This window comes from Phoca vitulina, unplaced genomic scaffold (genome assembly GCF_004348235.1).
Source record: "Phoca vitulina isolate PV1807 unplaced genomic scaffold, GSC_HSeal_1.0 scaffold4, whole genome shotgun sequence".
In the NCBI taxonomy this organism is placed as follows: domain Eukaryota; kingdom Metazoa; phylum Chordata; class Mammalia; order Carnivora; family Phocidae; genus Phoca; species Phoca vitulina.
The window spans coordinates 56,155,183-56,299,361 of record NW_022589707.1 but is presented as its reverse complement, the minus strand read 5'-3'; positions in this window follow the sequence as shown (position 1 = coordinate 56,299,361).

Genomic DNA, 144,179 nt, shown 5'->3' with positions numbered 1-144,179 from the left:
AGTCAAGGTGGTGGTTTAAATATGTCCTAGGAGACAGACTCATTATTTTTGTTGATGAAAACAACCCATTTGCTTAATTGCTCAAACATACCATCTCTCCCAAACCCGTTTGTACAATACTTTTGGAATAGGTTAGATATTTTTATTTTTTCATAAGCTCTTTTTGGCAGTGGGGGATTGGAATGTTAAAGTACATTGTTGCAGAGAAAATGTTAGTGAATGGATTCTGGATTCAGCCTGACAAATAGAATAAATGTCGTGTGCCTTGATTTCAGAGAACATCTGAGACAAATGCCACTGACCTGAGATTTAATTTTAAAAACCACTCAACTTATAATATTTTAAGATATATTTGAAAAATTATTTTTCACCAAAAAAAAGTTATAACCTAGCTGAGGAGACTATTCTTCTGCTCATTCTAAATGTTTCACCTATCAGAAGATGTAAGGAGTTACTAGAGTTTGCTATTGATTGAGCTGTGAAAAAAAAAATCTGCTGTCCAGGATTCTGCTGCATTTTAAATGAAAAGCATCCTGTGAATAGAATGCTAGCTGTTATTCCTGCAGCTGTCTATCTAGATATATTTGGATTTTTCTTTGTTCAATTAACCAAAACAAAATTGCAAGATAAAATGGATGTTAAGACTCATTTGTGCTTGATTTTTTTTACAATACAACATCTCTTAATCCAAATTTTTGGTTACTTCCCAAGATATTTTGTGATTTCCCAAATATCTACATCTTTGATGATTTCATTTTACCTAAATGCTATAAAACCATAGTGTATACTATGAGTATGTCACTTTCATTTCCTTTATTTTCTAGGATTTTCTGTGAGATTTTAATGAAATATTCCTATGACTAAAATAGTTTGGAGATCACTGTATATTTTTCATTTTGTCAGCTCACTTTTAGAATTTTATTCTTTAGATATTTTGATTGGCTTTGAGCACTAGTGGTGAGAAAAAATGAGGATATGGACACTGTCCTTTCTGGAACCTACAGTCTCACAAGGGGAGACTATACCATACATATTAGTGTGAAATTACAACTGTCATAAATGCTATAAAGGAAAGGCACATGTCACATAAGAGTGTGTAACAGCGATTTTTAAAACAAGTCAGAAAGTCAAGGAAGGCTTGCTGTAGGAAGCTTTGCCCCAGTGGAGGTCTAAGGGAGTAACTTAGACTGGGGCAGGGAAAACCTTGTAGAGTCAAGAGCATGTGCAGAAGGAAGGTGTGTCTGCCAAACCTTGACCAATTCAGCGGGTTGGGAGGCAAAATTTGAGATGAGAAGCACCGAGGGCTCAAGTTAGAGAGTTCGTTCTTTATCCCAAGACCAGTGGGAAGCCACTGAAATCATTTCAGTAGGAAGTGATCTGATCATATATGAACTTCAAAGAAGTCACTCTGGTTTATGAAGAGACTAAATTAGAGGGTGAGGAGAAAGTTTGATGGAAGACAAAAGTAATAGGCTATTGGAGTATTCCAAATGAGAGAAAATGGTAGCTTAGGCTATGAAGTTTTGAGAGAAGATAGTAGACAGACTTGAGAATTTTTTCAAGTGGCAAATTGCCAACAAACTGCTTTTAAGTTTATAAAGAATTCTTTGGTTTTGTTTGTTGCTTGGGTTTTTAATTTGATTAACAGCATGGATGGTGATGCCATCCACACATCATTCTAGGCCTCTGTTTCTTCTGGTGTAAAATGCAGGGGTTGATTGCTGATGTCTTCAGGTCTAACATTATATGGTGGGCTTAACCAATTTGTGAAGGACTCAATAAAATCAGCTTACTAATAATGTCCTATCAAATCATCTTTCCTTAGTCTCTCTTTAAGTGATACATCATGGCCGATCTGACTTATATGAAAGGAACTAAAATAAAATATGAGTTCTAGTTAATAATGTAAAGGTTAAAGTTAAAATGGATTTCTACTGAGTTTATTTATTATCAGAAAAATGAAATAATTTTTAGCTCTCATTTTAAAGTTTCTCTGAGCTGTTGCCTTGTACCATTTTCAGCTATTTAATGTACTGCCTTCTCTGAGAAGTATGGAATCACTCAGTTCCAGAAACCCACCTGAGGCAAAAACAACCTCTAAAAAGCTCCTAAACTTATTCATTTTGCTCCAGCAACCCTTTGAAGAGCTTAAAACTCTTAATCAATATTTGCTTGAGGTTTTGAGAATGATGGCATTTGCATAGTTACAGTATAGACCTTATACTGTATGCTTTACCTGTTGAATATACCTATACTCAGTCATGTTTGCCTTTACAGTAATTATCATGTTGACCAGGGAAAATGAGAAAGTAAGCCTTGGTGATAGGCATATTATCAGCTTCCCTACTGGAGATTGCAGACACAGCATGAAAATAAAGCTGGACAGAGTTATAATCTCTTTAGTATCTTCTAAAAATGTACTTTCATTCTAATTTGTAAACTCATATCTCTCCTTAGATGATATTTAGAAATATAAAAACATTGCTAAAAATGAACACTTGCAGCATATATTTTAATTTTGTTTTTCATTCTTTCTATTTAGCTGTCCATACATTTAAGATTATATTTAATTACTTCTGAAAATATTTATTTATGGTCTCGTTACATAAATCTTTGTGTTCCATGTTAAACTGCACACTCCATGTTAAGTAATAAATTCAGATTTTCTGACCAATTCTTTCTTGTGTGGAGAGGACCTGGCATTTACCAATCAGTAAGCTGCTATTCAACATGAATTTAAGATAGAAGGTTTTCTCTTTGTGATGAATTTTCTATTTTCCTAGTTAAGGGGAGGCAATTGCCTGCCCTTAAATAAATGTGGTCTATATAACTTGTTACACATCTTTTTCCGAGTTCTTTCTAAAGAAGCAGGACTGTATAGGCAGGAAACACTAGGCAAGGAGTCAAAGAACATCTTTTTACTGCAAGTTGTGTAAGCTCCCCAAGTTTCAGTGTCCTCATAAATAAAATAGGTATAATATCTTTCCCACTTACCTTATAGAATGATTTTGAGAATCAAATGAGATAATAACTTAAAACCACCAAAAACTGTAAAGTGCCACACTAGTGAAATACATCACCGTTTTTTATAGGGAAGCCTATTATTATATAAATGATGCATGCTTATTAGTTTTATGATTACATGATTATGAAAATATTACATTAGCTTCTTATGGCTTCTCTAACAAACCACCACAAACTTGGCAGCTTAAAACAGCACAAATTGATTCTCTAACAGTTCCGGAGGCTGAAACTAGCTTCACTGGGCTGGTTCCTTCTGAAGGCTCTAGGAGAAGTTCCCTTCCCTTGCCTATTCTGCTTTTGGAGGCCATCTGTGCTCTAGTTAGTGACCCCTTCCTTGCATCATTGCAACCTCTTATTCTGTCATCAAGTTCCCTCTCTTCTTCTCTAGTCAAATCTTCTTGTTTCCCGCTTCTAGGGACCTTTCTGATTATGTTTAGGGTCCACCATGATAATCTAGAATAATTTCCTCATCTCAAGAGCCTTAATTTAATCACATCTGAAAAGTCCCTTTTGACTGTAACATAACATTTTTCCGGGGAATGTGGATGTATTGGGGGCCATTATTCAGCCTACTCCAATTATTAAAAGATTATCATGGTATCCAAATACCTGCAAGGATAGGGAATCCGATGAATGCAGCTAGTTACTGTTCATGGGAGCATTTGCCTGCAGTGCATTGCCCTAGGATGGTAAGAGGTTTTCCAAACTGACAACAGGAAAATCCCTGGAACACATTCAGTATAAAAATTCATTGGTCCATTCATCAGTAGACATTAAAATTGTCACTACTGCAATGTGGGCAGTCCTAAAATGTTTTCACATGTAAATAGTCCTCATCTTGGAAAGGCTAAGCCAAGAGTGACAGAACCATAACAGGGGTGGCTTGGGTCAAATGACTGGAGGCATCAATAGAACCAGGCTCTGCACTCCCAGCCTCACTTTATAGCTGCAAGAGTGTTGTATGCTTTAAGTATTGGACTTCCAAATATGCTTTTGGTTTAATAAAGGGCAGTAGAAATAAAATAATAATAATAATAGTAATTATTTGAAAACAGCTATTCCAAAAACACAATGATTCTGTTCAGCAATACCTTGACAAGCTATAAGAGTGAGGAACTTCTTTTCATATATAAACATTAATAGTTATAGGACTCCCTTAAAGGGACTAGTACACTGACCCATATATAATCATTCTAATACTTCTTTTCTCTAAAAGCACTGTCTAGTCAGAGAGATTTGGGGTTTTGTTTTGGGTTTTTTTTTTTAAGATTTATTTATTTCAGAGAGAGAGAGAGAGAGAGCACATGGACAAGAGGGGAAGGGCAGAGGGAGAGGGAGAAAGAATCTCAAGCAGACTCCGCACAGAGTGCAGAACCCCATACGGGACTCGATCCCATCACCCTGAGAGCATGACCTGAGCCGAAATCAATAGTTGGTCGCTTAACTGACTGAGCCACCCAGGCACACCACCCTCCCTTTTTAAACTTTGCTGTCCCTTAGTAAGTAATCAGTTATGATAATGGGTCTTATTAGAATTCAAGAGAAAATAGAAGTGTTGAACAAATTATAGTTCTTTGCAATGGCTTAATTTCTAAATGAATTCTTACATATTTAGGCCTATTCTGGCAAAGCAATATTAATTTTAATATAAGTGGCTTAAAAGTAAATTAGCACCCTTTCCCATCCTGCCCACCATTCTATCAAATTCTTAACCACCGTCCAAATTCAACTGAGTTATAGGTAAACAATAATCATACGGCAGTTTTTCAATTTGTACACAAATTACTTTGTTTTTAGATTTTAACTCAGAAGTCCATGAAATCCTAACCACATGAATTAAAAATAGCTAGGTCAAGTAAATAAAATTTGAATGCTAGCCTTTTATTTTTATCTATATTAGCTACATAAATGTGTGATTATTCACTAGAAAAAAAATCGACAATTGCTCATAGAATCAGAAATCTAACCTTCACAATTTATGTTTGGAAAAAAATATAAACTCCGGGCTATGCCTGACTAATAGGTCAAAAGCCAAGAAATAATTAAATATAATATAGAATATCCATCCTTTAAACTTTCCGGTTTTTTGTCTCTTCTTTACAAATGAATCCCATTTCTGACTTCCATCTGCTCATTGCTACTGAGTCTTCTTAACATGATTTCAACCTGAGCCTGTTCCCCCTCAGCTTCTACGTTTTCCTGTGGTTATTGACGGTATCATAATTCTCCCAGGCTTCAAAGCTAAGACTATGAGTCATTTCTAACTTTTACCTGTTCTTCATGCCAAGGTGCTGGTAGACAGCAAACACCCCTTTTTTCTCTTAAATATACTTGGATTTTTATTTTATTTCCAATTAGTGATGCCATCACCCTAGACAGAAGCCTTATCACTACTCATTTTGGCCTTTTCAATGCTCATTTAATATAAGTGCTCAGGCTTAACTCACCTTTCCAGCCAATTATCATACAAATTCTCTTTAAATATTGATTTTGTCATTTTACTCTTAAAAATGCTTGATGGTTCTTCCTCAACTCTTTCACCATGTTTTTGAGTCCTTTTGGTTTTGAACCTTATTTTATTGATGCAGTGTTAGTCCCATAGCTCATGCCTCCTCGGCCATGATAGAAATTTTAATTTTCCACTGCCCCAAATCCTGGCTCCCATTTATGCTGCTTTATTTTGTTGTGATGGCATTCTCCTACTAAAATTCCACAGGAATTCAGATTATTCTATATAGTTTTCCTTAATGTTTGAAGTATTTTACACAGCATGAAACACCCCTGTGGCTGTCAAGGCTTGCTTAGAGTACTCTACAGGTGGCTGATCTTCGCCACTAGCCAGGCTTTGCATAGAAATCAGATAAGTTATTAGATGATGTCATTGTGCTAATTTTGCTGATGATAATCATCCAATTTCAGAAAGAGATTTTTGCCTGAGCTTTGGAACTATATATATATATTTCTTCATTTTCATTACTAAAAATAAATGTAGTCAACAGATTGAGGCCAACACTTGTTTTCACAGCATTGGTAAGTCATCATTTGACAAGATCAAGTCCACTTATATTTTTAACATTTTTATAAGTTAAATAAATTTATAAAATGTATTTGACTAATAAAAACATCTGTTGCAAAATTTTACTGATTTCACGAAAATGCTTAAACGTTAGAGTGGATGCATCAACTTGCTTTAAAATTTCAGAACTATCAATAAAAGATTATAAACGTGAGACTATTGGAATCTAGGGAGTGAGTTTTAAGGTGTGAGATGTTTAGCTGTAAAGATCATAGGTTTTAATATTTCAAATGTTCCTCCAATAATTTCCTAAAGGAATCAGGTTGACCTCTTCTTGAGGACACGTTATACAAATATAGGCACTACAGTTATGAAATGAGCATTTTATCCCCTCTATAACCAATGCCCTATCATTAAAGTCAGTAAAACTGAGATTGTTTTGAAGAATGCAAGTAGTTATGCTTGGAATTTACAAAATTGCTTTCGAGCTGCACTCCTTCTTTCTCTAAATTAACTCCTCTGATGGATTTTTTTTCTGGCAGTCTTTTTCTGCTTCCTCAAGCTATAATTAGTCATTGAAAATTGTCTTAGTGCATGCCTGGAAGACATTATAAACTCCAGTCATAGTTCTTCCTCCTTGTTAAGAAAAGTCTCTTTCTGAATGATATAATCTCAGTAACCTAATGACCAGAAAGCAATTTTGGAACATCATGACCACTATTCCTCTTTACAAGGCTGTAGCAGTAACACAGATACAAAATTATTCGTGCTCTGTCCTTTTAAAGATACTGGTGAAGCGAAAGCACAGCTAGTAAATCCAGAACAAAAACTTGCCTAATTTTGTACATTTTGGTGAACAGAAAAAATAACCCTATTTTAGTAAGTATTTTGTGTCTGCCTCCAATTATAAAACTAATAAACTATAAAGGTTGATAAAATCGAAACCAGTAATTCGAAATGTATTTGCAGTTACATTGACACTCATTTCCAGCTTCAGGCTAAAGCAACATTTAAATGCTAGATATTTTATATCTGCAATTTTGAGAGGAAATGCTGAATCGGTTTAAAACAGCTTCAAAGATGCAGATATTCATGTGGGAATTAATTGGCATGAACAAGAAGGAAAATTGCTGAAATGATTTACATTTACCTGTTATAAAATCTCCTGGGTTTCACACTAAACATTATCCAGTGCTTAGTGTAACTTTGAGCATTTTTTCCATTAATCACAACTAAAACACAGAAGTTCTGACAATAACAAATATGGAATGTATCCCACTTTCTCTGCGTAGTTGTGATGAGGAAAGCAATATAAAGGAAAGCAAGTAAAGCCAGCAAGTCACAACATAAAGAGAACAAATCAGTAAGCCCGAAAGTAGGACAACTTTCTTCAGCAGTCCAAACCCATAAGACCAGATTTTCTGTGTCCTAATTTGGGATACAGCTTTTACTAAAGCTGAATGCTTCAGTTTTTGCTCTCAAACATAATACCCTTTAGTCTGTAATTGCTGAGTATTCTGCAATTGCTAATTCTTGTTGAGCCTCCCTCCAGACCACACCTAATGCGAATTGATTAACATGTAATATATAATATATATCCTCCACTAGAAGTCAAACTTTTCATTTGATTTTGTGTCCTCACCGTGGTGTGTATTAGAGTACTTTGCAATAAATTATTACTAAACAAACTCATAATAAACAAAAATTCTAGTCTTCCCAAATAATCTTTCCAAAATTTTCGAACTGATCTTAGTCTTTCTCTTTTAGCAAACCATCAGTGTATAATGCATAGTATTTTAAGTTTTAAAGAAAATGAACTAAACAATAACCAGGACATGTGTTCCTATAGATGCATAGCTAAAGGAACAATAAGAGGAGACCTTTAATAAAAATGACATAGAACCCATAGGAGATAAATCACAAATAAATGGCAACTAACAAGGATAAATAATAAAGCAAATAAATTATGCCTTATGAATTTAAAAATGAATGCAAGAATAAAAAAACATAATTAGAACTTTAGAAGATGAGCTGAAAGCAGTATTTCACAATTTAGAGTAAAAACGAATTTTAACTCAAGAATTTAAAAAAAGAGAATTTGGGAGCAGATCCAGGAAAGAAAATATTTGATTAAAGCAGTTATCAGAAAGAGAAAAATTAACTTGTGGAGGAAAGCAGTAACTGAAGAAATAATTGAAAAAAATATTTTCGTTTAGATTGAAAAGAATCACTGAGGACCAGACAGGATTCAGTCCTTCAATTGTGCAATCTTTCAATAGATATTTATTCAGCAAATACTCTATGCCAGACACTGTTGCAAGTTGTAAGGATATAGCAGGGAGTATACAATGTCAGTAGGGGAAGACAGGTAATAAATATGTTAATAATTACTATATTATGGAAAGATAGTGCATGGCAAGGGTTTAGAGAGTGCTGGAGAGATGCAATTTTTTTCTATAACTTTTCCTTTCCACTTGATCTGACTTATACATAGAGTGATGTATAAAAGCCTCCTTTAAGCAGAACAACAAAAAAATTACAAATAAAAGAAAACCTGAATTCTATACTGAAAGGGCCTACTGTGTTTCTGGAAAAATTGATTTGCAATGATCTTTGCATGTCCTTGTAGTTACTGTTTGTTCCTTTCTATGTAAACTTTATCTACTGTAGTTTCTCTTTTATAGAGGTGGTTGTTATGCTTCATGAGGATGATGATATAGATAGATAGACGATAAACATAACTGCTATATACACATAACTGATATATCTTTATTGTGAGTTATGGCTCTTAGCACTTAAAAAGTCCTCATTTTTAGGTTTAATCATTTTTGGATTGAATTTTACTTTGGATGACTCCAAGATCAAAATCTGATTTTTTGTTACTTTTACATGTGTTTGGTATAATTGGTATTCCTTTATTTTTAGAATTTCTGAATCATTTGTTTTAGGGGTGTCTCTTGTATGTAGCATATCATTGTGGTTTCCTTTTTGAGTCAATTTGAAAATTATTTTATTTTATGAGGTGAACTAAGCCTACTCACATTTATTGATATGGCTATGATGGTTGGCCTATTATATTATTTATGTTAAATTACTATGTGTATTATATGGTATTTGCTTTCTGTAGTTGAATGATTTTCTTTGCTTTCTAATAGTTAAAATTTCTTTTGAAATTTGGAAGGTTTGCCCTTTTGTCCTAGTGGTCACCTTCCTATTTATACCTTTGTAAAAATGTCCTTAATTCTCTGTCATCTTTTACTACCTGTTTTGTCAGTGTTTAATGCTATCTTTGACTTCCACCTATTTATTGCTCTTTCCATACCCTTTCTCCTCTCTCATTTCATTTGTATTATATCTACTTTGTCAGAATATAAAATGTGTATATTTTATTCTTTCCTATAGTATTTATGTGCTATTTTTCTCTCTTCTGCTCAGTTTTGTGTGAGTCCTAGATTTGCAAGTGCTTGTCACCAATATTCGTTTTGCCAGTCTCCCTACTCATGTCATAGTTTGATGAAGTTCATTTTCTAGTAGATTGCTGAGTAAGGGTTCATGGTTAAAGAATTTTCTGAGTTTTTAAATGACTAAAATAATTTTCTGTAGCCTTGGTATTTGAAAGACAGCTTAGCTAGTGAGAGCCTTTTGTTTCACAATTTCTTTCCTTGAGTTTTTCCTTGCTTTGCATGCTGCTTTTGCCAGAGTTATGCCAATTTAATTCTCTTACCCTTGTATGTTATTTGATCTCATTTGTCTGAAAACTTTGAGGATTTCCTAAATCTTTAAGCTCCATAGTTTAATAGGATATGTCTCAGAGTTGATCATTTCAGTTCTTCTATTTCCAAAAATGTGTTCTGCGTGTATATTCATATGGTGAACAGAACTTTTCATACAGAGCTATTCTTGTAAGCAATGCTTGTGCTAGCAAAAGATTGGAAACAACATAAATGTCAACCAATACTTGACTGATTAAATAAATTATCATACATCCATAGAGTAGAATAATCTATACCTATTTAAAAAAGTGACAGTCTTTTATGTTCTGAGGCTACACTGTATCCATAATTTATCCTATTCACCTATTCCAATCTGGCTTCTATTCTCATAGCTCCACTGAAACTGCTCTTGTCAAAGTTACCAAAGGTTCTCATGTTGCCAGAATCAATGGATCCTTTTTTGTCTTTATCTTACCCCACTATAAATGATTTATCTCTCAATTAGCCACTGCTGCTTTCTTGAACACTTTTCTCCTTGAGATTTTGTGATATATTCTGGTGTTTCTTTTCTCTATACCTTATCATTTCTCCTCATCCTCCTTTATGTTTCTCCTCCACTCAACTTGTAAATGTTGGCGTACCTCAGGACTCAGTCCTGGTTCCCCTAATTGTCCCTATCAGCACCCCTCCCCAGAGATCACAGTCATTAAACAGGATTGAAATCACAAATAGACATGTCACTCTCAAGCCCAGAATTCTTCCTTGACATTCCATTGCACTTATTATAAAATCCAAATGCCTTACAAAACCTATAGGATATAAATGCTTTGGAACCTGCCTGTCTCTCCATCCTCATCTCCTCTGTTCCTTCCCGACCCCACCATCCACAATGATTCAGCAACATTGCTTTGTGACATTTCCCGAGACACATCATACTCTTTCTAACATTAGGAATTTATACCTGTTATTACCTATTCCTGGAATGCTCTTTCCATGGTCTCCCAGTGGCACTTTTTATACTTCAGAACTGAGCTTAAATGTCACTGCATAAGAAAAGACTTTCCTACCACATACTAAAGTATTACTTTAGCCTCCAATGTGGGATATGTATACATTATGGGGAGGACAAAATAGATGAGCCATTAGGATACAGGAAGAAAATACTACACTGTTGATTTGTATTTATTTTTACTACATCCTTTCAATTATCTGCAGTGCGTATATTTTATATAATTTATAATATAAAATAAATGTATACACTCACATATGTACATGCATATATATATATATATATATATTTAAACAAATATGCTTCTACAAGGGTTGTACAAAAATTTTAGTTACTATGTGTATTTAATAATGTATGTTTAAAAACCACTATTCTTGTGGCCCCTGGCTGGCTCAGTCAGAAGAGCCTGTGACTCTTGATCTTGGGGTTGTGAGTCCAAGCCCCACATTGGGTGTAGAGATTACTTAAATAAATAAACCTTAAAAAAATTCTAATAAAAACCCCCAAATGCTACTCTTCATTACTCTATTTATATCCTTTGTGACTTGATTATGAGCTATAATTATTTTGAGTGCATTTATCTATGTTTTGTTTCCCAACTAGAAAACTCCATTAACAGCAGAAATCATAATTGTCTTACTCACTATTGTATCCTCAATACCTAGTATTACTTGAGTGATTAAATGAATGAATGGAATGTATATATATTTATAAAAAAATACATATATAACATTTATAATTTATTTATTTGGTATGGTATAGCATATATAGTATCAACTGTAATAAAATATTATGCAATTGTATATGTAATATAATTTTTACATTAGCAACAAAGGCTTTAAAATTATTATGAGTTTTAACACAAAATTTACAATGCCTATATAAGACGAAAAAAAACTAAACTTTTATTTAAAGACCTAACAGAAACCCTGAGTAGATGGAGAGAGATACTGTTTTCCTAGCTAATACAACTTAAAAATTACAAAGTGCCTTTCTTTTATGAGTGTGTGAATTTGGGGCAATTACTATTAGAATCCTATTTTTTTCCTCCAAAATGGACAAAATGATTCTGAATTTTATTGGAAAAATTACTATTAAAAAACCTGCTAAGAAAGTTTTAGAAAAAATAGAGGTAAATATGATACTGGGTAAATGAGTAGATAAGAGTTCAATTTAGATTCATACATCATTCATTAAAAGTTCCAAAATATCTACTCAGTTAGATTAGTCTCAAATGGAAAGGAATCAGTTAATAGTACCAAAGGAATGGAAATTGACTACTGCACATACAGCTGCATGCTAAATATTAACACACGTCTCCATCATTGTGGTTTAAAAATGATAATGGGTTTGATCTTCAAAGGGTCTTAATTTTTTTAAAAGATTTTTATTTATTTATTTGCTAGAGAGAGAAGGAGAACACAGAGGGAGAATGAGGAGAAGCAGAATCCCTGCTGAGCATGATGCGGGGCTCGATCCCAGGACCCTGAGGTCATGACCTGAGCCAAAGGCAGACGCTTAACCGACTGAGCCACCCAGGTTCCCCCACAAAGGGTCTTAATTTAACATGTATCAAGAAAGTAAATATTAATATTGTTTCTAAAATTGTTTGAGTGAATTCCAACTGATAAAGATTTAGGAAACAGAAGGATAGTATCAAAATTTCTGGATAGGAGTAGGTACATATTACAAAAGCATATTTATAGTTATATTTTCATATTTGAAATTAGAAGTAAACTATTGCTTTTAAAAAACAAACCACAGACAGTTAAACCTAACAAAATCTTCTTTGCTGGTGGAAATATATTGAAGATGGTCCATTTCTTGTCAGTGAAATAATAAGAGAGCTTACACTCCAACCCAGGGTCAGAGAGAAATATGAAGATACATGTGGATATAGATATATGGAGATAGATAGATAGATAGATAGATAGATAGCTATCAAAAGATATACATATATATATATATCTCCAAAGGAGACTTGTGATCAATAATTCACTCATAATGGGAAAGGAAGTTTTGAGTTTTTTAAACATCTTACTTATCTTTTCAAATGTTAGCTTGTGATTAATATATCAAAGCAAACTGCATTGAAGATTTCAGGGCAGAGATACAGGAGAGGTGTTATATACATAGTCCGCAGACAGACTATATTTTTAAAAATCTCTGTTAGATGTCTCCCTTCTCCAAAGTCTCTCCTGGCCATTCTGCTATCTTGGGGGTGGGTGTGTGTGTGTCTCCCAAATATATGTATATATTTATCTATATGTATGTATTTAAGCTCATATTTTGCTCAGACCCTGAAGTACAGTGCAGGCTCTCCTGTGTATCATCCAGCCTCAGTGGATTGTCTCAACCTCTCTCACTGAATTCCACTCCCCGCATTCCATTAACTTCCAATTTTACACAGAGTAATTTACTCCACTTTAACCTCTAATCTCAAACTTGTACATCCAAATCATCAAAGTGATCAGATTAAACAAGCCTTCAAATTGTTAGGACACATTCTCCTGAGAATATGAATGCACTTGTTCTTTCTTCTCTCTCTCTCTCTCCCTCGAGCCCATTTCCTGAGCATGTACTTGTGCAGTCCACACAGGCCTCTGCTCCAAAGGTCCCTTACTTGGTTTAATGCTCTGCTGTCATCTTGAAATTCTTAGTAACTCTTGAAAAAGGGGTCCTGCATTTTTATTTTGCACTGCGTTCTGCAAATTGTGTAGCCCGTTTTGCTCTCCCTGTTGTCTCTCTCTGGCTCTGTCTCTCTCACACACACATGCACTCACACACACTTTCAAGGAGGGTTTGACAGACTAAATACTCATAGGTATAAGCCTGTAAAACTTAAACAACAGTGTTACACCAAGAGGAATACACACATTATACAGAATGATCTTTTATGGAGAAATACTGAATTCATATTCATATTTAATCATGTTTCAGATCCCAGTAAAGCTTGGTATTTGGAAGATGAGGTTTTAAAAAGAACAATAGAACCAGAAATGCTTAACAAGACCAGAAGTCTTAATGCAAATTTTCTACCTATAATATCAATCCTTAAGATTTTGAGGGAAATTCCAGTAGGAATTAATTGATAAATGTTCAGAGAGTTTGGGCTCCTTTACTAAATGACAGATTAGTGTTGATTTTATGTCTGGAATCCAGAAATGATTTCTTCTACCTCCATCACTTGCAATTCCATATCATCATATCTCATGTAAGCTAACTATGTGGAATTGAAAGTAATGCATGAAGTATGTGAACTTTAGAGAATCTGAGTCATCTTTTATTGTGCTTGATTTCTAGCTAGTCTTTCATTTTCATGTTGTTGCTGAGTGCTTTTCCATCTAATTGCTTAGGGACTGATTTGTTTAGCAACCTCTGTTTAGAGTTGGGCTTTATTTCTCTCCACTGTGGACACCATTCTGGCATTGTTTTCTTGCTTCCATTGTTTCCTAAAGCACATTTCATCATTCAATTTTCCTCCCTTCACCCCTCCCAGATGTGAGTGATATTACCCTTTGGCCTTAAATATATGCTTCTAACAGCTGTTTTGAAACATTCATTGCAGAAGACAAAAAGAGAACATAAACATTCATGTTATTAATATAAGCCCACTTTTCCTTTAGGGGCTTTTGATGATAAAAAGCATGGGACGTGGATCATGAAAAGAAAGTAGGTCTCTGGAATTTAGAGTGGCCTCAGTGGGCTAAGGAGACAATTCAGGGCTATGGAAACAGTAAGAATTTGAGGGATTAAGCTTTCCAGAGTAAGAGAACTTCAGAGGACTGGTCATGGCCTTCTGTAAAAAAATCTCCCTTGAGGCATTACCTGAGTGATAACATTTGAAGAGCAAAATCATAAGAAAACAAGCAGAAAGCAGCTGAGATATTAAAAATGTAAGCAGATATTTTGGCAGTTTTGTAGTGCAGGGGAGATGAACACTGGAGTTTAGGACCGCTACAAAAGGGGGCCTTATAAAAGCCTCAGGCGTTCGTTCATTTGAGACTCCTGAAGGGGCAACAGCTATGGAATAGAAGCAAACCAGAAGTAGATTGTCCTCACCTGAAAACAAGGCCATCTGCACATACTTTACTGGCCTGCAAGAAGGAAGGTAACATCATCCAGAGTCTCAACACTTTTATTTACAACCTCTGGCATTCAGTCAAAAATTACCAGATATGCTAAAAAACAGGACCAAATGACTGAGAAACCTAAGAGTAAAAAAGTAAAAGTAGACCAACAGAAGTTTTAGATATTTGAGTTATCAGGAGTAGACTTTAAAATAATTATGTTTAATATGCTCCAAAAATAAATGTAAAGATGGAATATTTTCACCAGAGAATTGGAATTGGATTTTAAAATCAAATAGAAATCAGGGACCTTAAAAAAAACTGAAATTTAGATATAGAGGAATTTAACAAGAGATTAATCACAGTAGGAGAGAGAAAATATATACCTACAAATTGTCTACATATACACATACAGAGTATATAGTTGAAGTAGGCAAGTAAAAGATGTATGAAAGAAAATAAGAGATATTTCCAAATATCTAATACCTAATAAGCCTCACATATCTAACTGGAGTCCAAGGAGGAGAAGAGAGAGGGGGAAATAGAAGTATGAGAAGAAATACTGGCTGAGAATTTCCCTAAACTGATGAAAAAAGTCAAGTCATTTGAAATGTTCAGAACATTCCATGAATCACAGCCTGGCTAAATACAGGATTACACCTAGGTACATCATGTAAAACTGCTAAAAACTAAGACAAAAGGAAAACTTTAAAGCCTGTAAATAAAAAAGACACATTAGTTTCAAAGGGGTAATTATAAGACTAAAAGCTAACTTTTAAAACAAAACAATGGGAGACAGAGACCATTTACATGCTGAATGAAACAACTGAATTGATATTTAGGGGAAAAAATATTCTTCAAAAATGAAGGCTAAATAAAGACCCTTTTGGACAAACAAAAACTCAGAGAAGTTAAAGCCATAGTTGTTGTCCTGAATGAAATATCAAAGATAATTCTTCAGACAAAAAGAAAATAATCCCTGATTAAAGTATAATAATACAGCAAGAACAAAAAGCACTGGAAAGGGGAAAAGTTAGACTATATCAAAAACAAATATTAAATGCTAAAACAATAAGAATAATACACATGCAGTTCAAAATATATATAGAATTAATATTTGCAGAATAGCGTGAAAGTTGGGAAGGAAACTTTTTAAAGTACTTTAACAGAAAATGTAAAACTAATAAAGATATATTTTAATCAGTAAAAGATGCCTATTGTAATATATAGGATAAGCATTTACAGAACTAAAAGAATGAGAAATAATCTATTCTTTAAAAAACTAAGTAATGACATATAGAACAAAGAACAGATGGGGTACAGAATATAAATGATAAGATTATACAAACCCAAATATGTGAGTAACTAAGTGTTATACATATTAAATACTCTAATTCATAGACAAAGAAAGATTGTTATACTGGATAAATAAAAATACAACTATTTCTATTTAGAAAGATATAACACATATGAATATATATTATATTATATATGTTCATATATGAGTAGATACAGAAAGGATGAAAACAAGGATATGAAAAGATATCCTAAGGGCGCCTGAGCAGCTCAGTCAGTTAAGGCTTCCACTCTTGATTTCAGTTCAGGTGAGATCAAGACCCACATGGGGCTCTGCACTCAACATGGAGTGTGCTTGAGATTCTCTCTCTCCCTCTCCTCCTCCCCCTGCTCATTCGCACGCTCTCTCTCTCAAAATAAATTAATAAAATCTTAAAATAAAATAAAAAAAATCCTAAAACAGCTATAATCAGACAGGGCAGACCATAAGAAAAAAAATTACAAAAGAAAAAAAGGGGAGTTTATAATAATAATCAACTAATAGCATTACATTTTTATGTAATATCCTCAAACATATCCTCAAAATACAAAACAAAATTAAAATTTCTGAAATAAAAGCAAAATTCACACATCCAAATAAATAACAGACGACTTTAATATATTTTTTCAGTAACTTACATAAACAGGAAAAAAAAAAAAACAGAATAAGCACACAAGAAAACTAGACCTGGCATAAAGCATACCCAACAACTGCAGATGACCGTTCTTTTTGAGCACATTAATTTCAAGTAACAGTTACCAAAATGGATCATATATTAGGCCATAAAGTAGTGCTCAATAAAGTTAAAAGGATTAAAAATATATAAGGGAAATTCTTTGATCACAGTGGAATTAATCAAGAAATTGGTATTAAAAGTAACTCTAAGAAACTGAATGTTTGGCAGTCAACACATCACATTTCAAATAACCAATGGAACAAAGGAGAAATTACAATGGAAATTAGAAATATTTTGAACTTAATAATACTGAATTTCTGACATATCAAACTGGTGAGATGCACTCAAATCTATGTACTCAGAGAGAACAAAGCTGTGCCCTAAATGCATATGTTGAAAAAAAAAAAAAAAAAAACTGAAAATTCTTGACCTTAATTTCAATCTCAAGAAGAAACAAAAAGAAGAGCAATTTAAGCCTGAAAAATTTAAAAAGAGGAAAATAATGAAACAGAAAAATAAAGAAATTCAAAATAGCCAAAAGAACAATAATATTGATACATCCCTTCCAAGACATGGAGACAGAGACAGAGAGTCAGTGACACAGAGACAGAAAAAAAAAAAAAAAAAAAATGGAGGAGGAGGAGAAAAATTAGTTTTTTAAGAAAGTTTTTTCACAGGTATGTGCTGGACAGCATCCAGTTAAATACTCGAGTAGGATTCTCCTCATCTCTCCAGTGTTATTTCTGTATGCAGCTCTCTTTTATCTGGTAATATTTCCTGAAAATTCTACCTGCTCTAGTCTCCACAAACTCTCAGCTCATCTCCTCAATTCTAGGAATCCTTGTCTGGAAACTCTTACAAAGGGCTATCAAAGGGTCTCGCTTCATTTGTTCCCTATTTCCCCCAAATCATTTTCTTTTGTTGCCTAATGCCCAGTATCATAAATACTGTTGTTTTTCTTTTAATTTCCCCATTCTTGGTTGTTTGGGGAGCATAGTGTATGTAAATCCAGTATCTGTAATTCCCTTTGACTATAAGCAAAAGTATTAAAAAATATTCAAAAGCAATTGTAGTTATTTTTAAAGGAAAAATACCAAAATACATTAACTTCTAGCTAATAGAATCAAAACCATGTCTAGCATTTAGTGAAAAAACAAGTATCTTTCAAGTTGAGAGGGGGAAAAAAATCAATCTACTACTATCCTCTTGAGAAATTATGTTTTCTTGTCAAGGCAGCTGTGGAAACCATCTGTGCATATACTCAAGATTTTCAGCTATGTAATATCTTAGTTATGTAAATATACAGTTATGTAATACCTGGTTAATCTCCTGATCTTTTTGAAAGCAGATCTGTGGAATTAGTGACTGAGTCTGGAAGGTACTCTTGTGTAATGAGCTACTTCCCAGACATTAGCAATGAAATGCCTTCCTGATGGACGTATAGGTGACAATGTCCTTTGTAGACATGTCAAAATCTGTAAAAGAAAATGCCTGGTTTTCACTGACTTGCATCATAGGAAAGTCCAAATATATTTGCTTGGAATGCATTCTGTTTGCTGACCCAATACAGTGTAGAGTTACGAGACCATGTTTTCCTTTTGATATGATAATAGTGGTTCTACCGTTCAAGTTTGGATCCTTGAGACTTCTCAAAAAATGGGATCACTATTTTGCCTCTCAGGCTACTCCTAGTTTAAGAAATTATGTAATTATGGGAAGGAATATTCAAAATGAAATTGTAATCCTACTCTGTGATAAAACATCAATGTATCCAGCTGTCTTGCTCTAAACAGTGTTTAGAGCAATGCAGACTAGCTTTATTAGAGTTGAAATAACTAAGGAGAGAAAATAAAAAGGAACCAGGTTCTTAAGTAAAGTATCAAAAACAAGAGGCAAGAGATGATAACTTGATATTCATAGAAAATAAATCTCAGTACTCTAAATTTTTTGGTTTTATTGTAAAAAATCAATTTAAATTTTATTATTCCACATGTCCTTCCTTACAGAGAACATATTTTGCCAAGTAAAATTTATTCTTTTCTTTAATGATTGTGTTAGATTAGCTTCTTCAAAAGCAGATTTTGAGACTAAGACTTGAGTGTGAGTAGTTCAAGAGATGATTCTAAGAATCACTGGTGGGATAATGGAAAAGTGAGACAGAAAAAGGAAGAAAGTCAGTATAGGGTGTGCATATGAGCCAATATCTACTGTAAGCAACTAGGGTTTAATTCTGCTGGAGACTTAAAAATTGATAGTAAGATTAAAATTCTAAGAGTTCTTAAAAGCACTGAAGCATTGCCATTTACAACACGGATGGACCTACAGGGCAATATGCTAAGCGAAATAAGTCAGACAGAAAAAGACAAATACCATATGATTTTACTTATACATGGGATCTAAAAAACAAAACAAATGAATAAACAAACAAAAAGTAGAACACACCCATAAATACAGAGAACAAACTAATGGATGCGGCGGGGGGGGGGGGGGGCGTGGTGGCGGGGGGATGGTCAAAATAGGTGAAGAAACAGGCATTCCAGTTATGGAATGAATAAGTCATGGGGATAGAAGGCACAGCATAGGGAACATAGTCAATGTTATTGTAAGATGCCTGTGTGGTGACAGATGGTAGCTACACTTGAGGAGAGAACAGCACAACATAGACCTGTGGAATCACTGAATCATTATGTTGTACACCTGAAACTAATGTAATGTTGGGTGTCCACTATACCTCAATTTAAAAAAAATATACTGAGTGGAATAATTGTAACATTTGCTACAAAGATTGAGGGTGTTTTTATTACTCAGTTTCTTTAATCTTTAACAATTAATAATTATCCAATAAATCAGCTGATTTAGAAACTTCAGGAAGGTTAATTCTCTAGTGAACACAAACCATAGTTGGAAAGTTTCTGTATTTTTAGGAATGTATATATTGGTGAACGGGGGTTATATGAACACCATTTCTTATTATTGTGTGTTCAGATAATTAGTCTGTCTTAGGAAAAGGAAGTGGCAAAAACTGAGTTATTTCAGCGTTCTGATAACTTCAACTTTTGTTTTAAGAGCACTTTGACTCTGGGGCGCCTGGGTGGCTCGGTTGTTAAGCATCTGCCTTCGGCTCAGGTCGTGATCCCAGGGTCCTGGGATAGAGCCCCGCATCGGGCTCCTTGCTCCGCGGGAAGCCTGCTTGCTTCTCCCTCTCCTACTCCCCCTGCTTGTGTTCCCTCTCTCTTTGTCAAATAAGTAAATAAAATCTTAAAAAAAAAAAAAAAGGAGCACTTTGACTCTATTATACTTAATGTCCTAAACTTTTATCCAAAAACTGCTTTCATCTGCAATAAAACTGTGAACAAACATTGCCCCCTTATATAATGTTCCACATGGAAAGATTTTAGCATATGGCCAGATATACAACTTATCCCTTTAGTCCATTAATATATTTACTCCTTTCTATCATCTTGCTTTATTTTGAGTCCTGACTTCCAGAATGCTCAGAGTTAAATTTTATTCTTCAGTTAGAGCAACAATGTTAATCCTAGTGGCTGCATGTTTATTTCCCCCTCCTTCTTTCTGCTTCAATTTTTTTAAAGGAAACCTTAAAGTGCTCTGTGTACTTTATTTTAACACAGTGATTTACCAATGTTTAAATAGGGCATTTTGTGACCTATGCTAGAAGAAAATGTTTCTAAGCCAAATACTCTTCTGTGTAATAGGGAAAAAAGACATTTCCTACAAGTGAGCTCTTCTCAGTCTACTGAGAGTAGTGATATAATGAATCTCTGGTGATTTTCCATTCAGCCTAGGACTAACAGTTAAAGGTAGAAAGGGTAACCGAAAAGAAGCACGGGCCAACAGAGGATGAACACACTTTACAGACGTAGTCTTCATGTGCCTTATGGAAGAGCTACCTCATGACTTGGCAATCTGCATTCTTTCTCCCAAGGAGAACATAACTGAAGGAAAACAATAATTAGCAATCCCTCCTCACAGCAATTTTAGGGTTTTGTGGTTGCTGTTGTTTATTCTGCTGGCTACCTTGTTGGGGAAATGAGCTGTGTACTTCCTTCCCAAGCCATATGGCAAGATTACTCAGAGCCAGGACACAGACCCAAGAGAAGCCTACCAAGCCACTCGCTGAGCAATGAGTGAAGACAAGATTCAAGGCCAGGATTTGTGATTTCCAAGAGAGACACAGAAATCAGGATATAAGAGAATGAAAACACTACATACCTTAAATTGGTCAGAACACTGGCTGCTTGAGGGAGGTGGCCCCAGGCAATAAGAGAAACATAGGGAGCCCTCCATTAGTGCTCTCCTAGTGCCCTTAATTACAGTTAACCTCATGTAAAAGTTGTTTACATGTAAGTCTGACTCTCCCCCTGGCTTGTGAGCCCCTATTGGGCAGGCGCCACATCTTACTCAGCTGAATAACACCCATTACACATTTTGTCTTAAATATAGTAACTTGGTCCCTTGAGTATTTAACTAAGTTGTGCTGAAGCAAAGGTCAGGAAAGTTAGTCTTCACAGATATAAGAGAAATATTGCCATTCAAATCACAGCTGTGTACATGGCTTCAATAAACATGCTTACTTCTTCTAAAAGAAAGGATAAGAAAAGACCGTTATGCTGTAACCATAATTATTTCACCAGGAAATTGATAACCCAAAAGAGCCTGTTTGTGGCTATGCTGAGGAGTTCTATGTATCAAACTAAGCCGTTTTTCAATGAGATCATTACTGCAGACAAATATATGACTGTCGGCATGTTATTTAAGAGTTTCAATTCCTTTGACACGTCAACTTAAACAACAACAACAAAAAAGTACACTGGAAGAACTTAAGCTAAATATTCACCATTACTTCCCACCCACATGGGTAAGAATACACTCTGATCTGCACCATCTCCATGCATAGATATCTATAATTTCTCTTAAATAGTAGAGCTTTACTGCATAAGCTCAAAGTAAGAACACTGCAGAGACATCTACCACTAAAGAACTCTACCAGGTGTTTCCAAATGTTTTGGAGCACTAACTATGAAATAGGGAATAGAAAGAATTACAGAATGAATAGTATGAGGCTAAAATACAATCAATCACAAATTATTGATAATATCATATTTCTTTGCTTAATAAAAAGCTGAGGCTTTATTTGAATGATTATATGACATGATAAACATTACATTCCTAGTACATGTCCCTTCATTGTAGAACAAGTAAGATAAACTGGAATAACATTTTTTAATGTCTTAAAACCTGATATTCTAAGCTTTAAATTTAATCCACTGACATTAAGAATTATTTTTTATGATTATATAATTGTTATATAAATTTTATATAATTTATTTAATGTTTACTTATAAATATTTATATAATATTTATTTACAAATGTTTATTAAGATTTATTATATAAGCCTCATATAATTATATAACATATGATTATAAAATAACTACATAATTATAGTGTGTGCTTGTTTTTTTGTTTGTTTTTTTAAAGATTTTATTTATTTATTTGACAGAGAGATAGAGAGAGAGCACAAGTAGGCAGAGCGGCAGGCAGAGGGAGAGGGAGAAGCAGGCTCCCGGCTGAGCAGGGAGCCCAATGCGGGACTCGATCCCAGGACCCTGGTATCATGACCTGAGATGAAGGCAGACACTTAACGACTGAGTCACCCAAGCACCCAGTGTGTGCTTGTTTTGAAGATGTTGAAATATCCTGGCTCAAAAAAACAAAAACAACAACTAAAAAAAACTAACATGCTGTAGTGCCTGAGTGGCTCAGTTGGTTAAGGGTCTGCCTTCAGCTCAGGTCATGATCCCTGGGATCCCTGCTGAGCAGGGCAGCTGCTTCTCCCTCTGCAACCCCCCCCTTGTCCCCGGCTAATGCTCTCTCTCCCTTTATCTCTCTCAAATAAATAAATAAATAAATCTTAAAAAAAAAAAAAACTAACATGTTTAGAAGACATACATGCATTTTTTTTTATTGAGGTACAACTTGTAACATTATAATAGTTTCAAGGGTACAATATAATAATTTGATATTGTATACACTGCAAAATGATCACCATGATAAGTCTAGTTACCTATGTCACCATATGTAGTTACAATTTTTTTCTTGTAATGAGAACTTCCAAGATTTACTCTCTTAGCAACTTTCAAATATGCAATGCAGTATTATTAGCTATAGTCACCATGATGTATGTTATACAAACTTTAAAATAGGGAAAAGGACCTGAAATTATTTTTGAAATGTGCAGAAGTATATTTTCACCTGATAAACTGGATTTTCCAATTTCACAATCAGTCAATATTATGATGTTTAAGATTCAATCTATCAACAAAAAGATATTTAAAGCTAAAACAAACTAAAGAATGCTATTTAATATAGTAAAGTAAATACAAGGTCAGGCTAAACCCTCCACAGTGCTCTAAATCCCATCTTCCCCTCTGACCTCAAAGAATTGCTTTCTGAGTCATTCTTTTTCTCTGCCTTCAACCTCCTCTTTCCACTGAATCATTTCCCCACTACTTCCTATCATTGTAACCAAGCTTCTATCTTAGGACCCATTCCATTAACCCTAAGAAAGAAAAAAAATTAGACTTCCACCGTGCCCTCCTAGGGTTTACCATCTAAGGGAAAAAATAAAAGTAAACCAAATAATCACGTAAATTAATATATAATTAAAATCTGCCTAATTGCCAAATCCATGGAATTATTTTGTGTGGTTCTGCTTTTTAAGTAGCATTTAGGATAGTTTACCACCTTCTTTTTAAAATCCCCCCTTTTGTTACTTTCTGTGATAGTCCTTCATTATCCTTAGCCTATTTCTCTACTATCTTTGTGGTTGTGTTCACTGGCCTTTGTTTGTACTTCAATACAAGTGATTTTCCCATGGCTATCCATTTTCGTTCCCCATCTTGCATCACATTCAAGTCCTTGTTAGCTTCACAACTGCTTCTTTTAAAGCTACATATACCTTTCCAAATGATAAATCCATGGGTCACATTTCATAGTATATCCTAAGTGACATATGGATCACTTGCTTTATTGATTGCTTTTCCCATGCATTGCCCTTTCTCCACCCACTTGTCCATTCTCAGTCTTTTGTAGTTCCATTAATGTCTTGCAGTTCTCCCCCATCTTTCTGATCATTACCATTCAATTTCTCTTTCTCCATCTTTGTTGTTCCTTCTCCATTAGTTGTCTTAAGTTCCCATGATTCTGTTTTCAGCATTTCTTTAATCTCACTTTATTTGCTCTTTCTAGATAATTCCTCTTTCCTATAGCTTTAGCTATAAACTTACGAATTCCAAATCTTCATAGATAAACCAGGCAATCACTAAAACTATAGGGAGATATTTCCCCTTGTGAGCTAGATATTATATCACATCTCAAACTTAATCCTACCAGAATAGAACTCATCACACTATGGCTTCATGGGGATGTTATTTTATAATTAAAATAGTTACTTCACTGTGTTGGGATCATTGGTTTGCCTGACTCTCCCAATATAGACTATGAACTCTTTAAAGGCAAGGACTTTGTGTCTCTATATTCTTTAAAGTCCAACATATCACCTGCCTTTTAATAAGTGCTCAAAAATATGTAATGATGTAATGAATAATGTAAATCCTTTGAAGGCACAGCTATATTTCTGACACTGTTAGACAATTATTTTTATTTATAGTACATATATACAGTATAGCCATACTGTACTGGAGATATATTTGAGGCATGAAGTAGAAAAATTAAATAGATCTATAGAGACAAAAATTATAGAGTTTCCTTTATCATCCTTCCATTATTGTCAAGTTGACCCAAACTGATTAAAGTATTCTAAAATTATTGGTTTCTGGTGTGGAATAAATATTCCATTCTCTTAGCTTTTAAGAGAATAGAGCAAAGTCCTTAATGAAGCATTACTCTCCTTTCTAATTACATTTTGTGTTTTCTCAACAAAGACAAAATTAGGGGTATTTCTCTCCCGTGGCCTTCTGGATGTGAGAAATGGGCATCCAGCTCTCCCTTTTTACTGCAACATCCCAAGGATTTCTGAATTCAGATAGGGTGACACAGAAAAATTTAAGTTCTGTTTGAGTTTTGATTTAAAAAAAAGCATCAACATCTTTTCTTGAAATAAATAAATAAAAATAATTGTAGAGTCTTTGAGAAAAGATGTAGAATAAAGCGAGATCAAACTGTGAATCTCTAAACGTCCATAAAAACTGATTAGATTGCCTTTGATCTCTCTCTCTCTTTCCCTCTCAGCAGTTCAATATAGAGATTATCAATATGGATTGCCTTTAATTTTACAAAAATACCTGAAAATGTTCTGAAAAATATATAGCTTCATTCTTTTATAAACAACAAAGAAAACAACTGCTCTAAAAATACTTAGCAAGAACTCATTAAGCAGCTCAGGATTCAGGCATCTAAAGTGTTCACACCTTCTAAATGAAAAGGGGAATAAAGCAGTGGTGGGAGAGAATGTAAAACTTAAAACAAGGAGAAGAGAAGAAGTTATTTTAAAAAGAGAAATGTATAAAATAATAGCTGAGAATTATTTTTAAAAATAAAGCAGTTAACTTACTTTACCTATGCCAAAGGATTATTTTCATTCTTTTCTTGCCTTTTTTGCTAACAGGACATAATTCTATTACACCCTAGCAACATCAATGCTACTTTCAGTTGACATAAAATCCATACCCATTGGAACTTTGTGAGCACCTGACACAAGTTTCTGTGGACAATATCTTAAAATATGTGTAGGAAATGATGACTCTCACACAAAGGAGTTGCTAGATTCTTTCAACAGACATCGATCTCACAGGCAGTTTTCAATGTGGTATTTTAGGTGATTGAAATATTTATGTGTCCTGTTACAAATCATTTCTCAACTGGGAATATAACACTTTCTGATAAACTATTGTTCTATTTTTTCCAGTCTATGTTATCTTCAAAGAACTGTTGTTGAAATAGATATTTTTTTCAATATCAATCAAATCAGATAAAGAGAAGCAAAATTAGCTTAGGATAAAATGCCTTGAAAAGACACGTATTTTCTCAAGCTGTGCAAAATTCTAAGACGCAATCAACAGAAAGGCAATACTTTGCACTTGTATACTGCTTTTTACCAAAGACTCTCAGAGCATTTTTAAAACATGATCATTAAGCCATATCTATAGATGCGGAAACAATAACACACAAAAATTGTAAAGTAGTCAGGAGGTTGAAAATATCAGCAAATACTAAAACAAAACAAAACAAAACAAAAAACAAAAAGCAAAACATCATCAGCCCTTATGACAATCAAAATCGCCTCAACTTCATCAATTATAGTAGAACCTTCACTCTAGACCTCTATACAAAATTTTCAAAGCTCTACTACTTCCATCCCACATGTTCTTACATTTTGATTGCCTCAGGAAGTTCACAGTATAATTAAGGAGTGACAATTGCCTAAGCATATCAACAATGATGGGAAGAAGAAAAAGAAGTTAAGTATTGAGGTATGAACACGTCAAGCTTTAATAATGTAGAGCAGAAGAGTGAGCAGATGGCTAGAGTTTGTGGACATCTGTTGAGACCTGGATACTTATTAGAAGGCAATGAATTATGGAATGGCTTAAAGCTTCAACCTGGAAGATTATCCCAGCAGACATGCTTAAAATGACTTAGAATGGTTGCAGGTTAAACAAGAATATCATCATCATCATCATCATCATCATTAGAGCATTTTATACTCTTTAAGACATTTCATATACAATGTCTTGTTTCTTCCTTTCAACATCTCAATTTTGCTTTTCAAAAACTGAAACAGTTTAATGTCCCACTCAAGCACAAATTAAGGTGTCAATGATAGGATTAGCTCAAATATCCTCTTCCTTAGACTTGTATTTTGAAAACTTCCAGAGCAGAGTCAAATTAGCTTAGAATCAAAATCAATTTGAAGGCAACTAAAGAAATTATTTTGGAAGTATACATAAGCTGTTTAGATGTTTGCTAAACTTACAGTTTAAAAAATGGTAGTGTTTTTTGTAGGTGTCAAATGAAATACTCCAAACCAATATGCAAAGAATCCCAATGGATCACTAATATAGTTTGGTTAATTAATTTCAGTTTCCTCCAGTGGGATTTTAATGTGCATGGTATTACCATTCTTATTATTTTATACAAGAAATATATAAGAAAATCCAAGTTTTAAACACAACATGTTTTGTCCTTCAAAATTCTGCTCGATTCACATCTCCTACCATATATAAAAAATGGATGATAGACATAAATGCAATACCTAAAACTATAAAGCTTCTTGAAGAAAATAAGAAAACGCTTTTGTGATCTTTTTTGTTAGGCAAAACTTTCACTGAAAAAGACATAAAAAACACTAATAATAAAAAATAATAATTGGGCCTCATCAAAATTAAAATTTCTGCTCTTCAAAAGATGCTGTTAAGAAGTGAAAAGAAAAATCCCGATTGGAAGAAAATATTCACAAATATTATATATGACCATGACTAGGACTGAGAATATATAACAAACTCTCAAAATTCAAAAAACAAAACAACCCAATAAAAAATGGGCAAAAAACTTGAATAGATACATTACCAAAAAAGACAAATGAATTGTAACTAAGTACATAAAAAGACACTTGACATTTTTAGTCATTAAAACTAAGTGAGACACCACTGCATGCCCATTAGAATAGAGAGAGAAAAAAAAAATCCTTGACAATGCAAAGTGCTGACAAGGAGGTGAAACAACTAGAACTCCTACATTTCTGGTGGGAACGTAACATAGTACAGTCTCTCTGGAAAATAGTTTGGCAGTTCTCATGAATTTAAATATACATTTAGTGTATGACCCAGTATTCTCACAAGAAGAGTGAAAACATATCCACCTAACAACAACAACAACAAAAACTGTATATGAATCCCTTCAGCAGCTTTATTCATAATCACCAAAAACTGGAAACAACCAAAATTTCCATCAACTACTGAATGGATAAACATATCATTGTATATTCATCCAATGAACTATTACTCAGCAATGACAGACACAACACAAGCATTATGCTAAGTGAAACAATCCAGTCCCAAATATCTACAAACTGTATGATTCTATTTAAATGACATTCTGCAAAAGGTAAACTAAAGGACAGAAATCAGATCACTAATTGTCCACTGATGAAGTGAGGAGAGGAGATTGACTCCAAAGGGATACAAGGTAACAGGGTGATGGACAGCTTACATTTGTTTGTACATCTTGTTTACATCTTGTTTGTAGTGGTGGTTCCATAACTGTATATGTTTGTCAAAATTCAGAACTGTTCATTTTAAAAAGATAGATTATAACTTTAGTAATCTGATTTTAAGAGTAGGCAAATGGGATTTCATGACTAGGTTGCTAAATGTTCCCATGTCTAAAGATGGCTTCCAATAAATGATGACCCTCGTATTTATGCCCTTGTGTATCTCCTCCCATATTGAATATGGGCTGCCTCTTAACAAAGAAAATGAGGTTATGCCAGACCAAATGAGCTTCTAGGACTGCATCCCCAGCTGTCATCATGTGAAACAAAGACCTACCGAGTCAATCCACAGAGTCATGAGAAATAATAATTGATAATTACTCAGAGCTCACCTTCCAACTGAAATTTCCCAAACTGGCCATCCTTTCCATTTGGAACAGTATATCACTCGTGCTTGAATAAATATACAGGTTATGCCGATGACAGCTAACATTTATTGAGTGCCAGGCACTGCTCCAACTCATTATATGCATTGACTCACTTAATTCTCACAATAGCTATTTGAGGTAGGGTTCATAGCCAGCCTTCCAAACCAGTGTGACATAGAGACAATATAGCATGGTGTTTGAGGCATGGGCTTAGGAATCACTAGCTGAATCTAAATCACGTCTTTGCCACTTACTAGCTCTATGGTGATGAATAAGTCATTTAACTTCTATGCCTCGGATTTATCATCTCTAAAATTGGGATAATCGAAGTATTGCCTCCTAGATTTGTTGTAAGGGTTAACTGATTTAATATATAAATACTACACAAGGAAAGCACTCCAAACATGCTAATTATCATTGCTATGGTACTTTTCCTATATTCAATATGGTGTAATAAAAAAAAAATCACAGGGTTTGGAGTAAGAACAGCTAAGTTTGAATTCTCATTTCAATACTTCTCATCTGTTACAGGTTAGGCAAGTCACCAAAATTGTGCAGTTCTCAATGTTAGCACCGATAAAATGGGACTAAAAAAATACTAATACCATTTTAACATAATTGCTTTGGGGTTAAAATGTGAAAATTTTGTGAAAGAGCTGTATTAATTTTAGAGCCTATAAACAATTAACGGACATATCTATTTCATGTTTTTTTTCAACATTTACATATCATATCTCACCATTAAATGCAGTTCCTTCCATATCAGGAATTATAACATCTACGTTTTTGGTAGAGTACAGGGTTCTGCACACTGTCATCCAACTGTCATTAGACTCTTTTCTTTCTCACTCTCAGGGTTTATGAATAGGACCTGACCATTTAGGCACTGCCACTCTGAATAGAGCTGTTACAGAAAGCAATGTAAGTTGGTAGAAGTAAATGTCCTCATTGGCAAAATGGGATGAAAATGCCTTCCCTGCATAGCTGAAATGAGCATTACTGAAAATCTATATTCATGCCTAATACAGTGTTTGGTATGACAGATACTCAATTAACGTTAGTGCCTACCCTACCTTAGCTAAACTTTGAAATGATCTTTTCATCTCACAAAAGCAAATAAAATATAGTTTGTATCAGTTGCTAATACTCCTCTAAAAATAATTCCCTTTACCACTAAAATTTATGCCCCTGTTTACCATGTTGTAACTTTATTCTCAAAGATTATACTCACTGCCAGCATAATCCTTTGGGAGTTTTTTCGTGGCAGATTCATGGAAATAATATGTTTTCCTTCTGCTTTGCCAATCTGTGGCCTCCCTTCCTACCCCACTGTTACAATGAAAGGCTGAGAAGGCCATTTCTATGCCAGGGATTTGCTGCACCCTAGGATCAGGTAAGCCATTGTACGGGACAAGTGACAGTGCTGATGGTGAGCCACAGAACCATATTGTCATGGAAATAGTGTACCCAGGGGTGTTTTATTGGATGACCATCATGAAAGCAAATGCCGATAAATTGAAAGGTGTGTCCATGCAGGGAACAGTCCAGAAAATTGTGCACAGCAGCATTATAGGTCATGTTAAAATTCAATTTCCCAGTTAATAATTTTCATGATCCTACATTTTACCTAGTAAGCATGTCAACAAGCTACCCGTCTCCTATGTAATTCTACTGACTTTTCTCCATATTGAATTATCTTGTCGTCAGGGATCTCACAAATATCAACATAAAAGGCTTTGCTATTTTAATAACATACAATGCATTTTGAATACAATAAGCCTGTGAAAATCACACTTTAGTCTGTAGTTTCATTGAAGCTTACAGTACATAGTGCTACAGTAATTCTCCAAGGTACTTTTCAAAGACTGCCAAGAATAAATGCATTTTATCTATTGTTAACCATTCTACAGGCAGCAAGATCCTGGAGTGTGATATTGGCTTTTCATTGTTGCTCAAACCAACAGTATCCCACATGCATATGATAAAACATCAGGAAAACAATAAGGAGTCTTTCAACAAATTATAACTAAACATAAATGCTACTGAGCCAGCTTTATGCATGAGGTGATTTGTTATTTTAACATAATAGAACAAAATGAAGAATCCTGACTAGATGAATACCAAATAATGTTTATCTGAGGAACAATGGTAAATTTTCTGGATTGCAAAGATTAAACGGAATTCCCATTATAGTTATCATTTCAGTCTCATTTATTCACTGGTAATTCTATGGATCTTAGCAAAAGTATATATACATAGTCTTGCCTTAAGTAAGCAGAAGACTTTTGAGAGGAGGGAGAAAAGGCATATACCATTTATATTAAATTAATTAATTTAAATTCCTATTGATGTGTTTAAATTTAAACATTTATAATCAAGGAATTATCATGCCACTTTGTAAAGTCATTTACTGTACCTTATTACAATTTTGGCAATGCCTATACCTAAAATTTTTAAACTGATTATCTGATTCCAAAGGTAGCATCCAGTTTGCTAACTGCGCAGATATTTTTTGGAAGCAAAATCAACATCTGAAAGTGCCTACCATAGCAATGGTGTAACCAGTTGTTGCTATGTGCATTGAGTACTCTGAAAAGTGATGAATAATTCTGGGTCTCTGGAAATCATGTTAATGTGGAGAAAGATTATGGTTAATCCATATGGTTTTATTGCCACTCCTCCAGCTAGCACAAAGATCATCAACACATGCCCTGTGAGATCTGCTGAACAGTGCCGACCAAATTCATGGATGAGCCACATTTACAGATTGAATGGGAGTGAATATCTGAAGTACAGTCAGTGACATACATCATTTAGTCATATGAAATATTCCTTGTTCAAAGTCAAAAGTGGTCTAATGAAGCCAAAGAGTAAGGTGCCATCTGGCTCTGTAGTTAGAGGATCTTCTGGAAAGAATCTGAAAATTGAAATAAAGTGAGACACAGAGAAAAAATGTGGTCCAGAAGAATGAAACTTAAATGATATGTGTGATTAAATGATTATAAATAAAATATATTTAGTCATGCTTCTATTTAAATCTCTTGGCCCTTGAAGTAGAATTCTATTTAAATAAACAATTAGTTGATTTGAATAAACCCACACTAACTTCCGATATGGTAATATTAATAAATAATATGAATGTGATATTAATATATGTATTTTATATATGTATTTCATATATACATATACATTTGTAATATCTAGTGAAATACTAAGACCGGGGCGCGCCTGGGTGGCTCAGTCGGTTAAGCGTCTGCCTTCAGCTCCGATCACGATCCCAGGGTCCTGGGATGGAGCCCCGCATTGGGCTCCCCGCTCAGCGGGGAGCCTGCTTCTCCCTCTCCCTCTGCCTGCCACTCTGCCTACTTGTGCTCTCTCTCTTTGTCAAATAAATAAATAAAATCTTAAAAAAAAAAAAAAAAAGAAATACTAAGACCAAGAAAAATAATGCTAAGAGATTTATTTTTTTTTTAAAGATTTTATTTATTTATTTGTCAGAGAGAGAGAGCGCGAGTACAAGCGGGGAGCAGCAGGCAGAGGGAGAGGGAGAAGCAGGCTCCCTGCTGAGCAAGGAGCCCAATGCGGGGCTCGATCCCAGGACTCTGGGATCATGACCTGAGCCGAAGGCAGACGCTTAACCGACTGAGCCACCCAGGCATCCCAATGCTAAGAAATTTAGATCAAACTAAAAAACCATACAGATAAGCAAATTTGTTCTCTTCTTTTCCCCAATAAAGTTATTTCTATAGTTCAAATACCCTATTAATAAATCTCAAGGAATTGCCAATTTCCTTGTACAGTGTAATTTTGTTTCAAAGAATATTGTACCACAAATTGGGGCATGGTACATTTTTAATTGGGCAGAGTTGCCATGACAACAGACTTTGTGGTCACAGTTTGAACTATACTAATATAAACTCATCACTTTTTAATGTTATTTTGAGGAAGTTATAAACAACAGGAAATGAAATATAACTAAATATATTACCTGAATTAGAGTTGCACTATCACACAAATAGCAGTATTTCTGTTGCAAAACAGTGCAGGTGTTAATATAAAATATATTTTGCCTGTAAAAATATCTGCCCTATTTTGCCCTAATGAAACACAGACACTTTGTACCACTTCTTTTGAATTTACCCTGAAGCGTGCAGATAGATCATCTAACTTACAGAAGAAATGTTAAAGCAGTATTGGGAAATCACAAAACATAATTGCTAATCTTCACTTCTTTTAAAAGAATCTTTTGCTTAATACTGATTGAAAGGAATTCTCAAAGGGTACTAAATTTCATCGAATATTACAAGAGGTAAGCATTTATATTCATTCTGAATAGAGTTGGGGTTTCCAGTGAGTGGTGGTGTCATTTTGTAAAAGCTTACTTTAGATGGCTGTTTATTGCATTGTCAATTAAATTTCTGCCCTTCAATCCCTAAATCTTATTACCTCATTTATAGAAAGAAATAAAATCCAAACAAACAATTAGAGATGGAAAGCAGATCAGTAGATTATTGCTGCATCAGGGGAATATACTCCCCCAAACAACAACCATTCATACTTCTGAGATTTGCTTGAGTACATATGCAAGATTGGCCTGTTCAATTTTAATGACACATTTGGGAAAATTTAGTTTTTATGATAGCTTTCTTTCTTTTCTTGGAAAAAAAAAAAGTTAAAGAGACAGGTAGATATAAATATAGGTGTGTGTGTGTGTGTATGTGTGTTTCTATACAGAAGGAAAGGAGAGAGCATGTACATAATATGAGCCCCACTGGGCCTTTTTAAGCAGAAATAGATACTGAAATACTTTAGACTCTATGGATATGATATATAATATCAAAACATTCACTGGTAATTGGGAGATCTAACCCTCATGGTATATTAAAAAGCACTAGTATGTACTTACTAAACAAGAAAATGATGAGAAATTATTATCTAGGGATAAAATAAGTACATTATAAGTATTATGAGCAGGAAGAAGAAAAAAGTGTTGCAGAGAGAAGACTAGAAAATGTATACAACCTAAACATGGTTTGAAAACTTTGACTCTTTTAATATGATAAATGAAGAGAGTTTGTACCTTTGTATTCCAAAAGCTGCCTCAGGGAGAGTAGATTCTGATTATACAAATCTAGACAATTTTGTCAAAACTATTCACTTTGAAAGCAATTACTAACCCAAAGTGTGGAAGACTAGATATACAAAGAATAAAGATAAAACTCTAGCAAAGTTGTTTCAGGAGATATTTTCATGACATTACATGGTCTATGGAACACTTCATATTTTTACTTCCAGTAAAAACTATTACTTCATGATTGGCATTTGAAAATATGGCCTCAAAAGAGAAATTTCCAAAAATTAGTTTCACAAATTAGAAACTCCATTATCTTAACTATTGGCCAGAGGCTAACACCACATTGACTCATTGATTCATTTATTTGCTATTTAATAAATATATTTGGGGCATGTGCTATGCATTCTATTCGAACCATTGGGATTAAAAAAATGTCTTCATGTTTGATGCATTCCCTGCCTTCAAAGACTTCAAAGTTTGGGGGAAATAGGTAAACCCATAAAATTCATTAGTGAAGTTCTATAACAATTAGTCTCTGGAACCAATGCAAAGGTAAAAAAGCCAACACACTTAAGAGTCAGGAAAAGGTTATTGTGATGAAAAGACTCTTAGGCTGATCTGAATAATGAGGAAGAAAGAAAGGCAATACATCGTTAAAAAAAAAGAAGAAGAAGAAGATAGCAGGAAGGGAAAAATGAAGGGGGGAAATCGGAGGGGGAGACGACCCATGACTATGGACTCTGAGAAACAAACTGAGAGTTCTAGAGGGGAGGGGCGGTGGGGGGATGGGTTAGCCTGGTGATAGATATTAAAGAGGGCACGTAGTGAATGGAGCACTGGGTGTTATATGCAAACAATGAATCATGGAACACTACATCAAAAACTAATGATGTAATGTATGGTGATTAACATAACATAATAAAATTTTTTAAAAAAAGAAAGGTAATATATCAATGTGAAAGAGGGGTTGTAAATGTAGTAAGAGAGGTTACTCATGAATTGCATTTTCTCTACCATTGAGAAGACATGATAGCATTTTGAGAGATCACATAACCAGAAATGACTTTGAAGTTCAAGGTCACAGAGCTTTTTGAAATGTTAGGTGATGAATTTTTCTGGCATTTACCTACCTGATACATAAAAATGAAATTCAATGCTACATATTACATTAAATAACCTCATAAACTCATTGGGTATGTATTTTCATATCCGTCTCTATTTTTTCTTTTGGTGATTTACCGCAATGCTATTCTTTTCAGAGGCATTTAAGGGAATACAAATTTGCAACCTCAATCTTAACTTTGTAATAGAGTGTGTGTAGTAATAAATCTCAAAATTGCAGTTTTACTACATTTCCCTGGGAGAATATTAGGCTTATTGATTAAAATAAGTGATTATTTCTACTGAACATTTTACAGAAGTATAAGATACATGCATAAAAGTACAAATGTCATACAAATATAGATTAATGCATTTTCATTAACATGCCCATATAATTACCACCCAGATCAGGAAATAGAATATTCCCAGCATCATGGAAGCCCTTCATAATTCCTTGCAGCCACTACTCACCTCCTCCTCTCCAAAGTAACCAAGAAAGTTGAGATGAGTTCCAGTTGCTCAACATTCTCACCAACATTTGATATTGTCAATCTTTTTTAATTCTGGCAATCTGATAAGTATGTAATGGTATCATTTGTGTTTGTATTCTTCTTATCTATTAAGTTGTTTATCCTTTTCTGTTGATCTATTTATATTCCAGGATTAGTAAGTTTATATATGAGGTACATATTAATATATTAGGGCTTAAATTTACCATCTCATAATTTGATTTGTATTTGTCCTATCTACTCTATATTTCTGTTTCTTTCCTTTCCTTTCCTTCTTTTCCTTCCTTCCTTCTTTCCTTTTTGGTGGGCGGGAGGAGGGGGGTTGGATAGATCATGTATTTTCTCTCCTTAGTCCTTGTGCCCCTGATCTCTTACACTCTGTTTTATACTCTTCACTATTATTCCTCTACATAATTCATTCTGGATGTTTTCTAATAAATCTAAATTCCAATTTATTAACTCTCTCTTCAATCTTCTAGCTATTGAGTATTGAATTTCAATTACATTTTCATTTTTACAGTGTATGACCTTGGGTAAGTAAAGGTACCTTATAGAGTACACACAAAATTCAGTATATGAAGTGGATACAGATAAAGAACCTCAGACTCTATGGTTTCAGTTCACTGTTACCTTCAGGTTATAAAAAACTAGACTTCCTCCACCTTATATTCAGATGTTTCTGAAAACTACTCATTTTATTATATAGTTAAAACATGCAAACACTTTTTAGGGTGGACATTATAAATGTCTATCCAACATTCAGACATTCATTCCTCATAATTTGGTTAGATCCTAGATTTTGTTTAAGAATGCACTTTTCCCTCTTGTGACAACAACTCTAGAAAGCTGACTGCATCCCCAACTACTGGGTGATGTGTCAAAGCAGTCCAAACATGATCAACCCATAAACCATGTTATTACTGATTCACTCAGGAATTCAGGATTAAGCCAACAAATGCATGACAGTTTCTTAATAACTGTTATTGAAACAAAATAATGAACATGAGCTAAATTACTCAGAAGGAAGGGAACAATTTTTACTTCAGGAATAGGTGAAAGATTTTCTCTTCTCTGTAGACTTGAAGAATGAAGCACATAACCCCATCTACTAGCATACTTAGGAACTTGAAGGAGGAAAGTATGACAAGGCCAAACCAAAGGGAATGATAGACATATGAGAATAGCAGAAAAAAAATCAAATTATACTGCTCCAGTTCAGAAGCCTATCCATCTCTGAACTTTCTGTTATAAAAAATAATATATTTCCTAATTGTTTTAGCTGCTTTGATATTAAGTTTCAGTTACTGGCAGTGGAAAATATCTTAAGAGATATTCCATTCTAGCCACTACCAGAGTATACCTACATACTGACAGGTAGTATGTACATTAAGCTCTCTCTACAAATCCATTATATATATTTATTATTTATATTTATTAATTATACATTTATTATATATTATAATATAATATAAATACAAATATTTTCTGAAAGTGTTTATAAAATAGTATCATAGGGGTGCCTGGGTGGCTCAGTTGGTTAAGCGGCTGCCTTCGGCTCAGGTCATGATCCCAGGGTCCTGGGATTGAGCCCCGCATCGGGCTCCCTGCTCAGCAGGAAGCCTGCTTCTCCCTCTCCCACTCCCCCTGCTTGTGTTCCCTCTCTCGCTGTCTCTCTCTGTCAAATAAATAAATAAAATCTTAAAAAAAAAAATAGTATCATAAAGTTTTCACAGAAACATGTACTGTTTTATTCGAGAAGCATTTAATTCTCAAATCCGTCATGGCATTTACGAAATAATTTATCAAAAAAAGTGATTTTTACTCCCTAAAACTTGTTAAACTCAGTTTTAGCTTTCAGAATAAAAAATTAACTTTGAAAACAATCAATGTAGATTCCATCGATCCAGCTAATAGTTTAAAATGTCTGCTTTATGTGGCTTCCTACCTAGTAGAGATAAATGAGATACAGCTTTGCTTTCAAAAATCTCAAAGTCTAGTAAGGGATACAACTAAGTAAACAGGCAATATTAAAACTGCATTACAAGCATATTACAAAACTTGTAAGTGCTGACATACAAAGAAATTTGTAAATTCTTTTTTGGACTTCAGGAAATTTTTCACAGAAGATGAAATTCTTCATTTGTTTCTGGAAGTGTCATTTTTGCTAGGTGTATGTGGTGGTAGAAAATTTTAGACAAAATAGACATCTATTAAAGCACAGAATTTTCAAACAAAAAGGTATAGTTAGAAGCCTAAATAGAGGATATATTTTGATGGTAGGACTGAAAGGGTTTAGTGACACAATGAATTTATGTTCTATTTCTTGAATCTACTAAAATACAAAAACTATTTCCCCAATCTCAACCACAGACCTAAGTGTTTTTCCTAAAATGTCAGTCAGTACTTAACATCCCAAATTCTTGCTACTCCAAAATGCAATCCAAATCTGAATAAGAATGGTAGGAAGAATAAAGTAAAAGATTTTACAATATTTTACTTTTTTAATTTTAACAACCCATAATTTCTCTTTGAAGCTAAATCTATCCCTTTACATGAGACAATTTCAAGAAACATGTGTTATTTTATTTTATAAATATCTAATTGCCAAATTAGGATTAGAAAAAGAAAGGTTAAAGAACTCTTAATTCCAGAATCTGCTTTTCAGTTGTCCTGCATTTATTCAATCTTGTCCCTTCACCTTTGTGTATCCAAACACTGCCTCTCCACGAGATATATGGTAATATGGTCCCTTACGATAATGGATTCATTCCCTTTAAAATTTTTATTACTTTTATTACTTTCTTCACCCTGGCATTCTTGCCCCACCTTCCTTAAAGATCTCCCTATAAATTTTCCTTGCTCCATGAATAAAATTGGTGCTTTGAAAAGATGATTATTTCCTATGCTTTATATTCACAAGCCCTGTAAATGTAGTTATAGGCAATTGTATTTCAGTTTCTTATATTACTATTAATTTATACTCATTTAAATGTGTTTAAAGAAATATGCTTAGAAGTTCAGATCCCAACTGTGGAGGAATATGTCCTGAATGCTGGTTTTCAATTTAAAAAGTGTTAAATATTTTAACGAAGTAAAATCAATGTCATCGAAAGTAAACAAGGATGATACAAATATTTGAACAAACATAACCTTTCTTGTTGGCAAGATTTTCCCTTCCAAAAAAAAGTTAAGTTTGTAGAATGCTAAAAAAGCAGATAAGGGGGAGAGGGTGGAAGCTACTTGAAAGGTTTTCAAAAAGACTTTGAGATGCCTTGAATCACCTATAGGAATCTGATCTTGAGGAAAGAAAATGAGGAGGAGGAGTAAAGTAATAAAGTTTTCTTTTTTGTTTTGGGGGCTTTTTTTTGTTTTTATTTTGAAAGACAGAAAAATTAGTCTAGTTACATGGGGAAAACTATTGGGAAGATATTGTTCAGCATATTTATAAAATATTTTGTTTGAGTGAAATGTCTAAGTGCACAGGTGATGCACATTAGTCCTACCTGGCATCAGTACAAGGCAATGGCCTGGAACAAGCCCAAGGTCCCTTTGAAACCAACCCTCCACCCACATACCCAGCTTATGATTCCATGCTCTACATTTGACAAACTCTGCTCCACATTTTCCAAGGTCTGAGGGGACATTCAAAGCCTTCAGCATTTCATGACAAAGACAGGAATTCTACAGTAAGAATAGGAAATTACACAACATATGAATAAGATAAATTTGTATTCCCAAATGTGGTATTAAAAAGCTCTAAATTCCTAACTAAATAGAGATGTTAGATCTGTTTCCTTCTACTCTTAAAGCAATTCAGTGTAATTAAAAGTGTAACTTAATTCTTAGGCTTGCTAAGATGACTAAAAAGGCAGAAGGTAAAGGATTTATATTAAAATTTTATAAGCTTGACTATGAATATCATGAGGCAGAAAGTTGTAGCTCTTTCTCACTGAGGTATCCCAAGAGAGCCTGGCACAAAATGAGTGTGCTATAAATATTTGTTGAGTGAAAGGAACATTAATATTTTCTTTAAGTAGGCAAACGTCGATTTAAATAGTTCTGCTCAATTCAAAGCAGTATTTCTAAATGAGTGGATTCTAATATTTTGTAATAATAATTATTATTTTTTTTGTTTTAATGTACCTTAGAATAATAAGCTACAGTGCTATGCTGTGTCCATGTCTTATTTCAGCTCCACAGCAACTCTGTTAAGCAGATACTTGAACTATTTTAGCCCAGGCAGATATAAAGAGCAGAGAAAAAAGTTAATGTGCCCACAGGGAGATAACTGGAAATTTACAAAGTCATGATTTGAACCCCTCTCTGACTTCGAAATTCAGAGTCTCGATGCCTGTGCTAGATTGATAGGAATACCAGATAAAATACTGATTGACTAGAAACCAATCCGGACATGTAGATTTTCATTATAAAAAGGACAAACCCACTAGGGTGTGGTTGTCTAGTACTGCATTTATCAGAGATTGAATTAAAACACTTGGATGAGTTTCTCTTCATTCTATTTTTTTACTTCCTTTTCTACAGTAGAGTAATAGAATTATTAGGTGAAGTTTCCTCATCCTGTTTGAAAATATTTAAACAATATGTAGTGACAGGTAAGATAGGACACTGGCACAGTTTAAAGAACTCCAATTTATCTGGTAGTAGGGAAAGGATAATTGTACATATTTGTATTAATTTTTCTCACATAAAAAAAACTTTGATTATAATCTATGAGGCAAGGAATACAGGAGATATTTTATAACTCAGGATGAGAAAGGATTTACTTTTCTGGATTTTGCCTCTGGTCAAAATCCTACTTATAGTTGCAATGACTTCATTAGTCTGTGTGGAAGATGGACAGTTTTCTCTCTTTGCATTCAGAAGCTCTGCTTGTCAGCTTTTCTTCACTAGCTCACAAACAATAATGCTTGAAAAGAAAGGTATAAGAAGTATTTGTTTTCTGGCATTTCTGAAATGAGTACCTTGGATAATGCCTTTTTTCTCATACTCAGAATAAACCAAAATACAGAAATAAGCTGCCCCGACAGGTAGCAGCATTTCAAAAGGCCTTTTTAGGATTGAGTAACCTGTGGTTGATGAAATGGAAGTATACTTTCAATGCCACCATTTATTTCTAAAAAGGATTCCGTTAAGCGTCAACAAAAGTGAGGCTGAATAACTTCATTTGAAATTATAACCACTGTTCCTTCATCAAAAAAGAAACTCACTGCCCAAAGGGGAGTGATAAAATTTAGCTATTATAGGAAAGAAAAGGTAACCATTGTTACCCAAAACTTGTTTGGTCAAGTTAAAGTAGTAATTCAAAGAAAAAGTGTTTTTATAGCATGTGGAGTTCGGTTCCTTTGACTGGGCTATGGATTGCAGGCCGTCACTGCCAGAGGAGAAGACAAGTGATCTGCTGGCAGTTTCTGTGATGGTTACATTAATTTAAAACCTGAGGGTCTGAGTCACTTGAGGAAGGATCACTTTTCTATGTGAACAAGTGGCAGTGACTATCATGTCATTTCTCTCTCTTTTGCTCGTGCAAGCTCTCTCACTTCACTCCCTCTCTCCCTCCCTCCCTCCCTCCCTCCCTCTCTCACCTGTGCTCAGGGGGGTGCCCAGCCCTCCTCCCACCCAGGTTCCACACAGGAGTTCAGCATTTTCCAGGAAAAAGCATGGGAGTCTGGGGCTCGAGTAAGGTGCCAACAGTAGGAACCTTGCCACCTGCAGGGGTTTTTTATTCTTTTTTTATTCTTTTTTTTTTTAAAAAAAAGATTTTATTTATTTATTTGAGAGAGAGAGAACGAGAGAGAGCACATGAGAGGGGGGAGGGACAGAGGGAGAAGCAGACTCCCTGCCGAGCAGGGAGCCCGATGCGGGACTCGATCCAGGGACTCCAGGATCATGACCTGAGCCGAAGGCAGTCGCTCAACCAACTGAGCCACCCAGGCGCCCCGTTTTTTATTCTTCAGTGAAGTGAGTACCTGCTTTTGATCTTCCCAATGAGCTGTAGAGCAAAAATGGCCCACATATCATTCATGCAAGGCTGAGCTCATTTCACTGTAGTATTTCTTCCTGGAAATTGTTTTTTCTTTCTTCTGGAGTTCAGGTGAATAGACACAAGGCCACCCCAATCACCAACATTTTGACTACTTCTTACTTTACTTCTAATGCTACAGATTGCATCCCAGCCACCTCACACAGGTTCCACTTCAAGGAAGGCAAACACAAATGTATTTGAGGATCTGAAATTCACTCTACGTGAATGAACTAGATGGATGTAAGAATAAGGGAATGGGAAGTTCTCGTCACTTGGACAATGCATGTTCCACAAACAGATTGTCCAATACAACTTCTACAAAAACAGAGAAATATGCATGCTCTGCAACAATTTGCAAACCCTGCTTTATCTCTAAGTTTCAGCTGTAAATACCCCATTTGACCAATATTTCTTTTTTGTTTGTTTGTTTAAGTAGGCTCCATGTCCAGTGTGGAGCCCAATGTGGGATTTGAACTCATGACCCTGAGATCAAGACCTGAGCTGAGATCAAGAGTTGGATGCTTAACCAGCTGAGCCACCCAGACAACCCAGCCAGTATTTCTTAATTCAAATTACTTAGAGAACAAAACTAATTGGTCAATACTGCATCATGACAAGGAAGCCCTTGAGGCATGTGCCTATTCTTGCCCAGTCGGTTAGCACAGAAGGATTATGGTCACATGCTATTTAAAATATCAACTTAATCACTGTACATTCATTGGTTAAGGGATATTCCTTCCAACAGGGCTATGGGAGAACCAAGCATTCTAACAGTTGACCTCTCCAGTGCAATGGTGTTACCTATGGATTTAGAAACAGAAACATCTAAAACTGCAAGAGGCCTTAAGAATGGTATAAATCAGCATTTCCTAAACAGATAATCTATAAAACACTGTAGTATCACATTTAATTTTCACGGCATTATTATAAAGTGGAAATCATTATAATCCCCATTTTGGAAAACAGAAGAATATAGCTTTGAAAGTTTAAGAAACTCCCTAAGATTACTCATCTAGTAAATGCAGAGCCAGGATTCCATCCAGACCAGTCTGAAATTAGGGCACAAAGTCAAAAGAAGGCCAGCAGCAAATGAGGCGTCTCATGGACTGAAAATACTGCTTGAATAATTTTTATATTTCCCAAGTCTCATCTCTCAGTAGTCGTGGACCGAACCTGTTAGTGGACTTTAAGAACCCTCAGCCACAAAGCTTGAAAATTGAAAAGAAAAGAAATTCAACTGGGTGATTAAATAAGAATTAAAAAAAAAATCTGTATTTGTTAAAACCTGAAACAGAAAGAGGCTGTTGATAGAACACCAGGCCTCCTGGAAAGAGCTGCATTGTTAGAGGGTCTGGATTATCTTTAGAGCTCAAGGGAGATCCAACAGTCTTCAATTCCAATCCTCACCAACTTTCTATTTTCTTTGTTCAACTCTGGTTCAAGATTTTTTAAAAATTCTAAACACATTACTAAAATAATCCTTTCTAAAATCAAGGGATAAAAGCTTACATACAAAAACTGGTTATTTTCTTATCTGTCTAGATTATTTCCATGAATATTTATCACTAGCTTTAGAGCAGTCCGATTCCTCCTTCATAGCAGTTGTGCATACCAAATTTTGTTTTCACCAAAGAGTAAAATCTATTGCATCTCTATTCCTATCAAAGTTGCTCATTTCTAATATGCTGAGTAGAGATATTCCATTTGAAATAAGGGCCTTAATTGACAGGAAATGCATTTTTTTTTTTTACTTAATGACAACAATACACATACTGAATATGTGCTTTTGTTTTCACTTATACAGGTTAGTTGATCCAGTTCTAACAGTACAAATTTTATGTACAAATTTTATACATTTTATATTGGTTTAATCTCATCAGCCTAAATTCATTATTTTTATCTCTCCCCACTCTTTCTGTTTAAATATGATCTCAAACCCCTAGAGCAGCACATTGCATTGGGAGATACAAAAACTCCTGGTAGCAAAAATATAGGAATTTGATGCGATAACAAAGTGCTTTAGGGAAGCATGTGGTATTAAAATCCAATCCAGCCTCATTGTTTATTTATGAGGATGGGACCGTGATTTTGCAACAAGTTCTCAAAGGATATGCAGAGCATTATTTTTTTTCTACAATAATAATTTAGTGGGTACAATTAAATAAAATATTTTAAAATATTATAATCAAGTTTTTGTCTGAAAATTTTTCTTAAATCTAGATGGGGTTGTATATTAATGATCTATTGTTATATAACAAATTACCACAAACTTAAAAGATTAAAGCAATACACATTTATTATCTCTAAGTTTCTCTGGGCCAGGAGTCCAGAAATAAGTTAGTGGATCCTCTGCTCAGGCTCTCACAGGGCTGCAAAAAAGGTGCCTGCTGGGCTCTGTTCTTAGCTGGAAGTTCTGATTAGAGAAGTATCAGCTTCCAAGATCACTTAGGTGCTGGGCAGAAGGTATTATCTTGCGGGCTAAGAACCTAAGCTTCTTGCTAGCTGTCACCTACAAGTTGCCCTCTATTCTTTGCCATGTGGTCCTGCCACCATGGCTATTTACTTCTTCTAGAAAAGTAAGAGTTTGTTGAATGAGTCAGCTAGCAAGAATTATTGTCCCAGAATTTTTAATATAATTTTAACCCAATGATTTCCCTAAACTTTGAATTTTCTTTGGGATAACAATAGCAGCAATATAATAAAACAAAGTTTTCAAAACACATTAACAAACTAAAGATCTTTCCAGCAATCTAAAATTTAGAAATTTGGGAAGCCTCTCTTTTAGTCATTAATTTACTGGATTAAAAACCAGAGGTTATATTCATAATCTGGATGCCAAAAATAAGTACTTTAGAATGTTAAAGGGATCATTGTTAACATATAAAGAAATGTTTCAAAGAATAAGGTAAGGAAAAAGAAGTTTAAGAATTTCACCAGGCAATATCCTTTTGAAAAGAAAAGCCAGCACCAGGGAGAATCAAAGATTTTTTTACATCAAAAGAGGCCAAACAAGGTGCCTTCCTTTTTATTAAACCATGTGATAATATGTAACATGAAGTTCATAATTTTGTCAACCACTGACCTTTTTTCTTCTAACACCAAGCTTACAAATGCTTTAAAGAATACTTTTACCCTTAAAGGTGAATCCAGTTGATTATTACTATTTCAAAGGAACTGCTTCAAGCAATCTTTTACATTCACAACTTTAAAGAAGTCTAAGATCTTTGACTACTTTCCTGATTTGAGTATCATTTTCACTATATAATTTTATCCATCCTTTAGAATTTTCTTCTTATTTTATAACTAAGTAGAAAAAAAATGATAGATTTCCCCCTCCCAAAATTAGACTTTCCTATCTTCTCATCAGACTCATCTGATCGTGTCAAGGGTCATCCTTTAAAAATCTTTTCCATTTCCTTTTTTTTTTTTAATTTACTTTCTAGTCCCCAGAATGTCTACTTACAGACTAAAGATAAAAAAAAAAACCTAAACCTCTTTGAAATAATATGTTTTTAAAACTAAGCTCTCTCTGATTTGAATATGTAAACAGAGCTTGTATATGTTGGTTTCATCACACAGACTTGCACTGTATTGGAAAAAGGAGTAATATTTCGTATTCCAAAACATCCAATATAGATTAGAAGACTTGGAAGTGGGCACAGCTCAGGAGAGTCAGAGAGGCCAAGGTGTGGAAGGGACAGGAAGAGAGAACTGAGGATGAGATAAGCCAACTCAGCTTTTATCCCAGTTCTTAGACTGCAGTGAAATCTTCATTTACTAAACCACTCAGTTTTGTCCAGGACAGCAAAGCAAGGAAAGTGCTCTGGGCTATCAGTACAGCTATTTAGGAATGATTGGGATATTCTCCTCGTGATTATAACCAAAGTAGGAATTATCATTGTTCTCTTTTAATTTAGATTCAGTTGAGCAGATTTATTAATCACTGTGAGAATTATTTTAGCTCCTGTCTAGTTTTCTCTATATCTAACATGTACCTGTACATGTTATTTTACTATATAGAACCTATTCAAACCTATTCACAGTTAAGCATCTATGTAGCAGTAAGTGATTACCTTGGCCATTTGGTTAAGTTAATGTTTTAGCTACTAGAAAACAACAAAAGTATCTGGATTATGAGCTTCACTGGCTCACTTCTTTGGACAGCTGTTCTAAAACCTTTTGGTTTCAAAATCTGTTATTATGAAAAAACAATAAATTTGGGTCATCACTTCAGATATTTACCAAATTAGAAATTAAGGGAGAATTTTGATTGATTGATTGATTGATTAAAACAACAATAATAAACTTTATATAGTAACATAAATAACATATTTGGAACATTTGGGGAGAAGAATGTTATTGTTTTACATTTTTGCAAACATCTTTAATATCTGGCTTATAGAAGTTACCTGGATTCTCTTATCTCTTTTTGTACTCAAACAAGTGTAATATCATACATCATATAGCCTCTAAAAACTCCACTGTATATTCATGAAAGAATGATAGTAAAGAAGGCAAATGACATCTTAGTGTTATTTATAACCTCAAAGACCTCTTAAAAGACTCTTAGGGCCCACCAGGGATTTCTATTCCACACTTTGAAAACTTCTGTTCTAGGATGATAAAAGACAAAACACAACTTTTATTCAGAGGTGGAATAGGTATGACATTACATAAGCACCTCAACAACAGTAGTAGACATGCCCCAACTCTGTCCCCACAACATATGCACGTACAAAACCACAGATTAAGCACCAACCTCACTCTTTATATCATTTATTATTAATGAATACAAAGGTATGGAAAGAAAAAATAGTTTCCAACGATGTCTTATGAAAGAAACAAAAACATTTTTGTAAGATTTTTGAAAGAGATAGCTCTATCTTTAAATTTAATAAATTCCTTTACTAAACAAAAATAAATATCTTATTGCACTAGGAAATAGGTATTTGATTTTTCATGTGAGAAAGTAGAAGATACATAAATTGTAGAAGCATTAGAAAGTTATATTATGAAAGATTTTCAAAACAGTTGCAAGTAGTTCTTTGAGTTACTATTAAGTTTATCTCATAATAATTATTAGTGGGAGGTCCATTTTGATGTGACAAAACCATTTTACTTTAGTTTCATATTAATCTAGTTTTTCTTCTAATTTAAGAACTAATTTAAGGGGATAGGACCATTGACTTTAGTTAAAGTCATCCCATTTCCATTTGTCAGAGCACCCTTTGGCTAGAGCAACAAAAGTTAACAAAGGTTGCCTATATTTAAGAAAGAAACAGACAAGGAACAATGACAAAGATTTCTGGCTTTTCTTAACATAAAGAAGTAGTTAGTTTATGATTTTTTGTTGTTGGTCATACATAAAAGATGCTATCCTTAACAGATTGGTGTATAATGCTCTCTAATTGAGTTTCATTTTACTTCAAGAAATATAGAGTTCAATTATAGGAAAAGATATGATGGGCACACAAATTGAAAAAGAAAGAGTTAAAATATTTACTAAATTAGCCTTAATATTCCAGAACATCAAAGGCTAAAATTATGATTATGAGCCCATAAGAGTATCAACTCTCAAAAAACTATTTTTTTGCACAAATATTGATTAATCTCAATTTATAGAGGTCCCCCATCTCTTATTCTCCTAAAGGTATCTTTTCAACCTTTTATTATAGTATTATTTAATTGAGATTGCTTATTTATGTGTCTGGAAGTTCTAACAGAGCAGGGGCTATTTTTATTCATCTTTATAATACAACAGTCTAGAAGAGCGATTGGTGTGGAATTGATTATCAATAACTATTTATAAATAAATGAATAAGTACATTCACATTTTGCTGAAGAGGAACTACTTTCCCTAAACTCATCCACCTAGCAGGTAGTGAAAATAAAATTTTCAACCCCTGTAACAGAATCCTTTGCTGTTTTGTCTCTATCAGACTCTACCAACGACCAGATATTTATTCTTGGAAAAGTCACTCTCTCTTTTTGGCTATTTATTTTTCACATATAAAAATAAGTGATAGATGGCCAACAGACACATGAGAAGATGCTCATCACTAATCATTAGGGAAATGCAAATAAAAACCAAAATGAGATAACACCTCACACCAGTCAGAATGACTAGTATCAAAAAGACAATAACAAATGTTGGCAAGAATGTGAAGAAGAAGGAACCCATGTGCACCGTTGGTGGGAATGTAAATTAGTGCAGCCACTAGAAAACAGTATGGAGATTCCTCAAAATATTAAAACTAGAAATACCATAGAATCCAATAATTCCACTGCTGGGTATTTATCTGAAGAAAATGAAAACACTAATTTGACAAGATATATGCACCCCTATGTTTACTGCAGCATTTTACAATGGTTAAGGTATGGAAGGAACCTAAGTGTCTATTGATAGATGAATCAATAAAGAAGATGTGGTATGTATACACAATGAAATATTACAGGCATAAAAAAGAATGATGTCTTGCCATTTGCAACAGTATAGATGGGCCTAGAGGATATTATGCTAAGTGAAATAAGTCAGACAGAGAGAGACAAATACCATATGATTTCACTTATATGTGGAATTCAAAAAAAAACAAAACAGAAACAGATTCATAAATGTAGGGAACAAACTTGTGTTTGCCAAAGGGGAGGAGGATTGGGGGATAGGAGGTGAAATAGGTGAAGGAGATTAAAAGGTACAAATTTCCAATTATAAAATAAGTCCCAGGGAGGAAAAGTACAGCATAGGAAATATAGTCAATAATACTGTAATAATGTTGTATGGTGACTACACTTATCATGGTGAGCATTTCATAATATTGATAATTGTCGAATCACTAGGTTGTACACCTCAAACTAATGTAATATTATATGTCAACTACACTTCAACTAAAAAAAAATAGAAACTATTAAAAATAACGCAGTAAGTGGTAAACCACCTGGTTTGTAAGTTCTCTTCTAGTTCTAACATTTTGATGTTAATATTTATCCTGTTCCCAATTGGATGTATAGTGCTGTATTTGTTACAACAGGTCATGGAAAGTAGTGGTTTTCGCCATGCAGGATTTTCATCAAATGGATAACATATACCATTATGGAAAAAACAACAACAACAAAAAGATAAAAATACAAAATAATCTGACTATAAATTGGTAGTTATTTAAGAGATAATTAGTATCAAAACATCCCATTTTATTCAATGGCTTCATTACTTCACTTGCTGGTGATTAACTTTCAGGTAATATAAAAACTAAGATCCTTAAAATTTTAGGTTAACCAACAATGTCATTTAGTGACATTATATTTCTCTTCTTTCCTGTCACAGGCTGCTTTGAGTTGTCCTCTATATATTCTGAAGCTATTTACCAAGACAATTATCTTCTCTAAACATTTCCTCTGCTTGTGGAGCATTGAAATATTTCCACAATTTCAAAAAAATCAATTCAATGAGCATTTTCTTACTATTTAAAATGTGCACTATTCAATAAGAAAAAGGATAGGTATTCATAAATAAAGTGGGGAAATTGCTAATAACAAAGGGAGTCATGTGGTCTGGCATTCATTCCTTTTAAAAGCAATGCTTTGGGTTTCATGTAAGAGAGGCGATAAGTCATGCTTGGACAAAACACATGGAATTCCAAAACCCATGGAATTTCCATTATTTCAGAAACTTTTTATTAGAATTCGTATTGATATATTTTAGGAAAGTATCTTGAAAAAGCAGTATAAAGGAGTAGTTAAGAACCTGGGTTATGGAACCAGACAGCCTGAGCTCAAGTCTCAGCTCTGCCATTACTAGCCTGCCTTTTAGTTAGTTACTTGATTTTTTTTCCCTACTTTCGTTTCTCTGTATTTAAAACAGGGTTTAATAATAGTACCTACCTCACAGTCCTGTTATAGGAATCAATGTTAATAATAGTAAAGGGTTTATAAAATTTCTAGGCATAGAGTTGGCACACTTTGAGTGCTTGATTCATAGTAAATCTGATTATAATGGCTTTCTATGGATAACATGGGTATACCACAAAAAACTTCAACCTATAACAGAAACTGAAGAGATTATGTAAAGTAAAGAGTATGATGGCCAAGTAGCTAAGCCAATGGGGGATGATGAAAGCTACACAGGCAAAAACAATGAGGCAAAAAAGGAAGATGGGGAAAATGAACCACTCAATATACAGTTAATATCCAAAACATGTAAGCAAACCATCTGACTTTCTATAATATGCAAGAGCAGCAATGGATGTTTGCAACTTGTTTTAAAGTATAAAATTTTAAACTGCTCTAAGAAGATCTAAAGCATTCTTTTTGAAAAGAAAATGAGCTGTTCTATCTTCCAAATGAAATATCAAATAAAATGTTGAAAAGGCTTCCTATCAAACAAATGCTTTGTGCTACATTTTATACCTGGGCAAGAAAATAAAGAAGCATCTTTGTGTTTGAAACACTAAGAAATTTAGGTTTGTATTGAGATAGGATAATTTTATAACAAAGTACAAAATGGCAAGCTCAGACAGTTTGCCACCTACTATAATTAGTTTTATAAGAACACATTAAAAGAACATTTTGATAAACACAATTCCATGCAAAAGACCATAAACATAGACGAAGTATTTTAAAAAGAAAACGGATGGGGTGATACTGAACAAGGAAGAATAATCATGGGTTCTAAAAGCAAGTTGGGTAGAAAATGGATCAAAGAGGGTGAAAATAAATCCTGGGAAATCTGAGAAAAAGAAAGGTTTCAGATTCCAGAAGAAAAAGAAAAGGAAGAAGGGTTAAAAGGACATTAAGATATCAAAGCTTACCATATATAGCAGGGAGAGGTTGGGAGGAGGGATATATATATATCACAGAGATGAGATAAATATGTATAATTAGAAAGACATAAGAAATGACAAGAAGATATGCCCGGGATATAAGTTCACGCTAATTTTTAGGCAAAGGTTTGAATTATTGTTAAAAGATAACAGTATCCTAGCAAAGATTAAAAATAGGATCTTAAACCTGAAAGAAATTTAAGTATTGTCCAACACAATCTTATCATTTTAGAGATTAGGCAAATAAAGCTCAGAAAAATATGATGACTTGCTTAAAGTCACAGAACTGGTTAGCAGCAGAATCAGAGCTTAGATCCAATTATTTGATTCATTGGGTCAACGCTCTATACAATAAACCTGCCCAGCCTATTATGGCAGAGGGCTGATATTTTTCCTCACCCAATCACCCTAAATAATGTTATTCTCAATAATCTGGAGAAATTAACAGATCGAAAACCACTGTGGATATGTATCAAACAAAAAAAACCCTCTTTAATACATAGTATAAAAAATACTTATAAGAAAAATATAAATGCTGTGTTTTTTAGTTACCTGTTCATGTGAAATGAAAATTAACAGTCATAAAACTTGATAAATGAGATTCATAGAAACTAAGAACAGTAAATATGTTGCAGCTGAAAAGAATTGCAACCCCCTCAATTTATTGTGCATGCATTCACATGTATTTATTGAGCAATACTACATGCCAGCCACTGTGCAGGGACCCAAGAGTACAGCAATCAATACCGACCTTTTCCTTACCACGGATGTGCTGGTAAACGATTAACAATGAACTCTCTGGAGAAAAGAAAGTCCTGTTTTGTAGCACTTGCCAATTTCCATTGTATATGTACTCCACCATGGCTCCTCATCACCGAACATAAAGTGGGAGGAGATGCGAAATAACACACCATTATATGGTGTTTCCAGAATAACTATTGGACTTTACAAACCAGTATGATCTTACTCTACCATACCACTGGACCTTCTGCGAGTACCTTCTGTTGGGAGAGGCAGATAATTAACAAGAAAACTAGAAGTTGCACAGGATACTACATATTGTAGTATAAGTGCTATGAAGAGACAAGGTGATATAGCTCACTGGGAGAGAATTACTTCAGGTGGAGGGGATATTGGCTTTCTGAGGTGGCAACAAAGGAATGAAGGAATGAAAGTGAACTGGAGGAAAAGCGTTCCACACAGAAGGGAAGAAATATAGGGGAAGGCAATCAGGAAAATTACATTCCTGGAAGCAACCAAACATTCTGTCAGTTGGTTACTAACAGATGCGAAGTCCAGTAGATGGTGTAAAACATTTATTTACTTTTCTTTCTCATTCACCTTTTAAATCAAAGTACACTGGGGGTTTCTCCCCTCTTCTTTTTCCCCCACCCCCAACATCACTGTTCTTTTTCTACTTTTCTGTCCTCCTTCTGGGTTTCCAAAGAAGTAGCACAACGTTCTTAAAATTCCGAGTGCCTTCCAGACGCCTTTCAGTGAGGCAGGACCCAACTGCTTTAAGTTTTTATAGAAGGAGGCTTTAAGTTTTTCATATCAGAATGAAATGTCTACAAGTCAAACCATCCTTTGTAACACTGACAACTTCATGGCAAATTGACCATGGATTGACCACACATACAATTTATGTTTTTACTCTTTCTTACTTATGTTTTACTCTTTGAAAGATCTCTTTCAAAGATCTTTTTCCCTCCACACAGTCAATGGATGAGGAAGACAAAGGAGAGTAATAAGCAATAAAATCATTTCCTGCCAGACAGATCTTTTAATTATTTCAAAATTTCATCTTATGTAAATGAATAAGAACTTTATATTCTGTAGGTGGTCTTCTAGTTTCCTGTACATGGTTTGACAACAGGAGAAACTGAGAACATATTGGTAAAAAAGCAATAGATTTTATAGTACTGCATGTTTCAAAATCCTTTAAGGATGCCTTATTTAATATTTTCATTAGAGGGGTGCCTGGGTGGCACAGTTGGTTAAGCATCAGAATCTTGGTTTAGGCTCGGGTCACGATCTGAGTGTCCTGGGATAGAGCCCTGGGTCTGGCTCCACGCTCAGCCTGGAGCCAGCTTGAGATTCTCTCGCCCTCTCCCACTCTACCCCCAACTCATGTGCTCTCTCACTCTCTAAAATAAATTAAAAAAAATATTTTTTCATTAGAAATGCACACATTGGTAATACAGCCTCATGTCCTCATCCTCCTGTTTCATCTGCACCCAAAGCTTTGACATATATCCCTTTGAACTTGGACAATATCTTAAAAATTCTAACTGAGTGAAATGCCAGGAACACCAGATTCCTTTGCTGCTAATAGAAATAATACAGCACGGATCTAATTGCTGTAAGATTATGAGAATTTCTACAGCAAATAAAGCCAAGGTAGTAGTGAAACTATATCAAAGAAAATTGGAAACATGGAAGATTTTTATTACAGATTTCCATGCTTTTTAAAAAAAAGGATCCTGACAAAATGATCCAAATTTTTATTGAAATTATTCCTATGGCTTTTGCCAGAGATACCCTGTTTAAGCCCCATTCATTTCCACATCTAAATGAATAAAAATAAAGAATTATTTTATCAATTTGGTACTGAAAAAGATGTTACAAGCAGGACTTTGGTTTTTAGGAATAAGAATCTTAAAGTTATACTTTGAGGGAGGGAAAAAAATATCAGTTTAGTGTGTACTGAAAATTAGGGAAAAGCATCCCCATGCTTCTAGAAAAGACTGTCAGTCATTAAAGCAGACCTGGCAGATCAAGTTTTAATCCTGTTTAATCAATGTCAGTTCTATAACCCAGAACTGGTATTTAACCCATGTAATCAATCAAGGACACCTAGCTTTAGTGAACATGCTTCTGTAAGTCCACAATCAGTATTGGCCTCATGCTTTGAAGGTCAGCCAATAGGTGGCGGATTCACTCCAATGAACACTCTTAAGGTTGTGTTAACCCACTCTCTCTGCTGTAAACAATACAACTTTAAAAGAATGCTTCCTAAAAAGCCCATGTAAAATAAGTTATTTTGTTCAGAGACTATGTCTGATCAACATAGTTCTTTATTACTAAGGAACCAATTAATTCAGTTGTTTTTCAGATATGTGGTTGTCTCATCTTTCTACAGGGTTGGCTGAAAGTCATTTTTGTTATACTATTGAAATTCAAATATATAAACATTTTATGAGAATATAATAGAGAGATACAATCCAAAACTATTAGGACCCTATGCATTTCAAAAACTCTTCAAATTTGGAGAGGTAATATAGTACATATACCATATGTACTAATATCCTCAATTAAGTCTGGATTAGTACTTGGTAATCAAATACATTTCTACAGCAAAACAATGGTACAAATAAAGACTATTAATAGCCTCTCCTCAGTTCAGGTATTCAGATGGGATTTTGCTGCCACAGAAGTTCATGCCAGGTCAAGTTCTGCCACCATATAAGTAAGAAAAAAGGTTTTGGTTTTAATCACTCTCATGGAATTCTTTGACTTTGAAATCACAGATGGACTATGGAGTTATATATACCTATTAACATAGGGGTAGAGGAACTGTGAAAACATACCTATTCTCTGGATGTTCTCATATTTATTAAAAGACAGCATAAGTAAAACAATGATTTAAAATATATTTAATAAGTGTTAAAAAAGAAATCCATGAGAGTGATAAAAACGTTCCAAGCAGGACCATGGATGTAGAAGGTGTCAGGGATGGCTTCCCAGGGATGCTGAGTTGAGTCCACAGGAATAGGTAGAAATCAAACAACTGAAAACAAAAGGGAAGAATATCCCAGGCAAAGTAAAGAGAATACGCTAAGACAGAGGGGACAGATAATTTGGCTGCTTTGGGCATTTCATATAATTCTATTAAGTTGATGAGTAAAGGAGGTAGGAAAGAGGCTGGAGAAATAAACAAAGACCAGCACAGGAAAATATTTATATCCCACACATTTAGAAAAATAGGATATGAACTATGAAAATATGGTAAAAAAATACCAATGTTGTATTATTGGATTGTAACCCAAAGTACAAAATAAATATCCATGAGTCCATACTGATATAAATAAATATTTGGATTTTTTAAAATGGGGGAGAACACCCAATCTACTGTGCAGAAGAATTCCAAATAGTTTATGTGATATTGCCCCCTGAAGGAAGTAGAGCATTAACCCACAGCCCTTAAGTATGAGTTGTACACAGTGATTTTTTTCTAAGAGTATAGTATAGGGAGAGGAAGAAAAAGAATAACTTTACAGTGGAGAAACCTAACAGACACTACTTCAGTGAGGTGATCAAGGTTCACATCAACACTGATGTCATTTTGATAGCAGGGACCCCTGATATGATATGATATGATCAAAAGAACACTTCTGTGGACTTTCTCCCCAAACCTATAGTCCCAGGCTAATTTTGAGGAAAACATTAGCAAATCCCAACTGAGGTGCATCTTACAAAATTTCTGACCACTACTCCTCAAAACTCTCAAAGTCATCAAAATAAGGAACATCTGAGAAACTGTTAGAGCCAAGAGGAGCCTAACGAGGCACAATGACCAAACATAATGTAGTATCTTGAGTGGGATCCTTGAGAAAAAATGGACATTAGGTAAAAAAGTAAGAAAATCTGAATAAAATAGACTTTTGTTAATAATGTTGTATTGATACTGATTCATTAGTTGTGACAAATGTGCCATTCAAATATAAGATGTTACCAATAGGGGAAACTGAGTGTGGAGTATATGGGAACTCTTTGTATCATCTTTGCAACTTTTCTTTGCCTTATTATATCATGGTATTTTCTCAGTCCCTCTCATGTAAAAATATCTACCTCCAATCAGGCTGGCCAAGTTTTGGAAATATTCTGCCTTTGAAGTTCCCCTTTGGAGATGCTACTATGGTTCTGTCAATATAGGATCCTCCCTTTCTGCAGTAAGCAATTAATTTGTCTTTGCTTGGGCATTGGGTTATATGATGATTTCTTCAGTAAATCTGTAATCGACATTTTGGAAAACTTATGTAAGTAATAATTTTGACCTATAACTCTTTTGGTGTAGGAGGATCTAATATATTTTGGTAAATGGGATTATATATACCTACCAGATACTTTCCCCTATTCTGATCAGTAATGTAGGTGTCATCAGAGATTTTAATCATACAAACCGGTCATGGTTCTTTCCTGAACTTTAATATAAAACTTCACTCTTTATTGCTCCCAGGCCACTATACCCCTGAAATTATGCAAATAAGAAGAAAAAAAAACCCAAGGGTTTTATGGATTATATTCCTACTATGAAAGACAATCATGACAGTTAAATTATAGTGGCCATTAACTACTCTATTATTTTGTTCTTAAAAATGATATAGTATATTTGTGAGGGAATACACAAATACAAAAGAGCAAGGAAACAGAAGGCAAAAAGAAGACACTTTCAATTACTATTCATCTAGAAGTGAAAATGGGAAAATCATAACTAATTATTAAATCAAACCACGTTAAATCAGCACTAGATATTAGTAACTGCTTTGTAATTTGATAGCCTAGCAAAGCAGCCATTACCTAATGATGACAGCTATTTACCCAGATGGAAAGTCACAGGAAATTGGAACGACTGCCACACCACACAGCATTAATCAGAATAGCCATCAGGAATGGCCCCTCCAGAGCACCAAATCAGTCATGATTAGTAGAGGTGGTTCAAGTTCAAAGAGTTGAGAAGTTAGACAGTATGCCTCTTGGACCCAGAACCAGGACTCTTCTGTTCTCCAATCTGTTTGCCTCAGTTTTATGAGCTGGTTAGAACACGGTTCAAAGGATACAAAGCTCTATATGGGCTAGGTGACTTGTTGTAACTCAGCCATCTTAAGTCATAGTAGAAAAATTTTATTTTTATTATTTTTTTATTTTTTAAATTTTATTATGTTATGTTAGTCACCATACAATGCATCATTAGTTTTTGATGTGGTGATCCATGATCCATTGTTTTCGTATAACACCCAGTGCTCCATGCAGTACGTGCCCTCCTTAATACCCATCACCAGGCTAACCAATCCCCCCTCCCCCCTCCCCTCTAAAACCCTGTTTGTCTCTCAGAGTTCATAGTCTCTCATGGTTCATCTCTCCCTCCAATCCCCCCCCATTTTTCCCTTCCTTCTCCTAATGTCCTCCATGCTATTCCTTATGTTCCACAAATAAGTGAAACCGTATGATAATTGACTTTCTCTGCTTGACTTACTTCACTTAGCATAATCTCCTCCAGTCCCATCCATGTTGATGTAAAAGTTGGGTATTCATCCTTTCTGATGGCGGAGTAATATTCCATTGTATATATGGACCACATCTTCTTTATCCATTCATCTGTTGAAGGGCATCTGGGCTCTTTTCAGTTTGGCTATTGCGGACATTTCTGCTATGAACATTGGGGTGCATATGGCCCTTCTTTTCACTACATCTGTGTCTTTGGGGTAAATACCCAGGAGTGCAATTGCTGGGTCATAGGGTAGCTCTATTTTTAAATTTTTGAGGAAACTCCACACTGTTTTCCAAAGTGGCTGTACCAACTTGCATTCCCACCAACAGCGTAAGAGGGTTCCCCTTTCTCCACAACCTCTCCAACATTTGTTGTTTCTTGCCCTGTCCATTTTTGCCATTCTAACTGGTGTAAGGTGGTATCTCAGTGTGGTTTTGATTTGGATTTCCCTGATGGCTAATGATGATGAACATTTTTTCATGTGTCTGTTAGCCATTTGTATGTCTTCTTCAGAGAAGTGTCTTTTCATATCTTCTGCCCACTTTTTGACTTGATTATTTGTTTTTTGGGTGTTGAGCTTGAGAAGTTCTTTATAGATCTTGGATACCAGCCCTTTATCATAGTAGAAAAATTTTAAACAGCTATTTTTTAACTCAGCTAATCCAAAATGCCTGTTCAAAATATAAAACACACCACCCCTCGCTCTCGCCTCACCCTTTACCCGAGCCCTGACACTCAACTCATCCCTGAACCACAAGTCTTTTCTGATTCTTACTCCATCCTCAAACATGGTATCAACTATGAATGTAATGTGTTTCTTTTTTTAAGATTTATTTACTTAATTGAGAGAGAGAGCAAGCGAGCAGGGGGAGGGGCTGAGGGAGAGGGAGAGAAGTAGAGCATGGAGTCCAACACAGGGCTCTATCTCTGGAACCTGAGATCATGACCTGAGCCAAAACCAAGAGTCAGATGCTTAACCACCTGAGCCACACAGGCACCCTTATAATGTATTTCTTATCTCATCTTTCCATTTCTTGAATCTCAGAGACTGAGAAATAAACTGTTACACATACTAAAATATTGTAGGAATAAAAATGTTAAAGTCTAAAAATTTATTTTCAAGTTCATGTGAAAATGTTCCTGAATGCAAATATTCTAGGCCATTAAAATGGTTAAGTAAAGTGACTCATCAAGAAGTGATGTGCCCATTATTATGGTGAACCATTGTTTATAAAGGATCAAGTGAAATAGAGAATAGTGTAATACAAAACACAGAATACTGCTTCTATTCTTGGTGCTTCCAAATGATTTTATTCTATGAAAGATGGCACTTTTTTTTTTTTTTTTAATTAGAAAGGGCATGAGCAGGTCTCTAAGCGGGTTGCTATGACTACAGAAGTGATCCAGTGGTCTGTGGCATAGGCAGATACTGTAAATTGGTATTTGTAATATTTTATCTAGAAGACTGGGAATACTCACTGAGAGAAATGGGAAAAGGTATAAAACAGGACAGTTAGAAATGGTTCATTGATTCTTTTCAATGAGAGGAAATCTCAGCAAATAGAAGAACTTCTGAAGATATAGGTAAGAGGAAACTACAATCCAAGACAAAAATTTTTAGAAGAGCTGGTTCCAAGTAACAAATATTCCATAGCTACTGGTGGTCTAGATATAAGTAAGGAAGCAAAGAACCAAAAGAACTTTAAGCATATTAATCCAAAAACAGAAATCAAGGAAGCTTTAAGCATTCTTTTATTGTATTTTTTCTCCAGAAAACTGTGAATTTTTACAAATATAATTTATACTTGATACAGAAAGACTAGAACATTAACATATGAAGAAAATATGTATATAAAAGTCTCCCAGGGGCATCTGGGTGGCTCAGTCAGTTAAATGCCCCACTCTTGATTTCTGCTCAGGTCATGATCTCAGGATTGTGAGATTGAGCCCCAAGTCGGACTCTGTGCTCAGCAGGGAGTCTGTTGGAGATTCTCTCTCTCTCTCTCCCTCTCTGCCCCTCCCCTGCTCATGCTCTCTCTCTCTCTCAAATAAATGAATAAATCTTAAAAATATCCCATAATCTAATTACTAGAAATAAATATTTTTGGTACATATATTAGTATCATGTACTACACATAATTACTATTTATTTAAAAAAATATTACTTTTATTTCAGGTATAGAGGGTGTTAGGTATTGAGAGACTCTCTCACTGTAGAACCTATTGAATAATAAATAGAACAAAACAAAACTCATGAACTGATTATAGTGGGTAATCATGATTTCTCCAGCTTTACTGAGACATATTTGGCAATTTAAAATCATACATATTTAAGGTATACAACTGATGACTTAATATACATATACAGTGAAAAATATTTACCACAATTAAGGTACTTAACATTAGCATATCCATCACTGCACAGTTACATTTTATTTTCTTTTATTTTTTATTTAATTTAATTTTATTTTTTATGAGGACACTTAAGATCTACTACTCTCTTAGCAAATCTCAACTATACAATACCATAGTGTTAACTATATTTACGTTGTGGTACGTTAGATCTCCAGATCTTATTCATCTTGCATAATGGAAACTTCTCTTTTTTTGTTTTTTAGAGAGAGAGGGGCAGAGAGACAGAATCTTAAGCAGCTCCATGCCCAGTGTGGAGCCCAATGCAGGGCTTGATCTCACAACCCTGAGATCATAACCTGAGCCAAAATCAAGAGTCAGACACTTAACCGACTGAGCCACCCCAATGCCCCTAACTGAAATTTTATACCCTTGGACCAACATCTTCCCATTTCCACCTACCCTCAGCCCCTGGCAACCACCATTCTACCTATGCTTCTATGAGTCTGACTATTTTTAGATTCTACATATAAGTGCAACCATGTAGTATTTGTCTTAATGCTTCTGGCTTATCCCACCTAAAATAATGTCTTCCAGCTTCATCCATGTTATCACAAATGGCAGAATTTTCCTTCATTTTTAAGGCTGACTAATATTCCATTGTGTGTATAAATGTAAATATACATATTTTTTTCCTTTATCTATTCATCCATCAAAGGACATGGGTTGTTTATATATTTTGGCTATTGCAAATAATCCTACAATTAACATGGGAGTGCAGATACCTCTTAGAGATACTGATTTTGTTTCCTTGAATACATAGCTAGAAATGGAATTGCTGGATCATAATGTAGTTCTATTTTTATTTTTTTTAGGGACCTCCATACTGTCTTCTATAATGGTTGTACCAATTTACATTTCCTTGATAATTGGTGAAGATGAACACCTTCCCATCTAGCTCTTGGCCATTTATATGTCTTCTTTTGAGAAGGGTTTATTCAGATCCTTTGCTCATTTTTTTATTGGGTTATTTGATTGTTTTCAATTGAGTTGTATGAGTTCCTTATATTTTGGATACTAATCCCGTATCATATATATGGTTTGCAAATTTTTTCTCTTTTTATTTTTGATCATTGCTTTTTCACTGTGTTGACTGTTTCCTTTGCTATGCAGAAGCTTTTTGTTGGACACAATCCCATTCATCTATTTTTGCTTTTGTTGCCTGTGCTTTGGTGTCATATCCAAAAAAAAAATCATTACCCAGACCAATGTCCAGAAGCTTTTCCTCTACAGTTCCTTCTGGTAGCTTCATGGCTTCAGGTCTTATTTTTAACTTCTTAATCCATTTTGAGTTCATTTTTTTATATGGTACAAGATAAGGGCCCAATTTGAATTGTGGTTCTATACACAAACAACAAACTATCCAAAAAGGAAATTAAGAAAACAATTTCATTCACAATAGCAAAAAAAGAATAAAATAGGAATAAACTTAACTAAAGAGGTGAAAGACTTGTACACTAAAAATTACAAAGTATTAATGAAGAAAATTAAAGAAGACAAAAAAAGAAGACAAATAAACAGGAAGACATTCCATGTTCATGATTTGGAACAAAACAATATTGTTAAAATGTCCATACTACACAAAGTGATCTACAGATTCAGTGTAAACCCTCTCAAAATCCCAATGACATCCTTGACAGAAATAGAAAAAAAAAAAAAAAAAACCTTAAAATTCACACAGAACCACAAAAGACCTTGAATAACCAAAGCAACTTTGAGTAAAGAACAAAACTGAAAGCATCACATTTTCTGACTTCAAAATATATTACGAAGCTACAGTAATCAAAACCTTATGGTACTAGCTTTAAAACAGACATATAGACCAATAGAACAAAACAGAGAGCCCAGAAATCAACCCACATATCAATGGTCAATTGATCTTTGACCTTTGACAAGTATGCCAACAACACACAATGGGTTAATAAAGGGCTTTGGGAAAACTGAGTAGTCACGGTTTTGAGCAAACAGGAGCATACAAAGAGGCTAAATTCCTAAAAACAGTACTATACTGGGGATACAGAACCTTAAGCTAGCATCAAAGTGTTGTTGCTTTAACTGTAACTCTTAATTTAAGCCAGGATGTTCAATGATGGGTGAAGTTGTCCCAGGTCAGAGATAAATCGTGGATCTCAGTAGAAGTAGACAAAAATCACCTCTGCAAGAAGAATCCTCTAACTTAAGCCCATATGGTTCATACAGATGAAGATCAAGTACTGATCCCACAACCACAGGTAATCTAACACATTAGGAGGCAAGTCAGCATGACAATAACAACAATATTTAGAAATTTAGAGCCCAAGTATAGCTGTTTGACACTGAATATAAATTACTGTCTGTGCTGTTTAAATTAAATAAATTAAAATTAAATAAAACGCAAAATTTAGTTCCTCAGTCATACTAGCCATATTTCAAGTGCTCAATAGCCATATGTAGCTAGTGACTATCATATTGGGCAGCACAGATATAAAGCATTTTTATTATGACAGAAAATTCAATTGAACAGTGCTGGTTTCGAATGTTTATATAAGAATCAAAAAGATGAGCAAACAATAACAGATTGTCAGAAATTATTAGATTTTGGTCCACTGATTATTAAGTATACATTTTAATGTGATTTGACAAATATACGTTATGTTACTAACATAAAAATCAATATATAAAACATTTCTTTCTCCTACAAGTGCTCTTATGCCCATTTAAAGTTTATCTCTTAACCCACAACCCCATGGTAACCACTGATCTGCCTCTGTTACAGTAATTTTGTGGGTTTTTTCCTACTAGAAATTCACATTAATGGAATCACATAGTAAAGGGTCCTTTGTGTCTGACTGTTTTTATCTGCCATAATGCTTTTGAGATGCTTCTCTGTTGCTTCATGTATCAGTACTTCATTCTGTTTTATTGCTGAATTGTACTCCATTGCATGAAAATACCATAATTTGTTTATTCATTCACTAATTGATAGAAATTTGAGTTGTTTCTGGCTCAGGGCAATTACTAATATATCTGCAATGAACATTCACATATATATCTTTGTGTGACATATATCATTTCTCTTGTGTAAATACACAGAACTAGAATAGCTGAAAAGGTAAATATATGCATAACTTGATAAGAAACTGCCAAACTACTTTCCAAAGTGGCTGCACCATTTCACAAGCACCAGCACTATATGACATTTGGAGTTTCTCCACACCATTGACAGCACTTTGTATTGTCAGTCTTCATTTTATCCATTCTAGTGGATGTGTGGTGGCAACTTGTATGGTATTAATTTGCATTTCTCTAATGAATAATGATATTGAGCCTCATTTCCTGTGCTTACTTGCCACTCACATATCTTCTTTGGAGACGTTTCTGTTCAAAATTGTTTCCAGTTTTAAAAAGAAAAAAAATGAGCTGTTCATTTTCATCTTATTCAGTTGCAGGAGTTATTTATATGGTCTAGATACAGGTCCTTTATCAGATTTATGTTCTGAAAGTATTTTCTCCCAATCTATGGCTTATCTTTTTTGTTTCTTAACTGTAGCTTTCACAAACCAGAGATTTTAATTACACTTAATTTCAGCTTATTAACTTTTTTCTTCTGTGATTCATGCTTTTACTGGTTCTCTAAGAAATCTTCAACTAATCAAAAGTAGTAAAAATATTTTTTTCCTATATTTTTTTCAAGAAGTTCTATAGTTTTAACTCCTCTGTTCATGTATATGATAAATTTTGAGTTAATTTTGTGAGATGAAGATAAAGGATAATTTTCCCATAGATATTGTTTCTGAATTCTGAATCACTTGTCTTATGTGCTGAACTATATATTTACTCCACTACCACGTTGTTTTGATTACTGTGGCTATTTAGCAACTATTAAAATATGGTGGTCCAAATCCTTCAACTTATTTTTCAAAAATTTTTAGTTTTTCTAAGTTCTTTACATTGTCATAGAATTTTAGAATCAACTTGTAAATTTTACATCAACAAAAATAAGCCTGCTAGGATTTTTAAAGAAGCCGTGTTGGATTTATAGACCAATTTGGGGAGAAGTGCCAACTTAAGTCTTTCATTCAATGAACATCGCTTATCAATTTATTAGGTATTCTTACATTTATTTCAGCAATAATTTATAAGTTTCAGTGAACAGCTTTTGTTAAGTGTATCCCTAATTACAATCTCAGTTACCATGGAGCTGTGCAAAGCGAGGGTATGCTTCCTATTTGCATGAATTTCAGTGAAGATGACACCATACAAATGACTGTCCATATTTCATATGCCTTTATGTTATTGTAAAAGGTATTTTTTATTTTAATTTCCAGCTTCTTGTTGCCTTCTATAAAAATTCACTTGATTTCTTAAACTGACCTTATGTCCTACAGCCATGGCAAATTGACTCACTAGTTATTTATTTATTTATTTATTTTTGTATATTCTTTTCAAGTTCTCTGCATACATGATATATTTTCTGTGAATAAAAATAATTTTACTTATTTATATTCAAGTTTATGCCTTTTGTTTCTTTTTCTTCCCTTATTCCACTAGCTGGAACATCCAGTAGAATTTTGAATATAGGTGATGAGAAGAGATATCCTTGCAATAGTATGGGGAAAACATTCCATTTTTATTACGATGTGTAATGTTAGCTATAAATTTTTCATATTGTCTTTTTGTCAAATTGAGGAAATTCCCTTCGATTTTTAGTTTGCTAAGGTTATACTGAGATCTAAATAGCTTATTGTTTTCATGTGTTTCTATTTTTTGTTTCCTTTTCTTGTCTTATTCTGGATTATTAGAATTTTTTTATAAATTCCATTTCAGTGTTATCTATTTTTAGCTACACATTTTTTCTTACTTCAATTATTTTTTGAAAAGACTAAAGATTAGAAAAAAATATCCTCTATGTTATTTACATACTTACCATTCCTGGCATTTCTCATTCACTCTTGTTTTTTCTCTTGCTCTCTCTCTCCCTCTCCTTCTCCAGCTCCCTCCAATCTGTCACTCTCATTCCAAATTTCAAATTCTAGCCCCCTCAGCCTCCCAGAATTTTTTTTTTTAATTTATTTGACAGAGAAAGAGACAGCAAGAGAGGGAACACAAGCAGGAGGAGTGGGAGAGGGGGAAGTAGGCTTCCCACGGAGCAAGAAGCCCGATGCAGGGCTCGATCCCAGGACCCTGGGATCATGACCTGAGCCGAAGGCAGACGCTTAACGCCTGAGCCACCCAGGTGCCCCAGCCTCCCAGAATTTTGATCTTTGTTCTTTCAATTCATCTGTCTATGCTTTGTGTCAGTTCCTCTCCTTGCACTGTAATCAGGACATCACCTCCAGTTCACGTCATTGGTTTCTCTTTTCTCAGAGATCACAGTTCTGTCCTTCCTCCTACTGTCCATTGTCTGAAAACCATTATTTCACTTGTTTTCCAGTTATTTGTCCACTTACTGACAGTGGACAGCAATTGCCATGGCAATTAATCCTTCAGAGGCAGAAGCTGATATTCATTTATTGCTTTTAGACCTGACTTCTACCTTGATATTAAGATCATGACCATTGCTCTCACTTTGTCTTAGATAGTTCTCTGGTACACAGTCCAGAATTGCCTTTTCATTGTGATCCTTTCTGAAGTTGTCATTTAATAGATGTATTGAGACAATTTTCATTTGTTAAAATGACAAACACATTTGATTTTAGCAGTTTGGTTTTTGTTTTGTTTGCTTGTTTTTTAAAGTCTTTTTCATGTTTGGTCTGTTTCTCTGTTCTTGATATTTGTGTGTATGCGTAATTCTTATATTTATGAAGTGTTGTTGCTACTGTTCTATTATGACTAGCTTTACAATTTTACATGGTACGTTTAGTCTCAATGTATAGAATATTAATTTTGTATTGTAAGCAACATTAAAATTAACTTCTTTCCTCTCCCTTTCTTCCCCTACACTCTCTTCTTCATCATTGTCTATTAGTAAGATATTCTTCCAATTTAGTACCTTTGCAATGATGAAGATGTTTGTATTTGATCTGTTAGATTAAATAATATACTTTGAATCCCAGCTACTAGAAATGAGGCCATCTAAGAAACTACTTAATCCCTTACCTTACTTACTCCTGTTACATTAATTATATAAGGAGGTCATCAGACTGAGGTGGCTCTAATGTTGTGGCAGACTACTTAAACAAACAAAATCCAAGCCTATAAATACCTCAAAGTTATGATATCAAAACCTAAAGACAATGGATCACCAACAGCCAACTAAGCTCTTAGCTACAGCCAATCAAATAATTTTGTCTTTAATTCCACAATTTCTCTATATGTCTTTCCCCTAGCTTCTGTCAGCAGAGCGCTCCTAATGAGTTCTGGTTTGGCACTGCCCCATTCTAATCCATTTTTGCTCAAATAAACTCAAAATTTTCAATATGCCTCAGCTTATCTTTTAATACCTCACTCCCTACCAAATACAGTTAGACATGCCATCTCTACTTGGCCATGACATGCAACATTTACATTTTATTTTATTCTCCTAATCCACCCATTATAGATGTAATTCTACAGTTAAATATTTTCAATTCTTGTTGCCAGCCCTTTACTCATGGTATCCCCAGTCATGTCTTAGCCATGTAGTTTGTCCTCTAGCAGTTTCTCAAGCAAGGCTCATGTAAAAACACTTTTTCCTAAGTCCTGCATGTTCAATAGAGCATGACTATGACCTTTGTAGCTGACAAGCAATTTCACATGTTTATACTCTTCAGAACATACTTTTTTCTTTTTGTGTATATGTTTCCTCATTGTCTGCTGATGTTGAATGTTGGTGAAATGAAATGTGAAGCCAATCTGACATTTTGCCCTTACAAGAGATTTGGTATTTCTCCTTAGAAGCTCAAAGTTTCCACTTACCCTGGTGTCCATAATTTTATTAGGCTGTGTCATGCTGTTAACCTGGGTGATTTTTCCTGGCACATACCCTTTCTCAATGTGTAAATTTAGCTCTTGTATTTCAGTGAAGTCTTTTCTTGAACAATGTATTTGCTATTTGTTCTATTTCATTATTTTGCAATTCTTCTTTGAGGTATTCTCCAGGATACATTTGGTTTCTTCAGGGACAAAACTGATAAATTAAATGGAGGTATTGTGGGGATGACCCCTAACACATCCTTTAAATCTTTGAACATGGCACTAGTTTCTATGCCCACCCCCACCCCCACCCCCAGTGTAATTTTATATTTTGACTTACTACCTTGGACAGAGGTTGCTTAGTTCCAGAGGCTTTTACTTGGCCTCTCACACTGTGATAGCCCTTACCACACAAGCCTGAGGACCAATGTGGGGTCTGCACAACTACCAATGTCTGTCTGTCTCAATTATATATTCAGGTACCAAGGAAATGATCAGAGAATATGTCTGCAATAGCCCCACTGTGAATAGGATCATGGCCAGGACCCTACCCATTACCTAGCCCCCACATGCTCCTATTTTAACAAGGAGACCATGACAACTATTTGGATCTCTGAGTATGAATGTCAACATGAACAAGAGTCCTCAAAACTTTCCCCTTTCCCAAGTGTATAGTTACTCAAGTGAATAACTGTAGGTTCCTTTGTGGAAGAACATGAAGATTTCTGACCATGTACGTGTGGTATTGCATATACCTTTCCCTGGGGATATAGCCTTTTCTTCAATTTATAGATTACAGGTCTGAAATTGGTTGAAGTCTGAAAACTGGGAAGGGATTTTAACTTTTTATTGGGACAACTGCCCTTAACCTCCTGATCATCCTTCCTTTAATTCTTCAGATAGTTCAAGTTGATTGGTATTCTTTCTGATTGCCCATCTATTATGCCCCCAGTGACACCATTCTCTATGGGTGAGGCCCTCTTGGCTGTCATTTGGACTTTGCCCCCCATTATATTCATTACAGCTATCACACTTTGGACAGTTAAGCTCCACCTATCATCCCACAAGTTCTGTATCGGATCATATTGTCCTTATTGTTATCAGTGAGATTAGTTAGGTAATGGACTCTCCTACAATAAAACTTGAGCAACAGAGGAAAACAATCATTGAACTTCTTAATGATTCCAATGCCTTTCTTACCAGTGCTAGCCTTATGATGTGTATGCCCTGAACATTCCCATAAAACACAATAACTGGTGGGTCTTCCAACATTCGATAGCATATTCACGTCAGCATGCATACTACTGAGTTTTTTTTATCCCTTCTTCCATTGTCTGACATAGATATTTTAGCATTTTAGTCTCACTTAAGATAGCCACAGCATGTTTGCACATATCTCTTGTGATCTTTGGCAGAATGTGAAATCCTGCATTTCAAAAGAGTACCCCCAAATCAATAAATTTCCCCTTATTTGATTTGTGTCCTGACCCCTTTGACAAAGCATCTTCAGGATCCAGTCAGCGTGCATCCCCCAATTCCTGAGGCTAAGACTTGTATTCCTGTGTGGTAGAGATACTTTCCTTCCTTGTTGTTCTTTACACTTGGCTGTGATTCAGTTATGCTATGAATTAGTCCTAGGTATCATAATAGAAGAAGTAGGAATATATCCCCAAAATGGCTCAGATGTCTTGTTGAGGAAAGAAATCTGCATGACTTTTTGAATAAAGTTGCTGCACTGCTGAGAATTCTCTCAGCAACTTGTGTTTGCCACTGTATGGCTCATGCCCTATTTATGCTACTTTTGACTACCTTTATAGATAAAGAATTTTGTCTATTTTATTTTTCATTCTTCTTTTTGCTCTCAATATTTTCCATGGAGAGAAACTGAAGATTCTGGTTTATGCAAACATATTCAACTCAAAGTTCACATACTTTTAATATAATAACTTGGTTTCAGGCAATTCAGTAGAATTTGAAAAACATGCATTTTTATGAATATTTGTATATGTCCATGTATTGCCTATGATTATTGATATTAGGACCTTTTTTTAAGATTTGGAAATTATACCTGAATCATCTGGAATTCATAATAAAACAGCAGGAAGCCCAGCAGTATCTAGACAATATTTGCAAATTTAAAGGAAGATAAATATTTTATTTTACAATCTTTTTGGAAGATAATCCCTCATTATCTTTTAAAATTAGGAGTACACAAAACATTTGATCTAGTAATCCCCCTTTTGGGAATCTACCATACACAAAATATATATTGGCACAAAGTATTTACTAGAGCATATTTATGATGGCAAAAATCTGGAATCAACTATAATATCCATCCATAAGAGAATTGTTTAATAAACGACTATATATCCATGAGAAATAACATGTAGCTTTTAATAGGATATAGTTTTATATCCCTAAATTGGAAGGATTACCATGATATGTCATTAAATGAAAAAAGCAAATTATAGAGTAGTGTGCAGTATAATTCCATTTTTGTAAATATATGTACAGAATAAAGAGAAGCACACTAGGTTACATTATAAAATGATATTGGAGCATAAGTGGATAAAATAAATGGATACAATTACTCATTTCTTCTTTATACATTTTTTAATTAGTGTACTTGTTGCAACAAGTATGCATTACTTATCCAACTAAAAAACAATAAAGAAAATGTGAAAGATAAAAAAAAAGAAGGATGAGAAGTAGTCTCAGAACATTCAAAGAATATACAAGTACCAAGTTCTGGGAGTTTAACAGGGTACTAATGATATTAGAGGAAAAAACAATAAGTTGACTTTAAATCTCAACCTATTTTCTCCACATTTTCTATTTTTCTGCTATTGTTTGCATCTATTAATAGCCATCACTTAACTTGTTCAGCAATCTGTCATGATTATTTGGAATGGCACAAAACCAAAGGATGAGACTGGTACACTCGATGTTCTGACTAGGCTGGTATATTTGAGTTATTTGTCTCTTGTTTGTATAAGACATTTAAACAAGAAACATGTTAATTCAGTCATTGTTTGGTTGTGAATGAAGTCTTCCTCTCCTTTATGATCCTTGAGGGACATTCCAATTCTAATATCCTCTCTTTGATATGGCATCCATGTATACAATTTATACAACCAATCCTCTCCCCACCCCTCAAGTTTTATGCACTGTAAACAGAGGGCAGCAACAACAAGAAGTCTCTCTTCTTACAGAGTGTATGTTCTTGTGGAGAAATACACACATAAATACAGAGTATAAATGTCAAGAGAAGATGAGTGCAGTGACAGAAAATAGACCAAAGTAAGAGGACAGAGAATAAACCAGGTATATTCTTTGACAGGGTTGTCAGGAAAGATCTCCCTCCAAGGAATTCACATTTGAGAAGAGCCCCAGAGGAAAAATTATAGCAATTCACAGGACTATCTGTGGGAATAACTTTTGGAGAAAAGTTAGCATCAAGTGCAAAGGCCCTAACAGGAATGGATGAACCATTATAATCATATGGAAACCTTAGCCTTCATAGGCCTGGAGAGATGGCAGGAATTAGCATGTTAAAAGTACCACTGCCAAACTGATGAAAATGGTGGCCAGAACAGGACCTGAGGCAAGGTGAGGGATGATCAAGATATTGACACAAAGCAGCTTCTCTCAAGTTTAGCCCTGGCTCAGAAGTCAACCAAGGTCTGGGTTCTAATTCAACCACCACTCTAGGAAATATATTTAATGTTTCCTACTTGTAAAATAGAAATGATAATACCAGTATTCTGACTGCTTCATAGACATATTTAAAGAGTCAGAACAAAGCACTTAGAAGTCACTGGAGTGCACCCAACATTAGGGTACCTAAATATATAAAGCAAATGCTAATAGAACTATAAGAAGAAATAAACAGCAATACAATAATAGTTGGAAACTTTAATATCCCACTCTCAACAATGGATGTATCATCCACACAGAGAATCAATAAGGAAACAGTGTATTTGAAATACCACCATAAACCAAATGGACCTAATGGACATACACAGAACATTCCATCCAACAGCAATTGAATACATATTCTTCTCAAGCACACACAGAACATTTCCTAGGCTAGGTAATATGCTAGGCCATAAGACAAGTCTCAACAAATTCGAGAAGATATAAATTATATTAAGTATTTTTGCCAACTACAGTGGTATAAAATTAGAAATCAACAATAAATAGGTGGAAAGCTGAGAAATTCACAAATATGGAAATTAAATACACTCCTGAACAATCATGAGTCAAAGAAGAAATCAAGAGGGAAATCAGAAAGTATCTTGAAACAAATGAAATGGAAACACAACATACCAAATGTTGTGGGATGTAGCAAAAGCAGTTCTAAGAGGAAAACTTAGAGCAATGCATGGTTTCATTAACAACAACAAAATCTATACACTAAAAATTATATGACATTGATGAAAGAAATTGAAGAAGACACAAATAAACCACCCCTGTCAGACACAAATTCCTTCATACTTTCCCAGTTTCTATGACTCCAAATATTTTCTCTGCATCTCAGAGGAAAAAATTCTGGCCTAGGCACTGGCTTTAAAAAAATGGAGGTAGTTGCTCAATTTACAACAATTTCCATAACGGATGTTAGAGTCACCCATCTTTCTCTTGGAAAACTGTCCTCTTCCTTTTATCCATCTAAATGATACTGATGGAGACTGCCAATAACAGTATTTCACTGCTTCTAAAGAGATGGGGATATGACCTTTGATGGAGCAAATCACAACACCTCTGTAGTATTTTTCCAAACTGGAAGAAGGAAAAAGGTTCCTTATATTTCAGTTTCCAAGTCTGTGATTCCATGAACTCCTTAACTTCCCTAGTCATGATTTTAGCCTAATGGAAATAGCTAGTTTGAGATCCTGAAGTTGACAGACATACAGAAGCAGGGGACAGGAGAAAGAGAATAAAATCTTGATAAAATTGAGTCACTGCTTTTATCTTTATCCCAACTTTTCCCATTTTGTTAGTTTGGTTACAACCAAAAGCTCATAAATAGGCTTTTAAACTTAAGCTACCTCAAATGTAACTTTCTTCTAAGCAACAGAATATGGCAAACAATGTTTCAATGTCACTATTATGATTAAATTATAAAACAAAGTTCAAAGGATTTTGCAGATGCAGTTGAGGTTCCTGATCAATTTATTTTAAGTTAATCAAAGAGGAGATTATCCTGAATGGGCTTAACCTAATCAGAGGAGCCCTTTGAAGAGGGTCTAGAGGAGAAAGAGAAAAAGAAAGAAAGAAGAAAGAAAGAAAGAAAGAAAGAAAGAAAGAAAGAAAGGAAGGAAGGAAGGAAGGAAGGAAGGAAGGAAGGAAGGAAGGAAGGAAGGAAGGAAGAAAGAAAGAAAGAAAGAAAGAAAGAAAGAAAGAAAGAAAGAAAGAAAGAAAGAAAAAGAAAGAAAGAGAAAGAAAGAAAGAAAGAAAGAAAGAAAGAAAGAAAGAAAGAAAGAAGAAAGAAAGAAAGAAAGAAAGAAAAGAAAAATAAAGAGAGAGAGAAAGAGAGAGAGAAAGGAAGGAGGGAGGGAAGGAAGGAAGGAGGGAAGGAAGGGAGGGAGGGAGGGAGGAAGGAAGGAAGGAAGGAAGAGGAGGGAGGAAGCCTCGAAGAAGCAGGGAACCATGAGTTCTATAGTTACAAGGACCTGAATTCTGCCAACAACACATGAACTTGGAAGAGAATCCAGGGCTCCAGTAAGGAACTCAGTTTGGCTGACATCTTAAGTGCAGCCTTGTGAACTCTGAGCGGAGAAGCCAGGTAAACTATGCCTGCATTCCTGACCCATGGAAACAGCCAGATAAGAAATACTTGTTTTTTTAAGCTGCTAAGATTGTGGTAATTCTTTACTCAGCACTAATAGAAAACACAACATGTTATTATATACATATAAATGAATATTAAGGAAGGGTATTTCTCAAAAGAAAGTTCGTGGTCGTGTTTCAAAAGCAGTTATGGAATTTGGAGATTCTAAATTAGGAAGATGCCACTTTTCCCTCTCTACCTCCTGTGGACGAGGAAGCAATCATAATCACAAAGAACAATGGCTAACAGGAGGCAGTATAAATCTACTAAGTAGTGTTGAAAGCCATTAGCATCAGTGGCATTTTTACTTCATCAAGATTTCTTGAAGAAGTGAACTTGGCCTCCAGAACGTAAATCCCTGATTCTTAAAAATGAAAGATGAAGCAGAGTTCTTGGCTTCGAGACTACATTTTCCATGTCACAATAATAAAAGTTTCTACTTCTAATGCAATGCTACCCATACATAAAGTTTTGATTCATATAACTAATGCCAGCTACATTGTGGGAACAATGACTCAATAAGCAGAAGAGCCTCCTGAGAAACTTAAAGTTGATAATTCCTCAGCACAAACTCAAGAAAACAGCACATTAGATAACTTGGGCTTGTGTGGGCTTGGGTTATTCCCAGGTCATTAGAGCCCTGGGGCTGGAGCCTAGAATAAAATAGCCTAATTAATTGTAAGGAAAACAAGTACTTACTAAGATGTACTAGTCTCTATGCTTCTTAGGAATTCTTTCTTCTTTCCTCGTCAAATTTTGGGAGGAAAATATTACCAGATCTATTTTAAACACACAGAAAACTAATTCTCTTCAGGTCACGTACTGTGACATGACAAAACGAGGACTGAAAGATGGGCTTGTTGAGTATTTACTTTTAGTCTCCGCAATACTGTCTCATATAGGATGAAAGAATGTAATAAGTGGTACTCTTAAACCATGCTGAGAAAAATAGGAAACTCAAGCAAGGTTCTTTTATGTGAAGGCTGAGTTAAATTTCCTTCTCAGAAGAAACTTTTCCAAAACTGGAGAAGTCATATTGCATTTCTTTCCATTATGATGATCACCCAGGTAATGTTATTGGAGGATATGTGGTAAAGATATGATACAGCCATCTCAAGAAATGGACACTCATTCTTTAAAGAGGAATGGAGTGGAAACCTTTAGAGAAGAAACTGATTGACAGTGTTTAAAAATCACTGCCCAATACATTCATATCAAAGACAGCACCTAACTGTTAAAAGTTGCTATTCACTCACTATCTTTTCCTTTAAGTTCCTCAGAATGTCCATGCCTCTACCTGAAGAATTTAGTTAAAGATCCTTCAGAATTATTTGCCCTTCACTCTGGGAGAGTTTTTATTTTATTTTATTTTTTTAAGATTTTATTTATTTATTTGACAAAGAGAGTGAGAGAGCACAAGCAGAGGGAGCAGCAGAGGGAGAAGCAGGCTCCCCGCTGAGCAGGGAGCCCTGCTCGGGACTTGATCCCAGGACCCTGGGATCATGACCTGAGCCAAAGGCAAACGCTTAACCGACTGAGCCACCCAGGTGTCACACTAGGAGAGTTTTTAAAGACCTTCTTCCCACTCTCAATTTCAAACTTGTTGTCAATCTTAGTGAATCAATTGCTAATTCATTTGGCTTGTGAATATAGCCACTTTCAATTTAGGTAGGCTGTTTAGACTGAAGGCATTACCTATAGGTAGATGACTTTTAATCTGTACCTTCAGTTCCAATTTATCTCCAAGACCTAGCACCACAATACCTAACAGTTTTCTGGGCATTGTCTCCTCATACCATTAGTCATCTGACTGAGGCCTCTCATCTCTCTCTGATGTACTTTCTCCAGAATGTTTTCCATTGGATTACAATTCAAGCTTGAAAACTGAGAAATGTTTACTCCCTCATATCAATAGTCTATAACGTCATTATTTATAACCTCCCTCATACTCATCTTTCTCAATTTCCACTGTCACTTTTTCAATATAAACCTTTATTAATGGATCGCTTTTAATAGCTTTCAAGTAGGTATCCTAGCTCCAGGCATTCGTTCATGTATAATCATCTTGTACCTCACTTCTAGATTAATTTTCCAAGCAACATTTTGATCATAACACACATTCTTTAGGGCTTAAAACTTTATACTATTTTCTGAATGTCATTTCAAAACCAGAAAGTGTCCTTACCATTCACAATCCATCCTGAAACTGTCATTTAGTTTTTTACCACTTTCTTACTCATATGCTAAGTTTCATGCAAATTAAACTATCCTATAAACTTTCACTATCCTATAAACGTACTTTCTATATAACAAATTTTCCAGGATCTCTTTTGGCATGTTTAGTAATGAATTGACAGGAACTGATATTCTCTCCTCTTCTAGCATGAGGGAAGACACCCAAACATCAACTTCCCATGGTGTAGTCACTTCCTCCCACCAGAAGGAGGGAATGTAATATCCCAGAGTCTCCCATGTCTCAAGTTTGCACACATGGCTTTCCCAGTACTCACAAAAATTGCTGGCATCTAATCTCAGACTCTGATGGCTGAGTTCTAAATACTTATTTTCCTACTCAAAAGGTTGTTCTCATGCTTGTACTAAAATAAAGTCAAAACAATAGAGGGGACAGGAACCCTTTCCTGAAGCACAATCATCATATATTCACCAATGTTTGACTAGGGGGCTACATGCATCCTCTGGGACATTTTTTCCCACCAATAACTAGTTTCTCAGCACATATGTGTTATAATAAACTTTGCTCTCACCCACCTCTCTACACGCACCTACTTTGCTTCTATAGTGTCCTTAAGCCTGGGGCATCTGGGTAGCTTAGTCTGTTAAGCCTCTGACTCTTGGTTTCGGCTTAGGTCATGATCTCAGGGTCCTGAGATTGAGCCCCAAGTTGGGCTCCACACTCAGCATGGAGTCTGCTTGAGATTCTCTCTCTCCTCCCCTTCTCCTTCCCCTTATGCTCCTTCCCTCGCTCACACACACTCTCTCTCTCTCAAGTTAAATAAATAAATAAATAAATAAATAAATAAATAAATAAATAAAATCTTACAGTGTCCTCAAGCCTGTATGTGGCTCTTCTAATACCTTAGCAAAGTTCTGCCTTATCTTACTCTATTCTCAAAAGTTACTCACTCCGTGTTTTATTTCCCTTGTTTTCTACTGAGAAAAAAAGTTTTTCTTTTTGAATTCCAATGCATTAAGCACTTACCCCACACTGCCTATTATTATTATTACTATTATTATGATAGTATTGTTTCTTACCAGATTCAGAAACACTGGTAAGAATTTCCCATCTTTCCTAAATTGTACCTATCACACCATCTTCTATCACAGGAGCTTAAGTAGAGTTCTCAATATTCTCAATATTACAAATGATAACCAAAGAAAATTACAGAAATAATTTATTTCCTGTGGTTTACTTATTTTGTGGTTGTTCCACAAAAAATTGACTGATAACTTTTCATAACCTGACTGAACCCAGATGCTTCAGTTCTGTCTGGGTTGGTCAAGAAGATAAAACTGTAATTTAATATAAATGCCGCTTTTATGCTTGTGAGAACAAAGCCCCATTTTATCAAATGCTCAATTCATTGTAATATTCTTATTATTCTTAAACCCTTAGGGTATTTAGGGTTAAATTTTATAACTCAGAAGTCTAAATATATAAGGAAATATTGACTGAGACCCAAAAATATGATAAAGCAAATACAGTCATATTATTTTTATGATTCCATTCATTTACATAAATACATGAATAGGCTTCCAAAGTCTTTGATTATTTTAATAGAAATATGATGAATTTTATCCCATCTGGTTCTATACATATAGGAATCAACACAAAATCCAAGAGCTGACCGATTTTACAGAGAGAAGAGCATAAAAGGCCATTTCTTATGATCTTTCAGGAGGAAATGCACTTGAAATACTGTGAGAAAGTCAGTCTTGTGATATTTTCTCATTATAAAAGGTCACTGCTCTACTCATTTATCACTATTGTATGGAGGAAGCAGAGTGGATTGTGTCTAGGTGGGAGCAATGTTGCTGAGAAGAGTTTAAAAAATTACCTGGTGTTAAGAGGGACAGAGAAATTACTTGGTATATTGCAAAGCAGAGTTTGGAAATATATTGCTAGTGCTAAAAATCAGAAATACTGCAAGGTATGAGAGGAGAAAGAGACATCTACATTAAAGAGACTATTCTCTTCATATTCCTCTTACCATAAAGAGGAACTATTCATGAGTTGCTGTTGTTGTTTTTAAGTGTATCCTCAATGAATTTAGATTTTGGTTCTCCATTAGGGCTCATAATGGACAGTAATATAGAAATAACATACATAGAAAAATTTCAACACTTCAGATAAAGTAAAATCAATGTTGTTTTTTTTTTATAGTACATCAATGTTAACATAAATAATGTTACATAATCTCATGTTGTTGCCTCATGTAGAAGTCCATAATACATAGAATCGGTGCATAATTCTATGGCACACCTTCTATGTAGTAGATGCCTCTCTGAAACCTCTATAGGGAATCTCACTTCCTCCTTTAATCCTCTTAAATCCATGTGGAAAGTACTGACATTTAGTAGACAAGAAAGCTGAGGTAGTTGCTCATGGGTGCATAATTAATAAGTGATGAAACTGGAATGCAAATCTAGGCAGTGAGTACTATCAAACTATGCTCTGTTTTCTTACTTAAAACATCTTCTTTAAAGAAATAACAAACAATCACCAGAAAAGTAACTTTAGGCAGGACCTAAACTGGAATTCAAATTTACCAAAAACTGAATTCCCTTTAAAACATAATGTTATTGTCAATCAATCTTATGAAACTTCGCTTGGAAAAATTATAGCCTGAATTTTTGGGGAAAAGTAAGCTGATCTTTCCTTCACTTAGACAAAGTCTCTAAGTTTAAATAAGTGTTTTAGAAGAATACATTTTTGCTAATAAAGGCTGGGTTCTATTATGAAAAGAAAAAAAAAAAAGAGTCTTGACAATGTTCACATTGAGTGCCCCTGGCAAGGGAGCCACACATTTAACTTCTGAGTTTTCTAAGGTAATACTATTCATGAACAGGACTTTTGTTGGATAACAAAAATACACATAATGAACAGACAATCATGAATTTTCCTTCTTTCATAGCTAGAAAATAAAATAGAGAAAATTCACAATAAAATTTTATTTTTTATGTATTTCTATTCATATAATCCTACTATTGTTATAATTTGAAATTTTTACCATGTATATTCTACATATTAATGATTCACATTATTAAGGAGTTTATGGAGTTTATGGAGCAAAAATAAGCTTATAGTCATTCCTTTAAGCCTTAAATCTTCTTATTTAAGTACGTATTTTTTTCCCACTAATATATTTTTATTAGAAAACTTATAGTCTACTGTTTCGAAGAATCAGAGGAGTCAAATCTTATGAACGGAGAGAGTCATGAAGGTGTAGTCTCAATTCTACACATAAACTCTGCCCAAATGATAGCTCCCTAAACCACACATGCATAAAGCAGGCCCCAAGCAGACACAGACAAGACTCAAAAACAACTGAGGTTTAAGGTTCTGCCCGATGCAAGAAATACAAAACTTCCAACTTGAATCTAGATAAGTTGAATTATAGGTTTGAAAAACAGAGAGAAAAGAGAAAAATAAATCAAAATTCTCAAAGGAATATAACAGAATCTAGATCCTCTACAATAAGCCACTCACAATGTCCAGGACACAATTTAAAGCAGACTACTGCATGAAAAATACAGAAAAATGTGATCCTTTCTCAAGAGAAATATAGTCAACAGAAACAAACCTCAAGACAATCCAGATGTTGGAATCAGCAAATAAGGATTTTAAAGTAGCCATAAGAACTATGCTCAAGGAAATAAAGAAAAAGGAAAAGGAAAATATGCTTGAAATGAATAAATAAATATGAAATCTCACTAGGGAAATACAAGCTATAAAAAAATAAACTAAGTGGAAGTCTGGATGGAGAAAATTCTCTGTATAAAATCTGACCAGGGGGCACCTGGGTGGCTCAGACGGTTAAGCATCTGCCTTCGGCTCAGGTCATGATCCCAGGGTCCTGGGATTGAGCCCCACATCAGGCTCCTGGCTCAGCAGGGAGCCTGCTTCTCCCTCTCCCTCTGCCTCTCCCCCTGCTCATTCTCTCTGTCTCTCTCTCTCTCTCTATCTCTGTGTCTCAAATGAATAAATAAAATCTTAAAAAAAAAAATCTGACCAGATCTGGAAAGAGAAAGCCTTAACAGAAAAATGAAAAGGACAGAGAGTCAGAAAACTTGGGAATAAATGAATACAATTTATCTAATATGAAGAAATGGTGAGAAAAAAATTGAAAAAAATAAATACCACCTAGTGTCCACATCTTGTTTTCTAAATACTATTCTCCAATAAATGGATCCAAATCTTCTTGGAGAAATGGCTGATTCTAAGGCTGAACCAAGAAGGATATAAGATGGGTTGGAGCATCTTACAACACCAAAAAGTAAGAAAGTGGTAAAAAAAAAAAACAAACAGATGGGGGCACGTCAAAGTGGCACATGAACCAAACTGAAAATACTCCCAATAGTCTATGTTGGAACAGTTTGACCTACAAAGTAAGGTAGTATTGGATTATAACCGAAAGTGTATACTAAACACAAATAAATCCATACTTATATACATAAATTATTGAATAAATGGGAAAGAAGACAAAAATGTTTCTTATAGAAGAATTCCAAGTAATATTTACAGCTTTGTCCCATACAAGAGATGAAGTTTAATCTCCAACCCCTGAGGGTGAGCTAGACTTACAGATTCACTTCTAAAGGTAAAGGGAAAATTGGAGCTTTCCTGTGTAGAGATATGGGAAACACTCCCTTGTCCAATTGATGAAGTTAACATCACTAGGGATATCATATGAATACCATATACCTTCTGATATGATCTGATGAGAAGGGCACTTCATCTCTATAGTTGTCTTTTCATATCCATAACCCCAGGTTAATCATGAGAAAAACACCAGACAAACCTAAATTGGGGTATATTCTACAAAATATTTTACAAGTATAAAACTCTCAAAGTCAGGACACACAGAGAAATTTTCACAGACCAAACAAGACTAAGAAGACTTGACAACTAAATGCAACGTGATATCTACACTGAATTCTGGAACAGAAAGGACATTAATAAAAAATTGATGGAATACAAATAAAGTCTGCAATTTATTTAACAGTAATGTATGAAAATTGATGTCTTAATTTTAACAAATGCACAATGACATTTGTTTAAATGTAAGATATTTGTTAAATGTAAGATATTTCCAATGAAGTATAAACAAGATGAGGAGTATACAGGAAATCTTAGCACTGCCTTGCAACTTTACTGCAAGTCTAAAATTATTCCAAAACACTGGGGTGCCTGGGTGGCTCAGTTGGTTAAGCCTCTGCCTTCGGCTCAGGTCATGATCCCAGGGTCCTGGAATCAAGCCCCACGCCGGGCTCCCTGCTCAGCGGGAAGCCTGCTTCTCCCTCTCCCACTCCCCCTGCTTGTGTTCCCTCTCTCGCTGTGTCTCTCTCTGTCAAATAAATAAATAAAATCTTAAAAAAAATAAAATAAAATAATTCCAAAATACAAAGTCTATTTTAAAAAATAAACAGACTCTCAAGGACCGCAGGCAATATGACAAGGTATAACATTACCCTTAGAGTTGTAAAAGAACAGAAGAAAGAGATAGGGAATAAACATCCTTGAGGAAATAATGATTGAAAATTTCCCAAATTTGTTGAAGAATATAAATTTAAAGATTCAAGAAACTCGGAAAACTGTAAGAGTAAATCCATAAAATATCATACTTAGGTACATCATACTCATCGATGAAAATCAAAGAACTGAGAATTTCCAAAAGCATTCACAACCATCTAGTACATATTGAGAGTCCCAGTCATAATACCAGCTGAGTTCTCATTAAAAACACTGTTGACCAGAAGACAGTGTAACAAGATTTTTTAATAGCTGGAAAAAAAAGTAAAATAAATTGTCAACCTAGAATTCTATATTAACCAAAAATATTCTTTAAAAATGAGAAGAAAACAAACACGTTTTCAGAAAAAGACAACTAGGAGAAAGGGAAATTAAGGGAAATAAAGATAAATTGTCAGATGATAATTTATATCTGTAGAATGGAATGAAGACCATTAGAAATTACATGAATAAGCTCTTAATTTCTTTAAAATATATATGGTAATTCAAAGCAAACATTCTAACATAGTGTACAGTTTTATCATATGCAGATATATATGATGACAACAAAAGGGATAGGGATGAAGGTAGATGAACATATGTAATTGCAAAGCTTCTACATTTTAGGTGAATTGATAAAATAACTTTCAATAGACTGTGAAAAGTAAGGACTATATACTATCTTCTCTAGAGTAAACATATAAAAACGAATATAATAAAACAAGTAGATATATCTAAATAGCCACAAATCAAAATGGATGTCTAAAACATATTTGATTAATCCCCTAAAAGAAAGCAGAAAAGAGAAAAAATTGCAGGGGTAAATGGAAAATAAATAATAAAAGGGTATATATAAGTTCCAATTATATCAATAATTATAGTAAACACTCCAATTAAAAGGCAGAGATTCTCATTCTCTCTCCTCTCACTTGCTCCGCCTGTCCCTCCCTCCCTGTATTCTTCCCTTACCCCACAACCCCCACTGATAGAGAAGTCTGAGCTGTTGCCTCCACTATATTTTTTACTTTGACTTCTCAAAGAACACTCACTCCCTAATCCTCAAGACTCCTCTCCTCACCACTTTATTGGAATTTATATTTTAAAACATAGCAGCTTCCTTCCATTCAGTTATAAATTCTCAGGCTCAATTTCATTTAACTGAAACATGTATAACTATTGATCATCCTCTTCTTGATTCATTCTTGTGTTCTCTCTTCTCTAAATGTCCATAATGATTGATTCTTCTACTCCTTAGCTCTCTTTTTTATATTTTCTCTAGCTCATTCTGACTCCTAAATATAGGTGTTTTCCAAGGTTTTTGGTTTTTTCTCCCTTGGCTGCCCTTCTTCATTTTACTCTTCATTTTCCTCTCCATTGGCCATCACTTCCTCTGCCCAGACTCAATTATCTCTTCAATTTAGTGACTAAAATTGAAATCTCTAGACTGGTTCTTCATTCAGTACATTTTTATGTCAAGTATGCTATGTATTCACTTGACATCTGAACCCTACATAATTCATGTTAGTGAGAAACATGAAATAAGTGATCAGAAAGTCATTTTTTCATCTACCAGATCAATACTTCCAAAGCCCCGTCTTTAATATGTTCCTCCTTCACTTGAAAACCTGTGATGGTCAATGGACACAAAGCAAAGCCCAATATGTTTAGCGTCACCATCTAAGACATCTTTAAGAGAGATGACAGATTGGCTAACTCAATGCTTCTCCAACAACTTTCAGTGTGATTTCCTGTCAGACTTCAGAAAAGAAAGATCACATGCCTCAAACTGTCTTGCAGCTGAGGTCTCTCTGCATTTAACTTAGCTTTGAGAAACACACACGTTTTCAGGACTTGGAAAGAGAAAGTGGTAAGAGCAAATGGTAGACATATGGCTCTTTGATAAATGTGGAGATAGCTACATGTTGTAGCTATGTAAGAATCTCTTCTGTCTGGTCAATTCCTATTTGGGGATGCTGAGCTAAAGTGGCAGCTCCTCTCCTTTTGAACCAGTCTCTTAGCCAATTATGCCGAAAGAAGGGAGGTTTCTTCCTGCGGTGGCCACTGTGGCAGTTATTCCTTTTCTAAGCCAATTTTGCAGTATGATTCTGAACTATGAAGTAATTTTGGCAGCTCAGCCCAGAGCCCCTTCCCCAGACTTTCCACTTATGCTGTAAGATATGTAATCATCTGTTTAATTCCCTTTTGGCTAGCTAGAGTGGATTATGCCATCTAAAACTGAATTCTGGCTAATATACCCTACAAAATTTATACCTAACCTACCCTCGGGACCATATACCCTGCTACAAGCCCATATGTAACACATACTCCAGGAAAATTTAGCAACTTGTTATTCCTCTTTTTAACCCTTCCATTCCTACTCCTGTTTGTTCAAACTATTCCTTCTATATGTCATGAGCTAACTTTCCTCCTCCCTTCAACTTTCATATATTCCAAAGCTCCCCATGCTATAAAACTTAATTGTTACCTCCTCTATAAGGCTTTACTAATATCCCCAACTAGAATAGTACCCTCCTTTCTATTTTCCTTTCTATTTTCTATATTATTTAACCCTCTCTTTTAAGAATGTCTTATCTGCACTTAACTATAAATGTGTCAAAGGCAGTAAAATCTAATTCCTGCTTGTATTATTATTTTTTAACACACAGCAAACCACACCAATGGTTTTAGCAAGCAACATTCTAAATGGCCCCTGTAAATCCAAACCTTTCCCTCCAAGTTAAAGTCCTGATGATAGATAACTTTATGCTTCTTTCTTCATTTAATAGCAGTTGAAAGAGTCATTGTAGCATTATTTGAACCACCTAATGAATAATTATCTTGGATTATTTTGGATAACAGCCTTTCAACTCTGCATAAACTACAAAGTTCTCCTAATAAAAAAAATCATCAGTATCATAGAAGTTGGAGGTCAAAGATATTTCAGCTCACCATCCATTTTTAGCTCTTTCTGGTTATTGGATGCCACATCCTTTGATAATCATGCAGCAAATGTCACCATGGGAGTTTAATTCGAACACTGACAATGTGCAGAAATCTGAATTCATTTTTGCTGAGGGATATGGTTTTTCTGGTATAATAAATATCTTTTTGCTTAAGCAATATATTTTCTTGTTTAAGTGACAGATGGTTGGGCTCGTTACTTATGCTTTCTGAGAAAAAGTGAATCCACTGAATGTTCTGTAGGGTCAAACGCTAAGAATTGGACCCAATATTGTATCTATCCTATAACTGAAAATAGAGTAAATTGTGTTAAATTAGATTTCAGTAAATATTTGAAGTTTGAATACATGAGTAAATTTTTTTAAATGAAGATTTTCCAAGGATGAAACAGGCCAGTGAAGGAGATTTTAGGAAGCAAATGTACCATGCAAAGCAGGGCATTAAAGAGACTATTTGATCCACTCTACATTGAATTGACCCTCTATCAGGATCATTCAATGCAAAAAAGCACATTTTGATGATTTTTATTCTGGACTAGTTTTGATATATGGAAACAAAATAGATCAAATGAGAGAATCAAAGGACATGAAGTCTGTGAGAGCACAATGAACGTTATTGAACACAATACAAATGTAAAGGAGTCTATGATTAAAATAAAAGGAGCTAGAAATGCCAGAAAGCAGTTTCCAGTTGGTTTCATTGTGTCACTAGCCATTATGAGTCAGCATTGAGTACGATTATGTGGCAAGTCTTACCTTCTTTGGGAGTCTATTCATAAATTTCCAACAATTTGATGAAGTTTTTTTCATACACATTGATAGAAAGCTTTCTCCATTTATTTATGCTTTTAAGAAACTCTCCTTATATCTAAGTAAACTTTTTTGTTCACTTGAAAATTTCCATTTTGAAAAAAGTTGGTATAGATAGCAAGAGTACTGACACTTTCTTTCTACAAAAATAGTAGTGATACCTGGGGCAGTATATGTTATGCAAAGTATTCGCTTTACCAGCCAAAATGAGAATCCTCATTTTTAATGTAGTTTCCAGAAGCTTAGACCATGGATTGAACTGTACTCACCTGCAGGGGGAAATTTAAAGATCAAAAATGTCCCTTTGCTTCCTTAACCAAAATCTAGTATTTTCTCTGCTGGAAATTGACTTTGATTTCTCCCAAAAAGTTTTGTTACAGTGTATTGCTTAGATTTGCCAAGGAGAGTAAGATATTATAAAATGTTAAGACCATGCAATTTTACCTAAACAGCAGTTTATGTATAGGTGAACTTAAAATTCTTATGAATTAATGAATAATTGTAAGTCATATTTTTTGGAATTCTTATTAAAATGTCTTACTGGAAAATATGATTTCAAGTGATTTTATTATATATACAATATGTGAGGCTGAGAAATTCTGGGTTGTTAGCTTTGGTGTGCATCAACAACATTTTATATTTACTTGTTTTAGGAGTGTCCCTGTGAACCCAAAATATTCAGAATCTCTACAAAGATCATCTAATATGTAGCTCAATAGATAAACTATTCACATCTGAGCATATGTTATTACTGAATATATAATCTGGGTTGCTCTAAGCCATTTGACAGAAAAGTAACTTCTTCTAATTCTGATTCTTTTTTTTAAAGATTTATTTATTTATTTGAGAGAGAGAGAGACAGAGATAGCAACAGAGAGAGTGAGAGGGAGAGCAGGAGCTGGGAGGAGAGGCAAGGGGAGAAGAGGGAGAAGCAGGCTCCCCACTGAGCAAGGAGACTGATGATGGACTGGATTGCAGCACCCTGGGATCATGACCTGAGCTGAAGGCAGACGCTTAACCGACTGAGCCACCCAGGCGCCCCTAATTCTGATTCTTTTTTTTTTTTTTCACAAGTAGGGGGAGTGGGAGAGGGAGAAGCAGGCTTCCGGCCGAGCAGGGAGCCCAATGCGGGGCTCGATCCCAGGACCCCAGGATCATGACCCGAGCCGAAGGCAGCTGCCCAACCAACTGAGCCACCCAGGCGCCCCCCTAATTCTGATTCTTATCTTATTCTATCTCTAACCAAAACTGAGATTGAGGTAATAGGATGATGGGAAATTAAATAAATAAATAACAATAAATAATAAATTAAATAAATCCTTCTTGAAAAACATTACTCTTCTTGATTAAACATGTCTTGCTTCTCCACTTATCTTGGTCTCCTTGGTATTTGCTGGGTTAATCTTTTTCTTTTATTAAATCCTTCAGTTACCTTTCTAACCTAATATTAAAAAGTCTAGATATAAGATACTGGGAGCAATATAGCATTAATATTTATATGTTTCATTTATAGCTTTTTCATGCTAAGTCTTAGCAAAATCGTTTGGTTCTAAAATAATTTTTGTATTATTAACAAAAAATAATTACATTATTAAAGTTTGATTTTAGATGTCTAAGTCATTTAACTAATAAGAGAAAAAGCCTTTGATTAGTGTGTGTATATATATATATATATATATATACATATACACACTATGTAGAATGTCAATCAATTACATAGCCATTTATAAGTAGTATAGTCAGTAAATGATTAGAAAGCATAAAATAAAGATGAATTAAACTGATAATAAAATAAATAACTGTGTTATAGTTGAAACTATTTTACTAAGGGATAGATAACAGTCTGAGGGGAGAAACTTAATACCAAAAAATAGTAATAAAATTACATGAATGGTAAAAAAAAAAAAAGAGCTAGTTTCATTTTACAATTACTGATGTCTACAAGATACAATAAAAAGTAGAAGATTCTTTACAGGGATGAATAACATTTTTTGCATATCTTACTGTCAAGAAGGACTCTGTAGGTGCTACAGTGGTATTACGAGACACCAAAAGAGTCACCATAATCTGATCATCAAAAGATTTATAAATACAGGCTTGAAATGGGTTCAAATAGTTGGCATTTGAGGAACCCAGATGAAGTTCATAGAGAAGATAATGAAAAAAGAGTCTTTGCATTTTGTATACATTTGTCAATCTAAGGATGTACGTTTAGAACATCTGGTGTGGAATAGCATGGAGTCTTCCTGCTGACACAGACAGTGTGATAGTAAATGAAAAGTTGTACATCCAACTTTCCTCTCCTATTTTAATTGCCAGTCTCTATCTCTGCTGGAGAAAATGCACCAAGAAAAGGCTGAGGCCTGGGTCCACACCCACCCAGGCAGCAGGCAGTGTAGAAGGTCCTCTTTGCCCTTACCATTGCCAGGAGGAGGTTTATACCCTGGGGGTAAAAACAGAGAGTCACCAGCAACCCAACCTAAATTTTATACACTAAAAATCTGGCAGATATCTTAAAAGCCATCCCTTTCTATCTATGGGCAAAAAAGTTTAAAAGTGAACGAATTAGAAAATTACCTCTAGTATTAGGAAATACCAAAGAGTTTCTTTTTTTTTTCTAGTAATGAACATTTGAAAGCTCAAGTCCATTTGGTCATAGTGTGGAATGACAGAAAAAATTTTTTTTTAATTAATTAATTATTTATTTATTTTTAATTTTATTATGTTATGTTAGTCACCATACAACACATCATTGGTTTTTGATGTGGTGATCCACGATCCATTGTTTTCATATAACACCCAGTGCTCCATGCAGTACGTGCCCTCCTTAATACCCATCACCGGGCTAACCAATCCCCCCTCCCCCCTTCCCTCTAAAACCCTGTTTGTCTCTCAGAGTCCATAGTCTCTCATGGTTCATCTCTCCCTCCAATTCCCGCCCCCCATTTTTCCCTTCCTTCTCCTAATGTCCTCCATGCTATTCCATATGTTCCACAAGTGAAACCATATGATAATTGACTTTCTCTGCTTGACTTACTTCACTTAGCATAATCTCCTCCAGTCCCATCCATGTTGATGTAAAAGTTGGGTATTCATCCTTTCTGATGGCTGAGTAATATTCCATTGTATATATGGACCACATCTTCTTTATCCATTCATCTGTTGAAGGGCATCTCGGCTCTTTCCACAGTTTGGCTATTGAGGATATTGCTGCTATGAACATTGGGGTGCATATGGCCTTTATTTTCACTACATCTGTGTCTTTGGGGTAAATATCCAGGAGTGCAATTGCTGGGTCATAGGGTACCTCTATTTTTAAATTTTTGAGGGACCTCCACACGGTTTTCCAAAGTGACTCTACCAACTTGCATTCCCACCAACAGTGTAAGAGAGTTCCCCTTTCTCCACAACCTCTCCAACATTTGTTGTTTCTTGCCCTGTCCATTTTTGCCATTCTAACTGGTGTAAGGTGGTATCTCAATGTGGTTTTGATTTGGATTTCCCTGATGGCTAATGATGATGAATATTTTTTCATGTGTCTGTTAGCCATTTGTATGTCTTCTTCAGAGAAGTGTCTTTTCATATCTTCTGCCCACTTTTTGACTTGATTATTTGTTTTTTGGGTGTTGAGTTTGAGAAGTTCTTTATAGATCTTGGATACCAGCCCTTTATCTGTAGTGTCATTTGCAAATATCTTCTCCCATTCTGTGCGTTGCCTCTTTGTTTTGTTGACTGTTTCCTTTGCTGTGCAGAAGCTTTTTATCTTGATGAAGTCCCAAAAGTTCATTTTTGCTTTTGTTTCACTAGCTTTTGGAGATGTATCTTGAAAGAAGTTGCTGTGGCCGATGTCAAAGAGGTTACTGCCTATGTTCTCCTCTAGGATTTTGATGGAATCCTGTCTCACACTGAGGTCTTTCATCCACTTTGAGTTTCTTTGTGAATGGTGTTAGAGAATGGTCAAGTTTCATTCTTCTGCATGTGGCTGTCCAATTTTCCCAGCACCATTTATTGAAGAGACTGTCTTTTTTCCATTGCATGTTTTTTCCTGCTTTGTCGAAGATTATTTGACCATAGAGTTGAGAGTCCATATCTGGGCTCTCTATTCTTTTCCATTGGTCTATATGTCTGTTTTTGTGCCAGTACCATGCTGTCTTGGTGATCACTGCTTTGTAATATAGCTTGAAATCTGGCAACGTGATGCCCCCAGCTTTGTTTTTTTTTTTCAACATTTCCTTGGCAATTCGGGGTCTTTTCTGATTCCATACAAAATTTAGGATTGTTTGTTCCAGCACTTTGAAAAATGTCATTGGAATTTTGATCAGGATGGCACTGAAGGTATAGATTGCTCTGGGTAGCATAGAGCTTTTAACAATGTTTATTCTTCCGATCCATGAGCATGGAATGTTTTTCCATCTTTTTGTGTCTTCTTCAATTTCTTTCATAAGTGTTCTGTAATTCCTAGAGTATAGATTCTTTACCTCTTTGGTTAGGTTTATTCCGAGGTATCTTATGGGTTTTGGTGCTATTGTAAATGGAATCATTTCTCTAATTTCTCTTTCTACAGTTGCATTGTTAGTGTATAAGAAAGCAACTGATTTCTGCGCATTGATTTTGTATCCTGCCACATTACTGAATTGCTGGATGAGTTCTAGTAATTTGGGGGTGGAGTCTTTTGGGTTTTCCACATAAAGTGTCATGTCATCTGCGAAAAGAGAGAGTTTGACTTCTTCTTTGCCAATTTGAATACGTTTTATTTCTTTTTGTTGACTGATTCCTGTTGCTAGGACTTCTAGTACTATGTTGAACAATAGTGGTGAGAGTGGGCATCCTTGACATGTTCCTGATCTTAAGGGAAAGGCTCTCAGCTTTTCCCCATTGAGGATGATATTCGCTGTGGGTTTTTCATAGATGGATTTTATGAACTTGAGGAATGTTCCCTCTATCCCTATACTCTGGAGAGTTTTAATCAGGAAAGGATGCTGTATTTTGTCAAATGCTTTGTCTGCATCAATTAAGAGGACCATATGTTTTTTTTTTTCTCTCCTCTTCTTAATGTGTTCTATCACGATTGATTTGCAAATGTTGAACCACCCTTGCATCCCGGGGATAAATCCCACTTGGTCGTGGTGGATGATCCTTTTAATGTATTGTTGGATCCTATTAGCTAGGATTTTGTTGAGGATTTTGGAATCCATATTCATCAGGGATATCGGTCTGAAATTCTCCTTTTTGTTGGGGTCTTTGCCTGGTTTGGGGATTAAAGTAATGCTGTCCTCATAGAATGAGTCTTGAAGCTTTCCTTCTGTTTCTATTTTTTGAAACAGCTTCAGGAAAATAGGTATTATTTCTTCTTTGCATGTTTGGTAGAATTCCCCAGGGAATCCATCAGGCCCTGGACTCTTTTTCTTTTTGGGAGGTTTTTGATCACTGCTTCAATCTCGTTACTGGTTATTGGCCTATTCAGGTTGTCAATTTCTTCCTGTTTCAGTCTTGGCAGTTTATAGGTTTCCAGGAAGGCCTCCATTTCATCCAGATTGCTCAGTTTATTGGCATATAGTTGTTGATAATAATTTCTAATAATTGTTTCTATTTCCGTGGTGTTAGTCGTGATCTCTCCCCTTTCATTCATAATTTTATTAATTTGGGTCCTTTCTCTTTTCTTTTGGATAAGTCTGGCCAGTGGTTTATCGATCTTATTAATTCTTTCAAAGAACCAACTTCTAGTTTCGTTGATCTGATCTACTGTGTTTCTGGTTTCTAATTCATTGATTTCTGCTCTAATTTTAATTATTTCTCTTCTAATGCGTGGCTTAGGTGTCGTTTGTTGCTTTTTCTCTAGTTCTTTAAGGTGTAGAGTTAGTTGGTGAATTTGGGATTTTTCTATTTTTTTGAGTGAGGCTTGGATGGCTATGTATTTCCCCCTTAGGACCGCCTTTGCAGTATCCCATAGGTTTTGGACCGATGTATTTTCGTTCTCATTGATTTCCATAAATTGTTTAAGTTCTTCTTTGATATCCTGGTTGACCCAAACATTCTTGAGCAGAGTGGTCTTTAGCTTCCAAGTGTTTGAATTTCTGCCAAATTTTTTCTTGTGATTGACTTCCAGTTTTAGAGCATTGTGGTCTGAGAATATGCAGGGAATAATCTCAATCTTTTGGTATCGGTTGAGACCTGATTTGTGACCCAGTATGTGGTCTATTGTGGAGAAAGTTCCATGTGCGCTCAAGAAGAATGAGTATTCTGTTGTTTTAGGGTAGAATGTTCTGTAAATATCTATGAGGTCCATCTGGTCCAATGTATCATTCAAAGCTCTTGTTTCCTTGTTGATTTTCTGCTTAGATGATCTGTCTATTGCTGAGAGTGGAGTATTGAGGTCTCCTACAATTAACGTATTGTTATCAATATGACTCTTTATTTTGGTTAACAGTTGGCTTATGTAGATGGCTGCTCCCATGTTGGGGGCATAGATATTTACAATTGTTAGATCTTCTTGTTGGATAGACCCTTTAAGAATGATATAGTGTCCTTCTGTGTCTCTTACTACAGACTTTAGTTTAAAATCTAATTTGTCTGGTATAAGAATTGCTACCCCAGCTTTCTTTTGAGGTCCGCTGGCATGGAAGATCATCTCCATCCCTTCACTTTCAGTCTGGATGTATCTTTAGGTTCAAAATGAGTCTCTTGTAGACAGCATATGGATGGGTCCTGTCTCTTTATCCAATCTGCAACCCTGTGCCGTTTTATGGGAGCGTTTAGGCCATTCATGTTGAAAGTGATTATTGAAAGATATGAATTAATTGTCATCATGTTGCCTGTGAAGACATCGTTTTTATAGATTGTCCCTGTAAATTTCTGTTGTATATCACTCTTGGGGTCTTTCTCCTTTTATAGAACCCCCCTTAATATATCTTGCAGGGCCGGCTTAGTGGTCACATATTCTTTCAGTTTCTGCCGGTCGTGGAAGCTCTGCATCTCTCCATCCATTCTAAATGAAAGCCTTGCCAGATAAAGTATTCTTGGCTGCATGTTCTTCTCATTTAGTACCCTGAATATGTCTTGCCAGGCCTTTCTGGCTTGCCAGGTCTCTGTGGATAGGTCTGACATTATTCTGATGTTCCTCCCTCTGTACGTAAGGAATCTCTTCCCCCTAACTGCCCTTAAGATGGTTTCCTTGGTTCTAAGATTTGCAAGTTTTACTATTACATGCCGGAGTGTTGGCCTGTTTCCCTTGATCTTGGGAGGGGTCCTCTCTGCCTCTAGGATGTAAATGTTTGTTTCATTCCCCAGATTAGGGAAGTTCTCAGCTACGATTTGCTCAAATACACCTTCTAGTCCTCTCTCTCTCTCCACTCCCTCTGGGATTCCAATTATTCTGACATTGGAATGCTTCACGGTGTCACTTATTTCTCTGATTCTATTTTCATGGATTCTGAGTTGTTTTTCCCTGGCCTCCTCTTTTCCCTTTTTATCTATTATATTTTCTTCTGGGTCACTTATTCGTTCTTCTGCCTCAGTTACCCTAGGTGTTAGATTATATAGATTGGATTGGATCTCATTGATAGCATTTTTAAGTTCTGCCAATTCACCTTTTATTTCTGCCCTTAGAGACTCTATGTTGCCATTGATTGATTTCTCCATTCTAGCCATTGTCTTCACAATTGCTAGGCTGAATTCCATCTCCGACATCTTGATTATATCTGCATCCATTTGTAAATCTGCAGTATAAGTAATAATCTCTGAGTCTTTTCTGTTTTGGGGGCTCCTCCTCCTAGTCATTCTGTTGATGGGTGTTTGAGGGAATGTATAGAGTCCAAATTATTGACCAGAACCCAAGCAAGATGCACCTGTTTTCTTGGGACCTTAGGGTTGCTGGCCTCTTGTTTTCCCAGCCTGTCTTCTGTGGGAGGGGCCTGCCACGCTGTTAATCAGGCAACCCTGTTTGGGCAGAGTTGCCCTGCCCCCCTGTGGCGGGGGATGGGCTCAGCGGAAATCAGTCTTTGGGGCTTTTGTTCTCTGGCGGCTTTCCCTGGAGGCTTTCTGCGTCTCTTCCGAGAGTCAGAGCAGAAGAGACCGTTTCCAACCCTCTGCCTCAGAGCAGAGAGATCACAGTCTGTTCTTCAGTGAGCTCTCCAGGCCACACCGTCTCCGTTTCTGTCCGTGCTGCTATAAACTGCAGCATCCTGGGTTGTGCGCCCCTCCACAGCGCTCCCAGTCCTGCCTCCAGGTCAGCGTGGCACATCTCTGCCCTTTGTGCTTCTAAAACCACCAGCTGCTCCCAGTTCGCCCGCGCTACCCCGCCGTTCCGGGTTTCCGCCCCGGGGGCTGCCCTAAAGTCCTTTCCCCGCCGCTACCAGTCTGCGAGTCTATGCCCCGTCCGCAGCGTGCGAGGCTGTTGCTCACCAGCGGTGAGGATCCCCATGTCCAGGCACCCACCCGCTGCCATTTATCCTCCGATATCTGCCTGTGGAATCACGGCTCCCCGCTTCGTACCTCAAAACCAACCACCTGCGATATTCTGTTTTTAGAGATCCAGTTCTTCTTACATCTCCGGCTGGTTTCGTGGGTGTTCAGTGTGGTCTGGTAGATATCCAGCTCAATTCCAGAGACCAGTTGAAATAAGGTCCTCTACTCCTCCATCTTTCCCTGGCTCTCGACAGAAGTATTTTAAATGCAGTATCTGTCACTCAAAAGTCATTATCTTACAGGGGCGCCTGAATGGCTCAGTCAGTTAAGCATCTGACTCTTGGTTTTGGCTCAGGTCATGATCTCATGGGTCGTGAGATGCAGCCCCCCCTCCCCCCCCCCCGTGGAGGCTCTGCACTCAGCAGGGAGTCTGTTTGAGATTCTCTCCCTCTGCCCCTTGCCCCACTCTCCCTCTCCCTCTCTCTCCCTCTCTCTCAAATAAATAAATAAATCTTTTTTTTTTTTTTTTTTAAAGCCATCATCTTACAGAAACAAAGAACAACAAGGGTACGGCAAGGCACAGAGCTATGATAAATGACAGTGTATTTGATAAATTAACTACAAGCTGATCATCCTTGTGTGTTAGCTTTATCACCATTAGTAACCTCTAATATATGATGGAAAATGATTGGAGGAGGAAAAGAATGGAATAGGGAAAAAAAGTCTATTAAGAGTCAAGATCAAAGAAGTGGTGGAGGAAATGTAGAACAGAAATGTGATGGGGTAGGATTCAAGCACTATTTTGGAAGTAGAATGATGTAAACTGGTGGCCATTGAATGTGATGAGTAAGCCTAAGGGATATTAGAAAGAAGATACCAAAAGTTGCTGGTTTGGTGAGTGTGGTCAATAGTGATGTTACCAACTAATATAGGAAAACCACAAGAATGGACCAGTTTTGGGGTGGAAGGAAGATAAAAAAAATCCATTTCAGAAAATTCATTTGGAGAACCCAATTGTCAAGAGTGAAGACATTGTAAATCATTGATATCAGGATAAAGACACTGGAAGGACTGAAATCACTAAGCAGAGATTATTGGAAGAAATGAGAGGAAGGAAAATACCAAGAAAGATTAATGCATGTGATGTTAGCAAAGGAAAACAGTTCAGGAAGAAAGGATGTTCAACAGTACCACATGATACTAAGAAATGACATGAGATGACATTTGAGAGGCAGTTAGATTTTCCAGTTTGGCAGTTATTGGCAGTAACTTCAAAAGAAAGAAAGAAAGAAAGAAACATGTTCATTTGGTTGTGGGGACTGTTCGTTATTGTAAATCAAGAAGCAAATGGGTGGTTAAAGACTTGAGACAGATTTTGTAAACTGCTCCTTCAAGATACCAGAAGAAGATGAGAAGGAAAAAAGTGAAGATTTTGGGGTGGACAGAACCAACGTAGGAGTCTGTTTTTCTTTGTTTGTTTATTTCCTTCTACTTTTCTTGCTTAGGTATAGTTTGAGGTTTTGTAAAAAATAAGAAACTACCGAAGAGAAAATTACAAATTTAACAAAGAAACGGGATCATAATGTTGGGAGAGAAAAAAAAAACAAAAAAGGGTATGATTTTAGAAAAAAAATAATATTCTTTTGTTTTCTGGAAAGGGAAAGGATAGGAAAGACTTGGTGAATATAGAGATACATTTTAGAATGGCGTCTCAGCTTTGGTTACCCCCAAAGGAGGCCTTAAGGAAGAATTTAGCTGAAGAAAACATAAGTGAGGCATGGGGAGGTAAAGCCAGAATGGGAAAAGAGACAATAAAGGATGTATTTACAATCATGCTACAAGGTTCAACTCTCAGAGCACACTAAGAAATCATATAAATCACCCTCAGAATTGCTTCATCACAGGTGGAACATGGGGCGGTTAGCCATCAAATTCTGTCTTGCATTGGCTGAGAGTTGACCTCAAAATTAAATACCTCCCTCCCCCGGCTAGTTTCTGGCTGTCTGAACCTGGGCTGAGGAAGCTCCCCTGGCCCCTGAGAAAGCCTCCAGGCAGAGGGTGCCTGGAATGGAAGCTGTCACTTCCTTTCAGAATGGTCTTCTGCAGCAGCAGGTGAGCTGAGAGTTGGATGGAGCAGATTTGGTGCAGGACATCAAGCCTTCTACTGCAGATGGAGAGGGAGATGCTTTTCTTTCTGACAACTCAAGTGCATTACTACATGTACCCTAGATTCCAGTAGAATGATAGTGCCCTTCACCAAATATGCGCCATGTGCTATAAGTTCCCAAGAATCTCTTCCCTTCTACTCTGCCAAGGAATTCTCTACCACTGCTCATTCATTCAAGGGGATCAGGAAGCATGTCCTCCCCCTGCCTCCCACTGTCCATGTCATACACACTTCCCAAGGCCTTTTATTTCTTCCCTTCCAGTGGAGAGATCTTACTAACCTAAGTAAAATAATAACAAAGACTTTATTCCCATAATAGCACACTTGAATTATGCTTTGAAAGGTGGTCAGTAATAGGCAAGAGAAAATTTTATTGACCTTTTGGGATGTTCCATCCTGGAGAAATGGAAAAATTTAAGGCCCCCTTAGGATAAAGGCTGGGCACAAGTATGTGATGCCCCTGTCCTTCCATTATAGAGGAGGGTACTGGAGAGAGAAAAGACCAGGGGATCTGATAGAAAAGGAGGAAGGGATTCTGGAGTGTGAAGGAATCTCCTGGATGCTTATCTGAGATGGACTCTACATGACTACTGGGCACTTGGCATGGGAGGGAAGGTTCCATTTTGCAGCTGACTGGATACTGTGTGCATGAATTACTGACTAGAAGATCATCCCTCCTCACTTTCCTAGACATTATGGGCACAAGAATGGGTTAAAATTAGTTATTAGTACTAATTTTATATAGTGCGTGTCCTATGTGCCAGGTGCCACATTGTACGCTGGGACACCCCGCCCTCGTGTCATTTATAGTCAAAAACATTTAGGGGACACCCAGTCTGTGATTCTTTTTCCTGCTTGTCATAGTTCACATCAGTCTTGTTTGCCTCTTAAATCATCTTTTACATCTTGCCTTATAACTACTCGTGAGCACACCTGGCCTCACCTCAGAGATTAAGAGCTCCCTGAGGGCAGAGACTGTTTCTTCTCATACATAACTACTCACTGACTGATGGCCTAAAGGCATCAGAGATGACTGAATGGGGATCTCATTTGAAGTGTGCAGTAGAAGTCTAGATCTACAGTGTGTCAGACCAATCTGCTCAGCTACATCCAGAACTGTGGGAGAAGTTCTTTGCCCAAAGGAGTTATCCTTCTTCTTCATATCTTCAAAGCAACATATTTAATGATCAAAGCCTTATCTGTTCCACTTTCTCTGGGAACAACACTAAAGGATGAGCTTTAAAAATGATGGGGGAAGTTAATCTTTACATAACTGCCTCTAAGTTTGTGGGATGAATATTCAAAGGGACATTCTTAGCAGAGCATTTCTAACTTTCTGAAACTGTGTGATTCCACAAACAGTTATAATATTAAGGAGTAATTTAGGGACTAAAGCAGAGTAGAATGGTGAAAAACACAAGGCTTTGAGCTCAGAACACTGTTATGTATTAACTGTATGAATTTGAACAGGTTAATCTATCTGGGCCTCAGTTTCATCTTTAAATTGGGGACTATAATACCTCTTTCAAAAATCTCTAAGGATGGAGATAATTCATGTAGAGTACTTCATATACTCTAACAACTGTTGTCATAAATAATCCCTACAATTTATCTTGATCGGAGATACGACAAATATTTGCCAAATGTCCCTGCTTAAACTTATGACCAATTAGGTAATGGAACTTCTCTGAAAAACTAACCTTTTAGAGGAGTTGCAAAACTAAATAATTATAGACATAGCAAAGAAACATACATGATAATAGAGAAAAGGACAAAACACAGTTAAAATATTGTTTTACCTGAGGAATAAAGAGGTCAATATGTTTATGAGAAAATGCCAAATTTTAATTAAGATCAATGGAAAAAGCTTAAAAATAAAAACTTACAACTTTCAAAATTTCTTTGAGGAAGAAAAAGAGTTAACCAAAATGGTACTGCCTCTGAGAGAAATTAATCCATGGAGAATTCCTATAAAATAGTAAGCATAGAACTTCTTCCAAGCTCCTCTTGAAAGAAACCAGAAAAAGCAGCTTTTTCCTCCCTCTGACTCATCATAAAATCAATCAAACCATATTTCTTACTAGATGCATGGGTTTTCAGAGCAAGCAGAAACAAATCAATTCCAGTGTAGCGTGTGGGAAGTATCAAGCATACCTTAGAAAAGTTACAGAATTGGTACCTGTAAGTCCAGACATGCATGCATCTACTCAAAAATTACAAAATGAATATGCCAGGATGCTACCAAATGGAAACACACACACATGCTTTTAAGCTTTCATGGTACTTTGCAACCCTCTGATGACACTCATTACAGAAAACATTATATTTCAATCAAGCATGCAGTTTTTTGTCTCCCTTTTAGACTATACGCTACTTGAAAACCAAGACTGTGCTTTGCTCATTTTTTCACTGTTGTATTTCTTGATATGCTAACACCAGTACCCAGTACTTTGCAGAACTCAAGAAAATGTTTAAAAAAATCAGTTTTGTCCCAGACACTAAGCTTGGAGTTTCTTAGAGAATGTCTACTTAAGTACGTTTATTGAATTCAATGTTTCGAAGTGATATACGTATCTTTGGCTTCTTACAAAAGTTAAGACGATGCCCTTTCAGCTTTACCTGTGCCAAAGCAAAAGCTTCTTCATAGGCCACAGTTACTGCAGAGCACTAGTTTCAATATACGGCGGGTGGTGGCATTATTCCGTGTTCTCCCAAGTCAAGTCTGAACTACAGACCAACTCAGGAGTGAAAATACTCCTTCCAATTAAAGAAGCTTCTTTCCTAAGTTACAAAGCAGAACATTTAGCATAAAGGAAATTTCTATGAAATCAATCTCATTAAAATAATGAGTCTATAAGTGTCATCACGTGTCAGCTACCAAATATTGTTTTCCTTTCTAACTCACATGTTATGCGTGATTCTGAAAAAGTAACTGGTGCAATCCTTCGAAATAGTAAGAAAATAAAATTGAAATTAAAGCCTTATAAATGTGCAAAAGTGTCATATAATCCACAAATAAAATGCGGACTCCTCTCTGTTCTTCCCCTTCCAAAGATAATAACAATTAATCAAAAAAATATTCCATTTGAATAAGCCTCACGGAAGTACCTGCCTCATATATTTGCAAATGTATGAGAAACAGTGTTTTTTTATTTTTTTTTTTAAGATTTTTTAATTTATTTATTTGATAGAGAGACACAGCTAGAGAGGGAGCACAAGCAGGGGGAGTGGGAGAGGGAGAAGCAGGCTTCCTGCAGAGCAGGGAGCCCGATGCGGGGCTTGATCCCAGGACCCTGGGATCATGGCCTGAGCCGAAGGCAGACGCTTAACGACTGAGCCACCCAGGTGCCCTGAGAAATGGATTTTAAAGGAGTCAGAAAATCTCTTTTGTAATCTTACCCATGGTCTCAAAAGGTGAAAAAGTGGTTTCACTTCTATTCAGAGTTGACTCACACGTGATAAACAGAAATTGGAAGGACAAAATCGACACTGGGAAAGGAAAAGTTAAATGCAGGATTCTGAGTTCTGTTCAAATTGGAGAACACCAATGGGGAGACTAAAGCTCTCTCTTTACTGAAGCAGCAGTTTGAAGTACTCTTGTGTAGTATAATAGAATAATTGACCCAATTAGGGCCCTATTCATCAGAAATTAGATTTCTGCAGGTGCCAAGCACAAAGGCTTTTAAGGGCCTTCTCAGCTTCTCACTAGCAACATTGGGAAATTGCAGGCACAACAAAACTGCAAAATCTGCAATTTAATATGTTTCCTCAAGGTATCTGCTGAACCTCACTTTAATTTTAAGGACGGATGAAAAGGACACAGCTTAGGATCTGTTCCCTTGCCAAGACAGCCCCTTTCCTGTAAGCCTATGGCAACTCATCCTCTAACCCAGCTTTAAAGAAACACATTCAAAAGCAACAACTGTAACCTGTGATTGAATATTCACTTTTCACCCAGCATCTCATTCCAAAGTCTGTCCAATTCAGGTCATCTTTTTGGAGACTAATATTGTATTCACCATTTAAGGTTGTAGGACCCAGAATGGCCTCAACCAATTCCTTTATATTTTATTCCTTCAGATGCAATTCATATTACATAGTTAAAGATTTTTTTAAAAAAATTGGGCCTGAGATTTGCAAAAGAAGCACTGATAGTACTTTACGCTTTCCTGTGAGTATCGGATAGGAAAGAGGGAAGGAAAAAAAAAACCTTCCCTGAAGATCAAGGGATTGTTGAATGAATTTCAACCCTTTAGTTTTTTCGAAAATAATATTCCCTTTCACTGACATGATATGAAGGAATTCACTCCCCTGACCTCCCTATCTTTTCCACTTCGAATAGGAACACAAAATCACTCTACTTTTTTATTCTTCCCAATTTTCTTCCTAGCAGTATTATCTGAATTATATGTAGATGTATGTGTTTACTTACATTGATTTCTGTATCTCCCATTCAAATGCATGTCCTAAGGGAATAAAGATATTGTCTTGCTTATTTAGTGCTGTATTCCCCATTTCTAGTGCCTAGAAAAGTACACAGCATGGCATGGAACCTCAATATATGTTTCTTGAATGAATGAATAAAAGAAATATAAAATCAGCACATTGAAGGTGCACTGATACTAAAGGAACCAACACCCTGGCCTGCTTCACGGGTTTATAAGAAATATTTCAGATCCCATAACTGAACAATATAGGGTTGGGTTTAGTTTCAAGCAAGATTGTGGCTTCTCCCTATTTCTCAAGTCACTTCCTCAGCACTGTTCCATTTCCAGGATGAACATGGTCACAATATGGCAGAAGCAGCTTCAGTCTACTCTGATTCACACTGACCTAGAAGGTGAAATATGTTTTAATCTTATAGTAAAAACAAAAACAAAGGCCAGGAAATTTTATCCTATTGGCTCTGTTTAGCCTAACTTGTGTTATATGCCTTCCCTAAACTGATCTCAATGACCAGGAGGCTAGAATGTGTTGTTCGCTTCGTTTCGGTCGTGTGTTTCACCTCCACCGCTAGGATAGAGACAGCTTTACCCAATGCACATGAACTGTAGTGGAGAAGTCAAGGTCCAGTTTCCCTGAAACAAAATCTGAGTACTAATGCTGCAAAGGAGAAGTGAGGCCAGAAGGAAAACTTAAAATGCCAATTACTACCCCTGAACTCAAAATCAGTGGGCATCTTTTCGTTACCTTAATCAAACTCTCTGAAGCATATGCAAAAGTTTATCATTTCTCCCATTCTGCAACTGTCTCTTTTTTTGGCTTTCACCTGACTCTTACAACTACTCCATATTTCTGATGGTTGATATTTGGTTTACATATTCAGCTATTTTTACACCACCTTCCCTTTAAATGCTGACACGCTCCAGGATTTGCTCCTCACACCCTTTTGTCCTTATTCTATACACTAACTCACAGTGATTTAATCTACACACAGAGCATCAACTAGGGATGGAAATGCTGATGACCTCTAACTCTTCATCTCCACATCCAACCCTTCTCTAATGCTACAGGTGCTATAGACCAAAATGTCTACTAGACCTCACCACAACTGAAAGGAAGTATATCCTAAAATAAATATCATATCCTCCCCCTTCCTCCAGCTATACTCTAGTTACAATCCAATTTCTCCCTCTATGTTGGGTACACTTAAATGGACCCAGCAGAGCCAAAAACCTACCTCAACTTCAAACTCTCCATCTGACATACAGACACCAAACCCTGCCAGTTCCATTTCTTAAATATCTCCACAATAAATCTATCATTTCTTCTCCATCCACACCATTATTACTACTGTCTTAGAGCAAATTTTTTTTTTCTTTTTTTTTCTTACTTAGGCAGTGGGGAGAATCTAATAACTGGTCTCCTTCTTCACTCTTCCTTTTTTCCCTCCCAACCATCTTCCACATTTTTATTCAGAATATTTTTTTAAAGGTATAAATTTTATCACATGCCTTCAGTAATTCCTGTTGCCTATGCAATACGGTATAAAATTCTTGGTAGAGCATAAAGAACTGTTTGTTCCATTACCTTGCCTGTTTTTCAGCCTCATCTCTTGCTGCTCCCTGTAGACATTCTGTTACCTTCCATTTACCTCTGCTTTTTGGCTATTCATTTAACTCTAATAGTAATGCCCTTCCCTCTCCTGGCTACTCATCCACGAGGCAAGTCCTGCTTATCCTTAGGACTCAACTTAAGAGGCAGCTGACTTCTCTTGGGACGGATTTGGGTACCTGGGGAGAAGAAAGTACTCCTTGTGCTCTGGTTCAATATTATCTTCTGCCAACTTCTCAAATGCCATTTATCTACTATTGCAAGTGTTTGTGCATTTTCTCTCTCACACTAAGGTGAGACCTCTCTAAAAGCAAATGCTATGTCTTACTCATTTTTGTGTCCTACAACCCGGGAGAGGGCATTGTACAGAGCATAGGCATGGTTATAGAATGAATAATAGAAAGACATCTTCTTACCACATGTCAGTTTCCTTTTCATGATCAGCAAAAGAATCTCTCTGAACTCAAGGAAGGCTCTAGACCCTCTCTTAAAGGACTCATCTAGTTAGGTCAGGCTCACCCAGTATAATAATCTCTCTTTTGATTCACTCAAAATCCACTGATTATGAACCTTAATTATATCTGCAAAAATCCTGTCACATTTGCTATGTAATATAACATAATTGTGAGAGTAGAACCTCATTATATTCACAGATTCCATGCACACTCAAGGAGAGTGGATTATTCAAGGGCATGGGTTATTAGGGGTCATTTTAGAATTCTGTCTACCACAGTTGGGCACTTCTAGACTAACTAATGCTTTTCAGTTCTCAACTCACCTCACTGGGGTAATATCAGAAATTTCAAAACCAAGCTGAAATTGGAGGGAGCAAGTCAAATGAACTCAAGAATCTAGGGTTTTACTAGGCTTATTAGCTGACAAATAGTTTATTATGTTAATTATTTTTTATTTTTTAAAGATTTTTATTCTCTAACTCCTGACTTTTTGTCAAGCCTGTACAAGATGGCTTGAAAACTAGAGATACAAGTTATCTTGTATTTTAAAACCTAACTAACTCTGCCTTAAACAAATTGGAGTTTACTTATGTCACATAAATCTTGAGCAAAAATTCTCAAAGTATGCTCCCCAGAACTCAGCAGTTAGAGATACTCTTTATCTGAAAATATTTTTCTCTTTTTCACAGCTTTGTTAAGATGAACTGACAAATAAAAACTGTATATATTTAAGGTGCACTGTATATATATATGTGTACATATATATACACGCACACACATTGTGAAATTATTATCCCAATAAAGCTACCATTACCTCAAAAAAAATATTTTTATTTATTTATTTGAGAGGGAGAGAGAGAGAGAGCATGAGCAGGGAGGAGGGGCAGAGAGGGAGGGAGAAGCAGATTCCCTCCTGAGCAGGGAGCCTGACATGGGACTCGATCCCAGGACTCTGGGATCATGACCTGAGCCGAAGGCAAACACTTAACTGACTGAGCCACCCAGGCACCCCTGCTAATTATTTTTTAAATACCTGTGTTAAATACTTTTTAAGTCCATGTCTGTATGGTCAGGTAAATTATACATGTGCAAGGAAATGTCATTTTTTAAAATAAGTAACATAATTTTTTTCCATTTTCAACATGCTTATATCTTTGTACCTATATTCATAGCTACAATGCAAACCCTGCGAGGATAGTAAGAGTAGCATATTCACTTTTATATTCCAAGTACCTAGATCTCAATATTTAACTAAAACTGACACAAGTAAACAGTTCTTTCCAATTCTGCTTAACTTAAGTCCTTTGCCTTGTTTGACCTTTGGATTGTCTGTCCCTTAAGAGAGAGAAAAATGAGAAGGGCTTTTGAGGTATGCCAAAGATATTGTCCAGATGTCTACATATTTCGATCCCTATTCCTTTCTGGCAAGAATGTTCTAGCTCTCTGGGCAACAAAAAGGAAAATATATGTAGGCTTCAGTTCTGACAAACTCAAAAATGTCTTGGAAGCCACTGTTTCTTCAAAACCAGTTGAAGTCAGTGATATCACAGTTATTCCTGAGGATTTCTTTTTCTTCAGCAAAATCAGGCAGGTCAAGGCCTAAAAATTAACACCGGTCTTCTACCATGGAGAAAGCTGGACTGATTCCTGTGTGTGCTGGGGCTTTGCATTCCTTTGGGCAGTAGAGGCAGCCTAACTTTCAAACTTCCCACAGAACATTCCCTGCTGGCGCAGGTACCATGTCAAAGGGAACAGAAAAGTGAAAGCAGAGAACTGACATGACACTTAAGACATACCAGTGCCCTGAGTCTCCATAAGCAGTGGCTTCAATAATGAACTCGTTCAGTCTTCAGTGACGCATGAAGGAAAAACAGGGGCATACAAAAGGAAACTCACAGATATCCTCAGATTCCTGTACAGTAGAAAGGCAGCTGGTGATTGATTGGGGTCACATTTTTGTCATTTGAAGCCAGCTTCATATTAGAGAAGCATTTTTTGTAGTTCAAGGACTAAAGCACGTGGAGTGCTTCAGAGAGTCCGAGAAGCCCTAGAAGTTACAGGGGAAAAGTCTCACCAGTACATGCATGTAGCATCAGTGTTATTGCGGATCTTCCCTGCCCTTAGAGGCTAGGGAACTTATACCCAAACTCCAAATTCAGGGCTTGGGGCACTGATAAGTCCCCTCACCCTGTGTGTTGCCTTACTTGTGCTTCTTTCTATTTGATCTGGAATCCTTTGGATCAGGGGTAAAGCTCTGCCCCTCTCACTTGCCTCCATGAGAAACACCTACCAGTGACATCAAATGTATCATGAGTGTTATGGATGTAGTATAATTTGTGAAGTCACGAACCAGCAGCTCATAAGATTTCCTGGGTTTGATTTGCATCCTTCTTTGCTCTCGCAGTTAATATCCATGCATTTTGACTTCTCCATAGCTGTGTTTATCACATAGGTCTCTCCTTGTCCTATAAAGATCCCTGGGAAATAGGATCCAGGCCCTACTTCCCTATAGGGCCCTTCCAAAATCATATGCCTTCCTCAGTTCTGCACTTTTGGAAAATAAATATTTTCTGTGTTTTTGTCTATGAGTCCTTTCTCCCTCCAAAGAAAGTGAAAAGCTTTCATCCTCTTCAACAAGAGTCCATGATCCAAAATGAGTAAGAACCATTGCTTAGAGCTTATTGCCATAGGGGAAATGTTTAGAAGTCACATTTCATTGTCAAGAAAGATGAATAATATAACACACAAGAGCCCCTGGTAAAAACAGTGTTTCTCTGTACCCTATAAGCAGTAAGCTCTGACTACAGGTTCTCTTCTCTCCAAAGCAAGGTGACTCTGCACTTTATATCACTAATCACCATCTTACTCATCTGCCACTTCCTTGCCTTTTCTCATTGCTCCTTGACCCTGTTCAGCATGCCCTCTGGACTCTCCAAATCCATGCTCTATCATTTACTAGTTCCATGAATTTGGGCAACTTCATTTATCATCCATAAATTAGGATAACAATAGTATTCACTCACAGGGTATTGTGGAAGTTAAATAAGTAAATATATGTAGGGAACTTAGAACACAGCAAGTCTTCAGTGTTCACTCTCCTCTTTATCATTATTACATGTCATTCATCATCATCAACCAGTTCTACCTGAAGGATCTACCATGGAGATACCACTTCTCATGCAGCCCTCTCTAGGGAATTCTCTCATCTCCCACAACCAAAAGTGTGGGCAAAAAAAATAGCAGAATGCCAACTCATCAGCACATTTCTACATTCATGTAAATGGCCAATCCAAACCACAATATGGGAAATGGTTAGGATTTATTCTTTGCAATCTTAAAGAGAAAGATGAAGTTTAATAGGTTGATCTTATAGGAATGAGGGTTTAATGACATTGAAAAGTACTTTATATTATTAAGAACTGCCCAGGAATGAAATGTTATTTGAGGAGTTATCAGGATCCCTGTCCTGGACACATTAATATGAATTGTGTGTCTCCTTTTCCTGGTATTATAAGGATTCCTGCCAGACAAGAGACCTTGGACTTAATTTCAAAAATCCTTTTCTGATCTAAAATCCTTGTATCCTGAGACTCCATGGAATTTGTTCATATTCCAGGGAAAACACATGAAAAACTAGTAATTTTATATACATAACACAGTTGTCATTAATTGGGGTAGAAGAGCACAGCATTATTTGTTAGCAGACGTATCCTCTATGCTTGGCTCTGTAACTCATTTGTGTGAAGAGGTTCCTTAATCTCTAACAGTGAAGGGGAAGTAAGAGGTTGCATCCATGGCTTTCAAACACTTTTAAACTGTAAAATTCTTTCTGCTAATGAAAGCCAGTGGATAAGTTCAATATGTAACAAATAAATTTCCAGCTGGAAAGATTTCAATAGGAAAGAGAGACCTAACCAATTCCTTGTCTTGGCTCCCCACAACCCCATGTTTCCAGGGTCAGCCCTTTATGTGGCTTCATGGAACTTCAAAGGTTGTTCTGAGTCACCTTGTCAAAACCAACCAGCCTGTATGAATGGATTCTAGGCTCTTTTCACCTTTACCTGAGATCTGTACGCTATATCAATATCAATATCAGTATCAATATATATATATATATATATATATATCTGAAATATATATTTGAAATTAACCATGTTTTATCCCTGTTCAAAAATTTTGTTTGATATTAACAGTCACTTCAGATCAAAGGATTTTAGCATTGAAATGGCATTGTTTTGTGCCTTATTTTTATATTATTCAGGAAGACATGATGAAATAAATTGCTCTCTTGGTCTTTTGCTTCCCTATTTACATTTTAATTAAGTGGATATAAGATATTTTTTGTTATAGTTTTGAAATGCAGCTACTATGCTCTTTGCCATATGAATGTCTGCATTTTCAGATATAGTGTACATTTCATACATAATTGACAGAATGTTATATGTAAGTAGTAGTATATATAGAGAGAGACCATATCTAAAAAGAATTTAGTAGGTGAAATTTGGCTGATTTCAACCTCATTTAAAGATAACATCAGTTTTCAAGTAGTAATATAAGGTGAATATGCAAATAATACTGTGAAAAGGGAAAAGCATATTTTGACTGTGATGAACTTCTAGCATTTAAAGAGACTCCAATATGGGTATCACATATCTCAAAATACAGTTGAGTTGGGAAGAGTTAGGTTCATGAACAAGGATAAAATCTCCAGGTGAAATATTTAAGGGGCTCTGTTAGAAGAAAAGATTTTCCATTTTTTTTTTCTTAGCTGGAAATAAAATTGTAAAACTTAACTTATAACTCAGTAAAAGAAAAGTTAAACTAAAAGAGTCACTAATATAAGTAGAAATAATAAGATGCAGATGAAAACAAGCAATAACAAGAAATAATACGATACTGATGAAAAAAGTAATTACACAGCGCTCATCATTTTCCATGTAAAATTGGTATTTCTTAAATGTTATCATCATATGTCCATCGACAGATGAATGGATAAAGAAGATGTGGTATATATATACAATGGAATATTATGCAGCCATCAAAAGGAATGAGATCTTGCCATTTGCAACGACGTGGATGGAACTGGAGGGTATTATGCTGCGCGAAATAAGTCAAACAGAGAAAGACATGTATCATATGACCTCACTGATATGAGGAATTCTTAATCTCAGGAAACAAACTGAGGGTTGCTGGAGTGGGGGGTGGGGTGGGAGGGATGGGGTGACTGGGTGATAGACACTGGGGAGGGTATATGCTCTGGTAAGCGTTGTGAATTGTGCAAGACTGTTGAATCTCAGATCTATACCTATGAAACAAATAATGCAATATATGTTAGAAAAAAAAAAAAAAGAAGAAGAAGATAGCAGGAGGAGAAGAATGAAGGGGGGAAATCGGAGGAGTAGACGAACGATGAGAGATGATGGACTCTGAAAAACAAACTGAGGGTTCTAGAGGGGAGGGGGGTGGGAGGATGGGTTAGCCTGGTGATGGGTATTAAAGAGGGCACGTTCTGAATGGAGCACTGGGTGTTATGCACAAACAATGAATCATGGAACACTACATCTAAAACTAATGATGTAATGTATGGGGATTAACATAACAATAAAAATTTAAAAAATAAATAAAAAATAAAAAACAAAACAAAAAACAAAAAAAATGTTATCATCATAATGTACTTACCACTAGTCAAGACTTTATTAAAGTACTCAATCTTGTTTAGGGTGAACAAATCAAGTTATCTACGGGACTATAAAGAAAGCCCTGAAGAAAGTTAGAAATATCTACTACTAGCAAGCTAGAATATATCTTAAGACATAGCACCTACAGGATCTTCCCTCATTTGACCAGATGACCATTATGGTGTTAACATCTGTAAAGCCATAGCATTAAATTCTTGAAAGATCAATCCTAAGAGGAAGTGTAAGTATGCAGTATCACTGATGCCGATATTGAGGCATGTGCTACTTTAACAGAAAAGAGTAAACATGGGCTTTCACAGTTATCAAAATCTCTCCTAAAAAATAACCTCAGGCAAGAAGAAACTAACTCCTCTTCTGTTCCTGTGTCCTTCATTAACCAATGTTTTACATGAGTGGTTTGCACTCTGCCTGCACTTCCTTAACACCCGTGAATGCCTTAGGTTTCTGTAATCTGGAGTTTTCCTTCATCATTCAACTAAAAAGTCTTCACTTCAAATTACAAATGGTCTTCCAGTGGCAAATTCAATGGGCACTTTTAAATCATAACTTGATCTTGTTCCAGCATTTGAACACAATTTGATTAGATGTGGTTTTTTTTATGATTCTATTCTCTTCTGGTTCAATTTTTAACCTTCTGGGTATTATTTTTACCATTTTGACTGATTTCCCTTTTGCTATTTGCCTCTTAAGGTTAGTGTGCCTGCCCCAAAGTTCCATACTAGGCCCTTATCTTCTCTCTGTGTGTCTATTCTTACCAGGCAAACTTCTCTAGTCTTGTGCTTTCAGCTATCATCCTTATCACAAATACCTCAGACAGCCCTGTGCCCAGCCTTGGTTGTCCATCTTCCTTCCCATCCCACTTTTCCAACTACCTAAATGATATTTCTCCACTTGGATATTCCAAAGGCAGCCAAAATTCAGAATGTCTAAAATGTAACTCACATTTCAAAATCCTCTTAGTTATTTTTATCCAAGCTTTCACTAGATGCCTCAGTTAGGAACTTTAAATCTTTCTCAAGTCTTCCAGCTACCTTGCCCTTTATTTCCCACACTCAGTGGATTACTACACACTCCTGATCTTCCCAAATTAATGTTTCTACAATTATTCCCTCTGTCCATCTCCCTTACTTTCTTCAGTTGTTTTTGCTCTAAGTCTTACTTTCTCTAATTCATTCTCCCACTGTTAGCTAAAATGATCTTTTAAAAATATAAATAAAATATCTTTGATCTTTTAACTAAAAATACTAATGATCTCCCTATGGCATGCAGGATATAATTCAACTTCTTAACTATGGAATACCAGGGCACTCCAAATTCTTACTACAGTCCCTTCCCCATCCTACCTATATATAGCACACATAACCTGTTTTGCTTCTTCAGGTATTTCCCATTCTCTTTTGCATTTTCAATGTCTCTTTAACAGCTCTTCTCATCAGCATAGATACATGCTTATCATAATGCTTTAAAATTAAAAATGCATATATTTCCTCCATCTCTGTGCCCCTCTCTAGCTATTAGTTCTTCTACATTTTCTCTTCTATTTAATTCTGCAACCAGCTATGTTAAACAATGTTCTTCTAATGAAGAAATTCAGTTGGCATTATTTAGTCTTTATCTTTTATGAATATTCAGCAGGATTTGATACTGCTGGCCACCTTCTCTTTAAACAACTCCATCCCAAAGAGAACCCTTATACATTATTGGTGGGAATGTAAATCGGTCCAACCAGCATGAAAAACAATATGAATGTACCTAAAAAAATTAAAAATAGATCTACTATGCAATCCAATAATTCTATTTCTGGGTATATGCCCAAAAGAACTAAAAACAGGATTTTGATGAGACATATGCACTCTCATGTTTATTGCAGCATTATTCACAATAGCCAAAACATGGAAATAACCCAAATGCCCATCAGTGGATGAAAAGATGAAAAAGATGTGGTACACATACACAATGGAATATTATTCAGCCATGAGAAAGGAAGGTATCTTCCCATTTGTGACAACATGGATGCCCTTGAACACATTATGCTAAGAGAGATGTCAGACAGAAAAAGGCAAGTACTGCATGATATTATTTATATGTGGAATCGAAAAATGTTAAACCTATAAAAAACAGAATAGAATGGTGGTTACCAGGGGATGGGATGAGGAGTGGGAAAGTGATGGTGTTTAAGGGCAAAACCTTATAAGGAGTAGTAAATAATCTATAGAGATCTAATACACATTATCATAAATATAGATAATAATATGTACTATTAAAAAAAAAAAAAAAACCAAACTCCACCCCCTTGACTTTCATTCTATGACTCTCCTTGCTCTCTTATTTTGGGAGGAGGAGGGTTCCTTTCTGCATCTGCCTTTTATTTTTTTTATTATTATTTTTTTTTCTGGTGAAGGAAAGGCTTCATTTTTATTTTATTTTTTTAAAGACTTGAACATATGTTTCTTATTTCTTGGTTCCTTCATTTTCTTTGTTTCTTTTTTTTTTAAATTTTATTATGTTATGTTCATCACCATACATTATATCATTAGTTTTTGATGTAGTGAATGGAGCACTGGATGTTACATGCAAACAATGAATCATGGAACACTGAATCTGCCTTTTAAATGACCAAATTACTTGGGATTCTTAATAAGCACAAATCTACATACTAGTTCTGGATGAATTCAATCACCTTTTTGGCTCTAATTCTCAAATTGAGAATTAGTTTAGTTTTTTTCTTTCTAAATTACTAACTTAAATCCATATAAATTACTTGCTGGACATCTCTACCTGATAAATACTCTACCTCACAAATACCTCAAATTTAGTATGTCCACAAATTTACTCATTAACCCAAATTAACTCAAATCTAGGTAAGGTAATGCCAAAAACTGAAGGTAGGCAAAACTGAAGGTAGGCAAAACTGAAACCTGGGAACCATCCTAAATTAATCCCACTCTCTCTCCATCACCATCACCACAGAAAATACATTACCAAGGTCTGTCAATGTTGTCTCCTAAATATCATCACATTTACCATCTGCACCATCTCCTCTGTCTTTATCCAAATCTCATGATTCTCTTACCTAGATCAATGTACAGTCTAATTCTAAATTCTAAATTTAATTTCTAAATACTAAATTCTCAGCCACAGTTCTCATGAACTACATAAGATAGAAAATGAGAACAGAGTGTAAATGAACAATTAAGTTTGTAAAATAAAGGGTACATCTATTTATTTATGTATATCATAATTTTAGAGCTGAAAAGAAATTTAGATATGACTCAAAGTTCTCAAACAAATGGAAATGGAGAAAGAACTAAAAGAATGTTCTGGCAAGAAAAAACAATAAATAAAGATTAAAATATATTCTTTGCTTTCTGCTTACAAATTCTTTTTTTTTTTTTTTTTTGGTATGGACAAAGGAAATTCTCAGCCAGAGAAAGTTCTGTTGAAAATACTATTACCCATGTAGCCAAAATTGAAAATAGAGAGGGAAAAAGCAGCACGATGGAGCATCATTAATCTTAGGCCTCAAATGAAAATCCACTCTTGTGGATTGGGCTTGTTCCAAGATGAGTTGAGCTGAGAACCTCTGTTAACGTTTTGTGTACTGGAAGATTGTGCTACGGACTAAACATTTGTGTCCTCCCAAAATTCATATTTTGAGACTCTAATCTCTATGATGACATTTGGATGTGAGGGCTTTGGGAATAATGATGTCATATGGGTGGAGCCCTTATGCTGAGATTGGTGCCCTTATAAAAAGATAAAGAAACACCAGAACTAACTCTAACTCTCCCTCCCTCCCTCTCTCTCTCTCTCCCTCTCTGCCATGTGAGGATATAGCAAGAAGGCCAAATGCAAGCCTCTCAACAGAAACTGAATTGGCCAGCACTTCAATCTTGGTCAGTCTCCAGAATTGTAAAAAATAAATTTCTCTTGTTAAGGCATCTAGTTTGTGGTATGTTGTTATAGCAGCCTGAACTGACTAAGACAACCATTTTATCCAACTTTGGACAGCCAAGAGCTGGTAAGATGTTACAAAGTCAATCCAGTTTTTGTTAATACCTTGTTTGTTTTGTCTCTAGAAGAAAAATCCTGGCAAATAAAACAAACATTTGGCAGTGGGCCATATTTGCAATTCTTTTGTGGCTATCTAAATTCAATATGCAAGTTATTTACTTTTCAGATCCAAAAAAGCTTACATGAATTTTTATTTCTCTATACTGAGCCAATACACACAATATTTTTGTTCATTTTTTTAAAAAAACAATCTGCTAATTTTCGTGTCCTTTTATTCAAAGGCAATGACTAATTATATTAGTTAGAATTAATTTCAGGTGAAGTAAAAGATAACAACTGAGAGTAAAGAAAATAAGAAATCTATAAGTAGGCATTGATTCAGCAACTCAGTAACATCAAAGCCAGTATCTCTGAATATCTCTGGTTGAAAAATGACTGCTAGAGCTCATGGTTGGGTCTAAATCCATGCAGGAGGAAGGAAGAAAGGAAGGACAGATACATGCTGTATCTGTCCCCTTTACCAGGAAAGGGAAAATTTTCCATAAACTTCCTGAAGAGACTTTTCTTATATACCATTAATCAGAACTGTATCACTTCACCATTCATAGTGTGGAGACTGTAAGAGCAAGTATGTAGCTTTTCCAGCCCTTATAGTAGAGGGAAGAAAAAAAAGAAGGGGATTGAAAACAGGTTTGGGAATAATCTACTAACACCATCTGCTACTCCAATTATCTACCAATTTATCCAGATTTTTTTTTTTAACAAAGAAGCTAAGCAGATTTATAAAATGCAATTATCAGAACCATAATATTTAAAATTTCCCTTCATAGAGAGAGGTTCTTTTTAACTTTAAATGTTTTTCCAGTATTAGACCAAATCATGGGGCCCTGTCTCCTTAATAAATCAAGAAACAGCAAAGCAAGCAGATTCATAAGTCTTTGCAGACATCTCAGACCTATGAATTTTTTAAAAGGTGACTATATTTGTACATCAACCCAGGTTTCCTGTATGTCTTTCAGAGGAATTAATTCATCTTTGGAATCCAGTGCTGGTTTCCCGATATAAAGCCAACAAGAGACCTGGAGCACCATCTCAGGAACCATGAGGTATAGTGGTTAAGACAGCAGCTGGGTAAAGGAGAAGTTCAATTCCTAGTTCTACACCACGCTGCCTGTGTGACTGCAGGCAAGTTATTTAGCCCATCTAAACCTCTGTTTCCTCATCTGCAAGATGAGAATTTTAACATCTACCTGGTATGACAGGAATAGAAAATGCATGCAAATTTAGCCCTGAGATAAGTGGTCAGAGTTGTTAAGTAGACTACCAGTTGTCTATCCAATAGCCATTTCCCCATAGAAGTAGTTATGTATATGGTTAAAGACCCTTGCATATAAGGGTGTCCAAGTGACTGGATTCTGATCAGTGATATATAAGCATTGAGGTTTCTGAGAAAACTGCTTGTGATTTTTTTAAATATGTTTAGTGTGTTGCTCTACTTTGGAGTACAATAGAAAATTATATACTCATTTTTGGGGTTGTGAGTTTAGTGTCACACAGATTGTCAACAAAGAATAAATTCAAATATGGAGGAGCATGGCAAATCTTTAAAAGGAGCTCACTATATTTATTATCCAAAGAAGGAACAACAACAAAAACAAAACACCTCACTGTCCACTTAAATGATACCAAAAAAGAAGGGAGGGTCACATCAATTTCTTTTGTTCTAATGAGAATTTGTCTTATAACTATGTAATTAGTCAGGAACGGCATGAAGACTATATTACCTCCTCATACCTGCTATTGTTACGGAACCTGGACTGGACCGCCCAATGGAAGGATCAAGTGGCACTCGGAGATCTTGGAGGATCGGAGGTTTATTTAACGCTGGCGGGCCCAGAGAAGCTTGACCTCCAAAGGTCTGAGCCCGGAGCACAGAAGGGGTAATTTATACACTTTTACTTCCGCATACTTGGCACTTTGGCGCACGTGGGAATCCTTTCGGCTCGCGCGAGGGAAGCAGACCAGGGAGAAGAACCCGGAAGAGCCCCGGGGCAGGGACTGGGACTCCCTTGCTGGCTCGATTGGCCATCTTAGAACACAGATTTTTCCCTATCACTATAATTATTTTTTTCACTGAAAATTACATGACTCATGTTCTTAGGGCATAATACCACCTACAAAATGGACAATATTAAAGAAGTCAGCTTTGCTCAAAGCTTTCCAGACAACATATTAATAATTTGCCATCCTTAAAAAATGGAAAGTAAATCCTGGGCCAAAATCCACTAATAATATGCAAGTTTATGCCCAAAGAGGTTGCTTAAAAAAACCATAAATGGAATACTTTGACTTTAAGTGAAAAAGTGCCTTCAAAAATCCCCTTGTGAGTGACATTTCAAATGATATTTAGGATTTTACCAACACACTTCTCCACTTAAACTTCTTTCATTCCACTTCCTTTAGTACTATGATATTAATCTATTTCCTATGTTTATGGCAAGCTACTTAAAAAGGCAGATAGCTTTTCTTTAAGGAAAAACAAAACAAAACAAAACAATGCAAACAAACAAAAAACATAATAGCTTAATACTCATTCTACACCAAGCTCAACAGCAGAATAAATCAAATACTGGCTGCTTGATTTATTTCAATGAAAACCTTCAGATTTGTGTCCATTCATTCCTCTTCAATCACTACATTTCCTATTTAGGAATTACCATTAATGTGGTAATCACTGAAGCCAGAAAAATGGGTAAAATCCCTGAGAGAAGAAACAAAGAGGATAAACAATAGGAAGAGACAGATCTATGCTGTAAGCAATAGCTATAGAATAGTAGGAGGATGGCTGTGGGAGAGAAAAAAAGAGAGAGAGAGAGATTGTTGATACCAAAAAAAGAGAAAAGTGAGATACTTCAGAGCACCAGGATTTTGAAATGCTGCAGAAGTCAAGGGAAGACAGAAGTGACCTTCTGTTTGAAATGCATCTTAGGTACTGAAGATAATAGAATTGGAAAAAAATGTCATTGAATCTAGCAACAACCTGGATATTCTTGACCTCAGAAAAACAAATCTCAATGAATAGTTAAGATAGTATGAGGGTATGTAGGTGTTATATCAGTAAAGATATCAGTAAGAGAGGGAAAAATAAGATCCAAGTTAAGGGGATAGTTCAAGATGGTAGGGTAGAAAGAGCCTGAACTCACCTCTACCACAGACACACAAAATCTATAGCTACATATAGAACAATTTTCTCAAAAAGACCTGAAAACTAGCTGAACAGTTCCTCTACAACAAAGGATAGAAAGACCACATTGAGACTGGTAGGAGAGGTAGACACATAGTCTTGTCAAAAACCCCACTGCCCCATGCAGCAACCCACAGGTAGGAGAAATGTCAGGAATACAGAGTATATCCCTAAGGGATGAGGGGTTTGAGCCTTACATCATGCACCCCAACCCTTGGTACCTGCATCAGAGAAGAGCCCCCAAAATGTCTGGCTTTGAAAACCAATAGTGCTTATGCCCAAGGGCTGTAGGAAACTCAGACTTGTCTGTTAAAGGGCTCACACATAGACTCAGTTGCCCCAAGTCCCACAGCAAAAGCAGCAAATTGAAAATACCTAGACCATATGTGAAAGTGACTCATTGGCTAATGTTAAAGCATCTGTCAGAGGGTCAGCGCTCTGTTAGAACTTTCTCCAAGGACATAAGTGCTAGAAGGCACCATTTTTGCACTTTCCTTCTACTTTGCTTGTGCTAGCCCTGGCAGGAGCCATTTTTGCACTGTCCCTTTCCGCTGCTAGTACAGCTTGCCCTGCCTCTGCACTCTCCTATGGCCCCACCCTGCCAAACCCAGCAGCTACTTAGCAAGGTTATCATTCAGAATTGAAGGGGAGATAAAGTTTTCCAGACAAGCAAAAACTAAAGGAGTTGACCACCACTAAACTGTCCTTACAAGAAATATTAAAGGGACTGCTTTAAGCTAAAAAGAAAGGGCAAGAAAACATATGAAAGTAAAAATCTCACAGGTACAGAAGACAAATACATAGTAAAAGTAGAGGACTAATCACTTATAAAGCTAGCATGAAGGTAAAAGTAGTAAAAATAACTATAAAATAATTAGATAAAGGACACACAAAATTAAAAAATGTAAAATTTGACATCAAAAACATAAAATGGGGGCACCTGGGTGGTTCATTCAGTTGAGCATCCAACTCTTGGTTTCAGCTCAGGTCATGATTTTGGGGTCCTGAGATGGAAACCCACATTTGGCTCTGTGCTCAGCATGGAGTCTGCTTGGCATTCTCTCTCTCCCTCTTCCTCTGCCCCTCCCCTCACTCCCTCTCTCTCTAAAATAAATAAATAAATCTTTTAAAAAAACATAAAATATGGGAGGGGGGAGTAAAAATGTAGATTTTTAGAGTGCACTGAAACTCAACTTGCTATAAAAGTAAAATAGACTGGTATTTTATATATGTATATATATATATATATATATACATATATATAGGCTGACATATGTAAGCCTCATGGCAATCAAAAACCAAAAGCCTATAGTAGACACACAGAAGATAATGATAATGGAATCTATGTACAACACTAAAGAAAGACCAAATCACAAGAAAGCTAGAGAAGAAGAAAGGAACAGAGAGAAAATAGGCATAAAACAATTAACAAAATGGCAATAAATTCATATATATCTATAATTTCTTTAAATGTAAATGAAATTTACATTTAAATTCTCTGACCAAAAGACATAGCGTGGCTGAATGGATTAAAAACTACAACAAGAACCATCTCTATGCTCCTACAAGATATCTATCTCAAATCTAAATACACACACAGACTGAAAATGAAAGGATGGAAAAAGGTGTTTCATGCAAATGGAAACCAAAAAAAAGCTGAGGTAGCTATACCTGTACCTAAGAAGATAGAATTTAAATGGGCTGTAATAGAAGACAAAGATGGCCATTACATAATGATAAAAAGGTCAATCCAACAAAAAGATATAACATTTATACATATGTATACACCCAACATAGGAGCACCTAAATATGTAAAGCAAATATTAACAGACCTAAAGGAAGAAATTGACAGCAATAAAATAATATTAGGGGACTTTAATATCCCACTTAACCAATGGATAGATCATCCAGGCAGAAAATCTATAAGGAAACATTGGTTTTAAATGACATATTAAACCAGATGGACTTAATAGATACATTAAGAGGTACAAACTTTCAGTCATAAAATAAATAAGTTACGAGGATGTAATGTACACCTGGTGACTATAGTCAATAACATTGTATTGCATATTATGTAACTTTACATGGTGATGGGGGGAACTAGATTTATTGTGGTGATCATTTTGCAGTGTACACAAATATCAAATCATTATGTTATACATCTGAAACTAACATAATGTTATATGCCAATTATATGTCAAAACAACAACAACAACAACAAGCTAAAATAGCCAAGAGGGTCAAGAAAAAAGGATGATGTTGTTGTTGTTACAATATGGCACTATCCTCTGTTCTTTAACACTTTTGTCTTGCTTCACCTTCAGATACCTCTTCTTGTTATTGCTGATATCCCTGCCTCTAAGAATATCCTCTCTGTAGACACCTTCTAAAGTTTTATTAAGGACATACAGGAGATGGTATATCATATATTCAAGCTGGATAGAATTGTTCAGAAACATTAAGTAACTTCTAATTGATGGACAAATGACTCTGGCCCAATAATAAAGTACACATTGACGTTTGGTGTGTGTGTGTGTGTGTGTGTGTGTGTGTGTGTGTGTGTGTGTGTTTTGATATTTAAAAATAATTGTCTCCTTATTACTTGGCTGTGTTCTTTATCTTCAAGGTTATCAGATAAGCAATATTTGAATGACTGAATCATTCCTCTACATAAGACTTCTGTCTTTTCTTAAAAATCTATGATATAGATTCTTGAGATACAGCCCTAGGTAAAAGCTGAAAAGTAAAAGCCACTGAGGATTTCTCCTAAAAGTTTATCATCATGGAGTACTGAGAAGCTCTGAAATAATTCTTTAGGATTTTTCTCTTTTTATCTATTGACAAGAAACAGAATATTTTGAGAACTTTCCCATTAGAAATTTGAGAGTAGCTAATTTCTTACTACTTAATGAAATCTATAGGTGGAGTGGCATGTGTCATTTAAAATAAATCTCACATTTATACATACAGTGTATAAAATATCTTCTTTTTTTAAGATTGTATTTATTTATATGAGAGAGAGCGAGCACACAAGCTGGGGGAGAGGCACAGGGAGAGGGAGAAGCAGGGTCCCCACTGAGCACGGAGCCTGATGTGGGGCTTGATCCCAAAACTGCAGAATCATGACCTGAGCTGAAGGCAGACACTTAACTTACTGAGCCGCCCAGGCGCCCCTATAAAATATCTTCTATTTCAAATGATAAATATGGTTTAAATACTGGCTCAAGATTCAAGTTAAGTATTAGTTTATAGAACCTGGAACCTGGATGCTCATTGCTTAAATATATTTATATATATTTTTTTATTTTTTTGTAAATATAAATTATTTAGTATGTAAATATTAAGCAACACACTACTGCACAAGCAGTGGGTCAAATAAGAAATCAGATGGCAAATCAAAATATGTCTCAAAACAAGAGAAAAAGAAAACACAATATTCCAAAACCAATGGGATATAGCAAAAGCAGATGCTAGAGTGAAATTTATACTATAAATGCCTGTATTGAGAAAAAAAGTTCTAATAAACAACTTAATGTTACACCACAAGTAATTAGAAAAGGAAGAAACTTAGCTGAAATTTAGTAGAGAAAGGAAGTAACAAAGAAAAATCAGAAATAAATAAGAGACCAGAATAAACAAAAACATAACATTCAAAGGAATGACCAGTTTTTCAAAAAAAAAGAGAGAAGACTCAAAAACCAAAGTAAGAAGTGGAAAAGAAAATAGTACAACAGATAAACACAAAAATACATAGTATGATTACTATAAACAAATATATATTAAAAAATCAGATAACTTGGAAAAAAACATATAATTCCTAAAAGCACACAAGTTACCACAATTGTATCATGAATCTTAAATCCAAGAAATAGGAAATCTTCTTAGACTAATAACAAGAATGAAAACTGAATTAGAAATCAAAAATCTCCCAGCACAGAAAAGCCCAAAACCACACGATTTCACTGGTGAATTCTACCAAACATTTAATAAAAATAATTAATGGCAATCTTTATCAACTATTACAAATAATGGAGAATAGAGGGAACACATCCAAAACCATTCCATGAGGCCAGCACTACCCTGATACCATTGCAGGATAAAAACATTACAAGAACAAAAAAGTCTATGTGGAAGGAGCCAGAATGTCCTTCAACAGATGAATGGATAAAGAAGATATGGTTCATAAATACAATGGAATATTACTCAGCCATCAGAAAGGATGAATACCTACTATTTACATTGACATGGATGGAACTGGAGGGTATTATGCTAAGTGAAATAACTCAATCAGAGAAAGACAATTATCATATGGTTTCACTCATACGTGGAATATAAGGAATAACGCAGAGGATCAGAGGGGCAGGGAGGGAAAACTGAATGGGAAGAAATCAGAGAGGGAGACAAACCATGAAAGACTCTTGACTTCAGGAAACAAACTGAGGGTTTCGGAAAGGGAGGTGGGTGGGGGGATAGGGTAACTGGGTGATGGGCATTAAGGAGGGCACATGATGGAATGAGCACTGGGTGTTATATGCAATAAATGAATCCTTGAACTTTACATTAAAAACTAATGATGTATTATATGTTGGCAAATTGAATTTAAATAAAAATTTTAAAAAATGGGCTTCACGCCAAAAAAAAAAAAAAGAACAAAAAAAGTCTAATTTATCCAATATAAGTAGTGCTACTCTGACTATCTTTTGACATCCATTTGCATGATAACTGCTTCTCCATCCCCTCACTTTAAATCTGCAGGTGTCTTTAGGTCTAAAATGAGTCTCGGGGCGCCTGGGTGGCTCAGTCAGTTAAGCGGCTGCCTTCAGCTCAGGTCATGATCCCAGGGTCCTGGGATCGAGCCCCGCATAGGGCTCCCTGCTCGGCGGAGAGCCTGCTTCTCCCTCTCCCTCTGTCTGCCGCTCTGCCTACTTGTGCTCTCTATCTCTGTTAAATAAATTAATAAAAATCTTTGTTAAAATGAGTCTCCTGTAGGCAGCATATAAATGGGTCTTGCTTTCATATCCATTCTGACACCCTATGTCTTTTGATTGGAGCATTTAGTCCATTTATATTCAAAGTAATTGTTGATAGATATGTATTTATTGCCATTTTATTATTTGTTTTGTCACTGTTTCTGGAGATTTTCTCTGATCTTTTCTTGTCTTTGTCACTTTTGTCTCTCCTTTGCACTCAGAGTCCCCTTTAATATTTCTTGCAGAGCTGGTTTAGTGGCCATGAACTCCTTTAGTTTTTCTTTGTCTGGGAAACTCTTTATCTCTCCTTCTATTCTGAAGGATAGCCTTGCAGGATAGAGTATTCTTGGCTACAGATTTTTCTCATTCAGCATTTTGATTATATCATGCCACTCTCTTCTGGCTTGCCAAGCTTCAGTTGAAAAATCTCCAGGTAGCCTTATGAGTTTTCCCTTGTAAGTTAAGGACTTCTTTTGTCTTGCTGCTTTTAAGATTTTTTTTTTCTTTATCACTATGTTTTGCAAATTTAATTACAGTGTATCTTGGTGTTAGCCTGCTTTTGTTGATTTTGATGGGAGTTCTCTGTGCCTCTTGGATCTGTTTCCTTCCCCAGATTAGGAAAGGGTTCTGCTATTATTTTTGAAATAAATTTTCTGCCCCTTTTCTTCCTCTTCTTCTGGGACTCCTATAATTCAAATGTTATAACATTTGATGGAGTCATTGAATTCCCTACGTCTATTCTCATGTTGTACAATGCTTTTTTCTTTTGTTCAGATTCTTTATTTTCCATTATTTTGTCTTCTAGATCACTAATTCACGCCTCTGCTTTTTCCAGCCTGCTGTTCATTGCATTTAGCTTATCTCCAATCTTGCTTATTACATTCTTCATCTCTGATTGATTCTTTTTTAACTCTTTTATCTCTTTTGTAAGGGTCTCACTGATGTCCTCTATTCTTTTCTCAAGTCCAGTGAGTATCCTTGTGATTGTTGCTTTAAATTCTCCTTCAGGCATGTTACTTGTATCTGTTTCACTTAGGTCTCTGGCAGTGGCCTTATCTTGTTCTTTCATTTGGGATAAATTCCTCCATCTTGGCATTTTAAGTCTCTGTCTTCTGTGTATTAGAAAAGCCAGTTTTAAAATGTACACTCTAAATACTAAAAAGACTAGCAGTTTTCTTGTAAGACACACTACTATTTCATCAATCATATTTTTTAATGCTGCTGCTGAATTCACATATACTCTATCAGTAAGCTTTAATTGTACATCTATTTGGAATATGCATCCAAAGCCTTTATAGCACCATAAGAGAGCAATACTTTTTTATGTGAATCTGGTAGCATCTGTTGCATCATTTGCTATTTAAAAATTAAATAGTTAAACATTGATTCATTCCTTAATGCAACAAAAAAACATATTTAAGATTTTGGCTTTGCAAGGACAAAAATCTATTTCTTATTAATTGCTTTAAATCCATTCTGAGTTTAACAGATAGAATGGAACAAGAAAAGTGCCATTTCCAATATGCTTATAAACATTTTCTAAGGATCAAAAAATAACTATTGATAATGATGATAGCTAAAAGATATTTCCCTATTTATTTTAGTATAATGCACTGTCTTTAGTGATGGGCACCACCTAAATGTCTATTTTTTTTGTTGTTTAGATAAGTCTTACAGAGTTTGAAGTTTTATCTGAAGTTTTTCTAAGCCAATTCTTCTGCAAAGTTGACTGAGCATTTCACAAACTCAGCTCTCCTTTTGCTTTCTCTGTGATTTGTTTCAGGTTATACTAAAATAAAGTTTCTGTCCTGTGGCATTCAAAGATTTATAAGAAGAAAAGAAGAACACTAAGAGAAAAACTTAGAATATTTTGATCTTCATTCACTTTTTTTAGGTGTTACATAAAAATGTAAAGAATATTAGGTTAGAACCACACCACAATGTGTACATAAGCCATTCTTAAGACTACAGCTTATTGGTCAGATAAAAATTAGAGTGATCAGAAAGTCATCATCTCTATCTAGCCACTTTCAAGGGAAAGGGGCAGCATAATTATTTTGCTGGAATCCCAGGTATAGATAAACAAGTCAGTTACAAACAAACTAAAACCTAGAACAGACATATGGTCATCTGAGTTACAATTTAAGATAATTCAAGATAAGTTTTGGGCTTCTTGACAGAAACATGTAAATGAGAATCTAAGATAATAAGAACATAGGGATGGAAAGTAGTGCTGGAGAAAGGAGACATATAACTTGCATTCAGAGAATGCAATTCCCAAAGTAGAATATGCAGGGGAATCCATGGTGGTGGTTCATTGGGAAATAAAGTATCCTCAAATAAATATTTTATTTAGAAAACATAGTATGCTCAAGTAAAACACAGTATTTGAAAAAGTGAAAAGAAATCCCTGGAGGCAGTGATTATAGGATTTGAGTTTTTCATATAATACCTGTATTAAAATGAAAGAGAACCAGGGCACCTGGGTGGCTCAGTCGGTTAAGTGTCCAACTCTTGACTTCATGAGCTCAGGTCATGATCTCAGGGTCCTGGGATAGAGCCCAAAGTTGGGCTCTATGCTCAGCAGGGAGTCTGCTTGAGGATTTTCTCCCTCTGCCTGTCCCCCCACTTTCTCTCTCAAATAAATACATAAATCTTATAAATCAATCAATCAATCAATCAATCAATCAAATGAAAGAGAACCAGACTCTCTAGTTAGTTGATGCTATTCCAAGAGCGGAGCAGAGACTAAATGAGCATATGCTGAGCCATTGATGATCTCCTGCCAGACACTGGGCATTAGAATGTGTGTGGTGGGCACCAAACTGACTTCAATCTATGCAACTGCGAATGTATTTGGCAAGTATCCAATTGAACAAAGTGTGAAACCAAGGGTTATATAGCCTTTTATTATATGTTGGTCAAGAGTTTATGTGTAAGAAGGAAAAATGAGAAAGTTAAATACAAAGCTTATGAAATAAGGGAATTGGACCTCTTTAGTGAACCTTCAGAGAAATAACATCCCTAATATAAGTTGCAAAAACATAAATATTTAGAAAATTGTTTGTAATCACAAGAATTGGCAAGAAGACATGGCTATTTGTTTTTTGTTTGTTTTGTTTTTAAGATTTTATTTATTTATTTGAGAGAAAGAGAACAAGCACAGAGGGAGAGTGAGAGGGAGAAGCAGATTCCTGCTAAGCAGAGAGCCAGATGTGGGGTTCAATCCCAGGACCCTGGGATCATGACTGAGCCGAAGGCAGACGCTTAACCAACTGAGCCACCCAAGCACCCCAAAGATATAGCTATTTGAAACAGATATCCAAAGAGGAGAACAGATAAAATTTAAAAAACAAAAACAAACAAACAGACAAAAAAACACTAGTATAAATGTAAAGACAATGAAAAAAACAAGGTTACAAATGACAAAGAAAATTAAAATTTGAAAAATAATAATAAATTAGTATCCTCAACTATTGTCAATAGAAACAAATATCAGCTTAGTGAAGTAGAAAGAAAAATTAGAAATTTTCACACAATTCAGGAAAAAGTCAAAGAAATTAAAAAGATGCAAGAAGAGAGCAAAGACATGAGAATAAACAACAAAGCTCCAAGGTAAGGAATACACTTTTTTAAAAAGTGAAATACAAGCACTAGTAAAAGACAATATTTTTTTTTTCTGATTAAAAGTAGAATATGGCTCCCAAATGGCAGACTAGCTTGTTTCAGAACAACCATATCACAAAGAACAACTAGAAAGATTATTTATTTATACAAGGACAACTAGAAAGATTATATATTTATATAAGAACAACTAGAAAGATTATATATTATATTTGTATATATTTGAACCTGCTTGAAAGAATGGGGGAGTTAAGAAAGAGAAGGCTTGTATGGCAATGCTTTAGAGAAAAGAGCAGCTCAGAGAAATGTCTCTGCAGATTTAGATTAAGCTGATTGGTTGAGTTACATAAGCCTTGATATCTAGAACTGGCAATAAAGTCCATTTCTGAAGAAAGGATCGTTAGGTACAATTGTCCAGGTTATAATGGTTACTAAAATATCTTGAGCAGAATGAACACAAGTTAAATCATAAAAAATTTTGGTTGATTATAGATTGATTATGAATCCTGGGAGAAGCAGGGGTACTTCATAATAATAAAAAGATATTGAAGAAAAAGAACATATGAACATTGAAGCTTTACTTTAATCAAGTAAAATAGTAATCAATAAAAATACAGGATAATAGAATTTATACATATTAAAAGAAAGATAAATGTATTAACGTATTTTTCAAAATATTGCAATGAATGTCAAGAAATGAAATACTATCATATAGAGTATAATTGTCATATTCTTCACAAATAAAAGGTTATATTTGCATCCAACAGTTGAAAGACTATATTTACTTTTTATTTTATTGGCTTTATTTTATTTAAGTGCCAAAAACAAAAGGGGTCAGTGAGTTTTGGAAATGTAAAAATGTAATCATATTGATCAATACTCACAAAAACATTTCCTCTCAAGGTCAGAGGATAACCTCAGAATACGTAAAGTAACTAACAGCCAGCAGTTGCTATTTCTAAAATTGACTTTTATTTTACCACAGCTCTGGCGTTGTTTCATTTTCTAATGGTGACATTGCAATTTTAGCTGCCATAATTGCATAGCAATGACAGATGCTCATATAGGCCTATTCTTCTTCAAATGACTTATTTAAAGCTTTGAAATCTGTATACAGATGCACACTGTACAAGTACTATCACTATCCTCTCTGCTTTCAAAAATTCATGAAAAAAATGACATGTTAATTTACGTTGTAAATGAATGAAGAAAACATTTCAAATAGCAGTGAGAGAGGCAATAATCTATTAAAATCAAGTAGAAGAAAAAATTCAAAAGGTGCCATCAACTAAGCTCTTTATTTATTCAAAGACAATGTCTAAATGAGCCAGAACTGACACCAGAGGCATTCAGCTACATATTTTAATGTCAAATCAAATTTACTGGCATTCTAAGTGTATAAACAATATATTTGCATCATATTAGTGACAAATGTCATGCTAATACCATAGCAAAATGACTACAAGGGGATTTCATAACTTATTTACAGAATGTGTTTCCAGGTACAAGAACTCGTTTAGAATTGTCAAACAATCAGAGAATTACAGGAATTTTCAACCTTTGGTTAGGGAAGTCTTATTTCATAGCACATATGCCATTTATATTGTTTACTGTAATGAATTCTTAATGTCCTTCCTGTGTTTTGTAGAGTCAACCATTTTTATTAGGTTCCCTTCAGCATTTCTAGATAAGAGCTATTGGCTTTTGACCCTATTTTTCTGAATACCGTGTATCAGTGTTCCAAAACTGTCCCTAAATGGTTAATGGTTTCTTCTTACTAAAGTATACTTTAAAAAAAAAAAAAAAAAAGAAGGCAGGCCACCAGAAATACTTTGGTTCTTCCTCTTCTGTACACTTGGGGCAGTTATCTTTCAAACTTGAAGGATAAATCTGTTCTTTTTTCTTCTGACCTTGCCAAATATCCCTTTATCTACCGGAGCCATTGAAACCTGGAAATCATCGGGCAGCCATGCACCATAAACCTACATGGTCTTGTTCCATGAGAAATTGTTTTGTAATTAATGTCTCCTATACCAAACTGTTCCCCAACTCTTTAAAAGTTACATGTCCTCTGGACCAACACAAGCACACCCGGGATGAATGTATTTTAAAATATTTTATGTGATATTAAAAACCATTAAGCTGTTTCCAAAATAGGTTCAAAAGAAGTTTTTACCTTTATAGACGATTGAAGCAATCATTTGGTCAGTTGACTTCACTGACAGCTATAGCAGTGTAGTTTTTTCTGATAGAACAAATCCACAGAGAAATATCTTTATCAAACTCATATTAAGTGCCTCTTCTATGTAAAAATAATTCTGGAAATATGAGGCTGCAGGATCACCATGCACTTCTCTTAAAATTTACTTCAGGGGCGTCTGGGTGGCTCACTTGGTTAAGCGTCTGCCTTTGGATCAGGTCACGATCTCAGGGTCCTGGCCGGAATCATGACCTGAGCCGAAGGCAGATACTTAACTGACTAAGCCAACTAGGCGCCCCAGGCATTTGCATTTCTGACAACTCTATATTTCAACTGTGAACTTGTTCACTGACTTCATCTTCATCACTGACTGCCACTGAAACTTGAGAACAGATGAGCTTGCCACAGTAAACCTGAGTTTTCGATGTCATAACTCCCAAAAACCAAGCTTTTCCACTTAAAAACACTGCCACATTCTACAATAACAGGGTGAGAGCAAGTTACAGTATCTGTGCCCTTTGTCCCTTTTGATCAAGGCTAGCCTACTGTTAATTGTAGATGAAAGATCGTATTGCCTTCCCTATCCCAGGGCCTTGGCTGGGGCCATTTAGTCCCCCAAAACTGTAAATGGTGGGAGGACTGGCTGAGGGATCATCACAGCCTTCACTTCCAGGAGACCTCCAACTTTATTATAAATTAGAGCTCTGAAACCCCTGAGGAGGAGCTAGTCTTGTTAAGTTGAAGAAAAAGTCCTCCTACATTTTTCCCCCCTTAGGACAAAGGCTTTTCTGTTTCACTTTTGCATTATAAAAAAAAAAAAGGGCACACAAAATCTGTTCCAGGTGGTTTTCCACCTCAGCATATGTGGAGTACAACTACCAACTTTCTGTGAGAGGGAAAAACAAGAAATGTAATCCCTTTTAGAGGACTTTTGATCACTGGTAGCTTTGCCCAATATAGAAGTGATTTGCACAAACACTTCTCTAAGACCCTTGAGATTCAGAACTTAGAGAAACTTTCATTAATGAAATCACCGCCACTGAAAAAAATCCAAAAATAACAGGACTGAGCTATACTGTTCTCAAGCTAATGCAAAATTCAAAAGTTATCTTTTGCAACACAAAAAGAGAATTCAAACTCCTCTACAAGCATACAGGTTTTCAAGATTTATTTTTTCTTAGAGACACAGAAAGGGGATTACATCACATTATATAGGATGACTTTCTATGGATCCTCTTTAAACATCTCTTTTCCCAAATTCCCATTGCTTTAAACATCTCTTTTCCCAAATTCCCATCTCTCTTTTTTAACCCTTTCTCCCTGACCCACTAGGTACAGGAACTATCTCCCTTCTCCTACACTCCTGGTAGGGACTGCAAATAAAGTCTCTTCTCCACATTCCATTTTCCTGAATTCTATCAGGGCAGGAGGATTGCAGAAAATTTATGATTTGTTTTTTTCTGCTCTCACCATCAATAAAGATAACAGAGACAGCTAATAAAAACTAACGTAATTTTCCAGTAGTCTCTGTGATAGTATACCTCCTCAAACTCTATACCTGAAAACTACTGGCATTTAAGGAAAAAATAGTGCTTTCACTTTTGACTTTTAGAAATGCACTGTGGGCATATCATACAAAGATAAAGGCCCTGAATAACCAGTAACTAAGCCTAGTAAATGTTACCCAAACATCTCATGCAGTGGGTCTTGGTCTTGTTAAATAACTTTCCTTCTCAGTACATAATATAGTTAGGGAAAATCATATGAAAAAAAAATGCCCTAAGAGATTGCACACAAATTCTTTAAAAACTGTAAAATGATGTTTCTTACTTTCCTGAGTCTTAGACAAATAGTGTTACAAATTTACCTCACCAAAGAGAGATTCCAATGAAATCTACTTAATTGTTCTTATTTTTAAATGAGGTTAGATGGGAGAAATTCTGATCATTTTATATGGAAAAGAAAATCTCATCTTAAAAACAAAAAGGAAAAAAGAAACTTTCCCCAAATCAAATTCAACACTAGAAAAAGCTATTTTTCTTTTGGCCTCTTTTCTATAAACCTTCCGTCCTCTATTACAGAGTTGGCAAACTACATCCTGCAAGTTAAATCCAGCCACTACCTATATTTGTAAAGTTTTATTGGCACCATTTACATAACATCAATAGTTGCTTCATAGTTTATTATCTGCAATGGAGACCATGTGGTCTGCAAAGCATAGAGTATTTACTATCTGGCCCTTTATAGGAATAGTTTAGCAAACTCTGCTCTATCATATCTCATTAATATAAAAATTAGATTTTAAATCTATTTACCATAAGAATTGGTTTCTTTTCACTTTTTCTCATGGGTAAATTTAATTGTAGTTACCTATGTAAAGATAGTATGCTACAAAATCCTTCAAAGCTTAATCAATGACTCTCACATATATTAAAATGCCAATTGAGACTAAGTGGCAACACTTTACTCATTTAAGACAGTTCTCTTTTGTTCGGTGTTGTGAATTAGCAACTGAAGAGAGGAGTTTGAGTATCTACCTAGAATCTCATAATTCAAAGGTACTAAAAAGAACAATGTGTGGATTTTTAACATTTTTAATTGTCATAAACTTAACTATACCAAGAATATTCTTCATATCACAACTAACTATTTTCTATGGTTAATACTGTTTGCATATATCTTCCAAGTATTATGGTTGGGAACATAGTTTTCTCTAAAAAGTCAATTCAAACTGGATATTTTCCTTTTTCAGTATAAAATTCTCCACAAAGTTTTATACTGTAGCTAATGCTACAGCATTATCTTAGCGAGAGCTGACATGACAAAGTACCACAGACTGGGTGGCTTAAACAACAGATATTTATTTTCTCACAGTTCTGGAGGCTAGAAGTCCAAGAACAAGGTGTTGGCAGTGTTGGTCCTCCTGAGGGCCATGAGAGAAAGCTTATGTTCCAGGCCTCTCCATTTGGCTTGTAGTTGACTATCTTCTTCCTATGTCTTTATATCATCTTCCCTCTGTGTTTGTGTCCAAATTTCTTCTTCTTATAAGGATACCATTCATATTGGATACCATCATGACATCATTTTAACTTAATTACCTCTTTAAAAACTCTCTCTTTCAAATACAATTACATTCTGAGGTATTAGGGGTTAGGACTTCAACATATGAATTTTTGTAGGTACATAATTCAGTCTATAACAAGCATAAGTGCTAAATATTTAGGATATAATGAGTTTCATATAAAATGTGCACCCACCAGGGGTGCCTGGGTAGCTCAGTTGGTTAAGTGTCCGACTCTTGATTTCGGCTCAGGTCGTGATCTCAGGGTTGTAAGATTGAGCCCTGCGTCGGGCTCTGTGCTGGATGTGGAGCCTGATTAAGATTCTAAGATACTCTCTCTCCTTCTCCCTCTGCCCAGTCCCCCAGCACTGGTGGTGCTCTCTCTCTCTTAAAAAAAAAAAAGAAAAAAAAAGTACACCTGCCAATCCTTACTTTATAAGCCCAATAATACTATTCTTGAATTTTAGATATGAATAAATGTTACAAAACTTACTTTGCTCTTACTTCATAGTGTCATAATTTTCATAATTCTCTGATTATATCATTCTATCTCTTTTTAGAATTGTTCATTTTGACACATTCTATTATGTAGAACTCAAATAATCTTTGTTTAGTGAAAGGGTATAGCCATAGAAAGAAATACTTTATCCAATTAGCTAAGCTTCTTAGAGAAACATTGTCTATGGACTTGAAAAAAATAAGAAATGAAATTAATCTAGTTTTATTGGAGTTTTTTTGGAGTAATTATTTTCCAAGATTAACACACTATATAAAATTTGTATAGAGATTATATAAATTAGGGATGTTAGGTATGTGTTTGATAAATCTGCGTAAATTTTCTATTACACTCTCTGATATGGAACTAGATTGAATCAGAGGTGTTTACTTCATGAGAAAAACCCAAAATTGTTTTTCCTTTTTTTGTTGTTTTTGTTATGTACTTGATTAATTGCCATTTAAGAAAAATAGCAGGTCTAGACATGTGAAGATATAACCTGAAAATGTCGACATTTAAATACCTTTTTGAGAGTTTTGTTGTGTCAACAGACCTAGTTACAAGTAATATCACCTTGAATTTCAGGTTTTGTTATTTGTTTAGCTGCATTTTGTTGTTAATCATTTTCTCCGTGTGTCAGCTTCCTTGGGGCTTTAAAAGGAGGAGACTTTTACAATTTACTCTGGTAATGAAGATTTCTTGGGAGGATACACTGAATGCATACAGGAAGTCATCCATCAGTCACGCTAGCTCCTAGCTCTTCCAACATGAGGCTATGCAGCTGGCTTCATAGAGAATTGAAAAAGTAACTCTCTGGGTGAACCAACAACTTGAGCTCAGTGGCCTGTTTCCTTACCTTCACTGGCAAATAACTGGTTTTGGACCAGTAGCCTGCTATCTGGCATGGAAGCATGGAACACCCCTATCAGCAGATTTGATGCCAATCCGTGCTGAGGTCCTAGACAATCCACACACTTATCCTATTGGCATTTCTGCCCAGGTGTGCATCAGTGTCCTCTTTCAAGCAACTACCGTTAGAGTTGCAGCATGCTTTTCTCCAGCTGCCAAATTTACAGTAGTTTGAGAAGGAAAGAAAGTGTGGGGGCCACTTTCCTGAAGAGTTGCAGTGTATGTGGCATCTCTTGCAACTTTGTGACCTCTTCCTTCAGCCTCCTAAATATGCTCAGAAATAGGAGATACCCAGAAATGCAGTAGTGCAATAAAGTGCACCACTTTGCACACTAAGCACAAGTAGTATATTTCAGAAGTAAAAGAGGCCCTCAGTATGATTTTCTAGGAAGACTGCTAACACTTCTTGGTATAATTAGGTAATACATATTTATATTTAGGATACTAGAGAAAAAGAATTATTCTGATAAAAACAAAGTAGACTGTTCAATTTCTTGCTTTTAATAGATTTAGAGAATTAAAACAGGAAATGAATACCAAAAATGCTGAGTTGTTAGCCTCCCTATAAAAGAGGTAAATAAATAAATAAATAAATAAAATGACATTTGGAAAAAATTTAGTCAACATTTGGTATGTTTTATCTTTGGTATTTGCCTGGCATCTTTAGGACAACAGACTATAAAAAATAATGAATGAGGAGTAGCCAAACTTTGATAATTATAATAAGCCTCAGAAAGCAAAAGAGCTCTACTATCTGTTTGATATTTATCCTTAATTATTTTATCTGCTCTGGAACTTTTGTCCTCATTCTTAAAGATAACTGCTATACTTTCAAGGTAGTTATCTATGCCCTTTAGCATAAATTCCTAAATGCATTTATAGCCATAGGTCAATGCACATTCCACCAATTTTAGCATTTTGACAAAGGGAAATAATCATTAACCTCCCTAAAATTGCTAATTTGACTAGACTGACTTGGTAGTAATCAGCTCCAACCATTCAGTTCAGTCAAATTAGGTGATGATCCATTCCTCAATGTAAATATTATACCAGGTCCTATCCTTGACCTTTTATCTTTTCATTTTAAATACTCTCCATCATGTGACCCCTGGCCACCTTCATTATTTATAGACTGATGACTCGCAGATCAGGAACTTCAGTTTGGAGGTTTCTCCTATGTCTAGTTTCATACTAAACAACTTCACATGGATGTCTGACAGATACCTCAAACTCACGTGGGCCAAAGACAAAATTTATTTTCTTTGGTGGAGGTGTCAACTTTATTGAGGTATAATTTTTATACAATAAAGTATTATCAATTTTATGTGTATAATTTAACAAGCTTTGAAAAATGTATCCAATAAATATATAGAACATACCTATCGCACCAAAATGTTGCCTCCTGCCCTTTGCAGTTAATACCCTCTTTCCATCCCCTAACCCTTGGCAACTATGGATCTGCTTATTATCAATAAAGTTTTGCCTTTTGTGAAATTTCATATAAATGAAATTATACAGTGTGTAGTCTTTTTTTGTATGGCTCCTTGCAGTAACAGAATGTTTCTGTTATTCAGTCATGCTGCATGTATCCATAATCCATTCCATTATACTGCAAAATTGAATTGCATTGTATGGATGTACCACAATTTGTCCATTCATCAATTGATGGGCATTTGGGTTTCTTTCCAAATTCTGACTAGCAATTATGAATATACTCTTTAGGAATATTCACATGCAAGTCTTCATTTATCTTGGGTAAAGATCCGGTATTGGAATTGTTGAGTAATATGGTAAGTATATGTTTAACTTCATAAGAAATCATCCATTTGTTTTCCAAAGCGTCTGTAGCATTTTGCATTCCCAACAGCAATTCATGAGAGTTCCAGCAGCTGCACATCCTTGTTGACACTGGGTATAGTCAGATTTTTTTCATTTTAGCTATTCTAGTGGGTGTGGTTTGGTATCATAATGTAAGTTGAATTTGCATTTCCATAATGACAAATGCATTCATTTGCCAGCCATATATCTTCTATAGTAAGGAGTCTGTTAAAATATTTTGCCCAATTTTTATGTGTTGTTTGTCTTCTAATTATTGAGTTGTGTTTTTTGAATGTTCTGGATATAGGTTTTGCAAATATTTTCACCATTCTGTGGTCTGACACTTCATTTTCTTAGGTGTCTTTTAAAGAAGAAAATATTTTAATTTGATGAATTTTTACATAGATTTTGTTCTTATGTGAGTGTTCTTTGAAAGAAATGTTGGCCTAACTCGGGGTCACAAAGATTTTCTCCTGTATTTGCTTCTAGAAGATTTTTAGGTTTTACTCTCATTTTAGATTAATGATTCAAATTAATTTTTACGCATGGTATGATGCAAGTGTTAGAGTGTGTGTGTGCGTGTGTGTGTGTGTGTGTGTGCATGTATGGACATCCAATTACCCAGCACCATTGGTTGAAAAGATTATTCCAGTTTTAATGGTGTTGGAATTTTTGTCAAAAATCAATCAGTCATTCACTTACAGGTTTATTTCTGAATGCTATATTTTGTTATCTATATATCTCTCTTTACACCAAGAGCAAATTGTCTTGATTACTGTAGCTTTGTAAGTCTTGAAATCTGACAGAATAATTCCTCCAATTCTGTTTTTCTTTTGTAAAATGGTGTTGGCTATTTTAGTACCTTTGCATTTCCATACAGATTTTAGAATAAGCTTTTTCAATTCTATTTAAAAATGAAAAGCTTTCTGGAATTTGGTTGGTGTTGTTTTGAATCATAGATTAATTTAAGAAGAATCTACATCTTAACAATATTAAGTCTTCTGATTCATGAACATGTGATATTTCTCAAATTGTTAAGGTTCTCTTTAGTGTCATGTTGCAATGTTTTTAGTTTACTATGTAGGGAACTCTTGGTAAACTATACTCTAAATATTTTATATATTTTTTTGCTATAGAAATGATATTTTTAAAATTTTGGTTTCCAGTTGTTCATTGGTACTGTATAGGCATACAATTTATTTTTGTATATTAATATAGAATCCTACAACATTGGTAAACTTTCCTTTAGCTCTAGAAGCTTTAGTTTTTTCTACATAGACAATCACGATATCTGGGAATACAGTTTAAGTTAAGTCTTCCTTTGTAATCTGGATGTCATTTATTTCTTTCTCTTGCCTCGGTGCACATAATAAGAAATACAATATTATATTATATAGAAGTGGTGTGAGTTAATATCTTTGCCTTGTTCCAGATACTAAGAAGAAAGCATTCAGACCTTTATTAAGTATCAATGATATAGGTTATAAGTTTTTCATTGATACTATATATCAGATGGAGGAAGTTCCTCTCTATTTCTAGGCTGTATCATAATGGGTATTCAGTCTGGACAAATGAAAACTTAGCAAATGTTGAGGTTTAATTTTTATTATCCTCTCTGTGTAATAGCTATCTCAGAGAGAAAGCACAGGGAAACCATTATAGACATATCCACATCACAGTGGTCATCCACGCAATTACAAGCAGAATCACCAGAATAGTGAGAGTGGGGAAAAGAAGGAGGATCAGAGAGTTGTTCCCAAAGGCCAGGCCCCACAGTGCAGGCCCTACCTCAGGCGGCGGTTCCCACCTTACTACATGCGGAGACCCTATGGGCGTCCACCCCCTGTATTCTGACCCTCCTATGCAGAGAGAAGTGATGGAAGGTGCAGACAACCAGGGTGCAGGAGAACAGGTAGACCAGTAAGAGAGAATATGTATCGGGGTTATAGACCACAGTTCCGTAAGGGACCTTTTCACTAAAGACAGCCTAGAGAGAATGGCAATGAAGAAGATAAGGAAAATCAAGGAGATGAGACCCAAGGTCAGCAGCCACCTCAGCGTCGGTACTGCCACAACAATTACCAACACAGACACCCAGAAAACCCTAAACCACAAGATGGCAAAGAGACAAAAGCAGCCAACCCAGCAGCTGAGAATTCATCAGCTCCAAGGCTGAGCAATGGGGGCTGAGTACATGCGGGCTTACCATCTTTACCATCATCCGGTTCAGTCATCCAACATGAAGGAATGATGATGAAATTCCAGCAATAAGAAATGAACAAAAGATTGGAGCTGAAGACCTCAAGTGCTTCCTTTTTGTCCATTGACCAGATAAATAGAACTATCTGGATTATCTATGCAGCGTGGGTTTTTTTTTTATTATTTTTACCTAAAGATATCTCTTTTTGATAATGACAAATGTGTTTAAAAAAAAAAAAAAGCCTGTTTATTCTCAATACATTTTTAAAGGTTTAAATTGTTTCATATCTGGTCAATTTGAGATTTTCAAGAACCTCATTTTTACTTTGTAATAAAAGTTTGCAACTTGTTTTTTTCCAAAAAACATCAATAAATGGCAAGCATCTGTTAATAAAGAGCTAAATTTAAAAAAAAATAATAGTATAAAGGAAAATAAAGAGAGTATCTCAAAAAACTTCCAAGTTTAGAAACAAGTTATGCAAAAGCAAATATGAATCAAATTTCTACTAGACTTCTCAGCAGCTATACTGAATGCAAGGACAAAATGGAGCAATATCTCCAAAGCTATAAAGTAAAGTGATTTTGAAAACATATTTTAACAGAAAACTATGAATAAGTAGATAGAAAATAAAGTTAGTTTCAGGCATGAAGAGACTCAGTGAAGTTTATTTCCCTCATATCTTTTTTTTTTTTAAGAAGAGAAAAAATACTTGATGATCTATTCCAGCAAAAACAAAAGAGCAAATAAAGTAACAAACACAATTGCATTAAAAAAACAGTGATACTGAACCAGGATTTCAATTAAAGTGCGTTCCAAAAAGACAGCTGAACAAAAGTCTACAAAGCAGTTAATCTCAATGATGAACAGTCAGTCAGTAGAACATCTATAAGAATAAAATGGATTCCACTCAATAAGAAGTGATGGTGATGAGGTAAGGGGTGATCTTCTCATCTATATTTTAAAAGCAAGTTAGAAACTCTAGGAATAACAAAAATGCATAGAAGGAAATTGTAGCCCACTTATGCAACCTCTTAAAATATAGCTTAATTTTGAGCCTGACAGGATGTAAGAAATGAGAATCTATTTGACTATATGGATTGAGGCATTATCTGTTGAATGGTGGAGGCTTCCTGGCATAGGATTGATGACATTTCTTCCGCTAAAGATTCAGTTATACCGATTGGTTCTATAGTGAATAATATTTCCATACACTTAACACTGGCTATTATTTTTAAGTCTTTCAAATAAACCTATAAACAATGTATAAAAGAAAATCATAATTACACAAAAGACTATAGACATTATCAATTCTAACATTGTAAAAACAATAATATACCTGGTCGCAGTTGGGGTATACAGATGGGGGAAAAAGTGCTTGAGAATCAGCTCATATAGACAATTATCTGGAGATATCTGGTGTTGTTGGAAATAAATGGTTTAAATCTGTAATGATAGCCAGTAAAAGAACTAAAACTAATGTGCATTACACATTTTTTAAGTGGGATGAAGGTAGATGGAAATGGTATAAGAAAACTAAGTTCTTCTTTCACAATCAGGACTCAATATTACCTAAATTTGATAATTTTAAAATGGAGCTCTAGGCATATTATGTACATTGGTGGTAGATACCAGGTGGACTAAAACCTGAAATGATTTGTTAATTTTTCAAGTGCCTTTTTCTGAGGTTGTGAATCTGAAATCCCTCAGGGAGTCAATGGATATTTAAAAGAAAGAAGCCACCACTGAAGAGAAACTGTGGCAAATGGACTGTAGCTGCCATCTTAACTCCAAGCACTTGTTCTCAACCAGGAAGAAAGCCCTGTGTTTTCAGACATTCTAATTGTGCAAGAGAACTTGCATATAAAGATTTTTGCATGATACACCAATAATGAAGCAGCAGAGAGAGAAATTAAGAAAATAAATCCATTTATAATTGCACCAAAAATAATAAGATATTTAGGAATAAACCTAATCAAGAGATAAGACCTGTACTCTGAAAACTATAAAACACTGATGAAAAAAATTGAAGATGACACAAAGAAATGGAAAGACATTCCACGCTCATGGATTGGAAGAACAAATATTGTTAAAATGTCTGTACTACCCAAGGTAATCTACACATTTAATGCAACTCTATTAAAATATCAACAGCATTTTTCACAGAACTAGAATAAACAATTCTAAAATTTGTATGGAACCACAAAAGACCCTGAATAGCAAAAGCAGTCTTGAAGAAGAAAAAAACAAAGCCAGAGGCATTACAATTCCAGACTTCAAGTTATATTACAAAGCAGTATGGTACTGGCACCAAAATAGAAACATAGGTATAAAGAATGGAATAGAGAACCCATACATGAACCCACAACTATGTGGTCAATTAATCTTAGACAAAGCAGGAAAGAATATCCAATGGAAGAAAGATGGTCTCTTCAACAAATGGTGTTGGAAAAACTGCACAGCAACATGCAAAACAGTGATGAGATGGATCAATTTTTTACGCCATACAGAAAAATAAATTCAAAATGGGTTAAAGACCTAAATGTGAGACATGAAACCATCAAAATCCTACAGGAGAACACAGGCAGTATATTTCTCGGACATTCAGCCATAGCAACTTTTTTCTCGATATGTATCCTAAGGAAAGGGAAACAAAAGCAAAAATAAACTATTGGGACTTCATCAAGATAAAGAGCTTCTGCACAGCGAAGGAAACAATCAACAAAACTAAAAGACAACATACTGAATGGGAAAAGATATTTGCAAATGACATATCTGATAAAGGGTTAGTATCCAAAATATATAAAGAACTTATACAACTCAACATCCAAAAAACAAATAATCCAATTAAAAATGGACAGAAGACATGAACAGACATTTCTCCAAAGAAAACATTTAGATGGCTAACAGCCACATGAAAAGATGTTCATCATCACTGATCATCAGGGAAATGCAAATAAAAACTACAATGAGATGTCATTTCACACCTGTCAGAATGGCTAAAATCAACAACACAAGAACTAACAGGTGTTGCCAAGAATGTAGAGAAAAAGGAAACCTTGTGCACTGTTGGTGGGCATGAAAACTGGTGCAGCCACTGTGGAAAACAGTATGGAGGTTCCTCAAGAAGTTAAAAATAGAACTACCCTACAATCCAACAATCACACTACTGGGTATTTACCCAAAGAATACAAAACCATTAATTCAAAGGGATACATGCACCTCTATGTTTGTTGCAGCATTATTTACAACAGCCAAGATTTGGAAGCAACCCAAGAGGCCATCGACTGATGAATGGATAAAGAAGATGTAGTGTATATATGGAATATTATTCAGCCATTAAAAAGAATGAAATATTGGGGCACCTGGGTGGCTCAGTCGTTAAGTGTCTGCCTTTGGCTCAGGTCATAGTCCCAAGGTCCTGGGATGGAGCCCCACATCAGGTTCCCTGCTCAGCGGGAAGCCTGCTTCTCCCTCTCCCACTCCCCCTGCTTGTGTTCCCTCTCTTGCTGTGTCTCTCTCTGTCAAATAAATAAATAAAATCTTTGGGAAAAAAAAAGCATGAAATCTTGCCATTTGCAGTGACATGGATGGAGCTGGGAATATTATGTTAAGTGGAATAAGTCAGTCAGAGAAAGACAAATACCATATGACTTCACTCATGTAGAATTTAAGAAGCAAAACAAATGAGTAAAGGGAAAAAGAGAGCAAGAGAGAGACAAACCAAGAAACAGACTCTTAAATATAGGGAACAAACTGATGGTTACTAGAGGGGAGAAGGATGAAGGGATAGGTGAAATAAATGATGGGGATTAAGAAGTTCATTTGTCGTGATGAGAACCAGATGATTAAAATAAAAACTTTAAAAATAAATATTTTTGTATGATCTTCAAATTTTATGTATCCAGGCTATTTTAAGCAATGCTTCAAGAATCGACATTGTATGAGCCAAATAAAATGTGACTCTAGGCCACAGCTTGCTTATGGACCACTGGTTTTCCTTTCTGGTAACATAAATGGTCTTGTAATATAACCAAGGCCTGAACGTCTAAATGTATGTTGTGGTTCCCATTTACTCAGGATTTGGAACGTGCTGCAGTTACAAATATAGTGATTTAAAGTAGCTAGACTGGAAAAGATACTTACTATATGCTAATCAGGCAAGTAATTACTTTTAAAATGTTTATCTGTACCTCAATTTTCTGATTTTAAGGTTGATAATAATCACAGATTTGGTTATCTCTTGAAGTTTTTGTGGAGTCCAAGTAAAAGAATATATACACAGATTTATTTTAAACTACCAAGAGTCATACAAATGTAAGACTGTATCATTGATGTAACTGCCTCCCCACACCCCCCCAAAATAACCTAAGCTCCTAGGAGGCTGTGATGGTTAATTTTATGTGTTGACTTCACTGGGCTAATGCCCATAAAGCTGGTAACATATTATTTTTCAATGTGTCTGTAAATGTGTTTCCAGAAAAGATTAAAACGTGAATTGGTTGACTAAATGAAGATCCATCCTCACTAAAGTGGGTGGGCATTTTTCAACTCACTAATGGCATGAATAGAACAAAAAAGGCAGAGGAAGGCTGACTCAGCTCTCTTGCTTGAGCTCAGACAACCATCTTCTTCTGCCTTCTCCTGTCCTGGTTCTCAGGCCTTCAAACTCCCATTGGAATTGACACCCTATTCTCCCTTGGCTTTCAGGCCTTCAAGTTTGGACTACTCCTATACCATTAGCTTCCCTGGACCTCCAGCTTACACATGGCAGACTGTGGGACTTCTCAGCCTCTCTAATTGTGTGATCCCTCATACTAAATCTCTATCTATTAATTGATCCTCTTGGTTCTTTTTCTCTGGAGAACCCTAATTAATACAGAGGTAGAGACTACTTCTCATGTTTCTGCCTACCGAATGGAATTAAATGCCTTGAAATTAATAGATTATTAATAAGTGCATGGTTATGTGTTGCTTTCAATACAAAAAAAATGTGTTATTGCACTCTATACCTTTTAAAAAGAAATCATCCTGCTTAACTGCTTTCTGTCTTGTGATGCACTAAATACAAAAGCACTGCATCAATTATAACACGCTAGAGGAAGAACAATGAATGACTAGTTATCACTCTCTTCTTGGATGTAACATATATTTAAAGACAGCAGTGAAAACAGATCATAATATGTCCTCGGGATGAGACCCCAGAAAAGGGAAAACACTGTCTGTGATTTCTAAAAGGCCATGGCATGCAGTGGAAAGAGCCCTCCACTGGGACTCAGAAAAGCATTCTTCCTGTTCCAGCTCTGTCACCCACCAGCTGTCTGACCTTAGTCAGGCCCCTCCCCACTGTGAGCCTGACTTAATTTTCCCTAAGGTTAGATTAGATGATTCAGTTCTAAGATTCTACTACGGACTCTTAAATGTAACTATAATGAAATGAACCAAGCTGCATAGAAAAAAGGGGAGGCATGGATTTAGAGAAAAGAAAAAAGAAAGAAAAAGAAAGAAAAGACAAAAAGAACTTTCACTGTGTTCCCAAATGTAAAAGGTCTGAGTCATGAGTGCAAGTCAATAAAACTGAAGTAAATTATCACTTCATATTCCTTCAGATTCAAACATAGCCTACAAGGCCCAATACAGGGTTACGTGACAAAAATACAGTTTACTATCTAGATATTTTTATATTGGAAAATGGAATTTTATTCCTTCCTCAAAGAAACTGAACATCAAAAATTACAGTGACCTAATTTAAAAACCATATGCCAAGAAGCTTAAAGCCACAAAGGGGAAGAGGGAGATAACATGGTAGAATACCAACAGAAACAGACTAGGTTTAGCATGGAATTGGTCATCTTTTTTTTTTAAGATTTTCTTTATTAGAGAGAGAGAGCATGAGAGAGGGGAGGAGCAGAGGGGGAGGGAGAGGGACAAGCAGATTCTGTGCTGAGAGCAGAGCTCGGTAGGGGGCTAGATCCCAGGACTCTGAGATCATGACCTGAGCTGAAACCAAGAGTCAGGAGCTCAACCAACTGAGCCACCCAGGCCCTCTAGAATCAGTCATCTTTATGTAACTTGATAGCCCCTGATTCCTCAGGTGCCTAATATAACCAGGAGCCCAAGTATTAAGGAAGGGGAAGACAAAGTATTTACTAAGTTCCACAATCCCACCATCACTATCAAATGCATCTACATTCAGAGGCACTCTTTTTTTATATTAACTCTTTGCATCATTGTACTTAAGTAACCAAGAAAAGAAAGCTGTGTTTTAAATTATTAGACTCAATCTTGATTTCAAGAAGCAAGGTGGAAATGGTGATTTAAAATGGAATTTCCAAAAAAGTAGATCTCAAAAATCCTCAATACACACACATACACACACACACACACACACCATGACTATGTATGGAGAAGGATGTTAATTAGACTTTTTGTGGTTATCATTTATATATATATATATATATATACACACACATATATATAAAATACATATATATGTATATATATATAATAAATATATATATTATATATATATAAAATACATATATATTTACTATGTTGTACACCTGAAACTAATAGAACATTATATGTCAACTATTCCTCAATTAAAAAAACAATAATAAAAAAATGGTATTTCCAGTAAGAGAATGTTCAGAATTCAAATCTAACTCCATCCCTTTCAAAATTACACTTAGAGTTGGGGCAAAATGATTTTTTTTCCTTGAGAAGAGTCTCAAATTCCATGAAGCAGCACATATCCTAGGATAAAGAATGGATAATATGCATGGCTCAAAATCTTTCTTCTCTCCTGATGAAGAACAAAAGGAAATAAACTGGGGTAGTGAGGAGTGATAGGAGATTAAAGAATCTGTAGACACAGAGAGAACAAGGTGTGAAGGAAAGCATGGAGAAAAGACAGAGTAGATTTCAAAGCCTGCTCTGTTAGAACCATCTTTAAGAAAGAACTAAATTTCCCAAATCAACTTTCCTTACTTTGGTGGAAATTCATTCACTCTCACTGTACCCTGGCATTGATCATTTGTTTAGCAATATGTGGAGAGAGGCTATCTTGGTCTTGAACAGCCCTAAATGTCTATAAGAGAAAAAAATATTAGCCATGACTTTCTTGTTAAGCTGCCAAGAGCACACCAAGGCTTTTAAAAATGTCATTGCCCAGCTTTCTACTTACCCCCGAGACTCTTTAGTACAGTGAGGAAGGAATACAGTGTATCACATTCATCATACCTGACGTTATTCAACCACAGTGAGGTCAAAAACACCTGAAAAGAAACGGTGGGTCCCATCTGAGCATTATAGCAACTTAAACATCACGGAGGGGCCAAAGGAATCACAGAAAGTTGAAAGGCAACATCCATTTTGTGCTTCCAGTGGATCTAATTAACTTCACTAGTTTTGATAAATAGTTCTTCAATATTTTGATCTGGATAATATTTGTATGTGGACCTGGCATCATGTAAAACAAAATTTAATTAAAATATCTTTATTAGGCACAATCTGTAAGTTTTAAATCAAACAAAATATGAATCATCGCTGCTACATGCTTGCATTCCTCTGGGTATGTGTGATAACATGAGTAGAGATGAAAGGTACTAGTTACAGGAACAGTGAAATAATAAATTTATTAACAAAAAGAGAAGTGATATATGAATGTGTCATATTACAAACAGAAAGAGTAAATAAATATTTTACTGTACACTGAGCACATCAGACCCATTATTAAGCTGTATTTAACCACATCCTCTTATGTTGTTATTTTCCAGGCACAGCAATTCTTTGAAATCCTATTTGATGTGCTGGCCTATAACATTTGACCACACTTACAGCACAAGTGTAAAATCAATTTTCTGTTCACCCATTTATCTCTGTACTGATGTTAGTTGGCTCTCTAATGGAATGACTCTTCTGGAGAGGTAGTTATTTTACTTCAGACTGGCATTTCAGAAGCCTTAAATGGGCTGAAGAGATGGCATGTGACCTTTAGGAATATTTTAGTTCTACATTTCTTTGAAAAAGAACTGTTTAACCCTGTGTATGTTATTACACTGCTGATGCTTCTTTTGTTCCCTTCCTATTCACTCTACTGTTAAGAAAGTTTGGTTTTCTTTTTGTGAGAACAAGATGGGGAATTTTAGTACCTGTTAAATTTGGTACTTAAATCTTTGTTGAAAGGGATAATCTCACAATTAGACTATGTATAGAATGACCCAATTTCCTGATTACAGTTCCTTTAAGCACAATATCATGTTCTTAACCTTGTTTATGATAACCTTGTAAATTGATGGATAGGCAAATGCCAAATAATCTGCATGAAAAGGAAATAATTTTTAAAATGCCTTATTATGGCTAATCTAACATCTTTTGAGGACATGTTCATTAATCATCTTACTCTAAAAAACAGGATTTTTAGTTTTCACTATACTGAAATATTTTCTGTGTATTTTCACCTCTTACATCATTCATATTTTCTTCCTTAAGCAAATAGCTATTTAATTTTATTTTCAATTGAATATTATTTATAAAATACTAATGTATAGTGTCTTACTATAATTTCCTTATCTAATTTTAGAAATCTTGAGATATTAAATACTGATTTTAGCATTCTTTTTCAGTTGATTTTCTTCTACAGTTATACTTTATATCTTTCTTTAAAAAAATCACTGTATAAATTTTAAAAAAATTCTCTTCTAACAGATGGAACCTCTGGACATTTTTATCTTTAGTACATGTAACTATACCTCCTAAATCCCACTCTATTAACCCAAAAGGTGGCTTCACAAAAAACAAACTTCTTCATATGGGGGCACAGAGTCTTAGTATTAATCTTTAGAGTTAGACAACATATATTTTAGTATGTTCAATAGGATTATAATTGTTTACTTCCTTTTTCAAAATGTAAATAATTTGTAATGACAAAGGGCATGGAGAAGGATTTTTGACAATAGAAAAACAAATATATCTATTAGATCTTCCTTTTGTGCTCTTCCAGGAAGATTGCATTTTCTTCTGTTTTAAAGTCACATAAAGTGGCCACATTGGTATCTACCAAGCATACACCCAGCACTTTGAATACTCTTGTGTATATTTTTTACATATCTGTGGCCATAGACCTACTTTCTTTTTTTTTTTTTTTTAAGATTTTGTTTATTTATTTGTCAGAGACAGAGAAGGAGCACAAGCGGGGGGGAGGGGAATGGCAGGCAGAGGGAGAAGCAGGCTCCCTGCAGAGCAGGGATCCCAATGCGGGACTCGATCCCAGGACCCTGGGGATCATGACCTGAGCGAAAGGCAGATGCTTAACTAACTGAGCCACCCAGGCGCCCCTAGACCTACTTTCCTAATCAAGAGAAAGAGGTAAATCCTGTCCATGGGGAGTTAAAAAAGACGAAGTATATTGTGATTTGGACCCTCTGCCCCCATAACCACCTCACCTCCCAGTTGAGACATTTCATATAGGTAAGAGTTTACCAAAAAAAACCTCAAGAGGAAAAGAAATGACCCAGGCAGAGAAATCTATTCCAGATGATGAAACGGAGGAAAATCGTTTCCTTAGCCATAAGCAGATAAACTTCAGTCCAATGTCCTAAACTTCTTTCCCCCTACCTCATTCTGACCGGACCAAACCCTCTGTCTTAAACCTTGGAGAATTCTGCTTTGCTTTTAGTAAGAGAGGCAACTAAGTCTTTACAAGTGGTATGCAGGATCAGTCCGCTAGGCCTAGCCACTAGTGGGAGATCATCCCAATGGTGACGGGAATATTCAACAGTAGATTCTCAAGGGTGGCAAACCCTAGGAAACCAGATTTGGGACTTTGGGCTCATAATTAACACATGGAATAAAATACTTTATTGCAGGACATTCAACATTAAGATTATGGGAGAAAAAGAAGTGGCATGCTTTACTGAGATAGCCTATTAATGATTTGTTCTTTGGTTTTATTTTTTAATGTGCATTGTAAGACTTATTTTAGTTTTTCCAGCAGATGGAGGTTATACTTTGCTTCTCTTCCCACCTTGGTACTGGTTTCTAAAGTAAAGCAGATTTCCTCATTCCCATCTGCCATATGGGTGACGTGGGGTAATCTTTCATATGGTGTTTAAATAAGAGATTACTTGCACCACAGCTTTTACTTAAAAAGAACTCTATTGATAGCTTGAATTCTCTCCCTCCCCTTCCCATCTGGATCATGCTCAGCTTATCTGAGTTTGTACTAACTTCTGAAGTTCATAGTTGCCTAATGTGCTGAATGGCAAAACATGGAACTCCCCTCAAGTATCTAAGCTCTCATTTCTCTAAGGTTATTTACAAATCAATGCTACATAAAACAGATTGGAAAGAAGTTGAGAAATTTCATTTATGAAAGAGTACTTTGAGTTATCCAGGCTTTTCTCTGTTCTTGGAAATTCCAGGTGTTAGGATTTTATAGTGTTTCTAAATTTTTATGTCCAATCATCAGGCAGATTAGTGCTCAATTCATATTATATATGAATATATTGAATATTACATATATATTGTAAGAAGAGAAGTATTTTGAAAATCATTATAATAATTATGGTGACTTTACTAAAAGGCATCAGCATATTCATTCATGAGGAAATTATAGTATTAAAATCGGATTATTAAATATAAAATTTTAAAAACATTTTATGGCCAAGAAGTAAATATTTACAATATACTGTTTTGCTTTGTTTTGTTTTTTAGAGGGTGGGGGGACAGAGGGAAAAGGAGAGAGAGCATCTCAAGCAGACTCTATGCCCAGAGAGGAGCCAACTGCAGGGCTCCATCTCACGACCCTGAGATCCTGACTTGAGCCGAAATCAAGAGTCAGATGTTTAACCAGCTGAGTCACCCAGGCATTCCTACAATATACTGTTATTGCTGGTGTTAGAATATTATTAGGATTTAAAACAGATTCTTAAAATATCATATTTTATTTTAATATTTCTGATTAGCACCAGTGTTTATAAAATTTTCCATCATTGTAACTGGTCCATAAAACTAAAAAGGGTAGAATACATGATGGGTCCCATCATTCTGATGGTCTCATTAGAAATGAGGGCAGGGACATTGACCATTGCATTGAAAGCTTAATTCCCAGCTCACAGAAGAGTACCTCACATATAGCAAATGTTCAATAAACAGTCATTAAATAGATGAACATGCAATCTGTGATGATCAACTCACATTATGCTGCCTTATTAATAATAATGACAAAAATTATTAAACAAATTAGGTTGTCTCTGATTTGACCTGATAGGAAAATCATGGCCTTCTACAAATACCCTATATATTTTCTTTATGCAAGCTTTATTATGAAAGACTTGAAACAGAATAACGAACTGTTTTCAGTTATGGAAAGCACATGTGAAGAAAAAATAAACCTTGTAAGGATGAACACCTTTTTCTTAGAATTATTATAATTTTTTTTTTTACTTTCTACCCAAAGCATTCCTCAAATCCATGCAAATAGTTGCTGCTAACAATTTATGTCACACACTTTCTTTTTGGTACAATGTATTTAAATATAAAAGCATCATAGTTATTGTCTGATTTTTCTTTCTTTTTTACAGTATCCTAAAATATGTGAAAATATCATTTGGCCAAAGTTGTATTTCCAATCTCATTTTTGTTCTTTACATACATAGCCATCATGAAGCAAATAAGCCCTGTACAGAAAATTGAAAAATGCTTATCAGTTTAACCAAAGCACAGGACTTGATTTACAAAGTCAGAGACACATTTCTTTTTATTATAAAACAAGGAAGTCAAGCCTATACATTATGGGGAAGTTGAGTTCCTGCTTATGTAGTTGCTAGAAATCTAAGGAGCCGAATGACAATTCTCCCAGTTACACTCAGCTTTAGATCATTACACGAA